At 40.1% G+C, this 144,179-nt stretch overlaps 3 protein-coding genes across 6 annotated transcripts in view; 2 read left to right on the forward strand and 1 right to left on the reverse strand.

Annotated features, from left to right (window-relative positions):
• The first annotated feature begins 2,641 nt into the window (after positions 1 to 2,641).
• LOC124216720 (tyrosine-protein kinase RYK) lies at positions 2,642 to 72,421 on the forward strand. Of its 3 annotated transcripts, none has more exons than XM_046621592.2 (9): positions 2,642 to 3,205; positions 16,229 to 16,356; positions 46,714 to 46,984; positions 56,799 to 56,973; positions 59,016 to 59,220; positions 67,308 to 67,464; positions 68,588 to 68,855; positions 69,958 to 70,144; positions 70,906 to 72,421. In XM_046621592.2, exons 1-9 carry the CDS (start codon positions 3,085 to 3,087, stop codon positions 71,152 to 71,154), a joined length of 1,761 nt encoding a protein of 586 aa, XP_046477548.1. In that variant the 5' UTR covers positions 2,642 to 3,084; the 3' UTR covers positions 71,155 to 72,421. The 3 variants fall into 3 exon arrangements, with proteins under 3 accessions (XP_046477548.1, XP_046477550.1, XP_046477549.1); XM_046621593.2 differs by having other exon boundaries at positions 3,165 to 3,218; XM_046621594.2 differs by lacking the exon at positions 16,229 to 16,356 and having other exon boundaries at positions 3,088 to 3,205.
• LOC124216721 (luciferin 4-monooxygenase-like) lies at positions 50,036 to 53,619 on the reverse strand. 2 transcript variants are annotated; one of them, XM_069135633.1, is made up of 8 exons: positions 53,470 to 53,619; positions 53,198 to 53,403; positions 52,983 to 53,111; positions 51,979 to 52,186; positions 51,421 to 51,902; positions 50,780 to 51,179; positions 50,451 to 50,692; positions 50,036 to 50,358 (listed from the first exon to the last, which is right to left on the reverse strand). In XM_069135633.1, the coding sequence occupies exons 2-8, from the start codon at positions 53,204 to 53,206 to the stop codon at positions 50,197 to 50,199; spliced, it is 1,632 nt and encodes a 543-aa protein (XP_068991734.1). In that variant the 5' UTR covers positions 53,207 to 53,403; positions 53,470 to 53,619; the 3' UTR covers positions 50,036 to 50,196. The 2 variants fall into 2 exon arrangements, with proteins under 2 accessions (XP_068991734.1, XP_046477551.1); XM_046621595.1 differs by having other exon boundaries at positions 53,198 to 53,619.
• A 51,386-nt stretch (positions 72,422 to 123,807) lies between the features above and the next one.
• Positions 123,808 to 144,179, forward strand: part of ken (ken and barbie) — a 31,931-nt gene continuing 11,559 nt past the window's right edge. Inside the window, exons 1-4 of the mRNA XM_046623914.2 lie at positions 123,808 to 127,045; positions 141,724 to 142,014; positions 143,256 to 143,428; positions 143,895 to 144,131. Of these exons, the coding sequence (XP_046479870.1) occupies positions 141,727 to 142,014; positions 143,256 to 143,428; positions 143,895 to 144,131 (698 nt within the window). The 5' untranslated portion in view covers positions 123,808 to 127,045; positions 141,724 to 141,726. The remainder of the gene's footprint in view (positions 127,046 to 141,723; positions 142,015 to 143,255; positions 143,429 to 143,894; positions 144,132 to 144,179) is intronic.

The following is a 144,179-nucleotide window of genomic DNA, read 5'->3' on the forward strand; positions in this document are numbered from 1 at the left end:
GCCGAGTTAAGAATTTCAAGATTTTTGCACTCTGCGTCAGGCTCGCCAGCTAATAATATTCGCATGTTCGAATGATGGTGATAATTTGTGCAGATTATTCGCTAACTATTTCAGAAAACATTAGCTTTGCCTCTGATTTTAAAAATTTAATACACTGTACTTTCCAGACAAGATTTGAAGCTCGCATTTTTCATCTGTTTCCATTGTTTTTCATTTCATTCTGCTTATCGAAAGTGGCTCTTACGATTTTAGAACGATATATTCAGAAATCAGAAGAGCCTATCACATTCTCGATAAATATTACTTTATGACGTGTTTTCATTTCTAAACGTAATTGAAGTTTCGATACTAATTAGCAATTCTGTAGAACGTGCTGAATGAATCATTGCTTTTGAAAAGTATGTATACTTTTCTACTCTATAAGTTCATACTTTGCCTTGTGGCAATTTTATCTCGGCCTTTTCAGACATACTCTTTAAATATTCAACCCATCATCACGGTCATATTCATTCGACAAGTTGAAGCAGGACATTTTTTGAAACCTTGCAACCAAAGAACAAGTGAAGATGGAAGTATGGAAAAAATCTCTCATGCTCCTTTCGACGCGGTAAAACTAAACAAAGAAACCATTGATAATTCGAGTTTAAAGTCTCAACCAATTTCACAAAAAATACAGTACAGTAGCTGACACGTCAACGTATTTGAAAAAGCGCACATTTCACATGCAACGTTCCGAATTTTGAGAGCTTAGGGCAGTCAATCTGCCCCGTTTCCGGCCGTTTCTCCCCCTACAAGAAAATTTGGGGTATATTCGGAGGCACTTGGCCCGCGGCGCTGGTCTCCTGGACAACGGTGGGTACGAGGATTTCATTCCTTCTTGAGAAATCGGGGGAAGCCAGGCGCGATCCGAGTTTCCGTGCCCCGCGGCTGGGATGTAAAAGTTTTAATTTGCCGAACGGGACGGAGACTTGGGCCCTACCGTGGGGCCTGCTGCGGGGGATGAAACGGCGGAGAATGGATCAGAGGCGAAAGAGAGATCCTGGCCAGGTTTGATGGGGCTAATTAATCCTCCGTTGTAATCAAAGTCCCGTTCACACCAGGCGCCTCGTGTGCGTACGTACGGACTATATGCGCAAAGTTTAACTCGCAGAGATCAAATTGGGAACAGTCAAACCGTCGGCAACAAACGGGGTGCAGATTCGAGTTAATTAAATTTTGTCCCCCGTTTTCCCCAGCCCCGAACTCAATTTCATTCTCCGATATCATACTTTTCATCGTTATGATATTCGTGTGTCGCGCAGAATAAAACTCCCACCATCACCGTGACCAGTTTGCCATTTTCTACTATAACTTTGCCTGCAGATCATTGCTCGTTTCACTTTTTTCTATCGTGTTTCCAGTATTTTTGTAGCTCCGTGATCGATCATCCTCCGTTTCGCAATTGCATGGGAATTGTTATTACCTTGAGCTATCGGAAAATTGCTTTTTTTCGCAGAAGATTGTAGAAAACGACTGAGGCGAAAATACGGTTGTAGAATTACTATTCTTGAATATTATTCAATACTATGTGTCAAAAATTATTATTTAAGACTATTTCCCGTACATAGTAGGAAATGTATTTGGATTTTCTAAAATTGTACAAAAATCACGCCATTTTCTAAAGCTTCGGAGTCTTCGGAGACTTTGTAGATTTTTACTGGAGTTTATAATTTCAAAGAACTTACGATGTTTTACGATACTACCATACTACATGTTGTTCAGAAGGTTTTTTGATGTATGCAAAGTAATTACTCCCAAGATTACTGCGAAGGGACTCTGAAGACTTCGTAGAGGATTTCATAAAATTTCGAAACATATAATTTGAAATTCTGATTTCATAAGACTTTCAGCAATTGCTTAAGAAATTCACCATCGAACATTATAATAATTTTAAAGAATCCCCTGATTTTTCTCTGTAATGCATAGGAATATTTAACATGAGAAATTAATTTGCATCAATGATGTCCGAATGGAATAATTCACGTATAAATAACAACCGTCAGCGTCAAGCACCAACGTCATGTGGTAAATAATTCCGAGTGACTCGTCAACCCGAACGTCAAAAGCTCCTTGTTATAATTAATTTCGAGGTTTTATTGTAAGCCCACTCCGGCCATCATAACAGCTTTTCACGTATATCCACACTGCTCCAAGGTGCTGGAAATTTTCGCACATAAATGCGAGAGTAAGCCGGTATATCCAGGGTTACAAATACAGCGCAAGTCGCGGACGAACGTTTTGCAGTGCAACGACAAGGTGAACCCGGATTATATACGTACATAACCGCGTGAACCGCAAAACCGCGATGAAGCGGCGGATGTACTTGGGAAGTAAAGCTTTGTGCACGGCATCGCGGGTTTGGCGAATTGTTTGTTAACGAGGAAAGGTTTGACGTGGAAAATCTCTGGGCGAGAACCGAGGAGCGACGACGGGATTCTAATTAGAATTTCGAATGGTCGATCAATTTGCCAGAATTACCTACGTACGTATTTGCAATTTCTGAAATCGGATTTCTCCCTGCTTCGGCCGCGTGGCGGGCGCTTGCGCCGCAAGCTCGACCCTCGAGGCGGGCAGGAATTCTTCAGTCGCGTCCCGACGCCAACAACGCCCGTTTCTCAACGTCACCTTCCAGCGCTCTGGGCTTCCAGAAGCCACGTGACTCGAACTGCTTCGGGCGCGGCGGGAGAAAAGCTGCCTGGCTTTCGCAAGAGTCAAATCAGAATTCTAAATCAAAGCTTCTTTTCCATTCGCTATTTTTCAATTTCACTGAATTTTCGAAAATCAGATAGAATATTCTTACCACGGAATCAGTCGCGTGACTTCAGCACGTGTGATACTTTTTTAACGAACCATCGCCGGTGTGAGATATGAAAATGAAACGACATTAATCGCCGAGAAGTAAGACGGGATCGCATCGAGTGTGTGTCGCGAAAGTGAGACATGGAAGGGTTGAAAAATGCTCAGTGAAGTTCGGTGCGGGGAGGATATACTTAGAGGGTTTTTCGCGACGTAGTGTAACCGTCAAGTACCGCAAAGCATGTGACAATGCGTCGGAGAAGGTACTGCAACCTTCTGACCTTCGCTATGGTGTTGCTCATTTTTGTCGGACGCAGCGACGGCTATCTGAACATCTTCATCAGCAAAGCTCAGGTCATGAAACTCCTCGGTGGGTAGAGTGGGTGAATAAATTTCCAAAATTTGAATTTTTAAAGGGGCTATTCAGTCAATTATTTAACGGCTGGAAATCAACTTGTAAATCGAAGTAACTTTGACGCCTAAAATATTCTTTGATATAACGAGAAAATAAACGAGTTGACCGAGATCATTACGAATCACTTCAAGTTACACGGTGTCGTTCTAGAAATGCACGGCGAGCGCTCGAAATCATCCAAATCATCATTGCAAGTCTTGCGGTAGACGTTAAATGATTTCAATTAAATAACGTTCCAACAATTACTATGTTATCTGCAAGTACTTTCGTTTATTTTCGATGTACAAATTGATTTCCATTGAGTGATTTCCCAGTATTTTTAGTGAATTAGTGTAATTTCGTCTGATTCGGAAATCTCTGAACATTGCCTAGAGCGCTAGGAAATCATTGAAAATCATGGCTGTCGTTCCAAGAAATCAACGAAAATCACGCGACAAAATGAAAATCATCAAACATCATTTGAAACGAACGTTGAAAGGATTGATTTGATTTCGAATTGAATGAATTCTCAAATCAGAGACCAAAGCCGTGAAATGATGTCAAATTGACGATAAAAATGCGCCCCCACACCGCACAACCATTGCAAGGCTGCAAAGTGAACAGTTTTGAGAAACGCATCAGCCACTTCAGATCCGTGAGACTTAATTAACAAAAGCTTTGTAGTATAAGGTACTTGAAAACACCCGTCAAGCATCACTCGCGTACCGGACTGCGTCCACTCGAGTGTTTCTCTCTCAGTATGCAAATGCGATTTTTAAGTACGTGCAATGATTGCGGCTGCTGTTGGGGCCCCGAGTCGACAAAGATATTACTTTAGAGCCCCATGAATCACCCCCGTAACAAAGCTGACGCACTCTCTCGCCTACTCTAGTGCATAAAATATTTTATCGTCATCCAGTGTTTCAAGTTTATATACGTGGCTGGTACGTATACCTTCATACCTACATGTATATGTAGGCGTGATGCCGCGCTCTCGCTGAACGGAGGGCGACTTGTCAAGGGCTGATTTCGCCCCATCCCCACCTGCCGTCCCTTGATTGATCGTCCAAACTTGACGCTGATTGCAAATTAACGTTATTATAGATGTTGCACCTGAATTTCGAGGGCAGCTGATGAGTCTATTTTTATTTTCAACGACATTTATCCCGAGGAGATCTTTGCGTCTCGGAGGGATGTCTTGGGAACGATCTTTTCCTCGCAGAAGATAAACTTTACTTTCATACTAAAGTATTATGCACTTGGATAATGAAAATTTAAAAACCTGTAACATTTTACAAGCCTTGTGTTAGTTGCGAGGGGAAGTTGAAGGGAAGGAAAATACTGCAGGACAAATTATTACCCCGAGAATACAAAATTTTATGAATTTATTTTATCAGTGGTGAAATTAAACTGTTCGAATACCAAAAGGTTTCTGTAATTTCGATTCATCACGGGTGCAAAACGTAGCGACTGCTACCTACAGTTTATTGTTTTCCCTTACTTGCGAAATTTTTTTATAAAGAATAGTTATTCATTTTTGACGAAATGTGGCAGCTGTTTTGATTGGCATGTAGAGATCTTAACAATTAAACTCAGACAGTAAGAGAGTCGGTTTAATGAAAAATTGTCACGTGTTCGTTTCGATGTTTATAACCGCGTATCAGAGTATTTAATGACTTAAATAAAGTTGATTCTTATAAGATTAATTCTCCTTGCAGTTGTAAAAATGCAATCACGATCTCCGAGTGAACAGAACTTGTTAATGTCAAACGATCGGATCAAGATTGTGTGGTCGATAAATGTAATAAAATGCAGATGTAGACATAGCCTGAACGTTGGTAATCTAGGAATGGGATTGAGAGACTAACTAACTTCGCCAACCTTCAGACTTTTCTGATTTTTCGAGAAGGCTGCACGACATAGCCGAAAGCGGAGGTTGGGTGCAAGCTGACTTGTTCGTTCAGAAGGAAACTGTCGGCAAGTTCCAGCCGCAAAGCTCTCGAAAGTCACTTAACTTAGATTGCACCGGTTAAATGACTTTACTTTGAAGCGAAGTTGCCCCTGCAGGTATTCTCGCGCTGAGCGCCACGGAAAACATAAGGAAAAAGGAAACACCGGCTTTCATCCAACCAGCTAACCTGAGAAAGGATCTTTCCTCATTTCTGAAGGTGGAGATTCGCATTCACCGTTTGCAGCATTTGCATCCGTCTGTTTAAAGTCACGCTTAAGCGCTTCATTTCCAAGTCTTTGAATAGTTGACATTGATCGGTGAAGATTTGCAAATTATCTATGATTATACGATTCAAAAATACTAGGTTCATTTTTTTCTTTTTTTTTTAGACTGCAAAATTTCTGAAAATGGTTTATAATTATCTCAGGGCCTCGATTGTACAAAAATCGGTACTTATCATCAATTTTATCATGAGATAGTACATTGAACATGTATTAAATTATTGTACTCGTTTAAGGTATAATATTTTTCAAAATTTATAGAAATTCAAAATTCTGCTTTCTGCGACTTCACCAAAGCATATTTTTTTTAATTGTTTCAATATTTTTACTTGCTGATGATGATCAACATCCGTGCAATGTTATAAAATTAAATATTCAACGACGCCAACTTGATAAAAAAAAAGTTTTTCAGTGAATCTGTATAAAATAATCTGCCGAATAAAATGAGAATCCGCAAACTCGACCAAACCGATTTTTTATACTTCTAGTATTTTCTATTTGTATTTATAAGCGAGTTTTTCGCAGTAAAAAAACTGAAAATTTGATGATCATTCAATGAACGACTATTTTGTAATAAAATTAATAAAAACTTTCGATGCTAGGTCCAGCAAGATCACTAAGTCCTATCTCCTTAATGTCACTAATACCAAGAGATAAATCAGTGCATTCAAACAATTACGGTCCATTTTTTAAACCTCAAACTTCGAAACAAAGATAAAAGTATTTTTCAGCCGTATAATCGTTCGTCATTCGTGAAACGTTCCATATCGATAGCGTATATTCAAAGTGAAGTTTAAAATCAAGCGCAGAAGGGTGAAAACATCCCTTGAAGCTATTTCGCGCCGAGGTAGGCTATTCCCAAAAGTAATTTGAAATCAATGCTGAAGTTAGCCGGAATGAATTGACAGGCCTGCTGGAACGTGTCATTTCATTTTGTTAACTTTCAAAGAGTCTGCGAACAATTTCCGGGCTGTTCGAGGGTCGCGATCCGTTTTCTGCCATGGGCACGAAAAGCAAAGCGCGTGCCGCGAAACAAACGGCTTCGAAGTTGAATTGATTTTTAATTTGCTTTCGACGTAGGTACACGCCGTGTTTGCGTTGTCTGGTGGATCGCGCTGTACAAAAACCTCCAAACGCTCCACCCTCGCACAAGTGTGCAAATTCAGATTGGATTTCGGAAAAGACCAACCGGGTCGGCAAAATCACCTCGCGTGTTTGTCGAATACAACGTATGGTCGTAGATGTAATTATTTTTTCATTTACCTTCTCTTTTTAATAAAAACATTTATGTTACCGAAAATTTACGCTAAATTCTTTAAAATATATCGGTGAAACGAATTGAAGCACCGAACGGAGAGTTGAAAAATTTGATTTTAATACACGATGGAGCATTTCAAACAAACTCAATCAGGTTTTAACTTCACCATTTATGATTCGAAACTTTTTGAGGTAACGGTAGTGCCTTCATTGTGCCAGTTCATTCATTTTTCCTTTTTTATGCAATTGTTTTTGAGAGTATTGAAACCTTTTTGAAGCTTTATTTGACTTCGAATTCTCTATAATTTTGGTTATTGTTCCGACCATTTTAATATCAGTTTCATAACAGAATCAATTTTACAATCAGATTTTTTTGTTGCGGCCTAAACATTTTATATTGATAAATATCGATTTGAAATTTAGAGAAAAATTCTGTATTATTTTCAATTCTATGAAATAACGTGTTACAATTAGGTAAATTTTCAGAAGTACCGTATAAAATAGTCGGCAAAATTAAATGTAACCTTTTATATAATTTTAGCATGTTTGTCACAGAGTTGAAAATTTGTTTCAATACTTCCAAACATAGATTTGAGCGAGTGAAAAAAAGAAATAAACCTTCGTCCTGGGACTGTTTTTAGAATATTGAAAATGGAAAAGGAAACGTTTGAAAATATTTCGAGAAGTTTAAGCAGGATATAATTATGCAAACGTTTGAATATTTATAACTTAAGAATGGTTGTACGAGAAAATGGAAACAAAAAATTAATTAGAGGTTTCAGAGGCGCTATCACCTGAAAAAGTTTCAACCACATTAAAAGCAACGAGGTCCATACATAAGTTAATATCAAAGTTAAGCTATTCTGAGAAATGTTACGAGTTCATTCGTACACGAACCGAGCTCTGAATTGTGAGTTGATGGAACTGAGCCGGTCCGTGAAAATGACAAGATTCTGCGCCTTTGTTGTATTCAAGATTCAATTCGCTTGACATGGAGCTTCTTGGACAAACAATCAAGTAGGTTACATCCATGAGGTGAGCGGTGTGCGTGGGATAACGGCTTCACTGTGAGAACGCGAAAGAGGAGTTTAACGTTTCGCGAACGTGATTTCGAAGTTTGAGTTGAACGGAGTCGGGAAAACGGGAGTCGGCATGAACAGAATAAGCAAGTCGTATAAAGCATCGTAGATTCATTCGCGGCGAAATTGCGAATCGTGCATGATCAAAGCCGAAAGCGCTGTTCTCACGGTAGCGGAATTCGTCGTTGGATTTCAAAATTTTCCCAATTCTGAAAGCAGGATTAGGATAATTTTATTAAAACCCGCGTGAAAATAAAGAAAAATTTGTAAGGAGATATTTTTTGAAATGTTTCTTCACGATCTGCTTAGAAGCAACAATTTTTTTCCTAACGTTCAGAAACAAAATTCGGATTTTTCCTAACTTACAATTCGAAAACCTCTGAAAGAAAACTTAGAAAACTTCAAATATGTAAAAAAATTTGTCCACCCGCAAATTTTTTTTGAAAGTCTGATAAACCTCGCAGCTATTCTGATTTCTGTATTTTTTTATATTTCATGAGTAAATTTACCAAGAAAAAATCAAAGTCATTTACGGACATTTCTTTTTACATTAATCTGTGGGGTTCTCTGTGAAAACATTGGAAAAATTATTTCGAGAGTAAAAATCTTCCACCTCCTATAAATTTTACCAAATACACGTGAAAACTTTTTAGCAGACTTCCCGAATCTCATAAACTCTGAATCATTTATTATTCCTGCTGACAAAACCCAGCGATCCAAGTTAGCAGAAATGATTTTATGAAGATAAAAGCTGCAAAACGCGCGATATTCGGTCGATTGCCGTCCGGACAGTCTTTGGAAGTTCAAAGGTCATGGCATGCTTATATGCTCACCCCATTGAAAAATGCTTGGAAATACGTGGTGGAGGACATTTCGCTGGCTCCATGACGCTCACACTGACGGGGATTTGATATACGGATCGACCGGGGAAATATAATACGGCCTCGTATCATATCGGTTGGAAATACGAGAGAGCTTCGATACGAGCTATCTCTCATCGCGTATAAAATAAAATACACTGCAAATTGTCCGACTGCCTGCTGATGCACTCTGCCATGTTATAATATATTCTCGCAGTCTGTTGTGAAATTCTTCCAGCGTTCGTATCGATAAATGTTGTTTATGAAATGCAACTATGAAGCTAGTTATTCGCCCGTTTTAAAAACTGTAGCTTACATTTTTTTCGTTACTTTGACTGATTCGAAATTTCAAAATCGTGAATTTCAAGGGCGCTGATTACAAATACGAACTCAAAATTTAGTTGACGTTGATGTTGAAGTTACTTAATTTACGTGAAATATGGTAACTTGAATTTTCTGAGATCCCCGACTACGAAGCTGAAATTGAAATTCGATAGTTCAAAATGAACGTGTCTTTTCGAACAACCCGATTGGATTCGTCGGTTTGAATTTTTCAAATTAAATGTCGGCTAGGGAAATTTCATTCGTCTATCCTTATTTTCCACGCACAAGACCGCTTCCGGTTCGTTAAATGCAAGTTACGGGACACCCTGTATTTTTCATAATTTGTAAGAGCTTTGGTGTTGGAGGTTCTATACCGTCGAACCCATGCGTATCGTTATCTGAAATCATACTGAATAAGCAAATCGCATTAGTAAAAATAAACGGACAGTACGGCCTCATTTCTCACTCTTAACTGGTCGGCAATCTTCGTTTCGTTACCTTTTATCTCCCCGTTCATCTCCTAATTAAAGGCAATTTCAAGCGAATAGCGTTCGTGATGAGGTAGTATATCAAAACTGTGACACCTCGGTGCATTGTCTTTGAAACGGAATTGCGGTGGAAAATACAACCGACAAATTGAACCTGTCGAATCTGTTTTATGGATGGTTGGAATTTTTATGGCAAATCAATAAAAATTATTGATTTTAGGAAAGATGTTTCGGTGAAAATTAAAAAAATTCTCGGCAAACTTCGTGTAAGAATCGACGTCGACCAGTTTAGCTTCACCAATGAGCATATCTTTTCAATTTTGCAAGATCGTTGAAATTCTTTTACAGTACGCTCTACTCGTTATTTCATTATTATGGGAACGGATTAACGAAGGTTGTGAATGTATCGCGAATTAAAGAGTCCTGTCATTTATCTGCGTACCTTGAAGCATGAAATTTAGTTCTTCAAAGGACGAGAATATACTTCGAATTGTTTGACTTTTTCATAAAAAAAAAATTCTGACCCACGGAACTTTTAAAGAATATAATTTTTTAACGCTATGTATAGAAATGCACTGAATTCAATGAATCCATGCAGAGAGATACACGTATAGTTAAAATTTCACTAAAGCGTTTGCGTAATCTGGTTGAAAGTAGTGAAACTGTAACCCGTGTGTTCGGTTGTTGAAAACCATGCTATATTTCCGAGGCTGTGAGAGTTTACATATTTAAATTACCGCTATCCGGGATCCCGGAACGGCTCGTTGAGTTACGTTGAAAGTCGTATCACAGGCCGAGGTTCAAACGAAAGAAAAAACGTAAAAAATCGAAAAATTTTGCCTGGTCGACGAATTTATGCAGCAAAGAGATTCGCGGTTAAATGAATATTCCATATGCAAATTGGGAATATGCAGTGTATAACGATATAGGAATACGCGCAGTTGGCGCGATCTGCATAACATCATCTGCTTAATGCAAATCACATTCGAGTGCGCGGGAGTCTTCTTGCCAGTTCTGCTAAGGGGTATAACAGGAACGTCCTCGACGTCGACGTCACGGGCCGGGGAACTCGGGTCCTCGGGGAATACGACATACCGAAACTTTTCCACCTCCATTGTCGTTAATGACTGAAAGCGAGTTCCCTATCGTAGACAACTTCTCGAACGACTGCGGTAGGCATTCCCGCTTAAAGTTGTATCGCACGGTCTTGACGCGAAGCTCCTTCGCCGCAGTTTATATATTATACGAACTGAGAAACTTCGACTTCTCTTTTTGACTATATACCTATACAGGTTTCGTCTTTGAGAAGACGTGCACCGTTGCAATGTACTATATTGTACACTGGCGTAATTTTGGGCTTAAAATTGTGAAAGGCCTGATTGTGAGTTATTTTCAACTGGTTCGATTCCGCCGATAAGCAAAAGGAGCGGGAATGGACATTGAGGTTACAATTGGAATTATCTGAAACAACACAAGACATGTGGCAAAGTCAACAACGCGAACAAAGTGCGGGATCCGAAATTGAGCTAATGAAAAAATGGATAAAAAAATATACCTGCATTCTTTGTAAGTACGGGTTAAATGAGGAAAAAATTGCTCCAAAAACAAACGTAGTTTCACCGATGCTTGCTGTTCTATTGCGTATTCAATAAATGTTGTCGATTCCCTAAAAATGGTGGATTTTCATGTTTTTTGGATGTTTTTTCCCAAACATTTCTGAATTATCGCATAACCGAAATAGCAAAGATTATCATCTTTCAAAGGGAACGATTTTATTACTTCATGCGGTAAAAAAAAAAGGTGTAAAATAAGATTTACACACTTGGTCGACGAATTTTTCCACGGGTCGAGACTGTAAAGAAGAAGAGAATAGAAGAAGAACGTGAAAAACCAACAATGGCCGAAGCGCGTATAAACAAAGTAATAGAAGGCGGCAGACGTAGGTATTCATCCGGTAGATTCTAACGGTAAACAATAGTTCAATACAGCGTTGAGCCGCGGTGTGATGTTACAAAAGAACAGGGGTAGGTGGTAGGGAAAAAATGATAGTGAAAAGACGGGGTTTATAAAGAGAGTTCACCGCGTACGCGCGTGCGAAATTCACCAACTAATAAATTGTACGAGAGATATGCTCCGCTAACAAGGTGAATAATTACAGCGCGATGTGAAAGGTATACGTACCGCAATGCGTATGTTTGTCATTTGAAAGTAGCGCTGGGAATAATTAGCAAGCCGAGCGATTAGAGCGCGCGGCTAGCGCCATCACCTCATTTCCGCTTCGTGCTTCAAAGTTGAGCTTTCGCGCGCGCGCGCGCCATTCAAACGAAATACGGAAAAGAATTTTTAATGGGGGGTTAGTTTCCCGGCTGTTCCAGTAAAATACACTCCACTTCAATTTACTTTTTGTCGACGTCGTGAATGCCCAAACGTCTATGCGTCGCGTGCATTATGGTGTCGCGAAAAAGGAAAGGGAGCGCAAAGTTTTCGTAACGCAGTTAAAATCGACCGCCTTCCACGTGCTCTTGTCTCGCAATTGGCACTGCGTGTGACTGTCTCTGTTCTTGTACGTACCGTGTTGTTATTAATTAAAAACATGGACGAATATAATTGAATATGTATTACAAAAAATAAAACTCCACTTGACGGCGCAACTTCGGCTCGTATGAACGGGTTGTATAATGTCACTGTAATTTTAATTAGAAGCAAACATTTCCAAACCACTTGAGAGACCCCATTCAACTTTCCCGCCTGCCTCGCCTCTCGACCTCCTCCTCGTAATTGTTACAAGTTTTCATCCATCGGTTTTACCCCACAATTTCTACTCGCCACTCCACGACGACCCCTTCGTCTAGATGGCTTATCGTACGTACGCTCGTGTAATTGTCTGCTTGGCATCGTCGCTGTCCTGAAAATCTACAACAGACTATCCAGAAGAACAATCACCTGGTTCCCTTTTTGATTGAGAGTTGAGTTTCAATTTGGAATCATCATTTTTGACATAACCGAATGTCGAATACCTCAGACACCGACTCCGAAAGTTGAACCAGTGACAATTTAGGACAAACTTCGGAAGTTAAGTATGAGTCACTAACATGAGCAAACAGTTTTTCATCAGCTAAAAACGAAACGAGAAGCCGTCAGCCGCTGAAAGCACGACTGTAAATTCGGAACTCTTCACTTTGTCCCCAGTCACTCAATTCTTAAAATGTCGACAAACTCTGCAGGCAATTCGGCCATTGTCCGAATTCCCCCTGACTCGGGATTATTGAGTCGGGAAAACAAAGAGCATCGAGCGTCGTTCTAACCGAACCCAATTTGCTGCTGAACAATTTTATTAGATTCGGCGACTAGAGGTCGGGTATTTTTCTCGAGTAAATCGAGGGCAAAATGTGGAAGATGCTTTGTAGCTTTGAACCCGACACCGTCCAACACGCGTGTGAGACAAAGGTACGATTAGCCTCTTGAAATCTAAACCCAGAACGATGAAAATGCCTGGTACTGAAGTAGTTTTTAGAAATGTGAAACGCGCTCGTAGGTTTATTGGTCCGGTAAAATGGGGTAAAATTCAGCGATTTCTGTGTGAAGGTAGTTAAGTGTTGAGCTTTTTAAGGCTTAAATCGTCTAACTTATAAGAGTTGGATTAAAGTGGATCACTCAAGGGTCAAATTTATGGTGAGAAGCAGCGTCACCTTGAGAAATAAAATCCGCAACCACATTTCATCGCTCGCATAAACCGTTTCACTGCATACATAACGACGTCATTCTACACTAAGTCTCCATTTCAATTTCTTACCTCACAGTTCGGATTGCCTAATCCCCCCAAAAGCACTTCAAGTGCAAAAATTTTGCTACAACTCCATTATCAAATGACGTGAATTGCATTGGTCAATTAAAAATTTCTCCATCAAGCAGATGTAATAATGGATATATAAACACAGTTTATATTTGAACAGGTTACACTTGTAGAAGGTCACCTTAGTGCATTTTTGTAAATGAATAAAGAATACTCGGCACTTTGATGTACTTGGCGCGAAGATTCCGCGTATGACGAGGTGCATCTTATTGAGGAATTACACCATTTTTTGTAGAAAAGTTTTACGGCTAGTGCAGTCGTCGTAAACACCACGATTCTCGCGTGCAGACTCTCAAGAACACTCGATGTGACTCGACGACGCGACGATTAGAATGTATTCCGAAAAGCTTGCTTCGGCCTGCATCCCCGACGCAATACCCAACCTTGTGTGACAATCCCAGATGTGTACATCCGTCTGATGATATCCGCCTTTTCGTAGCCAACACGCCGGGTCTCCGCAACCCTGGACAGAGTCGCAGCTGCTCCGCTCGGGCGCGTCAGGAGACGACGGGACGTGCCCCTGCAGGATGTTGTATCCTTAATGTATTTACCTTGGCTCCTGGGTCCCGACCCGACGAGCTGTGCGTCCCGGTGGATCTGGAGGGCGATGGTGCGGGTTCTGCTTGCCTTGCGAGTGATCCGTTCGACCGGGGGACATATTGAATCAAACGCCGATCTCATCTCCTCGGCATTAACGAAGCCTGATGCTAATTTTATCTCATTAGCATGTTTCAGCCAGCGTTAACTTGCCTGGATTTCACCGGTGTTTAGTCCTCGAGTCGTGTCTAGGAATACGCTTAAAGTAAAGGAGTATAATATGCGAGTATAGATGGGTAAAAACGTAAGTTGGTGATTTTTGAGATTTTACGTTGCGATCACAGATTATTCAATCCGTTTGGGGCTGTGTTATTCAAGACTATCTAAATCGAGATTCATTAACACATTTTTTTTATTCAGATCGTAATAGCAAGCATTATTATTGCGGATAACGACAGCCATTTCACTCGGTCGAGTAATCTACAGTGTTTGGTATATATCAGTGTTTTGTCGCCTGATTATATTTAAATAACTCGCAAGGCTTGAACGAAAAATCGAATTTCAACTTCGAACCATCGCCGCTTTGTAGAAAAAACAGGAATCGTGGGTAACAGGATAAAATTGTCCAACCATTTGATCGCAGTAAAAAAATATGCAAACGAAGCTCAACCTGCATTTCTTCGATTAAAACAAATCACTATTGCATTCTGTAATTGATTGTCGAGTTTTGTGTTGTTAAATTACCAAAATTTACCCACTCTTTCAGCCGTCACTCGTACATCGAGGCACGCAAGATAAACGGTGGCAAAAGAGCTTTTGGAGGGCGGCGCGACGTCGCGACAGCGAAATGGCTTTGCGGAAATTTACCCGACGTGTAATATCACGGCGACGATGACGTCGCCGTCTCAAACACTGCACGCCGCTTTGCCAAGTAGTGATACCCCTTCATACGGCCAGACACGGTTTTCTACTCACGATTAGTTACTGGACCAGGCCTCACGGCTCAGTCAAACTACACTTAGACTGCGCGTTGGTGGTTCGAGTTACTGGCAAGTGCGGTTTAAGGAGGCTTATCCCCTTTCGTCGAGACGATGCCGAAATACAAGAACTATATTCTGTTGATTAATATTGACGGCTAAAAGTTGTTGCGAAAATTTGATCAATCTCAGAAGGCTTGTTTTCTGGTGAACTACCGAATAGGATTTCCAGACTTTTAACACTCTTCAAAGCGGCATTATTTTTCACTGTCTTTACAGCGTTGACTACGAAATAATGATTGAGAAACCATTTCAATTTCAGTCGAAATATTCAAAAATGGAAAATGAATCACCATGCTTCTTCACGAATTACTCTCTCAGACATAGTTTTGCCTAAATTTGTCTCTTCAAATACGACGAAAGTTTATGGTTTTTTTTCAATGAGCAAGAGTGAGATACCCTAGTAATTTGAGACTGTTATTTACAAGATGACAAAAGCGAACGAAATATCTACAGCTGAAAAGATGACAAAACTTATTCTATAATGTGATTATAAAATGTGAAACGTTAATGACTGCTGGCAATATCGGGATATGATCACTAAACCGTGCTGGAAAAAGATGTCGCGTAGTTTAGAAAAATTGAACTGCATGTTGGAAGTGCCGTGACATGATGTTCGTACGAATAGAGTTCCCCTGGGAATAATTACAATATCCAATCCGAACATTTTACGTTATCCAGCGTAAAATCGAGGTTAGGTAGATCCACGGAAAGATAACAGTTCTGCCGAAGATAATTGCATCTCGTGTATTAAAGTTTTCAAAAAACAAAACGCTAACATACTTCGACGATCTGGCAAACAGATATAACTTTGCGAACGCAATTCTATTCTCCTATAATACAATATTATTGACGACACGTTACAATCAATTAGTAACAGTCGTGTCGTGTATTAAACTGTTTCAAATCAGGGGAATATTTTTTCCCCTAGAACAAGTTCTGAACATTAGTTTTTGCCGTATTCATCCTTTTTAACACATCCTTATTCATATTGAAATAAATCCAGTTCGACTGTCTAACCGTACTGCACGATTATTTTGAATGGAATAAGTAGGTATACTTTTCTTATACGTTATTTAAATGGGACCGAGGCTCAGATTCCAGATAAAAATTTTATCATTCGGGAAGATGTTTAATTAGAAAAAAAGTAATGTCTATGACTTGTTTCCAGTAAAACAATAAAGATTTTAAAAAAACATTACCCCAATCTGGAAGTCGAGGGCGCGTTGCGTTATCGATGGCATGTAATTCACTTCGTCATTCGTGGAAACTTTGGGAACGGCGAGCCAAAGCTGGGTGTAGATTGAATCGAGGATTACTCTTCTGTTTCAGGGCTCACTGCGGAGTTGTTCTACGTCCGAGAAGGGGTGGTCAACACTTATGCTATGAACTTTGTCGTCCCAGTCCCGGCCAATATGGCTGACCTAGAGTTTTCTTGGCAGAGCCTCGTTGGACACCCTGTGAGTGAGAATTCAAAAATTAAGGTCATTTTTATCCATCTTGCATGGCTGCGTGAAATGAGAAAAATATTGAAAATGCAGTGTGAAGCATTCCATGATAAATGAACAGCCTGTGATTTTGAAATCGCTTCTATTTTTTTTTATTTTTTTTTTTTTTCACTTATAGTGATGGTCTTCATCCCAGTTGCAAAAACAATATTGGAAATTTACATTTACTTTTTTTTTTATTGCGTATTAATATTTGATTTTGCGGAAATCTGAGTAAATAGTTGTATAAAAAAAAAAAAAACACCTTATAATTATAACGATGTAAAAATTATTGAAATAAAAACTTTAATCTTCTCCGGACAATGTAAAGACAATTGGAATCTTCTTCTCGTGTTGGTCTTGAAATGTCATTTTGTATGATAATATTTGCATACATAAGAAGAAAAGATTTCTATTCTTCTTGTAGATTTTGGATTGAGGACTATTGTAAATATATGTAAAAAAAATCTGATCACTTCGACATCGAACCCGCATATATCCAAGTTAAACATGTGAAGTCTTTGGAATGCTTGTCGACCACTCTTTAATTCTGCTATTGGCGGCTTGTACTTAATTATGTTGAATTTTCTCAGCAAATAAAGAAAGTTTGTAAAGGGATAGGAGTATGAATATTGCGGTCAACTTCGATGTGCTGCCTCTTTTGTGCACCGTCATAAGCATAGAATCGCTGTGAAGTAGCATAAGGCTGGTGATTCATTCCCTAAATCAATTCGCCTCCAGCAAGTTTGCAATTTTCTTTTTCGTTTTTTATCTTCTCTGTGTAAGAATATACTTCACTATCTTCTTAGCATCTCCGGCGAGGGGAGCCAACAAAGATCAAAGCTCTGAGACGATCCCTCTTCGCGGTGTTTGCGTTTGTGGCGAGGCGTCTACAAGGCATGCTGTGCAGTGAATTCTCAATGCTGCCGTCGTGTCAAAACAAGAAAAATGAATTCCTATGCATAATGTAAAAAAGCGCGTATATTGATTCCATCGTAAAACGAAACTTGGTGTTATTTTTCAGTGGAATTCCTACTCAGGTTGATAGCAGAGCGCAATTCTACGCCCTCAGCTGCCTGCAGCCCAACTGCATGGCACCGTTTGCGCCTAATCGACTTTCCGAGCTTTAATATCATCGCCAGACGCATAATCGTAACCCTTTCCGAGCGCGCGTTACAACTTGCGAAAATGTAGATTCGCGGCCATCGCAGTTACGATAACAGTTTCGCCTAATGGCTACGGCGACACGCTGTTGAAAACAATTTGGGTAAATGTGAAATTTTTTTGCGCCGGTTGTAAAATTTTCAGTATATATGCCATTTCGTTGTATTTTTCTAATTGTAAGTAAGAGGATACGTGCGACAAATTTTTGCAATTCATATCTCGATAAAGGATTGTTCAATTATATGCAGGTTTAATTAGTAAAGATTGTGTACATCTAGCTTAACAATCAATCAATTTTTATTGAGAATAACGTCGATCTTTTTCGAAGGTGATATATTTTTGCGGTACCCTCGATATTTCAAAAACGACTTGACGGATTTCTTTCAAATTTAGAGACAGTATTCTTGGATAGTTAACGCTAGTTATCAGGATCTTACGTTTATTAAACTGTCATATTTTTTTGCTGGTTAAATTGAAAGTTGTCATTTTGTAAATATTAAATTACAACTTAACAGTCACCATTCTTTAGAAAAAAATTTCGATCGCGAAAACGAGGTTAAACTGTCTCAGAATGTTGCTTCCAAATTTTGAGTAACTCGGTTGAGCCGTTTTTGAGATACCCGTGATCATCAGGAAATATGTCGCCGAGCGAAATTGTGAACGTTATTGTCAACATCAATGCTTCCCATTAATTTATTCTAATTAAAGTAATATGCAAATGCAGCTCAATCATCATACTTTTGAATAAAAGAAACCGTAATCGAAACGAATTATTGGTTCTCGAGATACGAATACCCTTCCATCAATTTTTTAACCATCTACTCTTATATAATATGCACCCCCTTAACTCTCTGAGATATTTCAGACGGTGTATGCAAAAGCACCGTACGTACCGAAGAAACACAAATTTGAGTCTCAGGGTAAGAAACAGTTATCCTGATTAATAAGAAAAAAAAAAAAAAAAATCGCTTGAGAAAATAATACGTATGTTTAGATTCGTGTTTTTATACAAATGTTGGCAACGGTTCCCCATCAAAGAATTTATCATTTGCAAATGTACTTTCGATATACTGGGAATAATCATACGATTTTCCCGACTCACCACGGCTGCTAGATATTAATGCCTCTCTATCCACGTATTCCCAAGACGATAGCATGCAAGCCTTTGGGGTAAGTGAATGCACTTTCGGATCGTTACGCTGCACTTAGTCGGAAGTGGAACGATCCCAACGGAATAATGTTTTCTCACTCCTCACGGGGATCGATTCGCGCCATAATTGGACAATCCGAAAACAAAATAAGTTTGACGCGGTGAAATTGGAATTGTTTGCAAGGAATCGGGAACTTACTTGTCGAAGAGAGCACGAGTTCCGGAGATATGCAGGGATAAGTGACTGCGGAAACTTTTCCTCCTCGAATTTAATTCCGCGCAACGCTGACGGAAACGGTGACGACGAGGAAGGCGAAAGTAAAGGCGACGCGACATCGTGGATAAAATGAGAAAATTTTACCGTTTGAAGTACTTCGCGCCTGAGTAATTTCCAGGCAACCCTACCGTGTGATCTTATATCTGTTTCTCGGAAATAAGGGTCGGCTGTACGAACGTCAAAAGGCAAAACGCGTTGGAAGACTTCCAGGCTTTAAGCACTCGCCGTGATGGTTCATTTGATAATTAACATGCAGAGGGAAACGGACGAGTCGAACAAAAAGGAGGAACGAAATTGCGAAATATTTTTCAAAGATTACCCAGGTGAAAATGATTTCTACGATTTGCCGCGAATTTTCAGGGAAATTGGCGCATTTCGTACAATTGCGAAAATCAAATGTACAAAATTGTAAATATGCGTACATTCTCATAAAAACTTGTTGATTTACATGAAATTTAATATTCTTTCAGTAAAAAATCTACAAGCCACTGCAATTTTCAAAGAAAATTAACAATTCTTCAACAAACAACTATGCATGTTTATAATTTCGTAGAAAATAATACGAAATGTCCTAATTTCCCTAAAAATTCGTAGTAGCAACAATTTTCACCAGGGCACATGTTGAAAAATAGTTTAAACGAAAAGCTTTCTAAACACTTTTCAAACATCCAACTCACGTGTTTATAGAAATCAACAAGCTTGAAGTAACGTTTGGGTAGAGTTTGAAAACATTTTACAGTGTGACTTTCCAAAGTTCCTAATGCTTTTCAAATTGCTTAACCATATTTTTGCTTTCTACCGCAATGAAAAAAAAGCTTTTCCCCTTGTATATTTAGAAAAATTTAGTACCCGTTACTATTCTTTTTGAATTTCGTCACTTGAAGGTACTAGGCAGATACGATAATTTGATGTTGGTGCACTAACATAAATTGTAAATTGGTCCTCAGATATTTTGTTCACTGATAAAAACGTACTGAAAGAAACAAACTGTGCAATGTTGCGTTTTGCAGAAAATTTGGTATTTACAACTAAAATCACAGTTAATAGTGACTTCTGCCCTATGTTCCTGTAATCGCAGCTATAATTATTCAACCGTTATTGTAAGGATGACAAAATCCCCAAAGTTTCACACTAATTATGCAAAACTGAATTCTTGCTCAATGCAATGTATCAAGAATTTATTGATACTTTCCACTTCCTTTCAACGTTATAAAGAAATGTTGAAAGACGATGTCCCTCAATTTTCACAAACATCGAGTAAGTGAGAGCTTTTACCGATTCGAATGACTAATGATCAAGCTTTCACAGGGGCTTAGTTTCTTTTTTGCCGTAAACACTTAGAGATACGTGAAAAAGTAATGTATATACATGGTGACAAATTGCATGGAAAAAATAGCCCTCGACTAGCTAGCTCCATTAGTAATTCGTCGGTCCCCGCAGAAGTAACAATGCGAAGCAGAGCAAACACGGCTGATGTAACGGCACTGTTCGGACAAAATACTTCACCGGCATGGGGGGGCGATCGGAGGATATCAATACTCTATCAATATGAAATACAAACAGTCGTGTTGGGCACGGTCTGCCGGCGGTTTGGTTTGTGCCCTCGATGGTCGCCAAGGAAACGTCGTGCACCCCAACGCAAATGCAGCGAGTCCTTCCTCCTCGCCCTCAATCAGAAGTTAAACGACAAGGAAATTGACATGCTCTGCGTTACCGTTACTTGTACCGCAGATTGTTTTTTTTTTTTTCTCCTTCTTCCTTTCTCGCCACTAACAATAAGCTTGCTTGTATTGCTCGAGGTTGAATAACGGAAAATATTTACCAGGCGAAAAAACAGCCGAACAATCGGGTTGACATTTGCTGTTGGCGAAGAGGATTCGACTTCTCGAAGAAAAAAATTACCGTGTTGAAAAACTTTGTTTGAATGGTCTCGTTCTTGTACAGTGCAAAGTCGATTTTCTAAAGAAGGATAGCGACCTGAATTACTTCCAGCCGTAATTATCTCAATTTGTCAAAGTCGTAATCGTACTAATTATGCAGTTCATACTGGCTCCTTTGAAAATTACTAGACAAACTTGTTGGATATGGAAAAAAGCTTAGCTTTTTCGCAACAGGAATAACCAAACGATTGCGCTTTAACATTTTCTGCGTACACGCGCATACTCACACATACACACACTTGAATGTTAGAAAATGTTTGAGCGAGGGATGAAACGTACGGCTTTACGGTCATCCCTAAAAGTAAGATCTCGTAATTTGCGTAGCGTGTGGAAAAAACGGGTGATCTTTTTTTACGACTGATCGTGTCGCCACGTGTAATCTTTAAAATATTTGAACCATAGAAAAAATCGCGTGGGGAAGTATCAATTGAGGTAACAGTTCTTCCGCAGCATTTATCGGGCTAAAATTGAAAATTTTTTCAACAGAAAAGAGTGAAAAGACTGTATAAAGTTATTTGGAATGCTGTATTCAAAGACGTGTTTCTGTCAAAACTTAAGTAGGCAATGATACTTGGAGTGTTGAACCGAAGACGCATTCACTTGACAGGTATAGCTTGAATAAAGTTCGAATAAAGAAGTTTTCGAAACACTTGGACAAACTCGTGATAAGTGTTTTCGTTTGTTATTTTGATAATGATATTTTGATAAGAATACTTCACGACGTGCTTTGGATTAGTGATTGTAAGTTTTATACGGACTTTACTTTTCAAACTCTGATCATGTAAAGTTGTGGTTTATTTTATAAAAATTATAAAATTCGATTGTTTTGGGGTGATTTAAAAACTGTAAGGCAATTTCTTTCTCAGACTGCCAAAAGATCGAAGAATTATTACTGGAAAAGATGAGGTGTCATTTTTTAATCAAGCTTTTACATTTATCAATCGTATTTACGAAATATTGCCGTGTCTTGGATCGAAATTAGTATTCACCGTAAAGTAAATTTTTACTATGAATTTGTTATGTCACGTTAGTCGGAATTTAATCCAATATATCGTCATAACCAGCTGAAAAATGTTAATTGTTCATTTCATTCACCCACAATTGGCAATTAAAAAACCTCATTTTCGGTGTTTCACACCTCGCCGCGTAACAGCTCATAACCTTTTGATTAAACTTTCTGGCAAAGATATTCATGAAAATTCATTTTAAGGTGAAAATCTTGGACAGCTTTTTCTCGTAATATCTCCCTACTGAGTTGTTCACCATTTTCTGTCTTTAAGATATATAATACGAAAAAAGTGGGCGTCGCCCAATTTTCATTAAACGAGAGAGTGATTATCCGCTCGGAGTTCCACTGGCTACAAACTGTTTCCAAAGTTATGGTCGTGGCAAAAATGAAAGCCAAAACAAAAAAAAAAAAAAAATGGTCAACGACACGCGATCGCGTTAAAATTACGCATAGTTCCAAATAGCGAAGTGCCTATCAGATTTCTTTATCTTGGCTACATGCTTCACGACTCTGATGACTACATGTGTGTTGTAACGTGATATTTTCCCGGCCCGAAACCAAATCACCGTAATGCCGCTACTTTCGTTCGGATGCTTCGTCAACGGCGTACAGGGTTCTGCTAAAAAGACATCAAAGCCTCCCGCTGTCGAACCTTATCGACCTCAAGCCATCCCACCTACTATTCCGACGATTGTAAAGCAATTAGTGTTTGTCTTACCTTACCGTGGAAGACTTGTCGAAGGACTGGAGCGTGATGATAAGCCCTTCGCAGCGGAGCACGTTAACTTGACGGACCACCACCATCTTGAGTGATGAGAGGACTACTTCGATCAACCCACGTGACCGGCTGGCCAATTGCGATAGCGCAAAGTGGTGAAGAAGAGATCACGTGACCTCATCGCGTCAAAAATTGACCGAGATCGTCAGGATCGTCGCTCGAATCGGCATACTTTACGTTCAGCTGTGTCAGCAACGCAGCCCGTGTCTTCGATCGCTTTACAAAAATAAAGTTTTTCTTCGAAAACACCTTTTTTTGATCGTCTTTTCTTTTATAGCCATTGAATTTCTTTTTTTTATTTTTAACTTGCTAAATGTTGATGCTATTATGAGTCTGGCGTCCAACAGCATTATCTGTTCATTGTTTCATGCGTTGTGCGGTAGGACAACGAATTAATCACCCTCGCCTATTTTATAGTTAATAGTTCACTATACAGGATAAATTCATTACATATGTCACCTTTATAATTCTACGTAGTTAAAACCCAAGAGGATCACCACTTCTAAAGTTAGACATATATACCTGACTTCACGACTTGAAGACTTGAAAAATTTTCATTACCTACCCCAAGTGACTGTACGTGATTTTATGTGACTTCAAGCGGCTTTACGCAACCTCGAGTAACTTCAGGTGACTTCAGGATTTTTTGACGGTGTAGCCCTGACTTCGGCACTGTCTTTTGTTGCAAAAAGGACGACATAGTTTTCCTACGAGCGAAATTTTGTTCCAAGCACGCAACCGACTGAACTTTCGGGAATCGATTTCCGAGGAGTTTCAGCGAGCTTGAATTAGAGAACTGAAGGGTTTCGAATCAAGCAGCAAAAGGTCGGCAGTGCCGAAGACAAGATCTCGATAGGATTTCGAAAGCGGTAATCAGGGCTGCCAATCCGATGTCTATCGGTGCAGAGGATTGCAATTGCAGCAGCGGCTGTTTCGCCCCCTCGAGAGAGTTTTCCATCCCGTTATCTCGGCTCCGTTCCTCCGGCTCGTCGCGTTTTGGTACATAATCTAAAATCGGTGCTGCGACGATTCGTCGGCGGTGGAATTATCAGCCGCACCGCTGACTCATATTACGCGTCCCCGACATGTACCGAGAGTTTTATCCCCGCGTATCTCGGGCACATCTCTTCGATTCGATTGGCCGCCCCGGGGAATTTCCACTGCGAGACCCGCTTTTCCCTACCCCACCAGGATTTGCCGGGTGAAACTTTTACACTCGTAAACGGAGCTAGCGGAATTGGGAATGATTTGTGAATCATCCACTTGTTATACGGAAGTTAGAGACTTCCCCGAAAGACTCGCAGGCCCCCCAGCTCCCCCGAAACGAGTGGCTACAGGGTATTTCGGATCGACGAGGGCGGCCGCCCTTCGCGACAATTACTCCAGTAATACCGTCGCCTCTGGCGATGACGCTGTCGCGAACTTGTTAGGGGTTCGTCTACTCAAAAATGCGATGTAACGAGCGATCAGACTCTGCAGCAGCGATCAATCGTCCCGCAATAAAAATCCGACTGTGTTCGACGCGGAGGCTGTTTTGTCGAGGTCGATTGCAGGGGTTTGAATTGTGTGCAATTTGTTCTGTGAGTGTAATTTTCTAAATGTCTGTCATTTGTTTGTGATGCTTAATCTCGCGGGGAAATGATTTGTTTGTTTAAAAATAAACGTCCCAATCATCTTCCTCATCATTCACTCAAAGAAGACGAAAAATGCTGTCAATAAAATTGATCTTCAAAAATAAAAATTAACGTGAAAACTCTATCGCCGATCTAATGTTGCAAGATTTCTCTGAAGGGCAGATTTTTCCTGCTGCTCGAATTTTCTTTTGTTCGTAAAAAATTCTATTCTAGTTCTGTAAGCGTTGTGGAATAGCGATCGAGTGTTTGATAATGTTTCATTGACGATCGTTCAAACACCTACACTTCAAGAACATCTTGTGAGGATTTCTTAATTCAATCATTTGGAATTATTCCTCGTCGAGATTTTTTTTTTTTGGTACACAGACAGGTATCTCCAAAAAAATTGCTGCCAAAACACCATAGTTTGATCATTTTTAACGTTTTCATCAGCTTATATCATTAGAATTTTCGCAGACTCATTTCGATCACGGAGTAGGAATTTCGTTTCACTCACGTCAATCATTATCGGCGCAAATGAGATCGTTAGATATTTTTCATACGGGTTTCTCCTCGTTTCCCAACATTCGATTCGGACGGTCGGTCCTGTTTCAAGTTCTTCCTAAGCGTTTATTTCGCGTCCATCGCGCGGATAACGCGTCTACAGTAATTTACAATTAATTAGAAATTCAACCGGGGATCAGGGTTGATGACGTTCCGTGATTAATGCCTTCCTCCCCCTCTCGTAGACCGGCGCCAGCCTTCCCGTAGCGTGGGTACACGTAACACACGCAGCCATGGCATAGGTGTAGGCTTCAGGCGCGGGTAAGTCCTGTGGGATAACAGCCCCGTGTTTCGGATAACAGAGAATGTAACAACGGGATATCCTACACCGTGTAGGCCATCCCCTGCTCGAAATGGGGAGGGTGAGTGTAGACCATACCGCGGAACACCGCGTTCTTGTGACAAACACCCGGGGGTTATGCGACATAATTACTTGTAACCGGATATATCTGCGACGTGTAATTTCCGAGAAATACTTAGCTACTCTTGCGGGATACTCACGCATCTTGTGTTACGCGCCTACCGCGACTCCGCAAGCTTTAGAGCAAGAAACACATCAAGCTCCGCGCCCCGGGAGCCCTACTTCCGATATTGCGTTTTCAACGTCAAACATATTATTATCTTCCATGGTATACGGGTTGAATTATAACTCGTTTTGCTCTACACTTGGCTTCGATTGCCTGGATTGTGATTGGGCATTTCTGTAAGAATCCTGACAAATTTTCTAGACACAGCAATAAGAATTACACAAACTGCATATAATTGACTAGATTCGACCGGTGATTTATTGTGAATTCGAAGAGCTGTCAAGACAGAAATTTGATGTAACGAACGTGCGAAAGTACAACTGAAGTTAATCAAGTTGGATTTACTTCAACCTGAACACGGATTAAAAATTATAACAACATAATTTTCAGGAAAAATAACACAATTATTTACAACACTGAAGGGATTGCACTATCGAATCATTTCTGCAATGAAAAATCGCATCGTTTAACCAATTTCAATAAGTTGGGTCATTATCTCTTATCTCACTTTGTTTTTAAATAAATTTTCATGTTCCCTGATCAAAGTCACGTAAATTTATATAATTGCATATTTTACACCCTTTCGTACATCATAGCTTAATATACGTCTAATTATCGTCATGAAGTTAGCATTTTATTCCCAGTGTATTATATTTACCCGAGTTTCAATGTACAGAAGCAGAAAGAAATAATGGTACAACGGGGGAAAAATTTACGTGAAAGCACACTTTCCACACGTGTTCGCGCCGCTATTTACTATTGCCACACGCTCATGAACAGAATATTCTATAAAATGTGCTGGGTAAGATAGGTTATTGAAAGGATCTGAATCCATAACGCGGAGTATGCATACACAGAGTGCAAAGGCGGGCTCTGAGGGAGAACGAGTGTTTCAGTAATGGAGTTCCGAGCTGCAAATGCGGTACGTGTAAAGGCATTTTCGCGTCAGTCACCACAACACGAAGCATTCGCAAACTCTGGAAAAGTTTAAATCAACCTAATCGAGTTCCGGTGGAACTTGTTCATACATGCCATTACGCAAAGCCGTTATGACATTATCGTTTATGTTTAGAAAACGAGTTTCCTGCGTCCTCGAGTTTTCTGTTGTCGAGGTTTCATTTTTGAAACGTATTTATTACTTTCACATCACGAGACAGTGGGAGGGCTTAAGATGCATCGATAGATGCTATGAGATGCATCTTGATGAAGATGCAATAACATGCTCAAGAACAGAAGATACCGGAATTATAAAAAAAGCTCAGACTTCGATGCTTCTTTTTCAAAATTAGTACAACGTACCAATTCATGGGTACTAACCTTCTTAAAAAAATAAAATGAATGAATAATTTAAAACTGATGGTGAAATTTCTGGCAATTTACATTGGCAAAAGATTTCTGAATTATCTGTCAAGATTCGACGATGCCATCGTACTGCCCGCATCGCGTTACCCACAGTCTTCAGGAAAGGTTCTCATTCTCGACGAGGAAAGTTTTCGACACGAGGATGAGTTATGAACGTGTCTTTCGATCGTACCGTAACGCTTCTGACGTAGTTTCCTTTGGAAATATCGCTGGTTTCGTCATTAATTTCCCACAGCACCAACGCCCGCCCATCGAACGCAGAGCTTTGGTGCAACGCCTTCTTCGAGGAAAAATGAAGAGTGCAGAGTCTAGGCGAGCAGGTACAGCGACGGTATAAGGACGAAGTGAGCCGGAGGGGCGGCCGGCATTGAGCGATCATCTCATCTTCGCGCTCAAAGTTAGATGAGGAAATTTGTCCCTACGATGGCTTCCTTGATAGTTTCCCAACTCCCGGTCGGCGTCCCGAAAGCGCGAGGCATTCCTAGGTCGTTACCTAACAACGTTCCTCAGACCCTCGGACTCACCCTCTTTCCGAAAATTAGAGGGACAATGGCCGGAATGAATACGAAAGCCAAGCTCGGGGTTAGCGTCAAAGTTGGTGATTTTTATCGAAGCTGACGAGGGTTGTGGCTAATTTTTTAATTCGTAGTTACAAATGTGTTTAAATTGGGTTGACCGGACTGATTATTACAAAAATAAAATTTGGTACACGATCTTTCGTTTTTCATTTTTTAATTCGCTTCTGTTTATTCGATTAAAATTCATTCGAAACGTTTCGCTTCATTGTTCAAATTATTTTCTTTTCATGTATGTATTTTTACTCATTTTTATGCTCGGATATATCGTTCACTACTTAGAAGATTTTCTCGGTCTTCCATATTCAAACTATCATCGAACTAAAATGACCTATTAAAGGCTAGAAATGCGATCATCGGTCCGTGCTTTTTGAAACAAGCTGATCTTTTCTGTCCTTTCAGCTACTTTATTGAAGATAGATGAATTTATAATCGGAAGTTATAACGGTAGATGAAACGTTTTCGAAAAAAATTATTTATCCCGTAAAAGCATGAATTACAAGTTCAATATTACAGGCTGTCAATCTTGCGAACGTGTCTAAAAATCAGATAATCAGTAACGACGAAGCCGAGAAGGTATAACAGAGAAAATACTGCTATTACATAAAGAACGAGTAAAAAGCAGGGAAGTAAATAGACAATTAACGAGGCGAGCTCCCTCGGCACCTTTCATATAAATTTTGCGCTGGCTCAGCCAAGATGAAGCAGAATATTGTGAAAAATCTCAGCTCATAATCTTTGCTTTTATTGCCAATTTCCGTCCTCCTTTAGGAGGATGAAGAAACAAAAAAAAAAAAAAAAAAAACAAATAAATAAAAAAGTCTCCACGGAGCAAGAAAATGAAAAATAAATAAATGCGTAAAAATGAAACAAAGTTTACTCCAAAACCTAATTTATTATCCCGTGTTTGCGCTCGAACTCTTCGCCGTTCCGCAACTTCTCTCTCTCTCTCTCTCTCTCTCGCTCTTTGCAATACACTATTTTCCTGACGTGACTCCACGGCTATGGAGTATCGCACGGCTTCTTCAACGATTTTCCTCGGCTTCTTTATTTTTCTACATCCGGACCGGCGATATCTCAAACTTATCCGCGAGTAGAATTGGTCCAATATGCTCCTAGAATACGAGATGGCAAAGTGAGTTATAACCCTCTGCAGTTATATACGCCTCTCTCCGTTATATACCCTCTGTCCTCGAGGCCTCCGACCTTCTTTTGCCAACAAAAGCGGAATGAAATATACCCGTTGAAGTATGAAGCAAGCGACAGCGGCGTTGGCGGACAGGAAGTCTTATTTTTGCACCGGTCAGATACACTTGAGTGACGGAAGAAATCTTCAATCCCAAGAGGTGGGAATTGAGAATTCGAAAATATGAAAATTATCGTGACCCCTGATCGGAACTCAAAAATCGTACGAATCCGGAGTACGAGCAGAACAATATAATCAAAGTTTGGGAAACAAGCGAAAAACGCCAAAGTACAATGATTTTAAACATTCCACTTTACGTAAAGCCGTTCCTCCAATTCTTGGCATTTCGACTTGTGTAACTCGAATTTGCTCGGTAGTTTCATTCCTATATCACAGTTGGATTGTTCTTTGATTCCCGTCCACCATCACTGACGCAAATAAGATTGCTGGAGTTTTTTCATACGTGTTTTCCTCTCTCTTCCCAACTCTCGATTAAGACTACGGCTTCCATTCGTCCCTAAATCGCAACTTCACACGCGAAGTTGAGCGGGGTTGAAATGATATTGACGAATGGTTTCATCTCCTCCGAAAGGACGTCATCATTTTCCGGCTCATCAACCATACTGCAGAAACTCGGCATCAGGAGGACAAGTGGCTTTAATAACAATGTACCTACCTAGTTACGTCGGGCGGTTTATGTTACGGTAGCACAAAGGGTTCGCCATAAGTAAGCAGCTAGCAGCGGAGGCAAATGAGGATCCAAGTGGATGGGCGGGGGCTGCAAGCTGCAGGGGTTGGACTCTGCGGCTCGTTTATCAACCGGTGGATTTCAAACGTCTGTCTGCCGTCCCGCGGGATAAATTTATCGGTTTTATAATTAAGCAAGCCGCGATGTAACTCGGGTTTAATTTACACCCCTTAGTTTCGCCAACAAAAAACGAAAAAAAAAAAAACATAAATGAATAATAATAAAAATATAATCACGCTTGCTGTTTTACCTTTCCATTATTTCCTTCGATGTTCAAACCGCCGATCATTCCTCGGGTCTGAGTTCGAACCAACGAAGCCAATTCGTGATTTAACTACTTCTTCAACATCGCCTGCCGGCAAGAAATGTGCTTGATTCGTTGTTCACGCGGAAAAACGAGGTTCGTAAAGGCAGACGTGATTTTCGATTATTCGACTACCGTAGAAAATATGCAAAATCGTTTTAGTAATGATTTCTTGCACGAAATCGGTTATTGCTTTATTGTTACATTTTAATTCGATACGATCTCCCGCTCAACTTTGCTCTGAATTTTGCAGTGAACGGCGTTCGAGCTTGCAATGAAAAACCGAAAATTGCACTTCAACTGATTTTTTTTTTTATAAAAAAGCGCAATCACAATTAGAAACATTACGATCAGTCGATTTTTTTCATACAATAACACTTCACGAGATTGACGTACAGTGAATGAAACTGTCAAGCACAGAATCGTACTCGTACAGCGTGGATTTTAAGATAGATTTTTCTCCTTGTCCATGGTGAGAAAAAAAAAAAAAACCATGAAAAATAAAAACACGATAGAAACGAAAAACGATTCTCGTCATATGTTGTCGTACGTACAACTGGAGAACAGGAACAAGGTATGAAAATCAGAGAAACACGTAGGTGACAAAATCTGCACCTTTATGAAGAAAAGGAAAAAAAAAAAGAATAAAGAAAAGAAAAAATAGAAGAAAAAAAGTAACGGGATTGCGGGAGGGTGAAATCCAGGTAGTTATTACAAGTCCCTGTGGGGTGTGTGCTTCCACGCCTGCAACTCCAACGCACCCGTGTAAACGCGTGGATGGGCACTCGAGGCAGGCCATGAGGGGGTGGAGAGCGGGCGTCGTGCAGCGCTGCTGGCGGCGGGGGTGGAAGCCGGGGGTTGTTTGAACAGCCTGCAGCTTTCAAGGAGAGCGGAGGCGGACGGGGGTTGCTATGACGATCACGCCCCATCGAATTACGCGAAAATTGCCCCGCGCCCCCCGCGCCCCCCGCGCCGACGCTCGAAGAGTAAGAGGCGATAAACGCCGCGCTAAACTGTATTTGATAAACCTGCAGCGGAATGCGCGATGCCGTGGGAAACCCGGCATGCATTGCTGCACTCCATCCTCCAGGCTCAAGGCCCGTTGTCACTTCTGCAGGCGAGCCCCGGGGGATTATGGAAACGAAATTGAAAAACGTCCCGCCTGAATCGACGACGTTCAAAATCTTGTCAAGTATTTTTTCGAGGGCGTTACTGAGCGCCGAGTGCCCCGTGGGATGTTGCAGAGATGTAACGTTGTGCGGAGGCTTTGTACTCCTCGGGAAATATCATAACGTTGGGAAAACAGTAAGGACGAATTCGTCCGGTTGTCTGAATCGAAAGTTAGGAGAGTACGAAATCGTTTAATAACGTCTCTGTCTTTTTTGAGCCAATGATGGCGAAGCGGATTCGAGTCATGCAAGCCCAATATCAATAATTTGAGAAACGGCTTTATGATCAGAACGTTTGAAAGAATTAAACTTTGCTGTTTTCGATCTGTATCTAATGTTTTTGGACACATCTTTTCCCCGTTGACAAAAATACAAATCTATTTTTACACACTCTTGAGATAACAATTTGTAAAATTTTCTTCGCCCGATCTGTGGAGCGTTTTATATTGTTAACAAAATAAGCTCAACCACGTCAGAATTAGAACGTAATTTTAATAAAAAAAAAAAAGAACAGTTTCTGAAATTTTCGACATCGTAGATTTTAAGACATTCGAATCTGATGAGATTCGCATCTATTGCACTGTTCGAATGTCGTTTCATCTCATGTAACTTGAACAAATGCGGGTAACACTCTAAAATAGTGTCCGTATTTCTGTTTCTCGATATCCTTCATCATTCTGAAGTTAGAAGCCGGAACACAACTAAATTTTGGTACACTTTTAAGAATATGGAAAAATAAGGGATAATAGTGGGTAAAATTATAAAAATTTCAATTTATTGCTCTAAATTTTTCGGGCTGCTCTGGACAATATGAGAAAGAAATTATTCCAAATTCTAAGAAAAATTCCAACTATTTTGAGAAATAAAGAAACCGATTTTCTACGTATTTTAACGATACTTAGAAAAAGTTTAATTACAAAGATGTGAAAGAGTTAGCCGCATTTGCCGTTACGAATTCGTACTTTTTGTTTCGACAACTTCAAAAAAGTATTAACCTCATACATAGTAACAATCAATAATGCTCTTGATTGATAAAATTTTTTTCAAAAGAAAAGAAGCTGGTGGAAAGAAAAATGGCTGAGAAATATCGCGTGTCCCAGGAGGAAATGACCGTGTAGCTTATTAAGGTGATCGACTCACGGTTTATCCCATAATCTGTATTTTTTACCCTAATATAAGACGCGGACAAGATTACAGGATTACGTTGTCCAATATCGAGTAAGCTCGCCCAGTATGCGGCAAGACGAGCCCCAAAGGTCCTGGCAATCCTTTACGTGACTGTACTCGCGTTTCCTGGCACCGGGAAGCAATATCTCTGCAATATATACACTGGCAGTTAATTTTACGTAATATCACTTCATCCACGTCTTCGTTAAGATGCTACAGCCAAATGTTTCGTGACAGGTTGATATTTTTACCTCACAAGTGCGCGAGAAATTTTGTTTTAGAAACCACAAGAGTTGCAAGGTGAAAAATAATTGGCTTCGAATAAAAGATAGATTAATTATTAACTATCGAAAGTCTCTAAATCGATGTAGAAAAGCTCGGTTGTTAACGATCGAAAAGTAATGACAGTTTATCAGGAATCCTCGAGATGGTTGAGTACCTCGTCAGTATAATTTTAGTGTCCTAAAATTCATATTGTATGTAAATAGATTTCTCACTGCTCAACTGATTCAAATTTACTCTCGCATCTACTTTCACAATTTCCAATAGATTAAAGTTTATTATCTTCAAACCTAAGACGATTGTAAGGAAGTTATTTGGTCAAAAACGATACTTTTTATTCATTTCACCTCAATCTTTCATTTGATCGTTTACAGCTTATTAAAGATCTTATACTAATACCATTAAAAAATATTATTTAGCAAATTTAACCGAAATTGTGAACAGTTTTCCAAAACTGCGAAATCACGGTTTCTCACGAGTTACAAGGTTGATGGTTTTCGTGTTGCATTTTTTTCGTCACTTGATAATAAAAAAGACTTTATCTAATAGCTTACGCATCCTCGACATCGTTAAGACTCTGCAGCTGCGGCCGAACAGCAGCCGCGAGATTCAGAGAAGGGTGCAAGATCCTTGGAAATTGTTTATCCGTCAGCGCGTCTATTATCCCGACGAATAGAGCGATGGTATGTTACTCCTCCATTCCCCCAGACGCAAAACGCGAGAGAAAAACGGACTTTGTAGTAATACAATGCGCGGCACAAAAGTGCTACACAGCCGCGACAAAAGGTGACGGCGACGTTCCTAAAGGCCATTTCCAACTTATATATTATATAGTTTCTGCTGACAAAAGACCTGGGACTGAATAAGCGAATGAAAAAGACACACACTCGATTGATTGACGATTCCGATATAATAACGTTTCTCTGTCGGGTTTACTAGCAACAAAGTCGCAATTCATTGTCAACATGGACAATCACATTGATAAAGAAAGATTAATTATTTCATTTTTACGATAAATTGGTCATGTCCTTTCCAAAATTTATATGATTAAACTTGTATAAATACGAAATAGTATTTAATAAATGTCGATCATTGAAACAAAATTTTTAAAGTTATCGATTTTTTCATTCATTTATGATAAAAGACGGCTCAAACGATCTACTTTATTCAGAAACGCTATCGTTCAAATTCGTTATAATTACCAAAAGGATGTGATAATTAAGAAAAAGTGGGATCATCGAAAAGAAATTTTTAGTAAATCGGTCGAACTGTTTTTGAGATTTCGTAGGCATCGCAAAACATGTCACAGAGAAAATTTGTTGGCGTTAATTTCAATAAGGATGTTTCTTATTAATTGATTCTAACAAATAGAAATGTTTTGAACGAGCTCGGATTACATGCGTTTGAATAAACCCATCCCAAATCGAATTAAACCGAAGGTTGTCGAGGTATAAATTCTCAAAATTTGCCAAAAATGAATAAAAAAGAGCATGCCAGTTATCTTCCACGAAAATGCTCTATCATTTCAAGTTCAATGGCGATATCAATTATTCGTAATCACTAGCGATATCAGTAATAGATACCCAGTCAATTTACAATGTAACAAGATACTCAAATAATATAAACGATGATAAAAAAAATTTCCATTAATACATCGAGCTCCCTAATTACTGGCTCAAAATTCTGTAAATTTGCTCTCAACGAAGCTTTGCTCTCCAATAATAATCAACGCGCTAGCACCTCTAAAGGAAGCAGCTGACGTTTACTTTAATTGAATAAAAACGTGAAATTGAAACACACAAATTCTCAGTGACAAGTGAGGTAACACAAGGTGATTCCCCGCACGCGAGTTTGTGCCGCGCAGCACGTAGCATCGGCTAAGTGAAAGCACTTTCATGCAATAATTACTGCCGTGTAAGCGAGGGCTGTTTGCGCCCCCCGGTGTGAAACTGTGAATGCAATATGCTCCCTTCGCGTACAGATGCAGCCTAAGGCCTCTGTAACTTCTCTGTGTCTAACCGTTCCTGTCCGACGAACCGCGCTGTCGCTCACACTCAGTCCTGGGATACGTCCTTTGTGAACACCGCAACCTCGACGTGCAGGGTGCAAGGCGAGGATTCTCCTACGAAGTCGTGAATCTAAACGTAAGCCAACGCCTATTCTAAACTCCATTTTTAATGACTGGAACGTACGAGAAAATCGTTTGTAAATCACTTTCTGGAATTCAAATTCGAATCGAGGAACTAAAGAAGTGACAGGAGATCAAGTTTCGCTAAAAACTACCGACGAGCCAAGAAGTTGAATGGCGAGCTAAGAATTCCAAATAGCAATTTCGATGCTTCGCTTGTGTTCCGACGACGGTTTTGTCCATTGCTTAACTTTCCAAAGAATTGGACACAACACTATAAATTGCTACAACAATTAATCTGGATATTCACTATTCACTGAAACTGCTTTCATTACTGATCCATCCAACGTTGAATAATGATACTCGCATGAATTCCATGGTCGTCTATTTGGGAGGACCCGAACAATCAATTGCTGTAATTAAACTATCGGTTTTTCAAAGGTAATCCGATCTATCACCAGGCGATTTCTTGTTTAAATCAATCTTTTTCCGACCCGGAAATGCAATACAGTCTATTTCTACGTGCCATCAATTCCGTTCGACACTTCTAAATTGTACATCAAGTATCGAAATTGAATATCGCATAACCGAATCACCGTATTCGTGGTGAAAAATCATATTCTTGATAGATTCTGAGATCTAGGTATAATATAATCATTGTGACGGTGAGAAGATCAGAATTCAATTAACTAATACCGAAATGAGACGAACACCTTGAAACCGGCGTAACGCGTCGATGTTGCCCGGAGCTTTCAGAAGCTGTTGTTGATCCGATTCGGTATTCGAAGGTATTTACAGACCGGTATCGATGTTACGTGCAACACTCCGTCACACACCCTGTTCTTACTTCTTTCGCAAATCCCTCTCTCTTCGAATCTCGCGCTTCGGAGAGTCTGAGTTTGCCAACCATCCGGAGGCAAGCTTAGGTGGTAGACTTTACACAAGACGTCTACACGCAGGGTGCTCGTCTGATGTCTGGCAGCCAGTCCTCGTGCCCGCGTGACGACGCAAAGGGACGATTGATAGCTTCCGAGCGCGTTTGCAGCCAGCCGACGGAATGACAGACCGGCGAACCGACAAATCGGAGCAAATCCCTGGCGAGATTCGCGTCTCGGCCGCGAATAAGAGAGAGAAAAAAAAAGGGAGACGAAGAGACGAGGAAAAAAGAAACGAACGCAAGACATGTGAAATATTCAATCCCGTTGCCTCGGTTTCGAAGATGGAAAATGAACTTTAAATTGGACTGGGTGCACTTTTATCATGCCTGGTAAATTCTTCCGATCAACCGCCAAATGGGATGTGAAACGTTACTTCGCGTTGTTGAAAAGAACAGTTTATTCACTGCGAAGTTGATCTTTAGTTCCGTCGGTGTTACGAAAGTGAAAAAGTTGAATGAAGCGATTGCTTCAAATTGTTTGAAACTTGTTTCGGTTTATTGATTGTTGTACAAACTGACGATTACGGTTTCAAAGAACAATTAATGAACTTGGGGAAATTTGTATTTCTCACTAAAAATATTTTTATGTAACTATTGCAATTTTACATTTCAATAGACAAAAAACGTACTATTGGAAACTGTAATCGTACCGAACAGTTACTTGAACAATATTTTTTTTTGTGATTCGTACGAAATCTAAAGCATTATTTCAGCGATTTAATCTGATAATAGCTGTAAAATTTATGTTTTCTGGTAATTGCTACGTTAAGTCTGTTTGTTCAGTCTACATTTTTCAGTTTAATGAGGCTTTGAGATCAATTTCTTGTTACGACGATATCAAATGACCTAAAAATTGCAAGAACATACGAGTGACCACGATCAATAGTACTCGATGCAAAATTCATTTTCTTTCTTTACCCATAGCTATAAATGAAGGTAGTATCTAACGAAAACTAGAAATTTCTCTCAGTGTGGGAAAAATATACGAATGCCTGTTCACGCGTTTAAGTAAAGCTAAATTTATTATCACTATCAAGTCGTGAAAAATACACTTTTGCCACAACCTCCCCAAATCTAAGCATTCATCGCGTAATCATGGATAAAAAATGTCGGTCAGACGTGACTAATCGACACGTGTACGGTAAAACATACATGTAGGTATAACATATTTGTACATTTGTCGAGGCAAATACATATTTTCGACACGAGCAGCTGCCGCGCGGTGGAAAACAGCTCGTCAATTTGAGCGCAAGAACCCTTTCAAGTCCGAATTCTGGCGTGGAACTAACGTCGAACCATTAGTGGCTGAATATTTGATTGAAATATTAGGGGGTGGCCTCGCGTGTCGCTAAAGAGCTTTGAGGGAGGGAAGTTTGGCGTCGCGGTGGGGGACGAGGATCAACGCCGCAGTTTGCAGGGCCAGGCACGCAACGCAGGAAGTGTATTACAACATTAGGATACATCATCATTAGCCGGAAACTCTTCCCGGAAGTTATATGACGGATATAATGTACACGTCCCGCTGCCCTTCCAATTCGGATTCCCAAGTCTCGGGGGGATCGCGATTTGTCAAAAATGCATAACAAACAAAAGCAGAATAACAAAAAACTTCACGTCCGTATCATTGCCGAGCAGTGCTTATGCACGAATTCGATTAAATCGATGGAAAATAATTAACCACGGTTTCAACGATATCATGAAAAGAAAAAAAAAAAAAACGTATTCGACTTTCAATTTTCACTTAATTTATGCATTTCCGATGTTCGCTCAAATATGAACATGAAATAAACTCTTCATACACGCTTCGTAAAGCTTTTTATCTTTCAAAGTACATTATGCAATTGAATGTTTTGCTTTTTAACACGTTTGGTGATACAAGAAAAGTATTGGTTTCGAAAATCAATTTTTCTAATTTCAACGAATCTTTACGTTTTCTGGCCTCCAGATTCCAAACAACAGGTTTTGAGAAAAATGTCGACATCTGTCTGTCGGTCTGTCAGACAAACTTCCATGATGATCTCGGAAATGACTCGAAGAAAAAATCTTAAGCTTACAAAATTTTACAACGAAATGATGAGCATGAAAAATTGCCATGTCTCGTTCAATTTGAACTTCTGGTTCTACCGGGAATAAATTGATTTTCAACGTTTTACCCACAAATATGTACTTTTTCCCCCTTATTACTGTTTCGAAATAAAGTATTATGTTTTTTTCCAGTTTCTGTATTTATTTTTGTTTTCATTCATAAATTTTTTGTCTCTCAGAATTTTCTTTTCCAATTTTTCTTTGCGTATAAGTTTCTTGCTTTATTAATATCCATTAAAACTTTTTCATTTGGCAATCAAATCCCATCAGTTTTGGATTTTTCACTTGGCTGTTTTTGAGATCATCGCGGATATTCATCGGACAGACCGATGATGAAAAGTATCGTGCCGTAATTTTTTTCCGGCAAGTTTTATTTTATAATTGTTGAATGTGATTTGGTTTTTGATGCATGAGCCGAAAGTTTTCATTTTTTTTCATTTCAATTTTAGCTGAAATCGGCACTTTTTAGTAAGAACATATTTAATCATTTTTCATGACTTTGAGGTTGAGAAAATTAACCAGCCAAAAATTTAAGTGCACGTCTACTTTAACGGTGCTGAGCAAAACGCATGAGAGGTCCGAACTAAAAATGTTCAATGTCACCAAGGCATCGTTTAAAGTAGCAATCTACGATAGCGGCAGCGAAAAAATGGGAATGAAAAATGGGTGTGAGGAATTCCTGGAATAGTTTGGCCAGCGAATTCTTGCCATCTACGGAATCCCTATCAAAGGGGTCGATTCAATTCGACTTTATAGCAGAAGGAAAATCGTTGGGGTGCCACGCCAGAAGTTTCCAGGGACGAATCAAAGCGCAATTTCGTCACATTTAATTCGAAAAAGACCAGCGGAATTTCTTCATTAGAGAATCGATTTCTAGAAACTGAGAACTGCAGCTTACGATTAGACGACGTAGAATCGTTTTGCTACACTGGCTGACAATGAGAAAAAAAAATGAAAAATATTGAATCTCCCTTTGATTTCCGAACGCGAACAGTGAATTCACCATACATTTACCGTTTACTCAATTTACAGACACAATAAATTCACTACAAAATTTAATAAATTCAAATTACTTTTTTTTTTGGTTATTCCTATAAATTGTAGTATGATAAAAAATTTTCACTGTAGTAATTTGTAAATTTGAAAATTGATTACGTGAATTGACAACTCTTTTGTACAGTCAATGTGTAGTAAATTCACAATAATTTTCAACAGTATAGCGACCTATCACTCCGGACGCTCGAGCCGAACTACTAAATTTTGCTCCGATTTTTGTCTCGATCGGCCGCCGTCGCGACGCCGGTTGCCACGCTCGTAAATTTTGGTGCGCTAGCGGCGCCCTCTGCGCGCGAAAATGGATTCGTTGTTCGTACATCGTACTTTTTTTTTTTACGCTGATTCGTATTTCCGACATATTCATCAAGGTAACCCAGAACTTTGGATAAGAGTACCTTGAGCAGCTCGGGCTTCATGCCTTCGGTCTTTCAGGATTGCACGATGGATCTGACATTCGCTCTCTGCGCCACGCCTTTGAGGTTCTTTTACTTGAACTAAGTATGTAATCCGTTACCCCACAAAGGGTGTGACCCCCGCCATCTCGGATGCACGTTCTTTTCATATTCTGGGATACCTTGATCAATAATTACCTTATTTTTAACCGTATTCGAACGATTTATGGCGACCCTGAATTGAACCACAATACGTCAATTGCATGCGGAGGTCTTAGAATTCAGAAAACAAATAAACTTGTCCCATGGATTTGGTCAGGGTTTTAATATGTTTTATAAAAAAAAAATAGTAATCTAAGAATTGAATTCAATTTTTTAATGAAAAATCTTTCAGATTAAAAAATAAATTTAATGCTTGATGGAAATTTTTCCCATTAAAAAATTAAAACTAACGATTAATGAAAATGCAAATGTATTAAATAATTGAATGCATTATTTACAACTCTGTCCATGATACCATTGACACAACAGCTTTAACGTGCAAATTCGATTAATTTTATTTTTTCACGTTACCCCCTTCTCACATTTTATCATGCGATAGAACGTCGATTAATCTTCAGCGTCAACAACCGGGAATTACTGCTGACGTTATTCAAACATGATAGGTATAGGTACAATGCTAATACGTCTGTGCATTCAGGAGTTTGTGTTAATAACCGTGAGGAAATCCGCTCCGGCGTAGATAATAAAAATTAGTACGCATTTTAAGCACGGACACAAACGGATACAGAATGCAAAGTAATGCGAAGTTGAAAAATCAGTTGATTTGACGCTTCGTGATCAATTTGTTATCGCTCGTTGGTGCAACATGAAAAAACGCTTTGAAAAAAAAGACAGTGTGCAAATTCTCGAAAATCGAATTTACTTGTCAGTTATTCAACAATCCTGATCACGTATGATCAATTAACCCGTATTGACAGCTAGAATTTTATCGTAATCTGAATAGTTCTCTGGTGATTTGCGAACAAGTATTAAATACGAATCGAAAATTGTATATGACTGAGGCAGGTCGTTTAAAATTCCACTGTGATACGTATCGATGTTGGGCACCGTTTCATTAAATCTTGCTTCAGCGAATTGCTTTTTAATTGGAAAATGCACGTGTTACACTACTTTGTAATTGATCCAAACTCAAATATGAAATATACTGGTCATTTGTCACTGTATTATAATTAAATCCGGTTTTAATTATGTTTTGATATTTCAATTGAATCAAACGAATAGTACACCGTTGTAAAAAATTTTTAGAAATTTTAATTGTGTCATGCATATACGAATTCTGTCTAAACATTGTCATTGAACAAAAAGGATACAAACATATTTTGTAATTGATTTCAATTTGATTACAAATTTAAGTTCCACGGGTTGTTAATAAACATGCAACATAAGTCATGGTAAATTACATACGATTCTTGTCTCGCTGAGCAATTGATGGACGGTCAAAAGAGGTTATAAAAAAACAAGAAGAAGATGGTGGAAGCATGGAAAGAAAACAACCCCCACTAGCTTTATCAATTCCGTTCCCTGCGTGCACAGTACACGCTACACACCGCACGTACTATAAGTAAAATATAGTGGAGCATCGAGGAAGGAGTCTCTCGGTGGTTTCCGGCACTACAGATTGTCCCAAGTATAAATCCCGACCTCCATAGATCGCAGCTTCTGGAGGAGAGGCGAGACGGTGAATCGCAGTAATTAACAACGCTGTAGTTCCCCATCGCCAATTAGGCGGATCTCGTAGCTTCTCGAGGTGAAATAACGGACCTACGAGGGAAACAAAAACCGGTGAAAAGGATCAGAGGCAAAAATATATCAGGAGTAATTATTTATACCTGGATATAATTATCCGGTTACAAAACGAGCGAAAACGGCGAAGCTCGGCAAGTTCATCCGACCAAATACGCGTACGCAAAGTAAGTTAATTTTATTGGTCGGAGAAATTGTACCGTGACAATGTTTTCGTCTACAAGGCAGGGGAGCCAACTTATTCGAAACGCGACATCAAACGTCAAAATTTTCACAATCAGCGTCAACTCGCGTATCGAAATTATGTTGTTACGGTCACTCGGAGCAGTTATAGATCATCGATCATCGTTGACGTTAAAAGTTTGCCAAGCCTTTTCCGAATCACCGCATCAACGCTGTTTGAGAGCTGCTTAGCCAAAAAAAAAAAAAATTCGAAGATTAAGACAAGAAAGCAGCTTATTTTAACGTATTGTGTATCGAAGGCGTATTTTTAAATTCTGTGAATGTTTGAATGAATGAATAGCTTTTGATCTTTTATACATGTACACTTTTATTTCTACCCTTTACTGCAATCTGTTTATTTCAACTATTTTATTTATACTATTTTGTCTTTACAATTTTGTCGACTGTTTTATCTATAATTTATTTATTTATTTTCTTGAATTGTTCTGGTAGAATAAAGTGTAACAACCTAAACAAAAAACAAAACAGCTACTAACTTTACCCGGTCATCCGGGACCTTACTCTTTCTTATTCTAAGATTTTGTCACTTGTGTTACAGTGAAGTGATGTACATCTCGTTGCTTTTCAGTTAGATAGTTTCTTTACACCCTTGCGATATCTTTTCGGCCAAGGTAACATAATTTTGACATTGATTCTTAGCTGACTTTGACTGAACAACATTAAAGTTGTACTTTGTTGCAGTACTTCCATCGTCGTTTCACTGTGAAAAATGATAAATCTTGAGAATAAGGCTCCCGGAGAATAGCCAAAGAATTCTTACGCCAAAGGTTCGAATTTTCAACACCAATTATACTCGGCAAGCTGTTTGCTCGATATCTCATTCCCAATTCTCAAATGTAGCTGCGTGAAAATGTTTACCCAAGGAACGTCTGCTGCCCTCGTGTTGTATAAGGAGGGTGACAGTAGCTCAGCTCATGCACCCGCCGAGAAACCCTTCGGCGCAACGTCGGAAGTATAATCGAGCAAACCTTCCATCCTCTGATGCAGAAACGAGTTCGCGTAGCCCCTCAAAGAGTTGTGATTATCATTATCGAGGTAGTTATCGTCCTTGTTGTTATTTTCGAATCCTCCCCACGTTTTCACCTCCAATCCTCACCCCTCGGTGAAAAAAATAATAAAGGCGGAGAATAAAAAAAAATAAACGTCCTCGCTTTGAAGCTCTGCGTATATTACAGGGTTCGTCGTCAGATTTGATTCGGATGATCAGGAAGGGCTCGGGACGACAGAGTCGTTGAACAAAATGTACGCTGGAATGTTTTCAAATTCTGAGACGACTGAATTCGTTTATTTTCCCAAATTTTCTTCGAATTCAGCTTCTCCGGTAACTTAATTTTCCCCTGGTCTACGGATCTCAAAAAAACGAAAATATTCTAAAAGTGAGAATTCTTTGGTGGAAAATTTCGTCGTTGAAGAATTTCGAAGAGATTAAAATTCGTCCAATTCACGATACGAGAGGCAGCATGTAAAGCTCAATCGAAAAAAATAAGATACTTGCGATAGTTCGAACAACTTTTGTGATAGATATTAGCGGGGTGCGAATAAAACACGAAATGACATTTGGAAATTTCGTGGTATTTGCAGTTCCTGAAAAAACGGTCTGATCGCCAAGTCGATCGAAAAATCGTTGAAATCGACGGTACATACTCACATTTATGAGGAATTTCGGAGCACCGAAGCTATTCGATGTTGTCGTAGTGTTTCCAGAATGAAATTCAATCCAAAGTTCGCAACCCTCGAGTGATTTCCTCGCGTTCGCTCAACGCACACTTCAGGATGGATCGAGGATCCACGTAATCGGTGTAAGAAAACGATTCGCCCTCTCGGTCGACCGCCCGCTCCACTCAGTCTTCTGCCCCTGTAATCTCTGACACTTCGGATCCCTCGCATATCTCAACCAGTCTGAAGCATACGTCGTATCTCTAAGAATACTGGTGAGTGAAAATCGGATCATTTTTATTTTAGTACCGCATAAACGCCCATTGAGTACTTCTACAATTAATATATTCGCAAGCCACAAGGTTATCTCTGAAAATGCAGAAACAAAAAATACTCGAATTATTAACAAAAGCGCAAATATCAATGCTTCGTCTCAAGTTACTGATTGTGAGAATCTACCAGATTCGTTCTAATCCACGTCACGTCTACAAGAGAATTCAAGGTCCAGGAATTTTTTAAATGAACGGTGATAGAAATTATTTTCAATTTCGGAACAGTTTCAAAATTATTGTCAGCTGACGCAGAGCCTAAGATATTTTTCGCACAAGAATTTCGAAGAGGCGCGGTACATTTTGAAGCTATAACTGAGGACAAATATTCCTCAATGGCGAATAACCTCCTTAGGGAAGAGGCGAAAAAACGTGGGTCAGTTAGACTTGGGTATAAAAAAAATATCCAAATGAACATCGTCATGGTGAGATTTGAGAATACATTATCAGTACCAGTGAAAACTTGTAGGGTTGGGAATAAAAGGGTGGAACCATTGGAAAACAGGAAGGTAAAAACGATGAATTTTCAAAAACTCGATAATCCATGTGATTGAATTCTAAAATGCAGTAAGTTTAAATACGGAAGAGTCTTTAAATGTAGAATGTTAAAGTATAAAAAACCAAAAAATAGAATCTTCAGAATTCTAACGAGTTCAATGTTTCGGTTTGCTGTATTTTTAGTCACAAGTCTGACGGTTCTATATTTCGCTTGCCTACGCTTTGACTTTTCTCCCGTCAAAGGTCAGATTTATGCGTGCGACACTCGGGAACAATAAACTTTCCGAAATTCATCCACTCCTTCGGCACTCAATGAGGTGGTACAAAATCCCCGAGGGTCTACCGAACAAACGACGTCTCAATTACCCCGTTTAAGCGACAAGTCGTATAGTTTCGCACGATAAACGATGTATTTTAATCCTATAAGCTGAAGTGCCGGCACGCAACGCGTGGCTGCGCCTCAACCCCCGGGTCAGGGGCGAGAAGGTTGACGAGGCGTCACGAGAGTTTTTATTTATTACACACCGTAAAACTTATAGCGTGTCTAACCGGTATATTCAACCTCAGAGTCCGCTCGCTGAACGGATATACGTACCTGCGTTTCTGAACGGATAAGCAGGCCTATCTCGCGCCATTCGCCGGTGTGATATTCTGCGATTTCGTGCGAGACTTGCCGAGCGTTTTACGGAAAATGTGAAAAACCGCTTTAAGCCGGTCAGATAATGGAATTTCCACCGGAATTGAGTATTCGAATGAAATTTTTTTTTTACATTTTTAGCGGTGCATAATGCGGTGCAAGCCAAAATAATGAGGACGTATTTTTTGTTTTGCGTTAAAAATGATAATATTTCATTTTATAGGTGATCGAATTTCACTGGTTTTAATATATATAGATATATCTTAACACGGGTGACGTCACAATGTTATAGTTTTCAATCTGTTATATTAATGGCAATTTTGATTCAATCGAAAAAATAAAAAATACGTCCGAAATATTTTTTTCCAATGTACAAGAATGTGAAATAAAAAAATTTCATTCAAATACTCAATTCTATGACCTAAAGATCCATAGAACGTACAGTCGGCTAAGAAATTTGTCAAAATGGTTTGAAAAGTCTGACTAAACCTCGTCAAGTTGAATATTAGTTAAATAATCCACGTGATATGGGACTAAATTCTTACACGCCCAAATTTCCAAAGTGTAGACGCCCTGTTATTAAAAACCTCGGTGCACAGATTTTTAACGAAAAACAATTACGAATTTCAACTGAAAAGTCTCCATCAAAGCGTTCGTAACAAAGTTATGCTTTACTGAAAATATTTTAACGTTAATGTAGAAACTCAGTCGAGTTGATTCATAAAGAATTCACTAGACAATTTGCCCAACTTTCATCTGTATTTTATCGACCAATCTAATTTTCGCATGAACAAACGAAATCAGACCAATAACCTAATCCTTTTTATAATATGTATAAGACTATATACTTCTTTTTTCAATTTCAGGGTTTTAATTTCTTTATTGTTTATTCGCAAGAGATTCTCGAAACAAAATTCAACTTAACTAACTTTAGCATCATTTTTTAAACCCTGATTCGATCGTTTTTTGTACTAATTATTTATTCATCAGATCGCTAGAATGAATCTCCAACTTTGCCATATTAGTTAACTAATTCTCGGTTGATTCTAAGGCGATATATGAATTTTTTTAAACCTTCATGATGATAAATGATTTATTATGAAAATACTGCTTCTACGCAAATGATTGCAAAAAATAGTAATCATGAAAGCTGAACATGGATCTGCCAGATTTGCCGTATCTATTTGTGTTTCAAAAAGCACGTTTTTCCTTCTTGTCTCACGAATTTACTTTTTCGCTGTAAGAAACGATCGTTTATCCGATACTTGCTTTCCGAACTCAACTAATTGAGAAAATTCATCACTGACATGAACATTGACTCTGCTATAAACAGTAAGTAGTGAGTAATGGGGTACAACTTTGGTAAGGATCAAGAAGAAAAAACTCGCTGCGCGAAGTAAGTTTTCGCACGCCCCAAAACCGCTGCCATGTCTCGTTCACGCCTATTTACACTGACACCCGCAACTTTTGGGTTGCGAAACTTCTGTTCCTTCCATAGACTAGGAGTGCTTATACTTACTCCAGAGAGCAAACTTGCGAGTTGAACGCCAAACACTTTTGCGGTACAAAGTAGGCACCTTTGTACGCCGAACTCGGTTACTTAAGCGCTCTTACTATACTTACAGCAGTGAGATGAACTCAATTGAATAAATACAAAAGATATAGCATCAAGGTTCAAAAAGTGAATCTGAAATTGCTTGCGTGGAATTTCGTTAAGAGAAGAATTTCTCCTTAACGTGGGAAAAAATGTTTAACTGTTAATAGAAGTGGAGAAAGTCGTGTTTCCGATAACTTTAGGGCAAAGTCAACATTGAACTCATTCAGATTGTATTATTTGCCAATTTGTTACAGGAATCAAAACTTTTCTTCTGTTTTTAAATTTTAATGTATTCTGTACAAATCGTCTGACAATTAAATTAATCCTGAATTGCGTTAACTCGTTATTTTCTTGACAAAACGAAACCCTATAAATTAACTTTCGATGATATCACGTTTGAGCATACAGAAAATCCCTCCTAAACGATCTCGAAATGGGCACATATATCATTTTAAAGGAATAAACACACAATACGACTAAAATTACTGGGATTGGTGCAGAATTATCAAGGTTCAAAAGTCGACTTCTGACACATTTTTACCGAATTATGGGCATTTTCTAAGGGACTGATCACATCTGCAGAATTCAAAACATGATATTGCTTTCTGTAAAGCAAATATGCGACTAGAAAAACGTGCTTTCCAGTTCAAAGAGACAAGTTTAATCATTATAATCTATAATTTAACCAACGCTGTTCAACGATCACGAGTAAGAAGCTCTAGTAATTGAACTGAATAATTAACGGTCCGAGCTGGCATCAATTAGATTCATCACATGAAATTAAAGAATATTAATTCACGTTAAATGGCCAAACTTATCCGTCTACGTATATTCATGGAGTATTTAACCCGAATTCTTTGCAACTAATTTTTTCAGGTGTACAGAATTGAAATTAATAACAGCTAGAAAAATATGCTCGATGTTATGAAAAATCTCCATCGAGCTTCAAATTCAAATAATGATCTATAGCCCCACAAGTCTGCCGTGAGCTTTTTCAATATGCGATCAAACCGTTTTGGTATGCATAAAAGAGAAACAATGATTTCCTATCCAGTACCTGGAATAACGGAACGAAAGTGGATACACAGAAAAGCTCACAGAATGAAAGGGTGGAAGCTTTTAACACGCGTTCTTTTCTCACCTGCCAACAGCTTCCCTACTCCATGCAGCTCGACTACGAAGTCGTCGGGACGCCGGGTCGAGGCAACACCGGGATGACGGCTCTACTACCACCGAGGGTGAACGTCTCGGCCCAGGGAGAAGTTCCGGTCAAGCTTCAGGTGTTCAGGATACGTTTGCCCTGTTCCGGAGACGCCAGTGCCGAGATTCCGTTGGTCTTAAGGCTGAACGTCACAGCGCCACCTGGAACCCGATACAACGACACTGTTTTACTCTTCAGACGCAATAAAATTTGTCTCAAAGGTATGAGTATATTTTTTTAACTATATTTTTAAACACGTGGCAGTAAAATGGACAACGGGCAATTTTCAACTTTTTTTTAAACACTCGAAACTAAATTTTGTAAAAAAGGAATTCGATTATTTCATGAGTTTGGAGGATCTCGCGAGCAGTTTGCCATTTTTGAATTTAGATCAATCATTCAAGACTGAATTTCTCGGGTAAGAAATTCAATCAGGTTATTTAATCTTGTTATATCAGTCTTACCGTTTCAAGTTCAAATTCCAGTGTAGTCGTTGTGTTTGGTCTATTTAATCGTTTATTAATTACGTTTTATTTTTCTTCATTCGGTGCAAAAATTCATTCCAAATTTCTTCAGTGAAATTATTCTGAGGATTTAACGAAATTCGAGTTCGTACAAATTTTGTGCTGATAGTGAAATCGTCCGGCTTTGCAATGAAGTTTGTGTTTCACTCACAATCAGCGATATTTTGCGTGCCCACTCGATTCTGCAGCATGTTTACCGCCAACGCACGCGCACTTGATAACGCGTAGTAGTGTGAAAAAAAAAAGAAATTTGAAACACGGTATCCCCGGGTGGTTTGTTGAAATTGACGGGAAACAGGGTGAAGCTGGTGGAGTCGAGCGTCAGGTCGGAAAGTCGCAGGGCGACATCCCCTCGCGGAGTTGACAGATCCGGTCTCGGATCCGGTTACAGTACTCGAAGTAGAACAACGAAAAGCAATCCCGTCGCAAAATTGAATTTCGCGCGGAGATTTAATGGAAAAAAGAAAGTGCAGAAACAGAGTGAATGAATATATCGCGAAATATGACCATAATGCAAACCCACCCTACGTATTAATAACGAATTCTCTGCACACCGACCGTTCGAAATTCACGAGTGTATTTCTTTGTAAAAACAAACTCGCGTGCTGGATGCAGAGAAAAGCGCGAAGTGAGGATTGAAAAGTTACGATGAATTGTAAAAGCTCCGCTTGACTCGGGGCTTTTCCGACGGTTGACGGAGGGCTGAGAAACAGGGCTCGATGAAAATTATATTCCGAGTCGTAATCCGCGTCGCCTCGCTCACAGAGGAGGGGAACTCAAATATCGGGCGTACGATCGGTTGTTCGGTACACTCGATCCGTTACACCCCCTCGGCAAGAACAGGCTTTTTCCCCGCAGCCTTTCGGATTAAATGTAAGGGCACCCTTTCACCTGAGCACCGTGTTATTATCTTCTTTGTCGGTCCGCTCCCCCCGGCCGTTTCTAAAACGAAGTTAATACCTCAGCGGGCGGTTCGGCTGATTGCGAGTGGAAAACGGGGCGCAAAATACACCCGAAGAGAACTACTGCAGATGTGTTCTGACCGAGTGTTTTGGTTACGACTCATGTTTTGCAATTCGGGAACTTAGAAGCTGATCAGCCTCTGTGGGTTGAAAAACGGTTGGAACCGTTTGAGCTGCGTCTGCCATTCGGGAAAATTGCAAAAGAAAGTCTCGAAAATTTATTTCGTTTGAAAAAACTCACACGGTTGCTACCACACCGAATCGTTGAAAGGACTTTCATGCTCGTCGATATTCCGAATGGTCAATATTCCGACTGCGTACACCTTTCTAGAGGTGACGAAAAATTCCGAGCGTACAAGGCTTCGAGGGGTGGAATGGCCAAATGGTGGAAATGGACGAAGAGTGAACATTCCGAACTGTTATAATTTTCTAAGATCTTTGGTTTGAGAAATGAAAATTCGATTCAAGAAAATTTTTCATGACTAACAGAAGCTGCGGAAATTTGAACCATTCAGGTTTCTGATCTTTCGAGAATTAAAACCAGTCAATATTTCGATCTATAAAGCAGACTGATGAACGTTTCAACTACTCAGGTAGGTACTTTTGAAAATAACTGCGAAGAAGAAGAGATCGTACAATTTAAACGAATTCTTATTCATCGATACTCTTTTGCAATTCTTGCAGAATTAGAATATCAGTTTTTATAAGTAATAGAAAATCCGAATGACAAAAATAATCGATTTTTTCAGAGAAATATTGATTATTACTTCTCAAGATTAAGGATAAAATTGGTGGGTAATTGTCCGACAGTGGAAATCATTTCTTACAATTAGAGAGATTGACCGTGTCAATAATATTGGAAAAAAGCAATCGAAAGTAAGAAAATTACATTCACGCAACAAATGTCGGATAAATCAACACTTCTACATACTGAAACGTAGAAACAGGAGAAGGCGTGAAATCGGATATCTCATAAGCCTCCCGCGTCCGAAGGAGAAAAACAAGAAAATTCGCGGCTATCCGAAACGCGAATCGGGTTTCTTTTTTTCAATCAAACAAACGCGGCTCGTTCATTTACTTAAGCTCGGTAAGCTCGAGCCACTCTACTTTTATAACTAACAACGGAAAAAGGGGTTCCCCACGGAACGCGATAGCGAAATACCTCGGGGTTCGTGTTAATCCAGCTGGACTTAATTTCGGACGAGCGTAAATCTCAGTTTGCCACCGTTTGATTGCGGTCGTCCCGAGGTCGGCAGACGGGGGCGGTTTATGTCCATGCTGGCCAAAACCTGCGAGAAGAGGAAGGGAAGCTTCCCTTTCTAGATCCCACGGTCAATGGACCGATTCCTTGAGGCTTGAATCCCGTCGAGACGCGGGCAACATTTACACCGGTATAAGGTACGGGTATACGGGTAATTCCACGTCAAACGAAACAACAGCTTATCTCATATTTTTTAAATCGATCGAAGCTTTCTTCACTTAAAATATTATATGCACGAATAGAAGGTACGTGTTTCTTACTCTACGGCGAACAACTTTTTTTTTTTTATTCAACTGAAGAATGTATATGAATGAATGAATTGAAGATTTTGCTGGAAAAGTGAGCGTGCCGTCTAATTATGAAGTGATCTGTGTGGAATTGTGCTGGTAAAACTCTCAGCCATTGACCTGTGGATCTGCTTATCAATGGTAATGTGACTGGTCGTTGACTATTGATAGCAAACGACCTCTTGAACTCAGATAGTGATTGTTCCAAAATCTAGCGTATCTCAGTAAGAACTCTCAATTTTATATCCTCATTCCACATATTCATATTATTGAATATGAAATGTAGCGATCGTTATCAGATAGGAGATTTGTCTGTTATACAAGCTTAATAATATTTTCTTAAGAATTACTGGGCTGGATACAAAATAACTAACGTAGTTTATTGCTAAACAGGTAAATTCAAGGTGTCACCATGGCCCTCGCCAAATCTCTTAGTTTTCGGCGTTGGAACTTTCCGGTCGAAGTTTTGGGAATATCCTCGAGAAACGTAACGCCACCACGAAGTCGATAGTGGTCTGGCATCCTTGCGGCTACCAAATCAACTATTTCGGTTTCAGTGATCTGAAATATTTTGAGTGAATTGCCACGGCACAACCTTCAGTCTGGGGTTATGAACTCATAGCAAGGTGTCGGAATGATAGATGAAAAATTACCTCCTCACGTATGTCAGAGCCAGTTACCCTGACCACAAACGCTATCGGATGTTCCACATCATCAAGATGCGGTTGGCCTACAACAGCCACTTCCATGACTCCAGGATGAGTCAGTATCAGATTCTCGATTTCGGATGGATATACATTGCGACCATGATACCATATAATCTCCTTAATTCTGTTAATCACGAAAACGTTCCCATTCTCATCGTAGTAACCGAAATCTCCAGAGTGGACCCATCCTTGAATGATAGGATAAGCGGACAACATTTCAAGAACCACAAATACCATTGTAAATTTGCCCCTAAAGGTCTGTCAATCCCGCTAACCTTCCTCGTCAACGATCTCGGCTGTGGCTTCAGGATTCTCATAATAAGAGTTCATCATGAAGGTGCTCTTCAGCAGTAGTTCACCTTTTTCACTGGGACCCAACAAGCGGTTGGTATCCGGATCGATTACCTTCAACTTTGCATTTTCCACAATTTTACCGCAGAAGGTGGTAAGCCCTGAGTCCAGCGACTGGAGTGAAACACATCCAACTTCCGTCGTGCCGTAATTTACGACGATCTGGATCTTCGGGAAGCGCTTGGACAAAGCTTCGTAAGACGTTGTGGAGAGCGGTGTTCCACTAAAAATCACTCGAGTTAAAGAAGAAAGATCGTAGAGGCCCAATACGTCAGATTTTAAGAATCTGTTGAGCATGCCGGGACTCACGTGAAGCCAGTTCACCTGAAATTACATGTACCTGAATTTCTGAGTGGTTATTTCAACGGAAATTCGGGTCACCTCTGCCATGCAAGTTTTCCTATACATTTTTTCACCAACTAAATTTAAACTTTGGCAATCTCGACCGATTTTTGACGAATCTTTTTCAGACAGTAGAAGGATTTGCGAATTCTTACAGAAGTTGTTACGTGGCGGATTAGGCTACTCGATACATGGAGAATACTTCAAAAACGTCTAAACTTACTTTGTATTTTTCGATTATGGCGAAAATTGAGGGTTCGTCAAAGACTTTTGTTATCAACCTGGGTATACCCCAACCTAGACTCATAAAAGAGCAGTGTAGTCCAGTGATCCAACTAAAGTGTGGAAGGTACAAGCAAATCTTTCCATCCATTCCAAAAATTTCGGATTTTATGCAAAACTGCATCAGGAGAGCGGCGTGGCTCATTGCAGGATCTTTTGGCAGGTCCGTTGTTCCAGAAGAAAATAGAATTAAAGCAATCTCCCTCGAAGACTCGATCGGGGTACACTTAAAATTCATCACCTCTTCGGCATCTTGTTTTGCGATTGCGCTTTCGAAATCAATGAAACCCGTACAACGGCCAAAGACGACTATTTTTGCATCAAGTTTTGTTGCTTTAAGCGATTCCTCTACAGCCGCAACTCCTTTCTCACTGACGAATATTATTTTTGGTTTAGTGACACTCAACCGGTGATAAAAGTCAGCTGCAAAAAAGGTTTCATATCTCCAATATATTGCATAAAAATCGTCTGCATCTAACGTCATACGCGATGTACTCACATGTTTCCAACGCTACATCCGAAGCAGTAAAAATAGCCCCAAGATACAATGCTGCGTAGCAAGGTATCATTGCATCGAGTTGATGTTCGGAATAGATCGCAATGACGTCTCGTGGAATCAGACCCTGGGACTTCATCCATAGGGCGCATCTAACGCTTCGCTCTCTCATTTTTCCGAAAGTGTATATTTCGCCAGTAGCGGTATCAATCTAAAACGGAAAATCGTGAACGAGTATGCTTACTCGGTTTCACCGAATTTAATGTACTGGTTGTCGGAAATTATTTTACTTTCCTCTAATTTTGCCAAGGGACTCAATGGAGAATAAAAAATGTTGTCTGGCGCAAATCGATCTTTTTTTTTTGTCATAATGCACGAAAACCGACATTCCGTACAATGTTTTGGTATATTGGATCATGAAAAATGGTTTCGTTGATGATTTTTTTGCTGGGATTATCCAATTTTGTGATGTATTTTGTTGAAAACATAATAATTTAAACGTGTGAATTTCAAAAAAAAAGTCCCATGTATGTGAAAATCCGGTTTGCATATCGTGCTTCATATTACTGCACTAAGAGAAATTTTTAGTTCCGATTACCACCCAGTCCTAAACTATTTTTATTTTTTACCACAATCGAAAATTACAGTTCTAGGTACAAAATGAAAATTAGTTTTGTAGCTGCTACCAGAAAGTCTAGTATCCGTGATTGTTCTTTCTCATTACAATTACTGTTACTATATTTTCTTGTGACTGTTGCGAAAATTTAATGCTTGTGCAACAATAAATTGATGTTAAAGCCTTACTCAACTAAAAAAAGTACAGTAAACCGAACAAACTGATTTTACGTTGCAATTACCAAAAAAGGATCAACAATAGCGCAAAATGGTTAGTTGTATCTCGTTTTTCGTAACTCCAACAATATTCAAAGAGTTGTTTTAACGATACCTGTTTTACTGAATTTTTCTAGTTACTATAACAAATGAAATTTTTCTCAGTGTAATATTACCTGACCCGTCAAGGCTGGATTGCTTTCTAGTCTATCCAGTACAAATTTTCCAACACTGTTATAATTGGCGTTGTAAGAGACTTGTTCGCCCTCTAGTACGTGGTTTCTTATTCTAAATCCTGAATTATTCTGAAAAAAGACTTGGATTGATCGAGTGTTTCATACGCAAGTAATCAGCGAAAATCTGTGTCAAAGTATAAATATATTTTACTCACCACATTCATATTTTTAGACGGACTTTTTCAGTCAGGTTTTTTGCTGTAGAAGTTCAAATGAATGTCACGCCGTGTGTTAAGGGTATTCGTTTACATTTTTTGAGTCTCGGCAATATGCACTAAATACGGATGGCACAGCTACTTTGAATACCATTAATTGTAATGCGCATACGTTTCAATTAGTGACAGGTTTCACCTTTCGAAAACTGAGAAAGATTCGATACGAGACTTTTTGAAATTCCACTACAAGATTTTCCAGTACTGATACTTACCGCAGTCTGAGAAATTAAAAAATAATCCAACAATTGTACCCAAAGTTGCGCTTAGATCGCGAAACCGAGGATAATCAAATATTCGAAATTTCAGATTCTATCACCGCTATTCGTGATCGAAATTTCAGAGCCTATTACCGCTATTCGTGAACGACGATCGAATACTAGTAAAGACGTTTATGCGACTGATAAAATTTGGTTTGAGTTATGAAATATGAGCGTAAGCATCCTGACGTTAACGACGCGATAAATTATTCAACAGCTCGTGCGGAAGGCACTGTTAAAGAGTTGCACAATAACTTCGTTAAACTTGTAAACAATTTAAGGGACAGTTAATTTAATATGATCTACTTATCCAAGACACTGATGTTGCAAGTAATTCATCTATCTATAAAGTGGGGTCGTTGTCACGTGTTGTGACACTGATTTACAGAGCTTTGCTTCCTCACCCTCGCCCCCCCCCCCCCTTCCTCCTTCCTTTTTCTTTCTCAGCACCGATTTTATTTCAACATTTGAAAATATACCCTACACCGAACTAATTCATTTTTATAGTACGTAAAGGTCAATCTTGGTATTTTAAACAAACACATTTGCATTATAATTACATCTGACTTCATTTGGAGAGTAAGAAATATTAACCGCGAGGCTTTTTCAAAATTCTACCATAGGCTTTGAAAGAAAACAATCCAACCATTGCGCCTAGTCAAAATAATAACGAATTTCATATTGTAAAAATACTTTCGAGCGTTACTGTAAACCTAACATATACCTAACATAGAGTTGAACGTAAAATTTAACCTATTAAATTCTTATACTGAGTCTATGACGTCAGTAGTCATGGTGGAGTGATAAGCACCCAGTAGTATTTATCAATGGTAATCTTGTTGGTCATATGTTATATAAGTATAAGACTCCAAACTATGTATTTGTTCACACATCTAGCGTGACATTCATGATATATGTAACAATGTAACATGCTTATTGTTAGTGTCATACTTTTGTATATCCTGACAGTCTAAGGCTTGTAAATACTACGATTCATTAGCTCATCGCAATTCTTACGCAAGGCTCAATGAATTATAATGAGCTTGAAAAATCAAACCCATGTGAATAGGTAATTTTTTTCAACAAGCGTACCAACAAACAATTGAACCAGCAGAGTAAAGCAGAACCAGAGAAAATCGACATATGTTTTCCGTCTCTTATTCCTGAGCAACTCGGGTCAGGAAACTCTCGAGGAAAATTTGTCGTGAACAATTAATTGAAGAAATTCCCAAGCGAAAGAGAATGACCGGGAAATTTTGAAATGGAGATTTAAGGTGTAAAGGGAAAATGAAAAGCTACGGCAAAACTCAAGTATGGTATAACTCAAGTACTTCGACGGTACTTACCAACCTACCTCGAGTCCGATTCTCACAGCGATTTATTTAGCAACATTTTTACCGTACCTTTCATACCCTGTATTCTAGTTCTCTTTTGCCCTATTCTCTCTTTCGCCGTAGTACTTTCATTTTCCTATTTCGCTTTATTTTCACCCGTCTCATCGCACCCGAGCGATTCTCTTGATGTTTTCCCTCGCTCGATCTCCCCCTTGACTATCTTCTTCTTTTGCCTCGCCGCCTCTTACGGTCCCGATCCACAACCTCGGCCACCCTTATCGCCACTTGGGCAGACAACGAGTTGCGTTTCGTTGAGACCCTGAATATACAACCGTCCGACTAGATCTCTCGCTCTAAGGCAGCATTCTGCACTTTTCTCCCCGTAACATTTTCACTTTTTTGCCACTTTCTGCGCCGTCTGAGTAAAGGCTCTGGCAAAGAAGCGTCGGAACTTGACGGGGGTTGTGAGACAGGAAGATACGACATTCTCTCAGGGTTTTATTGGCAAAGTTTTCGCTCAGGAATCTCGCAAGTTCGCCAAGTGGTCAGACTCTCTTCAATTTCTGCCTTCGTTAACCGTCACGTCCTTGACTGACGTCTTTCTCAAAGGAATTTTATTTTCCACCATTGCTGCAGCAATGCATTTTAAATTCGCACTATGCTCCATCTGTCTATCCGTTACTATAACTCCTTATACGGGAGTGGGCAAGTATCAAAGGTGCCGCAACGCGTCGCTTTTCTCTACTTCGTTCCGCTGTGAGATGATGGTATGAAATCGAGTAAAACGAAAGGATCTAATGAGGTGAACAAAAAGCTTTTCTTCTTTGCAGGAGGCAGGATTGCATCGAGACTTATCAAAGTTATTAATTTTTCCAAAGTTGCCGACAGCTGATGCGGTTCGTAAGTTGGAATTGACAAAGGACTTGAAACTATGCATGTACGTATGGTTTTGCAACTCGGTATAAGGATGCACATTTTCCATCAGTAGGAAATAAGAAGAACCCTGCGAACTATTCGACTTTATTCTATTATCTCCGTTCTCTCGGGAGTAAAAGTTTCTTTGTCGAGTATTAGCGTGGCTTCGGCTCGGTTTCGGTGAACCCAATGCAATTTCGCCTCCGTCAGCTTAATGAAATCTGAAATAAACGCTGTGCTGTTCACGTCTGAAACAAGATTTTTCCAATTCTATTTTGCGGAGTAAAACCGTGGCTTGACGTCGACTCTGTTTCAGTCAATCATTCTTATCAGCAGCCGTCTACATTCTAACGCAATTCGTTCGTTTCTGACTCAGGATTCTAAGGCGACACGTCTTTGCGCAGTTTATCGTTTCTACTGACGCGTGTATAAACATAAATGTTTAAATCGCAATTGCACGTTTCCTAATTTCCAACAGACTAATTAACTGTTGCTTATATTTGCGACGTTCCGACTATCACGCAACTGAACAACGCAACTGAGCAACTGAAATTGGTAAGTCAGACATTTCGCAAGTTCTTACAGAAAAATGATTTTCAATAGAAGAAAATCGCGAAAACTGCATACTCAATAAAAAGAACCAGTGGGTAGGTATAGGTAATAGGATATTGAAAAACGCATTGAAGCAAAGTGAAGTGAACTCTACCGTCTCTGATACACTCATTCATACAGCTTTCTATGCAGAACATTCCCCGTCAATGGAAAGGACTCAAGTTCTTGTCCAAAGTACTGAATTGATTCCAGGCTACCGTCGCATTTTTGTAAATCGACCGTACTTGACTCTCAGCGTAATGTATACTCTCAGAGTTCAGTTCATGGACAGATTCTGAAACTTGCAATATTTTTTACCGTGAAAGCACAATCTTGTGAACCATGACGTTTCGTTCCGTTTCAAACTTTGACAAAGCAATACCGACAAGTCCAGAGAAATTTCTACTTCAAGGGATGAAATTTTTCGGTCAATTTCGTTTTCAGGTGTGGAAGCTCCACTGAAGAACAATTCAGTGAAGCTGGAAGCTGGCTCCCTGGTAACTGGCAGCGGAACACTCTACGTGGCAGCGGCTTGTGCCTGCGCCCTGGTTCTCGTCGTTGCAAGCGTGGTCAGTGCCCTATACATCAGGAACAGCAAGGCCAGGGTTCAAGAGTCACAGTAAGTACCTACAGCGATAAAGTTTCTCCAGGACACTAAGCCGCACAAGCCTCACTTAATTACCTCAAGCATTTTCCTTATTTACACCGCGGAAACACCAGAAACGTGGTTAAGCTTCGAGCGCTGCAGAATATTAATTGTTGAATGAGTCTTTCAGCGCATTTACTGTAAGATTTCATGATATTTATTCATTGTGATCGTTGCAGCTTATTTTGGCTGTGCATCTTGAAGAATGGAGAATCTTTGAATAAAAACAGTGCAGAGGCGCGAAATTATTCAACGTCGTCGTTACAAAGACCTGTTTCAAAACGGCAATGAATGTCTTAATTCAGAGTTCAAACCTTTTGCATTAATTATGAAGATATGAAGTCAATATGTCGATACCCGAAAAAGACTGTGCGAGTGATAAGACTTATCATAGGTATATACCCAATTACCCATTTATTGTCTAAATTACGAGAATTTGTTTATTGTAAGGTAAATCTAGTAGTTATTGACACGCTTAGACCCAATTATTGAGCCTTTTATTTTCAAAAGTTATAAATTGGCTGCGCAAATTTTGAATTTCTAGATGACTAAAACCAATTGCTACAGGTTTAGACACTACAAATTTAATTTTTTAGTAATTTCGGACCTAAGCTTCAAACGGATACAACCAAAAACGGTCAATAATTGGGACATTTACCTTAGTCATCTTTACAATTAGATCAATTCTTCCGATGTCTTCTTCGATAATTGAGCAGCTTGCACCCTAACGACAGATCTTTATCAGTCCACAATCCACAGTCACCCATAAAATTGTCTCGCTCGCCAATCACAAGCAGTAAATTAAGTCGTCATCATAACAGCCGATCTAATAACCGCACTGTTATCGTACAGACAGCAAAACACCCTGGCGGGGACTATTAGAAATCGACTCAATAATTTTTCGTAGAGCGAGTGGATTGATTGGATATTTCTCGGCAGAATAAGCACCAACTTGGCCGTTTCGAAACGCTGCTGGGGTTCCCTCGTGCAAGCAAGTAACTCTTGGTTGACCACAGTTTACGGTCAGACAGCCACGTGTAGACAGAGTCAACGGTGTACGGATGCACAGGCGTACCGAAGGTTGGGTTTCCTCACCGTCGCGTCGAGTCCCATAACCCTAAGTTAACCCCAGCGTCCAACGCGACCGCAGGCACAACCGCAGGACGTCGACCGCCCGCCATTAATAATTACTTTTCTCGATGAGCCCGGTGAATTGCCTTTGAAATCGATTGACTTTGAGGCGAGTTTCCGTCCCAGAGACACGTCGAAAGTACTTTGACAAGCTCCCAGCGCACCGAGACTGCATTAGTAATGAAATAGCTCGAATCCATAAAAATAAGCGTGAATCCCGGAAATAGGGGGAAGAAAACTACGCCCGTCCTACTGGGAATTCATAGGACCTCATCTGAATGAAATATCCTTTCAATAAGCCGGGTGATCTGTCGGTTGCTTGGCACGATTCCCCGACATTTTATTACCCGCTTCTCCTCCGGTTCAAGGATTTCCTCGAGGAGCATACGGAAGTCGAGATCCCCACTGCATTGCAGCTCGATGTAAGGATGAGGATAAGAGGAGACCCTTCGCTGCGAATCCGCTGCTCCGGGGTCGGGCAATTGTCTCTCTCGGGATATATTAGCTCTTTGAGGCTCTGCACCCTAATAACCAGGCGCGGATCCGGTCTTCCTCAAAATCCCCAACCCCTCCGGATAGTGTAACGGAAATCTTACATTCTTCGTCTGTTTCTCGAGATATTGGCGGGGATTTTCGCCCCCGATCGACGAGCCGCGTCTCTTACAGATCATTCCATACGCGGTCGAGAGGAGACACACGACGCACGTATGTACGCGAGGTGTATTAGCTTCGCGAAGCGACCCTCCTTCGGCGGAACACACACGTGCCTATATTTGAACTCTGACTGTGAGGAAAAAAGATCCGGAGGGGTGAATTCGTAGAAATGAAAAAAATAAAAGTGACTTCGAGAGGGGAGGAACTGAATTGACGATATACTGTTTCAGGAAAACGCTGCCGTGCTGCAGCTACACAGCAGCTACTACCGGAGGTCTGACCGGGAGTTCGGTCCTCGTAAGGGTGGACACTCGCCCCGGAAGTGCGAACTCCGGAAGCTACGCGACCATCGCCGACTTGGAGCCACTTTACGCTAGACCCTGTGGGTCAAGGGCGAGTTATTACGCTGCCAGTCACGTGACACATCTCAGTCAGGTAAGCACTCGGGCGGAAATGATCGTTTGACTGATGTTCTTGATTTCTGTTGTTTGTTTGTAATTTTATTCGTAATTAGTCTCTCGGAAAAATACTTTGCTTCCCGAATGATCACCTTCAATTCTTCAACGTTCAGCAACTAAAGTCGAAAAGCCCTCTGTTTGTAAAATTGATCCTAAATTGTCTATCGCAAATCTAGCGTTGCGGCAGGTATTATTGAGAAAAAATAAAACTGGTCTTATTGTTTGAACAAATCTTTTCACTTGTCAAAAATTGTTTTCTAGTTTTCTAAGAGTTGCGAAAGATTGATGGCCATAATTTGCATAGTTTTAAAACCATTCGGTTGGGACTCCTGGAAATCTCCTAAACAATGATTCAAATATGTAAACTTACAGAAAAAGACTATGAGAAGTTCCTGATTTGATCACTTGGAATCTTTCCTAACCGTCTCTGCTTTAGTAGGAAAAAGAATCAAATTGAGAGACTGATCTCTGAAAAACTAGTTGTACATTTCTTTATTACGAATGGTGATAAACTATTGGTGGAGCTTTCGAATAGAACCAACTTGAAAACTTGGCAAACGGTCAAACCGTTCACTAAGCATTACAAGCGTTCATGGCGTTTCATCGTTTGCTGAGGGATAGCAGGTCGTTGTTGAAAAATTCAGCGATGTATGAAACGATATCCATTATATTTTGACGAGTGAATGCACAAAGGGATGTCAGTAAGACAAAAGGTTGCATATACTGGAAAAATACTCCAGCAGGATTGACTGTAATGAGCTGATATATGCGCGTGATACGGTAACAACCAGCTCTTGCGTATTTACTTCTATCGCACCCCATGATTTTGAGTCGTTATTTGATCTGGCTCTTCTCGAATGAATTCATAAAAAAATATTCCCGTGAATTTGAGCGTTGAAGTATGCAATGCCAGACTTTTTAACGAACCTAATTACAAATCTGAATGCGACTGACATTCTAACCGTAAACGACACAATTATCGAACGAATAATGATCCAAGAAATTGAAATGGCAAGATTGGCCGGAAAGCAAAGGTCTAAACATTGAGGAAACTTATTGCTGGAAACGTGACGTTGCCAAACTAAACAAGGGAAATATCAAAGAATTATATTACCTCTCATGGCAAACCTTTTATTCGGCCTGAAGGAAAGGACCTCTAAAATCATAATTCGGCTACAGGGAATTGTTCCAAATGGAAAATCGCTGCCCATGAAAACGAAATATCTCGAACGACACATAATTGTAGTTTTTGAGCCCTATTTTCCCAGGGTTTTTGGGTTTGATTAAGAGAATATTCAAACTTTGTCGCAAAACCTCGGATCATGGTTTTAATATCTAATCGTAGCCAACCGTTCAATCACGAAAAGAGCAAAAGTTCACCGAACGAACTCGAGGAACAAGTTCACCTGTGATCCACGTGGCGGTCAAGTGAGATATTAATGAAGAAAAAATCCATGTTTGAAATATGCTGCATCAGCTGTTTGAATCGCCTTTGTAATTGAACGTTTATTCAGGGCAAATAAAACTTTTTCTGCTTTTTCATTCCAATGGGTAAAAAAAATCTAACCGTATAAAACTTTTTCTCGCATTATTCGCATGGTACATATTCAGAGAATACCGAGAAAGAATAATGTTCGACTGCGAATATTCCCAGCTTTATAAGTGAGTTTAGTTATAGGATATTCAGTAGACGAACAACGTTGGTTTCAATTCTTCTATGCATTAAATTTCGAGTGGTATAACTTTTCAACTCGAGTTCGAAATATCAAGAAACTTCGCGCATGTTAGCTCGATTTGCAAATATGTATGCGCAAATATGATAAAAAAGAAATTGCTCAGAATTTCTAGTCTTCGAGTTTCTGGTTTTTGAAGTACGTACAAATTTATGAACAGTTCGGTCCACTCTCGGCATTCACAAAGGGGTTCAACGATCTGGGAGTGTAAAATATGTATGCGGATCGACAATTTGTCGCCACGTCTACCGATGGAAGTAAAGTGAAGCAAATAGGATATGATGCGCCAACATTTGTGCTGTGGATATACACGCGGAGTAGAGACGGGTGCACGGCCGTGTACTTATGATATCGATTGAGGGTAAAATTATTGATACCGTGTTTTCAAAGGCCTACGTAACTGCGTTGTGAAATGTCAGCTTGTACACGTATATCATTAAAAGTAATCCACACCACGTGTACACGTCGCTACTGATCCTGTGTATGTATTATGTGGAAAATTACATGTGAATCAAACCGACGTCTGACCCTCATCGTTTCTGGTTTTGTTTGAATTTTTTTCTGCAATTATGCCTTCTCTGAAACAGTTCCCTGAATTTTTTCTGATTTTTTATTCGACTGCTCAATTATTTATGAATATTTGAAGTGATTTGGAAAAGAACTTTTTTCTCAGAAACTATGTTTTCTATTCTATACGTTCAAAGACCGGGCCTATGATGGGCGGATTTTTTCCCATATTTTTTTGGTCGACTAAAACAGTGTTTGAACGGTCTGAATATTCTCGAAAAATTCACAAAGCTGGTGTTTTTCAATTTGAACATTTCTAGACCGGTTCCATTACGTAACAATTTTTGTCTGTTTGTTTCAGTATGAAATCTGTGTGAGAGTTTTCAAATTGAAAACCAACCACTTCCAAATTCAATATTTGAAAATCAAATTGACTGGGTTTTCAGAAAGGTTTAAAAATTCCTATACTAAAAACGGGTAATTGAAGAATATCAAAAATTTTTTCGGCGGTTCCTCGGGGTTATACTATTACCAGGGAAATCCTAGGTAAAAATGGAAAATGTCACGGTCAGTCCTTTACTGAGTTGGCGCATGGAATACCCTATATTAAGGTGTACGGATATCTACGCAAACACGACAAAAGGTTATCGAATTCGCTCGGCCGCGACCCCTCGACTCCTCCATTTCCGGGAAAACTCGAGCACGAACACAGCCCTGCAAATCCACGTGTGTGAACCACACGCGGTACGGTGAAAACCAACACGTGTAGAAAAACATACTGACCACGAGCCGCGTTCGCTTTGCAGCCTTTTCGAGAGGGAATTGGCTAGATTTTCAGTCCCCTATCCACCTTGTCTGTGAAACTAAACCTCTCTGTGTCCGAGCAGAGAGAGCTTGCGAGAAAACGGGCGATTAAAATCAAACTACCCGTTGCGTGGAGCTTGCGGAATCTTTTGAAGCCCGACGGGAATTGCTTCGCGTGCCATTTCAAGCTGGTATGTTGCTATCCGCAAAGGATACGACATTTCATTTATTTAAACCCGTACCAGGGCTCACGTGGCTCTTTTACACCGAGAAATTTCATCAGTATCCCCAAATTATCGACGTCTGGACTTTGGGGAAATACTGATTCTTTTACGAAATGTCAAAAAATTAACTTAGAGTGAAACTAGGCACGGAGAAATTAATACTGTCAATACATACGAACCTTGTACACCAAAAGCCCTGTTCGCATGTGATTATATTTTTGTATATATTATTCACACTCGACACATCTAACCCTACAAAAACTAACATGATACACGAATCGAATTATGCGAATTAACGAACGATTTTATCTCAACTAATCAACTTTGTTTCATCATTCCAAAATGGTATTATTTATTACCGACCATTAAAAATTTATCGATTCTTCAAACATTTTTCCGTGTTCTCTGAATAAAATTTTTTAAACAAAAGTACAACTCATAGATGAATCTATGAAGCCTGAACCAAGGAGCCTGCAGATGCTAATAAGCGCCATTAATGCCTATATTGCTCAGTGAAGCAATTGAAATAACTAATTGTAAGAGACGATCCACCGTAGTAGCCATTCCTTTATCCGTGTAACGTCTAGAAGAATTCAGTGAAATTCTATCAATACCGTGACCGAAAATCGTGTCTGACGTGAAAACGGCGAATTGGTTCAAATCAGATAGTGCGATTATTTCATCGAGTTTCAAGTTCAAAACGAGTATTTCCGAACCAATTTTTTCGTCCGCCATTGATGATCAAATATTAGACCAGAAGCCGTTTATCGTTCCCATTCGTCAATTCGAAAAATCAATTTTCACACAAGATGTAATTAAAATCAGGCGATTCACTCGATAATTTCGCTATTGAATCTACGTCATCTCGTGCCGTTCCCTCAAGCTGCGTACACATAACCACCATAAACATATGATATAACGTACACTCAAATGCATACGTATGATCCATTTAGAATTTCGATGTCAAGGACAAAGGACTTAGGCTCGTTCTCAATACCTTTCTCGAACACACACACACGAATACACCTAATTCGCATGCGGGGCGTATCGTTGAAATACCTACCCAGTTTCCCTTCGGCTCGCCCCTCGAGGCCTCGCATAATACTACACGTCGGCAAGTGTGCGGGGCTAAATCGAAGGGCGGATGGAAAGGGCGCCTGGGATGTTACACACGCGGTTACCTCTCTTACGGAGCAGCGACCTCCTCGGCGACCCTTCGGGATCCAGACGCACTGCGGGATGAGAAGAGGTGGAAGTCCCTGTGATTGTTTCGGCTTTGATCTTGGATCAATTTACCGGGATACAGGCGCTGCGACACGCCGAGTCTGCCCTTATTCCTCCTTCAGGGCTCGCGTCGCGTCTTATACCTACAACGGTGTAAGACGATACGCTTGAGAATCCAGTTTCCGGAATCTTCGCCTACTTCAATCTACCGCGTACAATTGGCTGTATTATTACGTCGCGTCGCAGGGACGGGGAAATTAATTGCGAAACGTATTTCTATATCGCTTTGATATCAACTTCGCAGGAGCTCGTATAGTCAGGGGTATAATGTACCGTTGGCCTTTTCGAATGTCGACTGTTAGGAGACGGCGAAAAATTTCATTTAGCGAGTTGCAACGAGCCAATTTTCATCTTATTTAATGAGAAAAATTTCATTTCTTATAGTTACGAGGGAATTAAAGTGAAATGGGTATTGTTACAACGATAGTTCAAATAATACTCGTATTACGAGAAAATTTCAGCTTACAGTCAACTGCGATATTAAATCTGTTTGTTCAGTCAATCACATTCTTTCAGTTGAATAAGACCGTAACATCAATTTGCTGTTGCAACAATATCAAGTTATCGATGTAGTTACAAGAAAATATAGTATGAGCGACCATGATCAAAGAATAGTAACGTTTACTAGATTTTACGACGACAGCTGCAAAACTTATTTTTGTTTCATACGGTAAATATCGATAATATTTAAGGACTGAAAAGCTAGAAGATTTTCTCATTGTCAGTGTGCGTAAAGAATGTTCAACCCGAACTCTCCCACGAGCAGGAAATCACGTAGAGTCTGTATAACTGCACTTTGAGTTTCATCTCTATTAATTCTCCTCGTTGCGCATATTTCACCCCAACGATTCTTATCGAATAATATATAATAATGTATCGCTTTTATACCACGCTACTTGTTGTTCAAAATACAGCGATACAAGATTTCCCAAACTTGAATAGTCGATAAAATTTGGATACCTCATATCGATAAACCGACAATCGTTGAATTCTCAGCACAACTCGACCTATCATAAAAAAGATTAGGGCAAAAAAATGAAGTGATTTATTCAGAAAACTGAAAAAAGGAGACCAAATTACGATTGCATTAGTAAAATTTATCCAAATATTTGACGTTGTCTTTATTAAAATCTGCGAAGATGCTGACGGGTAAAATTGTTTCTCAAGTGAGCACGCTCAAGTTACTAGAAAAATCTTCTTTGTCAAAAGTCGGAAACGTCATCGCCAGGTTTTGGTTACCCGAGATCAATTCACACGTATATTAATGTCCCCGAGAACAGTCTCGCTCGTTTTTCAGCGTCGCGAGTCTCCCTTCTAACCATAATTAACGAGTCTCCATCGTACCGCACGTGCGGTAATGACATGGAAAATCTGACCAACCCGTATCAAAATGTCTCAGGAGGATAATTATCGGGATAAAAGGCTTTGGCCGTAGCACACAACGTTTCGAACGCAGAACCGTACATAAACCCGGTCTCAGACCCAACGGATATTGGGTGTTAAAGGCTTGGGTAAAAATCCGACGGGAGTTGTTATTTAAAAAAATAAACTCATGAAAATGTTTCGCCTAATTATGCTGCGAATGGTTCCATCTCTTTGAAGTCATTGATGATACAGGCTTGAAAAGTAGGTGAATGTTAGAAATTTATACCTCAACAGAGGAATATTCAATTCAATTTGGGTTCGACTTATCCAAAAGTATGTTAATCGAACTTGATTTACGTATTATTTTTACTGAAATCAATGAATATGTAGGAAGCATTATTTTTGACGACATTGTCAGCCATTGCACTTGGTAGCATGTTTTGCGGTTCCTACGATATATAAAAAACCGCTGAATCAATTTCATCCCTTCAATATGATTCGAACATCCTTTTGAAGTTGAATTACGATTTTTCATCCAAAATTGACAACTTTCTTTTTATTTACTTAACACAAGAATACGATGATTAGAGAAAAATCTACATTGGAAAAAAGGGTAAACTGTCTAAGAATACTGTTTCCAAATTTTTATCAATTGGGTTCACAGTTTTTGAGATATCGTGTGCTCGTATTTGATGGCCTCGCTAATTTTTTCGGTTTTTCGTCACACTTTTGTTTTGCGCAGACAGCTGTGATATGGCTACTTTACAGCTAAACATCCAACATTCAGGCGTTCAAACGCTTTACGATTCAAGCTACCAGTAGAATTACAGTCAGTGCATAGGTATAATCAGAACGCTTCAGGCAATTCATTCCCATACTCGACGCATCATGATATCGTTGCCGTTGAAACTTCACGATCAGTCCACGCAGGCTATCAACGCGTATCGTAGATTAATCATCGGCAACGAATACATCTAGTCGCGTGTCCTGGTCCAGGCGTACGTACACCTAACGTGTTAGGTTGTGACTGTTTCAGGAGCACGCGTAGTCGGTTAAAACACGAAATCTGATGAGAACCCCTTAATACGTTGGTAACGCGTGTACTTGAACTGTGTAATATTTGATCCCCTCGTGTTACTGGCGCACGATTTTACCGACCGGATTACCGACATATCAGACGGTTCTCATCGGATTTCGTGTTTGAGCCAAATACGCGTGTCCTTGAATGGATCAAAATTCAACACGTTAAGTGTACATGTAGAGGGGAATATACGGACATACAATCGCACACTGCCGAAGCGGAGAGTGGAAGGGCGGATGGATGGAAGGGACGGGTTGGATCCCGCTTGGAGGCAAAACTCCGGAAAATTGAAATTAATGAATAGTCGAGTCCCGACGGCTCTTTCTCTCTTTATCTAGTCAGGCGATGGCGCCGCGGGCCGAGTTTCGCTCTCTCGACAAAGGGAAATTTGCTTCATTCTCGTGGTCCGTATCAGTCGAGGGGCAGCGCTGGAGTTGCAGAATTGTTACACCCGTTCGTATCGCGGAAAACCACACTTCGTGAAATTCTTCATCACCCCACAGGCTGCAGACGCGAGCGTGTGGCGGGACGGATATTGCGATCCGAAAAATTTTCGACAAACCATTTGAATCCCATCGTTCCTAATAAGGAAGTGATGCATTTGGATATCGATACTTTTCTAGTCAAATTATACCACGAGATGGGAACACACGTTGAGTGCAGTTTAGGGAATTATTAGTTTCGTAAGCTACGGCGATTCCCCTAGAAATTTAAAAAGAGACTCAGATTATGAACGATGTTCTTGATAATGATTTTTCATTTTTAACCGCTTTGAAACGGTGAAAAATACAGTAGAAGACTTGATCAATTATTATACTTCACCATGGCTTATCTTATTTGCATAACTTTCGAAAAAACTTTGGTAATAATTCGCCAATTTATCCTATTTATTTAACTATGAGAATTTTTGAATTCTCTTGGAAAATCAAATCAAACATTAATTTCAAACCGCCACACATGTTGAAGCAATTTTAATTTTCCTCGTAAGATAGAGTTCACAAAAACTAGAGACTGATTCATAGCTGGTACACGGTACAATGTATAAAACTTGCCTATCCTTTTCCAGGCAACGGATCCGTGTGACAAGGCGAAAGCTCTCGCCGTTCCCAGGTCAGCTTTGTACTGTCGAAACCTTGCCCAGGTCGGGACCTTCGGCCAGGTTTTCAAGGGAACACTGGAATTGGCTGGACGAGATCAAGAAGTGATCATTAAGACTGTCACAGGTAGGAATCAATTGCCAAAAATAATGTATATTGGGTTGACAATGCGCAGACACACGGTTTGTCAAATGATCTTCAAATAATTTCACATGTGTCATTCAAGAGACCCGAAAAAATTTCAAAACCTAGTTGAAATAATACATTATAATTAATATGTCACGTGTAACAGATTGGAATTTTCAAAAAGCCACATTTTTCTGGAGAAATCTTTTTTCTAAACCAACAACAATGGTCACATCAACTGTTAGTCATTCGGAATGTTGAGGAATCGGGATTCCACACTTTCTCATCTTTTCGGAATCTAGCACGTTCTACGTCTTACACTTTCAGGATTTTGAGGTTTCAAATTTTGGCTTTTCGGAAGATCATCCTTCGGGTGTTTGTTCATGCGGAATTATTGTCGTTCCAAATCTTGGACTACACCCGCTAATTATACGACACGCAATTATATTGGTATAACATTGACTTGTGTAATCTGTTCTTCAATAATTGTTTTGTTTCTCTTTCATGAATGTGTTCAAAATACAAAATAACCTTATTTCTCAAGAAACAAGACCCTGAGTATACAAAAAGTTTTAAATTACGATTGTTCAACGAAAATGAATTCAAAATGAGTTCTAGATACAAACGGCGACGAATTATAAGGGAATTATTTTTCGCTGAAATTTCAAAAGACTAAAATCAACCCGTTTGAACCGAAGCTCGATGAAATGATATTACATCGAAAATTACCTGTCGAGAACAAAGACACTTACAATATTTCGCGCATAATTGTAATTCTAACCGTTTCTGACGCAGTAGTCACCAATCTATATTCACGCGCATGATTTTCGAACGGTAAGCTGTTGCTTCGGTGAACCAAGTCGCCTTAAGGAACTTGACTTGGAAACGAAGCCCGTTATCACCGGCCCAAAGCGTTATCGGCTGGGAAAAAGGGTCGAAACTGTAGGAAAACAGACTAAAATCTAGACGCGGCCGCTACCTTCGTTTACCGAAGACTGAACTCAATACCTTAAAGTCTAAATGTTTCTCTCCCCATACCTATGATAATTTAAAAATTCACAAAAGTCACGATGATCCAATGAACGCAACTCGTTGACCGCACGACTGTTCTTCACATTTACAGAGGTGGCATCCGCCTATCAGGCTTCCCTCCTCGTCGTCGAAGGATCACAGCTCGCCGGTCTCGTTCACGCCAACATTGCTTCGCTGGCCGCGGCCTGCCTCGACAGTCCGTGCCCACTTCTGGCCTATAACTCGACGCCAAACGAGCTTAACCTGAAGCTCTACTTGACGGATGGCCGATATCATCCCGTCGCTAGGGACCTCGTCCACGTCGGTGCTCAAGTCGCAAGGGCAGGAGCTTTCTTGCATGGGCGGGGACTCTTGCATAGGTGCTTTCCAGCTTCAAGAATCTGGAGTTTAGTTCTGGCTCAACAATTTTTTTATCCGTATTTTTCGACGATCTGGAACTTTTTTTTTTTTATCTTGCAAAGTTTTTGGATATTAATCGAAGCAGGGGAAACGGCAGATGCTCAACCTACGTTATTTTCAAATTGTCAATTTTCTCATTATAATGTGCGGTCAATGTATTAGTCATTTCTTGTACATAACCACTTTCGAAAATCTTACTCTCCATCATGCATTTGATCACGAAAGGTTCACCCGGATTTTCTATATTCCATTAGTGATAAAATTATATCTGAATTCAAAAGTGAATCTACGTTCCTATTACCTGCGGATTCTATCACTGGAAGATTATACTTTTCTTTAACATTTTATTGGATGAAAATGTGAGGAAAACAAACAAGATATTTCGGTTAAATTTTAATTTGTCGCAGCCTACATTTTATTTGCGAAAACTGAATAAAAATTTTTATCGAAAAAACTGAACTTACCATCGATTACAAAAGGGATTAAAATATGATTCGTCGATTCACAACTAATTGTAAGTTATATGAAATTTGTTTAAATTCACTCACTTGGATTCAAAGTATTAACGAGTTCCGGAAAAATAAGATATGATGAAGTATAGAAACTCTGGATGTCAACACCTGTAACTATCGAATAAAAAAGTCAAGGCCCCAAAGCGCTTCGTACTTTAATTTCTATCGCAGAAAGTTTGAAGTGACAACAATTTTGAAATATTTTGCACCGCCGGCAGCGAATGAAACCAAAAAATTAACCAAAGAAAAAACCGCTGTAGAGATTTGGGGTTGAACAAAATTCGTTTTATAACTCAATTACGTGATTATTTTTCAATTATTTTGGCATCTTACAAACATCAAATTTGGAAAATCACAAATTGACGAATTAATTTTTCAGTCAGTTCTTATGCAAATGTATAATTTTGAAATTAAGTTTATATAATCACGGTTTGTTTAATGAACGAGGTACCATCTTTTTTTTCATCTGTTTCAGCATATAAAGTTTAGAAATTTCTTCACGTTTCATCAACAATGACTGTAATTGAAGTCTATCGTTTGAAAATTTCAGGGATATCGCGGCGAGAAACTGCCTCATAGAACCGGTCAGCCTTCGCGTCAGGCTTGCCGACGCTGCTTTGGCACGGGATCTTTTCCCTCAGGACTACCACTGTTTGGGCGACAATGAAAATCGACCCATTCGGTGGATGGCCCTTGAAACTCTCATCTATAATCAGTTCAGCACTGCCACCGATGTGGTGAGACAGCACAGTATTACTCGGATGAAAAAAATTTCATCTGTTTAAGTTACTAGATAATTCTAGCAGAATGGGTATGGTTGATGCAATGATTTGAACACTCTCAATACCACCAAGTTATGATAGAAATCACAAAATAATTAATTTCGAGTTACCATACGCAATGAGAATAGTAACCAAGTTACAATATACAAAAACTTTACACTCATCGAAAATCGCACACTTTTCGCACTATTGACACAATATACTATCACGATACTTGGCCGAATAGATATTCGCTAGACTGATTGATGAAAGTCATCTGTCATCTTTATAGTATACCGGACATTCCATACCAACTTGACATGCGATTGTAGACTACTTTTGATTGTACTGATTTTTCTTTCCATCTCATTACTCAGTCAGACGAACAGCCATGGTATTTTCAGATTATTATCTGATTCTAATCTCGAGCCATGAATGTTTCAATAATTTCAGACTTGAGTTTAAAATCTTCAAAAAAATAAATAAATAAATAATGGGTCCTGCTTGTCTGAACGGATACTGAAAAATGAAGAAAAATGAGTGAAATCGAAAGTCCTCGGGGTTGATCACACGTCAAGTTGGCAAGATTGCGCCTAATATACTTCATCTTCAGCGTGTGTTATGAGTAAGAGGGCAGACCTTGAAATTCTTAGGGATAAAAATAAAATAACGAATCTTTGTAAAAAATTCGGCTGTGTCGCGAAAGCTTCGGTTAAAAGAGAGGGAAACATTTTCAGTGGGCTTTCGGCGTTCTCTTGTGGGAGCTGGCGACGATGGGTCAGCAGCCGTACCTCGAGGTGGATCCCTTCGAGATGACGGCGTGCCTGAGGGACGGCTACAGGCTGGCCCAGCCGAGGCCTTGCGCCGACGAGCTTTTCGCGGTGATGACGGTCTGCTGGCTCGGACTTCCGAGGGACAGGCCGACGATGCCGCAGCTCCTCGCCTACCTCCAGGAGTTCCACGACGCGCTCGGTGGTTTCATTTAGGATTCGCGGACACCGAGAGTCCGACCGACGGACACCGCTCTCGTCAATCGACGGTCGACGAATCTGTTTTCCCGACGAGCGAGCAGCCGAGCGGATTTCGGCCTTGCCCCGCTTCAGGACGCGGTGTGTCAACGCCTTACGAAATCTTATCGCCGAGATTACGGAAAAGGTCAAGAGATGCGGGAGAGAGACAAAAGCCTCGAAAGCAGAGAGACGGACAGACACTCGGGGCGATTGCCATCGCCAAAGAAGAATGGTAAAATGCTGTCCCGGATCAAATCCATCGAGGTGATGTAACGGTGGCTTTTCTAATACTCGTACGTCGCCGCTGAATCAAAGTCATTCGACCCGCGATGGTGTTGCACGAGTATTTTTTTAGCAACAAGTTTAACAATCAGGGTCCAAGAAAGAAAATTATCCTGAACGGATTGATGAAACGAGAGATTTCGAGTTCGTCACTGTGACTCTCCACTTAGTCTGAGATCGTCATTGTTACGTACGAATATGTAGGTATGTTATGTATTGTATACAGGTGTAAAATATATTAGTGTATATAACATGGGATTTTGAAACGCCGAAGTAAACGTTGAAAGTATATACAGTAAAGGAGAATAAATCAGGAACGCGTAATCAAACTCCAGAAGAGAAAAAACAAAAGTCTGAAATGAAACACATTGTTGCACGGAATTGAAATCGATCGCTCAATTAATAATCATCCCTTACTTTTACACTGAAAAACTTTCGGTGAGATTTGGCAGGTTTAAGGGATGATTGCTAATTGGGTTTTTAAATAAAATTAAAACCCACTGTACTTCAAACCTTCCGAACTATTCAATCATATACGAATCAGGGCTGTAATATACAAATGGCACGAGCAAAAAAAAATTCATCACTGCCACGTTACAGATGTGCCTGAAAATTTTTACCAGTCTTATAAAAAATAGAAGAAAAAACAACACTTCATCTTGTAAACTTTAGCGAAAATTTTTCCAAGTCGCAAATTTATGTATCGAAAACTGGAAAATTTCTTAATGCTAAAGTCTAATGCTCAATTGCAGATCACCAGTTTTTGAACCCGCCCTATTAAGTCTGTTCGGTCACTATATCCAATCTCACGGTACTTTACAGCCCTTCTGACAATTATCTACTATCTATTTCACTTGAATCTACGTAGGTAAAAAAGAGAAAGAGAACAATATAAAAAAAAAAAATTAAAAAAAAAGATAGCATGTATAATGTAATTTCTTAAGTGTACTCGATGTATAAATGTCGCATGTTTCCATCTATGAAGTTGTCTCTCTATAAGCTATTACCTATACATACTGCAGTCTATATACATATACGTCATAATACTATTGCATTTGCAGCGATACATTGCCATTGCCCAACTTTTTTCGAATTTCTTTCATTTGACTTTGAGAAAAAGAGATTTTTCACAAACGAGAATATATATATATATATACATATATGTATAATGCAGTACTTATTATGTATGATAATAATTTACTATATTCCTCAATGTTTTAATGGAGGTACAGGGTAGGATATAGACTTCATTTTCTTGCTGTCGCTATAGAATGGTTGAAGAAGAGGTAAATCAAAGATACGAACCTGCTCTCCGTAGTTGATATTCGGATAGGAAAAAAAGAAAGAGATTTACCTTAACGTGCTTGCGCGATCTTCTAATAGATGTGCATATTACGTTTAACCTGTCACACATCACGCTGTGCACATGAGCCGCACTTAAACTTTGCGAAACTAATTGTTTAACGAGGGCGTACTTCAACACGAGATTAGTTCCGGTGATGTAAATATACAATAATGCAACTAGCTATCGAGCGATGCCTATAGCGGTTAGCTAATCGTAAGTGGGTTGAATTGTGCAGATTTTATTATTTCCTATACGTAATAATAATAAAAATACTATAAATAACAATAATAATGATATATACATAAATATATTGAATATATATACATACATATATATATATACACATATTATATACCGATGTATGGCATTATTTTTCAATGGAGAATAAAATGTAAGTGTTAAAAAAAGAAGAAAAAATGATTACTTTGCTAATGTTTCGGAGCAATTCGACCAATGCTCATCTTTCTTTGCGGAGGCCACATGATTCAACGTATTGTAATCTGATCGTGATCGCATCCCTGCTAAAAATGCCAGATAAAATTGATAAATTCATATTAGAATCGTCCCGGGTTCAGACTGGATGGCAAATCTGGAGCAAATCCGGTTTTTGAAACCGTATCTTTTCAGCAACTTCATCGATTTCAAATTCTTCTGAAAATGCAACAAATTAAGCACCGTCGTCGAATTTTGAAATCGTGGCCTGAATTACTTTGCTTGTAAATTTCGATGGCAGCGTTTTTCACGGCAAAGTTTTCGTCCACGCAATTCCTAGATATACTCGTATCTTTACTGAGAGCAAGGGTAAAAAAATTTGTAGTATGAATCTTTGCATGATTACCATTAATTATATTATCCCTCGGCAGTTGTTCATGCTCAAGAAAGTGTCGTTAGATATTTTGCGACGTATTCAGTACGAATGAAATATCCCGTTACAAATGAAACACTGATCAGTTACGTTTGCAAGATAGTAATAACGATAATTGACACAAAAAATTGTGACGGTATGTGTTCGAGCTACTTCAGTACCTACTATGCTTTTTCCATGACCTTTATGAATTCCACCGTGACGTTGGAAAACGCGACGTTTCCCTCGTCATCGAGAAGCTCTGTATACTTCGTCTTTAACAGAAGTTCGAAGCCACATCGAGCTGCTACAGTCTGAGATGCCACACCAGTGGAGATCGTTTTACTCACGGGCGAATCGAAATTCGGCGAGAAATACTACTAGTTAAGAAACCAATGTTAACAAGTTGCAATCGGCACGAATAGCTTTGTTTTGTAGTCTTGTGAGTAAAATTCATTTTCCTCCGAAAAAACGGGAAATAATTAATTATTAACCACTATGCGAGCAAAAAACGTGACTTTTATCCGTGTTTCATAAGAAAGATCGCGTTACAGACTGTATTATACGTACCTACGTACAATTTTTGCATTATTATTTTTACTTATCGTCAAGTTAATTATTTATTGTAATGTTATGTAAGGGTCAGCTGGCCTACGCAACCTACGTTTCATGACCGAGGATGTCCGACCGTTGACTGACGCTCCCGAGAACGATACCGACAGAGTCGCCGACATGGAGACCAGAGTACAGGAGTACGTGCAATATGAAACTCAACTTGATACCTGTACGCATTACAAAGCGGCACGATTTTACCCAGATCTCTTTGTAAGAGCAACGCTACGATAATTGATAATAGGTCGTGTAACACCAGATTCGTTTGCGACTACGCATGCGGGGAGTACAGAAAAGACAAATTTTAACATCTAGAACGTAAAAATGCTCTTTATTGTACTCCGCGCATGCGCAGTCATGACTCGATCTCACCATCCCTAAAACAGTTACTTTACGCACTGAACAAAAGCATGAAAAAACGGGTAAAACATGCCGGCTCACGCGATATGTTTACGATACTAAATTACTCAAAGAAATTTCATACAAAGCAAGCTACTGTTACGTCCTCCATACCTTGGATTCTTTTCCCACACTCTTAGAGGCTACCTTATACCCTGCATTCTCTTTTTATCATCACCCCGCTGCCTCGGTTCCCGTAACGCATCAGCAGAATGCACCTCTACTAGTAAAATGCAACCAGTTAGTCCCCTGCATCCTTCCTCCCATATATCGACTCTCAAGTTATAATTTTATCAATGTTTTACTGATTTCATATTTGATACTACTTTAACATTAATGTGATCATTGAATAAGATTGGCACATCCGCACATTGTCGATGGTTTAAAATACCTTTCAAAATCTGATCCCACTTCGGATTGCACGTCGTCGCAACGAAGGAATCAGGTTTTCCATATTCACGTTTCAAAATTGGGATCTATTGAATCGACATTTGTCGTAGCTTCATTACGAATAGTAATATAAGCTTCTCGAATTTCTTCAGTTGCCGTAGTTGAAAAAACATACTCAGTAACAATTGCTTCTCTGAAAGTTGTAACATCGATTGCAATTGTCTAATCCTTCTTCAGATTTGGAATCTGAAAGGTTTGAAATAGCTGTTCACCTAACGTGGTTAATTTAGTACGTACTCCAGTTCTCCTGCAGTATTAATGAAGTCTGAATCAAATCACCTGTCAGATATTTTTCGAATAAACATAAAAAAATATTTGTATTTGGTTCAAGTGAAAATAATATCCCTAAATTTACTATGAAAATATTTCATTTAAAAATGTTTGAAGTCTTTTAAAAAACTCAGATTCCAGCGTTCCAGATTATAAGTTTGAGTGAATGAGGACTTTTTTCATTTTGTATTGTAAATAGAAAAATTGCTATTCAAAACACAATTTCTCTTCCCTGATAATATTAGTGCCTTAAGTAAGAATTTCAGGTCTGTGTAAATTTTATTTAACCATCTATAACATCCTACGTGGTTTCTTGCTTCAATATTCAATTTTCGCACAACACCTTCATGCATTTTCATTTTTAATTGTAAATTTGAGAATTATTATTTAAATAAACCATTCCTTTTACAGCCTTCCATGGACAATTTGTCGCATTACTATTCCATATGACACATTGTCAACGGTACTGCAGGTTACTTTCTTCAACTCTTCAAAGTTGTTCACAAACTGTTCTACATTCTGTGTTTAATATCCGCGATTAAAATGATAAAACTAATAATAATAACGAACATAATAAAATGCAATGAAAATAACGAGAGTTATTAAAATAATGAAAATAATAAAAATATCTCGCGTATTGTGTCTCTGACAATATTCTACAGCAGTCTACCGTTGATAAATAATACACAAGATTTGCCGGTAAAACAGGGAGCGTTCAATGACTTGCCGTTGCAATGCCTCCTGCTAATACCGTCAACCAAGAGAGTATTGTCGGCCGAAGATACGTTCAAGACTGAAAGAATACGAATTTAAACGTAGATGTAGACAGCGTGCATGCGCGAATCGGGTCCGCGAGGTCCAAGGAATGAGCGGCACAAATTAATTTCAAATTTACCACTCGCCAGGATGTACGTATTATAAATAATGTATAAGGTGTAAGCTACTGGACAGCTATTACTCCGTTTTTTACGACTAACGTGGCGTCTACTCTATCGATGGCAATTAGTTTGAACTTCAAACCCTGATGTCTGTACTGCCGACACCTTGTACGGGGTGAAAGTACGATCGATGTTCGTAAAAAAGTCATTTGGAAATCAAGGTACGTTTGTTTAAAACACTCCGCACTGCGCTGGAAAAACATCTTTCGGAAGATTCATTCGGGAATTTCAAAACTTTCAACACACTCACGCGATTTAAACGCAACGAATCAGATCTTGTGGTTTTGTAACTACGGTATATTGCCTTTTCGTGAATAGTTTTGGCAGTCTATTCTGACGATTTGAATTGAAAGGAATGAGCATTGAATTTGAAATACCGTGGGATAAAAGAAATCTCAATTCTGAGGAAAAAAACAAATACTGACTATCGGGCAACATTCGTACGTCACTGATTTAGCACCAAAAATACGTAAGCAATAAAACATAACTACTCCATTACAGGTGCAGGTGAGTGATATTGGAAGTGATTTGGACTCGCTCCTTTCGTCGCGAGAGCAGTGAAGTTCTTTATTTCGATAAAAATTGATTATATTAGGAGTTATGAGTGGGGAGTTCCCTAATAAAGACAACCTGTTGTATATTTTTGCCTGACGTATCGATTTTCATTGACCTCTCTTGAAGTTCGATGATAGAATCTTGTAACTATCGGATTTATTAGTTAGTACTACAGTAAGTTTCTTTCGAAGAAAGCGAAATGGAGCAAGTGTCTTTTGATGCCATGGTAACTGGGCTAGGTAGATTTTTCTAATCCGAATAATAAAAATCGTTCGACATCATCATAAGATATAATATAATTTTACCTTGAACTTTGTGCTCTAGGTCGTAGGTGCGAGTAAGTCGACAAGTAATTCGAGTTTCTGAATAACGCAAAATTACAAAGAATTCCTAGTGCTCGAATCATAAAAATTTTTTGAATAATTCGAATTTTTCGAAATGTTCGATTAGACTGTGCAAATCTTCGAGTTTTATTTCAGACATAAGTTGTGAAAGCATGTTTGAAAAATTCTCTTCAAATTCTTGAAATTGTTATCCGTTAGAACGTACTGATCTTTTAACTTGAAATTTTCTTATCGTCAATAAGAAATTGCATACAGTGTTTTGTGAAAAAGAATTTTGACAGTCGCTCTTTACATTTGACTGAGCTTTTTTAAAACAGAAAGAATAAAATGGGGGATCTAAGCGTCACACTGAATAATTTGAACTATTTTCATGACTCAAATAATTTGAAAGTGATAAAAATCAACTGACACATTTATTTATTTTATCTATTTATCTTCAACGTGCATTTTGGGTAAAGGGCAGACCTTTAAATTCTTAGAGATAAGAATACAATAATGAATCTTTGTAAAAAATTTGGCTGTGTCGCGAAAGGTTCGGTTAAAAGAGAGGGAAACATTTTCAGTGGGCTTTCGGCGTTCTCTTGTGGGAGCTGGCGACGATGGGTCAGCAGCCGTACCTCGAGGTGGATCCCTTCGAGATGACGGCGTGCCTGAGGGACGGCTACAGGCTGGCCCAGCCGAGGCCTTGCGCCGACGAGCTTTTCGCGGTGATGACGGTCTGCTGGCTCGGACTTCCGAGGGACAGGCCGACGATGCCGCAGCTCCTCGCCTACCTCCAGGAGTTCCACGACGCGCTCGGTGGTTTCATTTAGGATTCGCGGACACCGAGAGTCCGACCGACGGACACCGCTCTCGTCAATCGACGGTCGACGAATCTGTTTTCCCGACGAGCGAGCAGCCGAGCGGATTTCGGCCTTGCCCCGCTTCAGGACGCGGTGTGTCAACGCCTTACGAAATCTTATCGCCGAGATTACGGAAAAGGTCAAGAGATGCGGGAGAGAGACAAAAGCCTCGAAAGCAGAGAGACGGACGGACACTCGGGGCGATTGCCATCGCCAAAGAAGAATGGTAAAATGCTGTCCCGGATCAAATCCATCGAGGTGATGTAACGGTGGCTTTTCTAATACTCGTACGTCGCCGCTGAATCAAAGTCATTCGACCCGCGATGGTGTTGCACGAGTATTTTTTTAGCAACAAGTTTAGCAATCAGGGTCCAAGAAAGAAAATTATCCTGAACGGATTGATGAAACGAGAGATTTCGAGTTCGTCACTGTGACTCTCCACTTAGTTTGAGATCGCCATTGATACGTACGAATATGTAGGTAGATCACGTATTGCGTACACGTGTAACATATACATAAGTGTGGATAATCTGAAATTTTGAAACGATGAAGTAACCTTTGAAAGTTTAGGGACGATTCCCTGCTAATTCGACCTGGATCTGACCGTTGACCTCGTGAATTTGGCCGCCAATTTTCACATGATTGTTCTAAAATCATAACCGTCGAAGGCGCTTGATGTTTTTTCGCACTTTTTCGAATAATTTTCAATTATCATCTATTTTTCAAACAAATTTTACTAAGGGTCAGACCCAGGTCGAATTGGCATTGAATGTCCCATATATAATAAATAAGAATAAGCCAGATAGTATAACGTGTGATGATAATTTACTGTATTCTTCAATGTTTCAATGGAGGTACAGGGTAGGGCTTAGACTTCATCGCTTTGTTGAGAAATACAAACTTGGTCTTCGTAGTTTAAATCGGAATAATGAAAAGCGGGAGATCGACGTTAATGCGCTTGCTTGATTTTGTAATAGGTATGCATATTAAGTTTAACTTGTCACACGTCACGCTGTGCACACGAAATGCACTTAAACTTTGTGAGACTAATTATTCAACGGGGGTGTGGTTCACCTCGAGATTAGTTCCGGTGATGTAAATAAACAATAATAACTACGACTAGATAGCGAGCGATGGCTATAACGGTCAGCGTACGACTACGTGGGTTTATTTGTGCCGATTTAATTTATTCCGACACGTGATAATAATAATGATTATTATTGTATTATTATTATTATTATTATTATTATTATTATTATTATTATTATACATAAATAAATACATCGAATATGTACATGTATGTATATCAAGGCGTGCAGAGCTGTTCTTTTTGTTCGTCTCATCTTTATGCTTAACAGGGCTTACAAGAGTTAGAATAATTATCAATTTTAAGAAACGTTCTCAGTTTCGCAAGCCTTTGATAATTTTCAAACGATCATTCGGATCTTCTCAACATCGTGATTCCCAGCAACGATAGTCTTAAAATAATGAAAATGATTCTTTTTATAGACCTCGCGAGCAATTAAACCTACTTTTTTCTTATCTCGAAGAAGCCAGATTCAGCGCATGACTGCGTGCTTTCTAAATAATAAGAGTTATTCTTTTCGTTTCAAGAAAAGTTGATGCTTTTTCGTTAAATTTGCGCCTAGAATTGGGAATAATTCAACGATGCATAATGGAGGTAGTTGTGAGCTGAAAACTTGTACGATAGTTCGCCGTAAGGTGAAGTAGAAGCTTCGATAATCGGATGCAGCGAGATGTGCACGCAAAGTTGACACAACGAATAAAGTTACCGAGCAGTGACATAATGCGAGTCTTGCTACGCTGATTGCGTGAAAGTTTCCACGATCTAAGAGTCCGAAGATTTTGTTTTGACACTCGCTTTCTTGACGAAATCTCATCAGGTGAGAGTCATTCGATTTATTGAGATATAACACCTTGTTCACTCAACCCTCGAATTGCACTGCTGGTCAAGTTTCAGACTTCCTGAGACTAAGAAAAAAACATTTTTTGGGGACACGACTCGATTGTCTCGAAATGCAAAGTCTGTCACGGGTCCGATTTCAATAGCTGAAATCTGTAATTCCCTCTGATAGAAACGCGCTTCTCACAAATAGAGAAAATTTGCACTTGTTACATTCCAGTGTTGAAAATTGTAAAATGAACAAGTGAATAAATTTATAAACTTAGAGTGATTGCATATAAGAAGAAATTGATAATGTAAGTAATTTTCAAACCATAATTTCAGTCTAGCAGATTGTTACACTATATTATACTATTATAAATATACCGTTGTGAATAGTTGTAAGTCATTAGAATCGTATTAGCCATTCATTTAGCAATAACAATATACTAGATCCGTTGTTCAGGCTGTCATATCAACGCAAAACAAAATTGAACAGAACGAACTTCAAAGATGAACGCATCGCACCGTGTAAATTAAAAATAGGCTTCAAAGACAAAACGAAAACTTTAAAACAATTCCAGTCGTATTATTTGTACAAATGATGGTAAACACGAATGGAATAGCATCCCTGATATGGAATAGAAATTATTGTCATTCATGTTCACTGTAATTGACACAAATAACATTGCTAGAGTTTACTTTAACGGTTTTGTCCTTTTCCTAGCTTTCGATCCAAACAATTCGGAGGCCATTGATACAAATCTTGAAGAATCGTGTCTTTAATTCAATTCTTTCTAAGGAAGCCAAAACCTAGAGTAAAATAAGTTTGACCTTCTTCTTTTCCGTCGGGTTTCTATCTTACGTAAATATAGGAATAATGGAAATAGTGTGATGAAAAACTCTTGCAGCATACATCGAGAAAAAGAAAATGGTTGAAACAGTAGAACGCGATCACTTTATTTAACCACACGTTGTTTTATTGTATCATGGTTGAATTAACATCAGTAAATAATTTACTTTGACTGCGTAGCTATTGGTTCAATTAAGCAAATATTATTTTCAAAAAGGGAAATTGACAACTGTTAGAGTAGCATCTAATTTAATTTTTTTAGTCAAATACGTTTCTTCTTTTTGGTCTATGCATTTACGATAAATTCACTTTGATATTTATTAAGCAAATACAATATAACGGTTGAACTGCGCGTAAAAAAAAAAAAAAAAAATCCATTTGTTTTCCATTTGAAAATAAAATAGTCGAACGCATCGATGAATAATTACTTCATCTGAGTAAATTTATTGTAGCATCAATTAAACCAGTTCGCTGTAACCGAAACGAAAACGTGTCATTGAATGAAAAAATCCGATTTCACTTTTTCATTAACAGTTTTTTCGCATTGCAGATGTACAAACACAAAGTATAAATATCAACTTTTTCCCCTAATTATCCAGTAAATAGGAACAATTTTTTACTACTGCTCCACCTTTCGGCCCGCTTGGGGTTTTCCTCGAGTGGAGAAAAAAACCCTGCACGAAGGGCGAGTCGCCGCAGAACTTTGACCCCTTGGCTAAAGTCTAAGACGCGTGAGCGTCAAGTAAGCCTAATTTAGAGGCGGCAGGAGCGAAGGAGTTCAGGACTGCAGGTGACGGAGTAAACGCGAGTTAGAAACCCTTTCTAAAATCCATTGGGAGGCGGAGTGGGGGACACGCACTATTTCCTAATCCAGCAGACTTCAAGAACGAAGAACGAATTTGCCGCCGCAGCCGTGCCGGAGACCCAGCCCAGCGAACCAACGAAAACGAAAGTGACAGAGAAAGTTGGGAGTATTGTTACAGAGCGTAACTCTCGGATTACTTTCCTGCCGGCCGTTTCATGATCGTCGTGCGTCTCGCTGCGTGTATTTAATTAAAAAACAAAAATTTTCTTTTTGTTTAACTCTTTTTTCCCACCAATTTCTCATTTTTTACTTTTTACCACCTCCGGTGATATAAGAATGGTACTGGTTTCTGTCAAAAACCTCTTTTTCTAATTTCAACGAATCTTTGCGTGTTCGGCCCTCTAGAATCCGAAAAAGAGGTTTTTACAGAAATTACTGTCCAGAAAACTTGAGAAAAAATGTTAAACTTACAGTATTTTACAATCAAATGACGGGCATGAAAAAAATACGGTTCGTGCAGCATCAAAAAAGTTGCCCAATTGTTTTTCAAATTTCTCGTTTCAATGAAAAACGCCGCAATTTTTCTGCTAGTACGCCAAATTCTCATCGTCTTACGCATACTTGTATCATCTATTCTTCGTGTACACGTTATGTGCAATAAGAATCGCTTACGCTTCTCACCCTCGATAGATTGCCATCACAAATTTGTAATAGGATTTTTTTTCTTCTTTTTTTGCCGAGTTCAGTTTTTAATACTTACCTGTAACTCGTCACAGAAAGGCAACGGTATATAATCGTTGGCTTTAATATACCATATTGTCATCCCGTACAGTTGTAACTTACGAAATTAACTTAAAATAAAGCTAACGATTTTATAAACGTACGTTTCTGGTATGATACAGTTTGTCAGGGGCAGAAGCGTTTTTTTTTTTTTTTTCTTTCCTCAATTTGTTTAATTTAGTGACGATTAAAAGCTGGATAACACAATAAGTGGACCTTCAATTTTAATCGTAAACGACGTAAACGGATTCGACAATTTATATTTAAATCGATCGACTTATCTCAGCGGACTTTAACCCGGCTGTCTGTCTGTCTCTGTCTTTGTCTTCTACATCAAGTCACTATTTTATTAATTATAAGTTATGCCGTTGCTGATTTTAACCGTAACTTTCATCCTAATTTCAAACTCAACTACGTTTGTTACAATATTTCATATTTTTCAAACGATCGTATTGTAAATGAACCGTTGTCAGCATTATTATCCTGGCTCATAAAGTATAATAATTATGGAGGAAGCAGATATTTGTTAACCCTAGGATTTGTTCCCCCAAGAGTTAGGATCACTGAAACTAAAAAATTAATGTGCGTATGTAATATTTCACGACCAAGATTACACAATGTCCGCTAAACAATAACACTGAAAAAGTCGTAGTAGTGCCAAAAATTTTTATGCAAAACAATCTGCAAAAATTGATTGCTTCAATTCAGATGACAACTTGAATGAAACCAGCTATTACATAATTCAAAGTGTAAAGGACTTCTTAACTGAATGAAATTCGACAGATAAATATGCTATGCTGGGTGAATTAAAATATCGGAACTGATGAAAAAAACAAGGATAACAGAAAAAAAATGCTATTCAAACAAAGTAAAAAATTGGACAGATGATCATTTTATGCTGGGTAATTTAAAGTACTGGAACTGGAGGGAAAAAAAAATCATAAAAAATGCTATCCAAATGAGGTATAAAAATTCGTCGCCTGAGGGTGTAGCGTAATTTGTTTCTTCGAATCGAAATATGTTTCATATAAATACTTTGTGTTTATTATTCAATTATCATGTCGAGATTCATCGCTGTTCCGACCTTCAACTCTTCGTCGTAAAGTGTTAGTTTCTGTTCTAGTATCCCGCCACATTCTATTTGTGGCAACAAGCAACTTTTCAGCACTTGATGCGAAGTTCATAAACTTATTCTAAAAAATGTAGTGCTCAGACTTTCATCTTTCTAATTCTTTTACCTCGAATTCCAAAACGTTGGGAAAATTTCTTTCTTCGCAAATACTCGCACGAAATTTTTCTTTAATACCGTCAATTTCGAGACGATACATTATAAATGTATTTTTGAGGGGTTGACAAGCGATTGCAATGATTTGACGCGATTTCCTGTGATTTTAAGGGGTCTCATATGATTTCATGCGATTTCAAGCGATTTTAAGTGATTTTAAGCGGTTTTGAGTAATATGAAATGATTTTTAAGTAACTGCCTTCCAAAGTAGTTTCCGATTTCGAGTGAATACCCCCTCATATATTTTAAAATTCGATTAGCAATTCGCAAGAGATATTCTCTTCGTGTTCGAACTTTGAAATCAATACACAATGACGCAAAGTGTTGTGTGTAATATTTTCACTGTTATCATCTCCTCTCGATATTCAATTTGAAAATAATTATACAATTAGTATGCAGCTAGTTTCATCCTCATTCAAGTGTTTAAAATTGAAAGAAGGAAAAATTTTCTTACGCTGTACGCCGATGACAATTTTTAGCGAATCGATATTTTGGGAAACTATGGGTGTCAAATTATCGCTTCGAAAGTGAAATTTCAAAGGCTCGTTTCTCTATCCCTAATTCTCTTCATTAATATCAGCTATCAGGATAAAGAATCAATTCCCAAGACGCAGTAACTAGTTTTTTTTTTTTTGTTAATTATTATTGTTATTATTATTTCAATAAATCACTGCCAGCAAGCTTTAATTTCTAGCTTCATACGTGTCTAAACTTTTTATCTAAACTCAAATCTATTTGCAGAGGAAGTCGAAGAGGATAAAAATGTATTCTGCCATTTTTCACTCCAAATGATAGTTCCGAAACTGCCACTGGCCAAAGTTCGTACATTCGCAGATGCAGGTATCTTTAAAGGTCATTTTTCTTTCAATTCCTCAAAGTCAACTTATCACCGTACATTCCTTTCTTACCACGAACGAAATTTATTAAACAGTGTATGGGGCGTTCCCTGTCAAATTGATCAATTCTTACTCTCAAGGTTTTTGACATCTTGAATCTTTTTTCGGTGATATCGGCATTTCCAAGACCCCCCAAAAGTTATTCGGAAGATAAAATACGGTTTTATCTTCAATTTCCCCAGAATTTCTAGGTAAGATAAACTGGATTCTACTCGTTGAAAATTGTCAAAGTGCTTGGAAGAAGAAATAATCAAATAAGAGAATAGATGATTGTAAATTTATTTTTAAAATCTTGAGGAGGTCTCAATATTGTTTGTGAACAATAAAATCCACCTTCTGCACCATGTTCTCGTGTCATTTATACAGAGTCAAGAATGTTGTGGAATTTTTTCTTTCAAATAATCAACACGATAAAGATTGACGTCTGTTCAATCATTCCATCGTAGGACGAATATTGAAACGTTCGTAATAAAACAAACGAATTTGTACAAATTTCTGGAGAATGTTACAAAAGGCAGAACATCAAAGTACGAATAATTGCAATTTAAAAAGTAATCGTACACAAAAAATGTTTAGAAACAAATTACTGGTCGAGGGTCAAAATTTCGTTTATTGGACAGGGAATGCCACGTAGATATTACAACCGTGATTCCTGAACGACTAACGAACCTCGGGCAAAAAGGCCAAGTCGACTTTTTATTTACATTGCCAAAGCAATCTCTCCGGGATGGGATGATTATGCATAAGTATACATACGAGTACAGGATTGATATCAGAACACCTGGGCAGGTGAATTAACCGTCGCTGTGACGTATGAAGAAAAAAAAAAAAAATACAGAGAAAATGAAAAGATCGTAAAATGTTCACGCCGGCCCCAAAAATCAGTCAGATTACATCGCCACTCTCGTTATTATCACAATCACGACACTTGCGATGTGTGTTCCCACCCCCCCCCCCCCCCCCCCCCCCTTTTCGTCATTACATCGTCAGCGTGAGGTAATAGACATTTATACGTGCGTGTAGATAGCGGCACGCAGAGCCTCGGCGGTCGGCTTAAGTCCGTAAGAATTGAGCGAGCGCGAGTTAGTGAAACACTTGGAAAGGCGACTCAAGGCTCGGCTGCAGCCTTGGACGCGTTAGATTGCCCAATATTGAGCTATGCTCTCCTTCCCCCGTGGCTACCAGACGTGGGGAAGCCGCGATTATCAGCGTTGGCAACGCGACGATGGAACGCCGATGACCCCAAGATCATGCCTCGGTAATCGCCGCCCTCGAATCCTCGAATCGCGCAACCCTCGCGCCCCCGCAGACCTTAAGGATACATGGAACCTGCAGGCGGATCGAAAATGTGAGAGGATTTCGAGGTTCCGAGGTGTAATCGTCTTTCATCTTCGTTTGGATGAATCTGCTTGTCATTGTCATCTTCTTCTTTTTATAGAGAGTGAAGATAAGATAAACTGCTTGGATTCCTAATGAAACATAGCGACGCCATTCGCAGTCAGGACTTTCATCGAGCTTTGCGAAAATTAACGATTCAACGAAAAGTCAGTTTCCGAACGAAACTCTTCGCAATATACCGAACTGGGAAAAAGTATTCTTCGAGCTACACGGATACTTATTTAGCGGTTGGCGAAATAAATATGTAATTCCTCGAACTAGATTTCACTTCGTCTCTCACAAATCTTTCCTCGTTTCGAGAAACTTACACCAGTGTATATTTGATACCGCTAATCGTTTTGATGCCTCGACAAGAAATCATTCGCAACAATGAAATATTTTGTTGATTCAAAAATTCTTTTTCCGCAGGGTATTGAAAAATTTCTGTCTTTATAGTTGTTTTTTTTTTTTCTTTTTTATCATCCACGTGAAAATAAGGATAATTATATCTTTTAAAGAAATAATTTCACGATAAACTATCTTTCATCTTACCTACATGAATTTGGATACGAAAGATCTTATTTTAATCTAGATACTAATACTTACTATATTATCAACATTGAAAGTGAACAAAACTTTGAATAGTGTCACAGAAACTAATTCGGTTATTCATACATATAACTAAAAAAGTGCTCTTCGTACAATTATAAAATTTTTAAGAACACAGAATATTAAATATGTAAACACCTCATTGTTTTAAATACATCCAAAATATTATATTATTCCACTATTTTCATACCGAAAATTAATATTCTCCAGAGATTATCCAAGTAAAATTATGGTTAGATATAACTAAGATGCATTTCTTGATGAATGATAAGTTCAAAGCGTGTATCACCATTTAAATCTTTGTTCCGTCATATTTCTATTTCAGGTGTACGAGTGTGGTTGCCTTTGATTTTTTCTTCAGGATGTGCAATCAACGAAATTTCAGTAACTTGACCGGTTTTTTAAATCTACCCGTGTAATTATGATGATCCACGATTTATGCACGTGACCAATTATATTTCACCGGAATACTGTCGACAATTTCGTATCGAGGTCAGCAGTATGAGATGGTTTTAGACGTGAACTTTACTCCGTGTAAGGTCTCCTCCATTCGTTGAACATCAGGGTGAATTGAAGACTTTGTCCTATCAATGATTCAACTTTTTTTCGGCTGAGCCTGAGGGAGGATCGACAAATTTATGATTTCCGGTAAAAAAATTTCCATTTCGTGAAACATGAAACGATACGTGAAGCGAGGGTGAATTGGGAAATTGACGGAATCCATTTCCTTGTCTCGAAGCATCGACTTTTTCGTACGTAACTGACATCACGGAGAGTCGTGTTGGAATTAGACGAGTTCATGCATTTCAGGTCAATTTAAAAATCATCAAAGTTAGACGTAGCAATAGCGATGTAACGAAATTCGTATAGAAATTTGTCAACTCCGTTGCTACATAGTGACAAATAACATTTCTCTGTGTTTACGAAATTTGGTCTGTTATTGATTTTGGGAACTCCGACAGAGATACTTTCTTGTTATTCCTATGACGTATAATCTATTCGTACATGAACTCCGCTTGGGGTCAATTCAGATATCGCTATTACGCGACCGCCTAAAGCGATAAATTAGCCGTTTTTCCTGTATAATGATGTCGTTTGATGGAACGCGATTTACATCTAATTTTCTTAGCTGAAGCGCGAAGGTACGCTGTCCATTCACTCACATTTTGAAAGTCTTTTTTTCCTTCAAAATCCAAATTGTCAATTGGATTTGATAAGGGTAAATCACTTTATATCTATATAATTACCCTGTAACTTATCGAGTGGTTTGATTCGTCTCTCGGTCAACTGCGATAGTTTCTATTAGTCGAGTCACTGGATCTCTCTTGTTTTCTTTTTTTATCTCGAACCTAAGTTTGATTTAGTGGGTGATTTGATTCAGTGGAACACTTAATTGTGACCTCGTCAATTAGACTGCGACTATGTCAGCTTCCATCAGAACTCTGATATTGTCGTTCTCGTTAATTTTCTTGTGCGTCTTATTGTTTTATCAAGAAAATTACCAAGGCGGCAACTTCTGTTACCAAAATTAGAATTATAAACTCGTGTATCGATAGTACTCGTAAATAATTATCTTATCAACGAAGGACATTTTCAAAGTATACATCAATTCGTCAAAGATGAATTGTCGTTGTTATGCACATTACCAAGTGTAATATATGTCTAATGACTAGATTTCTCTGCACACGAATAAGAGATTCGTTTATTTCAGAAGAAATCTGTCTTTGAATCGAAGAAGTTTCATTTGATTAAAAATAATATGATCATACGAATCATTTGGGCTACTATGTGAAACCATATTTATCTAAATCAACAAGCGTATTTTCTTTTATCATTTTTGGTAAATTACACATTTTTTTTTCCTCTCAGTGTGTGTAGTATAAGTAAAATTTTCCGTTGTATAAATTCTGCTGTTTGAACTCCATAAATTTCGAACAAAGCAAATATTATGATTAGCTTAAACAGGTTGAAAAACTGATGTTATACTCAGAATAAATTAATTTCAGCACAATATCAGCTAGAAGATAATTTCGTTTGATAAATGGTAGAAGCGAGGAAAAATGAGTTTAATAAAAATTTACAGAAAGCATGTTACGACAAAAAAAAAAAACAGAACAAGCCTTGAATTGTTGACACCTATTAGATTTCTTGAATGCAATTAACATAAACTGAAGTAAAGCTGCGAATATTTGAATATTCAACAGGCCGTACGAGACAATTTGACACCGATCAAGTCGAGTGAAAGAAGCGTGTACTACGTATATGACTTTCCAAATTTTCTGTATCGAATTTAATAATCCTGTGTAACAAATTACGGATGTGAATACATGAATCAAACTTCACTGCTATGAAAAATGTACGTCATCCCCCCCTTCCCGCCTTCATCCGTCAGCCAATCCGAGTTCACGTCGTTCCCTTGAAAGGGACGTCGCGTCGTCGCGCGAGAAAAAAATCGTATCTTTTCCCTGGCGCGTGCTGCACCGATCTTGTCTCGTGGGGCCGCGGCGTTAAACGGGTATACATATACCTATGTATGTGTACATCATATATACATGGTATATTATACCTATGCGATATGACGCAAGGCGATAATGCACGCGGTTGCGTCTGCGCGTGTATAACGACGGGGTCCCCGGCGAAAGCACTCACTTTCACCGCGATCGATGTTCGTTGAGTGTGCCTGAGTGTGTCTGATTGTGAGTGCGCACGCACCCCTCTCCCGCCCCCCTCCTTAGCGCCACAATGCCCCTCTCTTCTTTAGCCCTGCGCAGCTCGATGCGCGCGCGCTACACGCGCACATTATACACGATGCGCGGCGACGAGACGGGCCCAACGGACCCAACGGCCCTGCAGCCTCTGTAGCATGGTCTTAGGGGCTCCGAAAGGGCGCGCTGCACGTGTATTTGCCTTTGCCCGGCACGTTTTGTTTGATGTATCGGTTAACGCGGTATGTCGACTTATCGTATGCGTGTTATGTACGTTACCGTTGCGTAACAGTGTTGGAGGTTCTTCTTTCATGGTATCGGCGATTTTTCGACGGGGCATTATTTGTGCAAGTTTGGGGCTGCGGAGGAAAGTATCAACTTCTTGTTGTGAGGGGGTTGTCTTTCTTCCGTCTACCTTTTATATAATCGCGTTTTCGATGTATCAAGGTGCCGGCCTAGAATAGGGGGTGTTACTGACCACTTTGATCTTGCCGCGAACCTCACTATTTTTTATCCTTAAATGGGCTTGTTTTTTACTATTTTTTATAACATGCTTTGAAAGATCGTAACTAAGTTTAATTGTAAACATTTTTTCTGATTTTGAAAAATTCGGAAATTACGAAAGGTATTTCCACTTTCAGTCACTGAATAATGATGGCACAATGCCGAATAGCGATGGAACAATGAAACTTATGCGCCTCTAAATTTTATATTTTAGAGCGTTTGATGAAAAAATAAATAATTAGAATGAAAGTCACGTATTATATATCAATTTTGATGATAAAGTAGATGAAAAGGTTTTTAGTGGATGACCTCATTTCACATTGGTGCAGATTAGCACCATCCAAAAATGCCAGTTTCATGAATTAGGGCAGATAAGAGATTTCATAGACACATTCTTCCGTAATCAAGCGTTGTTGTTTTTGAATTTTAACGCGTCCGATCGATTTTCGTTAGAAATTTATTCCCTCAGGAAAAATCGTGTAGCTGAAAAAGAATCTAGCCGTTGAGAAATTCGAAATCCCAATTCTTATACAAGAATTTAAGATACACGAAATGAGTTCTCTAGCGATCGCTTGACCCGCAAAATCACTGTTAGCCATGACCCATTTTGTTAACATTTAGACAATGAAGTGTTTGTGAACAAAAAAACCCTGAGCCCTTCAAAGCGAGGTTTGTTATCCACGTAGTTTGGGAAGTATGAATAAATTAATTTGAAGAAATTGAAAGTAATAAATTCTACCCGAAAAGTTGTAACTGTGAAGTAAGGTCAGCAGAAGCAGAAACATTTCCAGCGTATGAATTTTCCGGTTTCGTGTTTAAATTCTAGCCAATTATTTTTCTCTGTTGATCTATTTTGTTTATCTTTTTGTACTATCCGAATGTCTTATTTTCAATTGACTTGCTCTTACCTCCGAACCGAAATGCACACCGATCTTCGTTCTAAATTAGAAATTTCGCTTTTTACACAAAAAATTAACATGCAAATTTCATCAAGAATAATTACGGCTAGCGGTGATTTCGCCAACAATTCAGTCGCTCGGGGGGAAAAATCATATTTATAACAGTTAAATCAGACGCATGAGCATCAATTAGCGCAAAAGTGACGAAAAATAATAGCAAGTACTTGTAACTCTGATTATTTTTAAGCACGTGTAGAAAAGCAAATCTGCACCGAAATGCGTGTATGGCTGGATTGTAAATTTGTTGCAAGAAATCGAAATTCCTACCTTCGTCCGGAATCGTAAAAACTGTGTAGGTTACGTACTTTGTGCGGTATGTAATACATATTACGTGCATGTGCAACTTCACAATTTTACTCATGCATCTTCTCCTTTTCACGTATGCATTTTTCGAAAGTGCACAGATGAATATTTGAGCAGGAAAAAAAAAACATAAACTCGTCCCCTCCGACTGCGAGATTCTCTCACTCGCAGTTCCTGTTGGTTATTGGCATGGCGAAACATGCAGCAACAATTGAGCTTCGACAAGATTTAGTCTCTGTAAAATACACAGACGTTTGAATAATTTCGTCAGTTTAGCGGAAAACTTTAATATTTCTAACCTTTGATCAAAACAAAATTGATTCAACGAAAGCCTTATTTATGAATAAATAATTTTGCCAATACGTTGGTCTATTCCAGAAAACGTGCGATACAGTTTTAATTGCATAGTAATTAGAGGTCATGTTTCGTAAGATGGCCGTGTTTGTGAGAACATTCATTCCGAAATGTTTCTAGTTTTCATTACTACACATATATATGCCCTGAACTATTTTAATTTCTGACCGTAACCGAAAAATATAGTTCTGGGTAAAAAATGAAAATTCGTTTCTCCAGTTGTAACCAGAAAATCCAGTATCCCGTACTATAACTTTGGATTATGGTTACTAAGTTTTCTTGTGTATAGTTATCCAAACAAGCATATTTAATAACGACAAAATGCGCTTATTAACACCTTTGGTCATGATAAATATTTACTTGTGGTAGGATTTTTTTGAATCCTAACAATATTTAAGCCATGATATTGTAACGATAGTGATTTCACAAAAATTTTCTTGTAACTGTAAAAATAACGAATTTGTTTTCACCGCATATCACAGGCGAATTTTTATTACACGCAGACCGAACTCACCGCGCTGATTCTCCCGCGATAAGAAATTTCTCATTTGAGGTAGGCTATGGCTGCGTTTCGAAGGAGGGGGAGTTCCGATTCACGAAATATCACACACCGGGCCCGAGGCCCCGCGGATAACATTGATCATACACACACGGGTTCTTAATTCGCTTATAACGTAACGATCGAGCCGCAAATATCCGTTACGAGTATCGGAGGAATCGAAATGATTACGGAGTTGAGGTAATCAATTCTGGTGTTATAGGCATATATCTGCGCGTAGCTTTCTCAGGCATATGCAAAAGCTGATCGTCTCGTCGCGCGGTGTTTGTGAAATTTGCGTACGCCTGTAAATTTCGATACATTTTGTAAACGGATGTATTAGAAACTAATTATAATAACAGAATATCTCTAATATTACGACTGAAAACATCCAACCTTAAATAGGGTAAAATTTTCCTGCGATTCATCCTTGAATTTTCGGGATACTTAATCGATTACTACTCAACTTTCGCTGTTTTTTATCGGAACCAACAGATTTTAGAAGGAGTTAGCAAAATTCGTCTATCCGAATGTCAGATCTTGTGCTGGTTTTATTGATTTTCTTAAATTCATGTCTCGTAATGATCATCCCACATTTGTAACGAGATAAATAGAATCGCTTTTTCTATTCCAACCGCGATTGTATTCTGAAAATCAGAATGGGATGTTATTTATAGAAAGCTCCTTGGCAAACAGTCCCACTATTTCTATGAAAATATAGACAATCTGAGTACTTCGGTCGTAATTAACGAGCGTGAACAGCACCCGTTGCACACAACCATCTGTCATAATATACCAGCACTGGCGTTCGGGTCGCTTTACCGAAACAGCGCCAACTTTTGGCCAACGCAAACGCGAGCTAATGTGAAATTGGGTCGAGGGATTAGAGCCTAGAGTCTAATCTTGTCAACTCCAGGCAGAATGTACAGAAATTCGAAACGACAAGCGCAAAATTCCGTTATACTAAAATACAAATTTCGGCACGTGTATGAACTATTTAAAAAAAAAAAAAACATTATTCACCCAAATGATAAATAACACATATTACGATCTCGAAGCAGATCTAGTGAGTATATTATTGAAAACTTCTTTTGCGAATCCCGATAATATTTTTTAGTTCCTCCCGTATCATTCGTCGTGCCAATATTTTCGCGTCAATAGCGTAGCGAAAAGTTGACGGCTTGGACTTTGTAAACACAGAGGTATGACTTAATAGCGGGGAGAAAATATTTGTTTGCATTAAAAATTCGAGAAAACGTTAAGAAATTCATAATATCAAGACAGGCGGTAAATGGCCGGTTTCACAATCGAGATACTCTCACGCATTATACGCGTCGTATCTACCTTGCATGAAATTTCGGTACTCTTACAGTAAATTCGCGGTTTATTCAGACTACAGCGGGTCCGAAGCAGCAGCAACAGCAGCAGCAGCGTGCGATTGACCCAACAGAAAATTGAGCAAAGGCAATTGCTCATGGACTATACGATTGCGCAATTTATGAGCCCGTAACTTTCGCGGTGTTGAATAAATTCGGGGGGGAGTCATTAATTTTCGATGAGGCTAAATTCAGTCGGGACCGGGAAATTGTTGGAGACTGTGGCCGGCAATCAGGGTCGATCGGAGCTGCGATCCACGCTTGCCAAGTGCCGTTCGAACGATCGAAAGATCAATCTCTCTACCTTAGAATCGACGCGACGACGGATATTTCAGACGAACTTTTAGTCTTGACCAACGAAGAGGTGTCTTCACCGAGTTTAACTGTCGGATGAAATTATGCGCAGATGTGGAAATAGCTCGTATCACTTGAAAATGGCGAAATCGGGTCGGTGAATTCTCCAGTTACGGATCTGGTTCGAAAACACTCGATATTTGAGTTATCAACCTTCGCTCACCGATTAAATTTTTTCGATAGAAAATCTCGAGCGTTCTCTGACCAGCGGCAAACATTTTCTAATTCAAAAACAAAATATAGCAATAATTTTTTTGGATTCTCATCTTCTTTTTCAACGTTACCCACGCGTCGAGGATTAATTACTCATTTAATTTCTCGGACAGCGATTATACACCGACGGTCAAGTTACGAAGTATCAGAACGAATGAATTGATAAAAATGAAAATATTGTCGTTTCGATCGATCAGTCGCTTAAAAAACTAATCACCGTCTCTGTGAGTCTTCGCGTAATTGTATAGTAGAATCATTTTTTATGTAAAAATAATATCGATCGCCTACCCAAGTTGACGATTACTCGACTATAAATATCGTTGGTCATCGAATCGGCTCTACTGCTCGATTCCACCGATCGGAACGATGGTTTACAGAGGAAAGGCGATCGGTCGATCCCCCTGAATCGATTTTTCATACAATTTCGGCGATCCCGGCGAACTGAGGCCGCGGATCCAGAGTCGAAGGCAAGAGCCAGAGGTCCGCGCGGGTACGCGCGATACGTTAGCGCGGGGCAAGTAAGGCGGGCACTTTCGAATTGCATAACCGCTGCCCGCGCCTTCGTTCGATTATGTCAGAAGAAAGCTGCAGTGCCTGGGAAATAACCTCGCTTCTCGCCTTTAAGGATTATAAATATAAATCCAAGCCTCGTCGTTTGGCTCGTGTGTACAGTTATACACTCGGGTCCACCGCGCGCTTTACTTTCGACGACTGTCGCGACAGGTTGCCCCGATTTCCGCTTTAATTTTCCCGCCAATTTCTACGCCGTCGCTTCGATCGGCTTGGTGCCAAAATATTCTATAATCACACCTCGCATCTTCCCGTTTTCAACGATAATATTCTGAAAATTACCTGCGGCATAAACTTTCACTCGAATTTACTTTATCATGTATACAATGCCTAGTTATGGGTACGACGGGTAAACCAAAAATTTTGGAATTTTTCATGGTTTTTAAATCCGATATAATATATTTGCGACGGCTCAAGTTTTGTATATTTTTTTAGTTCCAACTGATATGGATTTCCGAACAGAGAGATAAAAGTCGTTGAATCAACTAAATGTGCGTTCATCGGCTGAGAAATGAATATTCATTTGACTCAATTCAAGATCTGTCAGCCTAATAAAATATTTAGTTGACTTAAATATTCCAACCAAAAATTTTGTTAGTTTGTTACAAATAAATATTCATTTCACCGTTCATGAACACAGTTGATTTAACGACTATTTTCTCTCAGTGTGTATATATTTTCATTTGTCGATTTCTTCTTATATGGAGGAAAGAATATACATATATATATATATATATATATATACAACATAATTTGCCGATTACGTGATATGCCATGAAACCGAAAAACGATTCGATATTCGTGAATGTCGCTAGTCTCGATGAAAAATTGTTCATCACAGAAACCATTTTATACTTGAATATAACGTGTTATTATACGCCTAGAATGAAAAATCTAATATGCAATGCTTACGCACATTATAGATTCTTCTACTAGAACCCTCATGTTTTAGCAGTGCTAAATATTTCAAGAATTGACGAAATGATAGCCAAAAATATAAACCGTTTCTAATATACGATGAGAAGAACGAGGTGCCGAAATTCCAATGTTGAATTTCTCGAACGCAAGCTGCAACGATGAATAAGACAATTTTAAGAGCTGGCCTGAATATTCAGCTGATTAATGGAACTAAAAATCAAAGCTTGCGAAACGTAAGATTTCTTTCTAAAATTATTTCAAACGTTCGATATTACGGAATTGTGAAAATAGTCTGGTTATTATATTTTTCAACGCTCTCGTAGTGTTTCACTTGTTAAAACAGTTCCCACTGTGAATTGTAAATTATACTCATCGTAAGGTAAGAAAAAATAACAAATTTCATCAGTAGATCCTGGATGATCGCTCTGGTTTCACAAAGTGCGATCTGCTCAATTATTCAACTACGTTTCTTTATCTTCTCCTTTTATTCTTTCACCATTCAAGACAGCAATTCACCTGACAGAAAGACGCATGCCTACCTGGACGTCGAGTCTGTCAATCAGCAAGGATTTAGTCCATAAATCACCGATCCGACCTCAATCACGTCCACCGACAGCCTGCACCTCAGGAAAAACCGTGTTTAATTCAAGCCGTAATAAGAAATACCTCTTGGCGATTCTTGTTAGTTTTCGAATGATCATGAACAATGATCGGGTGAAAAATTTGCGAATCTATTGCGCAAAGTCCCAAACATACAGCGGCCGTGACGGCCGGCACTCTATTTGGAAATCTAGACAACTCGTAATAATCAGATGTCTTAATTTCGCAAACGGAAAAAATTCTGCAGAAGTTTAGAAATTTGGACACTTTTCTGAAATAATTGAAATCCGAACCTCAAACCTTTTAACCCCTCCAAATGTTATTAAAGCTTCAGCGAAAATCTTAGAAAATGCTGTATAATCCGGGTTTCATTCGATGAGAAACTTGGATAGTCAAAGCTTTAAAATGAATGCACCGCAACGATCCGTTAACTTTTTTTCTTCATCGCTTAAATTTCAACACACCGAGGAAATAAGATCCATCAAAATATGTGCCTGTTAGAAGATTCGTTTGTTGAGAAATAAAAATTTGTCAGGTTAAATGAATTATTCACCAGGTTTATATTAAAAAATATACGTACGTGCCTCCTACTTTTTTTAAATTCTTTTTTAGCAGAATTACCGAGCAACCATAGCAAATAGAGTTTTCCTTACGGCTGTTTAGTGCCAGCACCTGACCCAAACCAAGGGCGCCTAAGTCGCAGGTAAATCTGTGACGACCCCCGCTAAGCGTTGAAGATTACCCTGAAAATAGTCAATTGTAGTTAAACTGAAGCCACGCGCATATAATTTAGGGTCACTTTGCATGCCGAGAGCGAGTGCCGCTTCATCCCTCATCGTCGGGATAACGACCTCGGAAATTTCCCCGCATTCCGTTAGGGCCATTGTACCCCGCCTGGTAAATTTTCGCAAACGATGTCAGTAGGCGGCGGCGCATCCCTTGGCCGAATCAACCTGTCCCACCCGCTGATTTGTTTGGCGACACCGTCACACGCCGACGTTATTTACGACACCTGGAGTTGGGTCAACATTGCACATTGTCCAACTCTCGTGCCAACTGTCAACGGATAGGCAACCGGATACCTGCTGCATGCAACAAAGACTGCAGGCGATTCGACTTTTGGCGGCTGCAGTCAATCCAGCGCAGATTTATGCCGTGCGCAAAAATTCTGCCAACATCCGTCGTGCGTAATGTATTGTTGATCAGAGGGATTCCTTTCGCCGATTCAACTAGTGCGTTTCAGGGTCCAATTCCAATTACCTGTAACATTGATTTCCAGCTTGGCTGCAGCACCTTTTTTGGTGGAAAAAATTGAGTTTAACCATAAGAATGCATTATCTGGGTTCTATCGTTGCGTAAAAAACGAACACTTTTTCGGATGCTTGTATTTAGCATTGCATGTAGAATTGCCCTAACTGTGGTATTTTCACATCAGTAACGCGTAAGCTTTGAATATATTCGAAATAAGACGCATCGGTAAGACTATGATTTTTGATTAACCTGAAATTCAAACTCTTGGTAAAGCTTTATAAAACAAACATTTTCACCCGGTTTTGAACAATTGTGTTCTATATGTATCTAGATAACATTGAAAATAATGTGTGAAAGTAACGTTTTTCAAAAAGCTCCGTGCCGCACGATTATTGTCGTTAAAATTTCACAAAAATCCATAATTATCAGAGGAGCGTAGGAGACAAAATTTGCTATGAATATTACGATCTGACAAGTCACCTAATAATATAAATGATTGACACTTTGCACACAAATATTTTTAAATTAAAGCTAATAGTCAATTGCTCCTTATTTTCATGGTTAATTTCCGTATTAATATTTATCCCGTACGCTCTTCCGATAAGACTGGATTTAAAAAAAAGGTCTAACTATAGCATCCCCTTAATCGATTGAAAAAGGGTCCGGCGAAGCATCTGCCCACATTTCCTCATCGTTCGTGTCGACGCCGCGGTTCGGTTAGTTGATCGTCGTCGTTGTCGCGGGACGCGAGCTTTGCGCAACTTCGGCCGAGGGATGAAAATTAGGTCACCGACCGAGATGGTGTCGGAAATCGGGTCACGCGCTTTCTTCCGCGGCCTCCTTCTATAAATACGCACATAGTGCGTGAGCAGGCCGCACCCCGCGCTCTTCTCCGCGCTCCGCGAACCGCGTGTATGAAAAGCGCACACAACGTGCGTTCCGTCGGTCGCTCAGTCAAGTTACGACACCGCCGTCATCACCGCCGACAGTGCTGCTGCCACTCCGGAACACCGCTGTTGCGCCACCTCTCTCACCTTCCTACGTGCGGGGGGTAGAGCCGAGGTGAAATATCTCGTACGGGTATTCGATTGAAAAATTGTCCGCCAAAAATCTGGAGATAGTGATTGAACAACTCACCGGAATGGCGCTTGTAAGCAATAAGGGAACCGATCTGATTCGCGCTCGGCAATCAGGGTTCGATCGGATTCGATTCGATCGGCGCTTTGTGAAACTTTTGCTGCAGCACCGTTATATTAATTTCCTTCTACTTTACGGACACTTTCTGTGTATACGGAGGTAGTCCTCCTCACGTCTACCCTCTATATTTCTACACCTCGAGACGTCCTCTCCTCTTGAGTCCCGGCAAACTGACCTGGAAGGGTGCGGAATGGGGTGCTCGGTGTTTCGGTAACCCGGAAAATTTGCGGTAATTTCTCATCGTCAATACCGATACCGAAATATCGCAAACGGTTATACCTGTTCCTGATCATAAACTTGATTGGTTTTCTTTTTTTTTTGGCACGGATTTGCTTGACGAAATAGATGTCGAGATATTCGATCAGCAGTTTAGACACATATCTTAATGCGTAGGGTATGAAAATTTAATTTTTTTGCGATTACCTAGGCATTTTTTGTTTGTTGAACAACGGTATTTCGGTTTATCGAACTTGACGATTAAAAACCAATTGCAGAAAATCGTTGTCTCGATACCAAATGGGTTGATTTTTATTCTTCAGCCGGTTCACGCAAAGGGACAAGTGTAGGAAGAATGTAAAATAGACGGGATCACAATTAAAAATTTTCAAAAACTTGCAAATCCATTACACAGAATTTTTAGATGTAACAAGTCACAATATAGAAAAGTCGAAAGGTAGAAATACCTTATGGAAAACTCATGTATGGAATCATTCGGTTCGGAAAATTGATGATTCATGTAAGAAAAGGTGTCAATTTAGGATAATCGATGAATATTTGATAAGGAATACTAATTTTGAAAAAAAAAATATCTGATACTATTGTTGTATATGTTTATACACTAATATTTCTACCAATGTAAGAATGCACCAATAAAGCGTACTTATTCCATTTCACCATGAAATGTTTCGAACATATCTCTTTTAGGTTTTTGGGTTTTTTAATAAAAAGAGCGAACTCGTTTTTACTGCGAAATTGAAAAATGAACTGCTTTACCGGAATTAACGGGAAGAAGGAACCTGAGCAACGGATTGGCGAATTGACAGTTTTCTGTATCATTCATCCAATTTGCGGTTCACCTGTTTTTTACTCAAATTGTCGTAAATTGATATTTACTCGAGTGACGTAAAGAAGATCGATTTCGTGCAGACAATTGAAATTTTTAAGCATGGAATAAAATCGTCCCCCGCAAAAGAACACATTAGGCGCCAACATCGTGTCAAGGAAAGTAAAGTTGGAATCAGCTCTATAGATTTCTTCGTTACTTAACATGAAAATCAAGCGAAAACTGTCCATAAAGATTCTTTACTTGCGTCAATAATTAGCTGAACAGAGACTGGTCAAAATTCTTTCTCGATCTACCAAAAATATGGAAATCAATCGTCATTGCTAAGAACATCATTCAATCGTGAGTCAATATGTAACACTCTTTTCCTTAAAATTGAAACGGACGTGGAAAAAACATAGAACTAGTGATGAAAAGAAAAAGTCGTAGTGACTGATGTTTGGCGGGCCTTTTAGAATAAATAGAAAAAAGGTATAACTGAAGACTCAACCACATATACAGAACATCTTGGTACAACCGAAGTACAGACTTTTGTGAAATGTAAATAATGCAAACGTACAAAGACGCCAAGGCTAACTTATCTACGTGACACATAATACCACTTATCCAAGTGATTGTTACTCGGTGAAAAACCTCACCTTAGCTCGGAAAAACTGACAATTTGAAGAAATTTTATTCGGACTACTTTAGCTGCATTAAAATTGGGATGATTTTCCAATCTTCGGTACACGAAAGATGAAGAGAAAATTAACGATGTGTCTTTTTTATTTTTTACAATAAATTATCTCGGTTTTATAACTTCACATAAATACAGCTGTTGGATGTTGTGTTATTTTGGAAGAAATATAGTATTACTTATGACAAGTACTTCTTCGCGGATAAGTAATTAGAACTACAGCCTGTCGTTAGTTAATAAGTATCAGTTATTACTTAATTTATTGAGCGGTATCAAAGATATCATCATTTTGAAATACTGCGGTTATTAAACGATATATTAATCTTGAACTCCTATTTTTCGGTTGGAATATCTAGTTAGGTCAGAGAAATTCAGATTCCGAAAAGTGTACAAATCCTGAAATTGACCAAATGACTTCTTATCTAACATTTAAGGATAGAATAACGATGCCATGGCTGCAAATTTGATGAGAATTAAAAACAACGATTTTGTTATATTAGATAAGGAAATTCGGGTTAAGAACGAGATGAAAGTTGAAATTCGCGTTACGGCTTAAAGTAGGTTGAAAATCGTTAAGATGAATAGAAATAATATAAAAAAATTGTCTGTAGAAGGGAATTCATTAACCGATTCAACGATTATTTAAATTGTAATATAAATTGTACGCATTTTTTACTACTAAACTTGTGTGAATGTCGACTATCAAAATAGGTATGTGTAGGTATATATTTCATTGTAGAAATTACAACATTGAATTTAGCAAATAGCAAATATATGATTCGAGTCCAAATAACATTATACAATTTTGGGGAGTGGTAAATAAAGTTTTAACAAATTATTAAAAATCCGTTGATTCTACTGACAGTGACAAGGAAAATATCATTATGGTGAAATAGCTCTTCAACCACTGCTGAATGTGCGAAGAATTTCAACGACTTGTACGTACATAAGAGTCTGCGGATCCGGAAAACTGGAATGACTTCATTTCGATCCCTTTGCATGAACGTGTGAATTATAGGTTTTTCGCTTAAAGCCAAGTCGGCATATGCCGCCATGCTTGAACGATGCCGATTGAAGCAGTTTTTCGCAAATATCACGGCAAAGACTTATTTGCCCACCGTGAATTAGCCCACAGAAACTTTAGCCCCCGGCGTAATTGTACAGAGAAACTTCAATGCGGACGTCATTTTTTGTCCATTTCAATATTGTAGGTATACAAGATACTTTAGCATACCGGATTTATTGCCTAAAGATATCCAATTCCCGCGATCCTTACAAAAAAGTACAGTTGTGAAAAAAGATCACGCGACCAATTTCAACGAAGACAAAATTCCGCGCTGAACGAGAAGCTAAACGTTTATCTAATTTTTTTCGTAAAGCCAATCATAATTTTCTCGTTCCTCGCAGGACGTAATATGTTGTATTTTTGTCTTCTAGGTTCGAATCAACGCATTCAAAATTAATTGATTGGTTATAGAAAGACGGGAAGTTAATGTAATACTAACTCTGAATTTTAGCACGCGTTCCTACGGTGCCTATGAATTGTAATAGCACTTCCGTGCGTTTGGGTTTAATTACTCGCTGTTAATGTGAAACCGCAACTTCGCACTGAAATTTTCGTATATTGCAATCTGGAGACCCAAGAAATCCTTCGATACCTCGGATTCAATTATAATTCGCAAGAAATATTCGTGTCTAACATCTTACGTATTTACAGCCGTCCAATATACAGCGTCCACAAATGACGAAAAATTAATTTTTACTTTATGTTACTTTCTAATTCTTCAAATTTCTTAGGTTAGTATTATTTCGAAATTATTACCTGCAATAGTTTCACATGAATCGTTGCATACAAGTGATATTTCTCATTCGGGTCATCTTTTCTGGTTTTCAATAAAAATAAAAAAAAAATCATTACATCATTGTCCCGCGTGTATTTTGTGACGAAATAATACAAATGAATTTCGACATTCATTTTTCTGCAGTTCGTTATCGAGTAATCGCTTTAATGACTTAAAATTGTGCATATACTTTGTTTTTAAATTCTTATTCATCATTTAAAGAAGAGGTGTAGTTTTTTTTTTCGCAGTTGGAAATTTTCATACTTTTAAATCGTAGAATTATTCGGATGGAGAGATTGAAATTTCAGCCGCTCCGCCGGAAAGAACTACAAAACTAATTATTACTACTTTCTACCTGCAATATTTAGCCTCGGTGTTTCTCATTCGAAAGTAGTAAAAATTGTTCTCTTTTTTCCGTTCATTTCAGATGTTCAATATTTATCTAGATGGTAATAAATTCGAAAATCATAATCCTACGATTTACTGATGACCAAATAGATTTTGTCAATTCAAGTTGATATATTTCATATTTTATCGTTATTCTTGTCATTTTTTTATCCACGTCAAAAAAAGTGTTATTCAAAATCCTGACCTGACTGCACGTCATAAAACACCTGTATTACAGATATAATAATAAAATTCATATAACTTCGACGCCGTTTCTATTCAGCGAAGAAGGAATGATTCGATAAGATTTTACCTTGAGATAAAAAATTTTTTATCAATCAAATCGGATGGTAAAAAGGAAGAAACGATAAATCGAAAAAACGTATAACTCTAAAATATCTGTTGATTGCGGGAGAATTGGAGACAACTTGGAAGAAAAAAATTAGGTTGAAATGGTTGTGCACGTAACACGTAACACCTTACATGTACGATTTGCAACGTATACAGACGGAGAAGGGATTGAAGACGTGTGGCCTAACGTTATTTCGATTCATTACTTTACATACAAATTTATACGCTCAGACTCCATATAACCAAGCGGATACGCGTTATTATGCAGACAAATGGTCGTATTCGGAAATGCCTTGGCGGGGGCCAAAGTGACAAGATGTATCTGATGTCATTATGCGAAAGGTAAAGCGGGAGCGTATAATACGCGTACGGCGAGGTTAGGTTTGTTCTATCTATCCGTTTGGCAATCTGCGGAGAGATTGATAAACTTCGAGTGTAAGAATCGGCAAGCAAATCAGTCCGCAAAACCCGACGTGACCGATACGTGGCGAAGCAAGATGGCGTCAAAAATTGAGCAACGATCCGACCGTTTTCATTCTATTATGCCGATACAAAGACGCGGTGAAGCTTGTGCAAGCTCGCTAGCTCGTATTTTGTCGTATCGAATTGCGCCGGAGTGAGTAATGGGACGAAAAATTAGTTTTATAATTAAATACGAGGGTAATGGAGTCGTTATCATATTTACCCGGCAGACGGCGCGTGCGCGAAATTCGAATCGGCCGGACGAGTTTAGTTGGTAATTCGTCGAGTGAAAATAGACGCGAAATGGGATTTCGACTGTTTGAACTAGCAATTATAAGCATCCGGCGGTGAGAAAAGCGGCCGGAGGTGCGGACGTTGGAAAGGTATAACGTGCGTGCGCAAATAAAGAAAGAGAAATAGGTAGCCAGCCAGCTCTGTGTACGATATACCAGTTTTCACATACGCGAGTAGGCACACACGCACGCGTGTATGCCTGTATGTATGTATATATATATGGATATATATGTACATGGAACGTGTGTACGGTGCACACATAATGCGAGGAACGATAGTAGGTATAATAAAAGGCTGGCCACTATTATTTCGACACTGGCGTCGACTCGCGAAGTTACGTAACGTCGAGCCAGGCGCCCGTGCCACCAACGAAACGAAATCGAAAGTACAGTGGGTATAGTAGACAAGCAGAGGGAAGCGAGTCGGCTCCTGCAACGGTGGAGGCACCGTCGACTAACGAAACGGGAGAAGTCAACCGTCAACCGAAAGCCGCGCCGCCACATCGCGAAAAGAAAGCTTCTCTCGCGTCTAACGTGTTCGAACGGATTCAGAACCGACGGGATTCCCGCGCAAACGCGCCAACGTTGCACATTTTTAACGGGGCAAGTGCGCCGATTAACGATTACGATGCTTGAGCCACGTGCGTTTCAATGCTGCAGCAATGCGGCGTGAAGATGATTCGATAATTCAAATTTTCTAAGGGAATTTGAAATAATTTTATTCATCTTGCAGCGAACCTTGTTGTTTTTAATTTCTCTGGATTCGGGATTATTATTTTATTAGGTATAGCCATTTGCCGAGGGAAATTTTTGATCATGCAGGGTGGTGAGAGACCGGGAAAAACGGGAAAAGTTAGGGAAAAGTCCAGGGAATCATGATGGACTATAGAGAAGAACATATTTTTTTTTTTATCAATCGTTTTCAAATTTTGGCTACGCTTCGTAAATTCGGTTAGACTAACTTTCAAAAATCGTATTGTTCAATTTCTAATTATTTGTGTTTTATGGTCCGAGTTTACATATTCAAGGCGCACAACTTTTCGAGCTTTTGGTTATCAATGGTGACCCAACAGTACCTAAGTTTTGAGGGAAAACGGAATTCTGAATCTTTTGATGGTAAAGTCAGGGAAAAGTCAGTGAATTTTATTTCAACCGACTTGTCGCCACCCTGTTATGGTTACTCTGAAGTCCTTAACTAGGTATTTTCATTTCTTACAATAACCGTAGTATATGATTATGTTCAAAAGTGGAAAACGAGCTTTCAACTGTTATTAAAACGATATATATTTTACTAAAATTTTCTGGTAAGTTTAACGAGTAAAATTTAGCTTAGGAGTTTAGGGTACAATGCAGCCAATTATCGGAAAAAAACTGCTTGTTATTAGGAAACGTTTGCCTAAAACAAGAAGCAATTCTTTCCCATTTTTCTTGGCTCAGAATAAACACAATTTCAAATCGATCGTCCCATTGGTCCGTTATATAATTAAATACCCAATAATTACGTATTACTGGATTCAGTTCAAATTCTCAAAGTGTTCGTATTTGAAGTAAATAAATAGCATAAATTTTGGAAAAGATCAATTTTGTATCAATCCCATCAGATTCGCAATGTGGCAAACTGCGAATGAACTGACTGAATTACGACTCCTAAAAAATCTATCAAAGCAAAAGCTAATATTGCACTTTAAATTTGTTCTATTTCGTCTTGATGCGGAATAAATTTTTCCGCATTCACTCGAAATGAGAATATTCATTTTGATTCGACACCTTCGAAATGTTAACGTGATCAGCAATTTAGCTCACAATTAGTCCCATAATAGAATATCTTCAGATCGACACTAATTACAAATTATGGTGATTTCCAACGCTTTATGTAAGGCTTCATTTGGCTAATATGATTGAAATGCTTTCAAATGATTTTAGGTTACCACGTTGAAGATCAATCATATTATACTTAGCGAAATAGGTTTAATTCATCGTTCACATCCTTATAGGTACCTACATCAACAAATCCAGGACAAAATAATTTAAAAGGAATTAGTAGGAAATGATTAATCTGCTGAAATAATTATTTCTTGTTCAATTCCAAATTTTCCCAACCTTGAGTCGATACAATAGACCAATTCCATCTTCGACAAATCTCTCTACGTATTTAAACAAATTGAAAATAATTGTGATGAATCAGTTTCGATGCAAAAAGAAAATTTTAATTATTTAATATATCTGCTCAGTTCGGTGCACTGACATCTGATTATCCGAGTTAACTTGCTACTGAATGTAGAATGCCAACATCCATCTGTAACAGTTTAATGACTGTGGAACTAGCCTTCGAGTAGCCACAACAAGATTGATTCCAGCGTCACTGAATTTCTCAATTCTCAAGTCCATTTTACATCACGAAAATAATTCCTTTCGGAACAAAATTTATTGGATCAATCAGTTCTATTCGATTGGTTTCGAAACCAGTTTGTAAAAGAAAGTTCGGAATTAACGAACGTTGATTACAGTCGGTTGATTCCAAGTTTCAAAGACGTTCAATTCGGAGAAAAATCGAGTCTCTTAATTCGTTCGTAATCGTCGTTGTAAAATATTTCGTCAACGCTCAAACGAATTTCCGTTAAGAATTCCTCCAGTTTTTTGAACCGGGAAAAACAGAAGCTAAATTCTAAAAAAAAAGTCCACATAAAACACTTAAGCACTTGTAGCCTGTGAAATGGTGGTGAAAAAAAGAAAAAAAAGAACTAAGAAGAAAAATTCCGGCGTTCGTGCCGTTGCGAAACTATTCATTTCTGTTGGCAGCTACTGAATGGATGAAAAAAAAGAAGCAAGGAAAGAGAGGAGAGCAAGAAAATAGACTTGCAGATGGCTCGTATCCGCGTGTGCTTATTGGAGAGGGAACGAGAGCGACGAAGGGCGCCAAGATAAGGAGGAAGTGAACGAGATTGTATTTTCGCCTCAGCTTTCAAGAGCCGACTGAGCTATTTTCTTGCTCAAGTCCGTTACTCGGTTAACTATTGGCTAAGAGCCATCTATTGCATCTTAGCGGCTTCTTCCTAACTCCGGAACCTTGCTCCAATTTCTCTACTTGTTTGAGTCACAAATAGACTTGTACTCACGCTCATTTTTCGCTCAACACTGGGCATTTACGCAAAGGGAACAGAGTCTCCCAAAACTGAACGATGTTGTACATTATCGAAATTTTCGTCGAAACCGACCCTTTCCATTTTCCCTATTTTGCATTGGGATTCTGGGAAAATGGGTAAACGAGAAAATTCTTCTACTTTATTGCGAAATTTTGAGTCTATTGTTTGGTGGAAGTTTCTAAGGAATTGGCAAGGAGGAAACAAAAAATTCACCCTCGTTTGACGTATTACAGTCTACTGTGTTACATTTTTGAAAAAAGGTTCAACCTCGTGGTTCACAGGCCAGTAAACTATAAGCTCTAACCGGAAACGGCAATATAATCATGAAGGCTGAAGGCCACTTTGAAGGCCATTTTCAGCGGCGATTTCCTAAAACGCACTTTTCACATTCAGTTTTCTTGTAGGGAAGCCCACTGAGGAAAATTTTATGTGCTACAGTTAACGAAAAATTCTAGTGAAATAGATATCGTTACAAGAACAGTTCAAACAATTTTGAAATCACGAGAAAATGCTGTACAAGTTACTACTCGGTGTGATTGTAGTCGTTAATAGTATATTTTCTGATTGTTGCGAGACTAAATCTGTGTGGATCGGTAAATATTTTCAGCCGAATAAAACCTCGTTATCAATTTATTATTCATGCGCCAACATCAAATTATTGCAATAGTTAGGAAAAAATATGGTAAAACTGATCATTACCAAGAAGAATAGTACCACATGTCAGATTTTCTTGTCACAGCTATAAAATTTAATGTTCAAACAAAAAGTGCTTGTAATTTATAGCTAGAAAAAGAGCCGAAATTACAAGTCAAGGTAGCAACTTTAACTATTTCGACTTACGCGCCGCAATAATGGGACAAGGAAAATTGGAAATTAGAAATCCATTTCATTAAAAATATTACGAGATTATACCGAATTCGCTGTAAAAGCATCAGATAGCGTGTAAGACTTTAAGCGTGGGGCTTTCGATTTCCGACTGACTGGCATCTTCCGGAGGAAAATGTGATAAAAAATTTTGAGTGTGTTCCGTGAAAGTGTCGATCAAGAGGAACCTCGGCATAGTCCTAACACAACGTGTGAGGTATAACGAAGTATAATAATATCTGCGAAAGCGCCGTCGACAAGTGGCTTACACTGTACGTTTACTTTCATTTCTAATACAAGTGTATTGAAGAATCATGAATTTATTCAAGCAGCACTGCAATGATTACCGGTTTAAACACAGTTTTGAACTCTAGCTGTCTCATATACGCGATGGATTACCAATAACCTTCCAAGCCATAGACATCCTTTTTCCCCAAACAGATTATTATCAATCATTCCCAACATATCGTTGGAACTCGTGAGATATTGCGAAAAGTTGTCACGATTCACTAAATTTATAATTTTCGTGGAAATTTTTGTCAAATTTTGTTATTGCTTTTCTTCTTCTTTCACTTTTGTATTCTTAATCGAGCACAAGATGAACATGCGAAGATTTATAAATGAACTCGATTACTTTTACACCGATACTCTCCACTTTATAATTTATTACCTACTTCTTGCATTTCGAGGAAAAATTTTCTACTCCTATAGCTACGTTTTCGTCAATATTTATAAGCAACTTCTTGTAGTGAAATTTTTCGTAAGTGATCATTTCGATCTGGGATATACGATCTGTGAATACACTGTTACTATTCCACCACGAGAATGTATAAAATTATCATAATTGCGTATTATCACAGCGTATTGTTTTAAGTTCATTCAAATTTCCGCAACAATTTCTCGCGTATAGTTTTGTCAAACTTAAATGTGGATCGATGAGTCTCTGACCAAATTGAAAACATAAATTGCACGAATTCGGAGAAATCAGATGTCGGAAAATGATCTGGTCTCAAGAATCGCTGTCCTTGGCTGTCGAGAAAAGATGGAAAGAAAAGGTCTTACGTCATCTTCAAAGCCGGAGCAGGTATTTCACGGCGAGAAAAATAACAGAGATATCAAGTATATTGCGTGGAATTTTTCCGTGTTCGAAAATTGTCGAAATCACGTTTGTCCGTAATTCACGGTCCGAGCATGTCGGGTATAATAATCTCTAGACCGAAATGGTTATACTAAAACGGATTGCAAGATCGAAGGCCAATTTCCTATTCCAACCGGCATGGGCATAGAAGCAGAGCGCTCTCAAGGATAAGCGTTACAGTGAAAACGGAGTGGTCCTTGTGCACGAACGGTGTGAAAGAAAAAGAATACGACAAGTGAGAAAAAAAAAAAAAAGGTCAAAGAAAAACAGCGGCCAAAGGAGAAGCGGGACAAAGACTTTCCGGGGTAATTCACCAAAGGGGAAAATATTTCGAAATGCAATGCCGCACAAAAAAAAAAAAGAAAAGAAGAAGATGAAGAAAGAAAAAAGTTGCTCGAACAAGGAGTTTCGGAGAGGCGAGAAACGAAGCAGGAGGCTGAACGAAATCGCGTTATAAAAACTGATAATCTGCGGCATTGTTCGTTGTAAGAGGCCGCGTAATCTTTTCAGGGTCGTCTTTCGGACGACCCCTTATTACACAAGGTATACAAGCTGCAGTAATAAAGTAATAATTCCGAAAGGGGTTCCGGAGAATTACCTCCGCAGCGCTGGTTTATGTTTACTCGCGAAATTTGCCGAGGAAAATAGAGAAGAAGAGGAATCGTTCGGTTTTTGCCTCCGTCCGTGGCAGTAAAGCGATAAAATTTCGACCTCCGCCTTGGAGTTTAGAAATTTTATTGCCGGGGAGCGAGCGCTCGCCTCTTAATTTCTACGTCTAATTTCATTCAGACCAAGGGATTATGCAACTGCGGAGGCGGCCGCAACGCGAAGATGTCACCGCGTGCCGTTTATGGCGGACGGCTCGGGGTCCGAAGTTGGCCGAGGCTAGCGGCCGGCCGATTTAACGACAGAAATGTCGAGTTACTTCAGAGAGTCGGCCTCAACCGAGTTGGACGACTCTCCGAGCCTCCATGCCGTGTCGGTATCTCTCTCCGCACGCTCGCCGTTTATCCCTATCTATTCACTCAAGGTTCGAGCTTTGTTGTGCGTGTGAGAGATACGCGGCTTCTCGAATCTGTGTCAAACCGTTTTTTCGTCCGCGTTGGCTTTCGGCCGATCGGTGCCTCTACGCTCGATTTTTTTCCAAAACACCAGCCGTCGCTCTCCTCGAATATCTCTGTACGTATATCGAAGTCGACTCGACGCGTTGAACATCCCAATATTTGGCAATTTTTTTTTTTTTTTTTTTTATTTATGTCTTCTTCTCTCTTTTCGACTCAATGAAACTTTTCAATGGGATAATTCGATCGACGCCGATTCTTACCGATCAAGTTGTCGATGAAAATGTTTCCTTAAGGAGGCGAATACGGGAATAAGATGGCTGAAGAAATTGATAATTTTTAGAAATCTCATACACGTCGACAACAAATTATTAAATTCGATTCCGGTTTGTTTTATTCAAAAGTCTGTCTATCGAGGTTCATCGAGCAATTTTTTTTTTTTCACTAAAAATCCTGGTGCTTCGTGAACCTGTAAACTCTTTTTTTAGTGACCTACTGTGATTTTCCAACGATCGTTATGACAACAGTTTTCTATCGTATTTTATTGACGCCTCAATATCCCAATGACAGAAAATTGCCGAAAGAAGGAGGAAAAAATGTTTTAACATAATCTGCGATTAATGAGCTGCGGTTTGTTTTCTGCAGTTTCGTGACATCTGGAGTAGAAAGTGTTAAACCAATTTTCAGACAACTGTTCAAACATATTGTAAAAAATGAGGTGTACAATATTCTTCTCACATTGCTTTCATTCTGCACAAATTCATGTAATGTTTTACCGAAAATCGCTGATACAATCGATTTGCGGTTGAAGCAGTTATAACGTTTTCTACTTTTACAATTACCAAAGTACAAGACTTGAGGTACGATATAATTTACGTACTACTAACAACTACTAAAAAATAACGAAATTTCAATTTGCCCAATGTAAATAAGGCTGATTTTATCATAAAATTAATATACATCTTGCGTAATTACAAATATTATGGATTAGTTTATGGATCAGCAATCATTCTCTTCACAATATTTCATGGATTTGATGAATTTCCGACCAGGAATACATCTCGAAGATCAGGGATGTTGGCTAGCCAATAATCTATAGCTTTTATTAATTTTACAACGACATAGTCACACTTCGAGTACTTATCAAATTATTGTATTCGTAAGCTACGAAGATCTCTTGAAAAATACAGCAAAAGACAAGATTGGAATCATAAATACAAGCATAGATATATCAGTGCTTCGTTTCAAGCGGCTTCAAAATTATTGCAAATCTAGTGAATTCATTCCATTTCACTTTACGATAACTCATGTTACGAGGACATATATTTTCTTTTATTTTGGTACGGCCAAATGTTTACTTCTACATTATTGGACCGATATTGCCTATGCTCAACAATATTGTAATATTGAATTAGATAGTAAAAAAAGGCGATTCTGTATTTCGGTGAATTTTCAGAAGATAATCTTCCGAATGAAACAAGCCGTCATCGAGTAAAATCTAACGAATCCACTAGTTTAAAACTATTATGTTCGTAGCGGCTGAAACGAAGCATCGTATCCGAGCTTTTGTTTACAGTTCCAGCATTTTCTATTTTTGCACGTTAATTTATATATTTTTCATAAATACTCGATGCGGTAGCGTTTCGTAATAGAATTATTAAATAGTATCGATTTTGGCCGACAGATCGAGGCTTGCGTAAGTTAAGAGCGCGGTTTAACCAAACATTGATAAAGAAGTTCATTCAAAACTCGGATGCCGTACGCGTACGGATCGAGCGGGGCTTGCATAAGTTAACCGCTTCGCAGGTAACCGCCGGCGTGCCATGTATACCTCCATGTATCTACAAAATATACCCATATACCACTAGTAATTAATTATTGAGGTGAAGTTGTGTGCGTTATGTTACGGCACTATGACAAATAACGAATTACAAAACAGCCGGTACCTTGATAGCAAATTCAAACGTCGACGACAGCCGCACAAACACTCACCCACGCGGTCTGGTTTAAAGACCCATACACGAGAAGGCGGCCGCATGTATTGTCCGGTCTTATCAATAACACGTTGCCTACTTCGAGCCATCTCTTCTATGAAAGCAGCGTTTAACTTACTGTGACCTACTTATCGCAATTCTACACACGCTGATGCGTGCATGCCGATGCTTTTCCCAACCGTTATACGCGTCCTCTGGTCCATACGTATGCGTAGCGAATACGCGCGTATATCGTATACATGTACAATTCTTTTTTTCATACACATACATTATCTGTTTGGAATTTTTAACGATTAATTCCAACGCACGCTGACGGATTTAACGCCGCTCTCCTGCAGAAAGAATGTTCCAGTACGATTTTTATCTCGTGCATGCTCTACATTCTTTGGCAAATACTCGTCAATGCGGAGACTTAAAAAGGACTTTTGATCTCGTTAAGTTTTCTACAGAGAGAAAGAAAGAAAATAAAAAAACAAAACCTTTCCCAGCATTGACGTAATTTTTTAACAGTCATTTTCTAACTATTATACGCTGATAAATATGATCAACTTTTGAACCTTCTCGTCGCGATTCGCGTGCCTATATTGTATCCGAAGGGGTATATAGTTCGAAAAAAGGAAGCCTGAGAAAGAATTATTATTTTTATTTCTCTGTATAGTCTTGTTTCGCGTGAGTCCGAAGGAGCTTGAGGAACCTAGCGGATTTAATATAGTTTGTCACATACCGGGGCAAGTCGAGTATATCTGAGCTTTCATAAAAAATAACTCAAGTCCCTATTTCCCCCCTTTTCACGGTGCAATTAGCCTCAATTAAGAGCCCACGCCTGGCAGCAGCTAACGCACAATTTCCTTGTGGATTGAAAGCATATAGCACGCTGCGAAGCTTCGAGTCTGCAAGTCTATCCCCCCCCCCCCCCCCCCCCCGCCCCTCCCCTCTCTCTCTCTCTCTCTCTCTCCATGAACGCAGCACGGCGAGGCTAGATGATCTAGATAATACGTGCGTCGTCAGTGATCGCAACGCAACGCAACGCAACGAATTGCAATTGACCCCGGTATTACGAGAATGGACGCAGCCTGTCGCCGCATGCGGATGGCGATAACGCGACGCGGCCTTCCGTACAGGAAGGATAAAAAAAAGCGGAAAGTTAGTCCTTCGCTATCGCCACACATCCAGAAACCGCAATATGGCGTAGAGGTTGGTGACCTACCTCACAGGAAGGAATATTCGCCAACAATATCGCAGTGTGTGTATATAGCATATATATATATATATGTATATATATATACACATATGTTTGCATACTAAAGAAATTGCAGGACAATTTCTGGGAAAAGCATGTCGAGAAAAATGTGATTCATCCGCGTGTGACGTACGCTGTACGCAGCTACAATTGCTGCGCAGCTGGTGCGCTGTGGATCCTAAGTAGGCCATCGCACGGCGCTTTGGTGCTTTCACACGATAAGCGACCCCGCGCTTATCGCCGGCGCATGCCTGACGGGGAACCGATTTGGCGCTCTACTCTGGATTTCCGCGGGTCGCGGCCGCGCCTGTATACTTATGTTTATACTCGACACATACGTGTAGTTCCTTACATAGAGCTGCGCACAAAACGAACTTAAGTTCAATGCGGGTGAGGGTAAGAGTACGGAATGATCAAAAAATCGACGGGCCGAAATGTAGAATTTTTAAAGAAGTGAAAACGCAATTTGTAGAATTTAAAAATGTCGAAAGTCGAAGTATCGAGAAGCGAATGATTATAGAGGTCAGAACGCAGAATACTAAACTGTAGAATCGTCAGAATTTCTCTGGATAATATAGAATCGTGTACAGATTCTCGATATTACCGTTCCATGTATTGACCTTTCTATATTTTGTCTTTCTGTACTTCGACTTTCTATATTTTCAATTTTCTGTGCTTGAGATTTCCACATTTTTAAATTCTACGAACAAAATTTTCGCGTCTATGAAAATTCGATATTCTGGCCCTTTTATCAACCGGAAAAATCGAATTTTTAACCCCTACCGGTTCAATGCACTCATTTGTTAGGTTGCAAAGTTTGAACTCTATCACTGATCGTCTAACGGTAACACGCTAGTTGCATTCGAAGATTGTTATTTTCTTCTGGATAAAGGCAGCATTTGATGCTTGTAAAAATTTGTAATTAAACTGAGTTACTTAACCTGCATTCGGTAATTTCACTTCATTCTAATTAGGCGAATTCCTGCATTTAATTACATTATTTTTCACTATTTATTTGAATAGTTTACGAAAAAACAATTAAATCGTTATACTTATACTTTTTTATACAGTAAAAACATTGCAAATCAATAACCTTAAAGATTTGCTATTATTAACCTTGACGAAAAAAATACGCCACAGTCATTTCAAGTTACTGTACCAAAGATATAATGTACATACTAATGAACATTCGTAATGAAAATTTACGATTAAGGCTAAGTATATAAGTTAGGTGCAAGATTCGGATGTGTAATAATTTGCATTTTACGTTGTTTTAATTATGTTATTCAACCGGAAAAAATTGATCTTATATTTAATTTCGTAACGTTCAGAAAATACAAATGTAATCCGTATTCCGATTCGTTCCCATTCGAAAATACAGCTCCAACTTGTATTTTATCCCCGTTCAAATTACAAAATACAAATCACATAAATTATCATATACAATTACAAATTGCAAATACAAATTGTACCTCACCGTTGTCTCAATAAAAAATTATATTTGTAAATTGTAGTTTGTAATCGAATGTTTACAATTTCGTCCAAAGGTGGTCGTTAGTCGCTGTCTTTTTTTTTTTCGCGTTGTTTCCGTTGGTCCATAAGCCTGGGAAACGGACACGAATTGCGACCGCTTGTCGTAGTGCAACCCGTGCAACGTGCATGTTACGCATCCTCGGGCAAGGCGTCTTGCCTTCTCTCCGTCCACAATCGTTGGCATACAAACAACAATGTAGTGACAAAACCTTGAGACCGTTGCGTTGGGTGTCGTGTTGAATAATGCCTAGAGAGAAGAAACTCATACGTTACACGTTCGTTACGCAACGCTAATGGCGCCGGTTTTCATCCAGTCGCTGCATCCGTTCTGTCATTGACAGGAAAAAACGCGATCACCACACCGAAATACCGTTCGTGGAAGTATTTCGAATTTTTTTCCTACATCGCCAAGAATCTCCGCGATTCGTACGAGACGCAATTTCTTCCTTTGTTTTTGTCGGTTTCGTATTCGCTCCTCGTTATCTTCATCTTCGTCAGTGGTAATCCCAACAACGTTTCCTACATTTCGCGGTTTACGCGTCTGCGGTCTCGTTTCTATTCTAAAATCGACCCCAAATGAGCGAAAGAATCTGAGAGTCCCGGAAAAGTGTAGGAAAAAGTTTCATCTAATCGCAAGGAAAGTGAAACGTCACTGAATTTGCAATGGCCAGCATCCGGATGGTCATTTCCCCTCTACGCATAAAAATGACCCAATCGTTTTTTTCCGGGTATTGTTGAGCCGAAAAAAATGTATCAACCACCGCGTACTTTTTCTCGGCGATATAAATTCTGTGCAACTTGCATGATCGTATAGTTACGTAATTCCAGTTTGTATCCGAATAATCGCATATAAACTGATTTACAGATGTGTGTGTATGTCTACGTAACGTACGCCTAATAACTAGGTTGAAGTTTCGAACTTTTACAAGAGAGGCATCGTACGTCTTTTATCGCCGGAATGAGAACGAATATTTAATCTCGCTGTACAGCGACATCTGCAATAAATTATGCAATTAGAATCCTAGCGTTTTAATCGTAGATAATCGCAGTAGCATGCCGCGGCTTCACGCTCTTATACTTCAAGAGATTGTAATATTATTGTACGATGTATATTAGGTACACTGCGATGTAGGGACTTGGAAGATTGTCGTAAATTCCGGAAAATTGTCGGAATTCTAATGAAAATTGGAAGACCGAATAATAATTAAAAAGTCTGTTTACCCAGCTGTGATAATTAGTAAATTGAATTTTTCATATGAAAAGCAGAGGAAAAGACGATGGAGTTTGAATCAACGTATCCATACGATGCGTGCGAACTGCAGCTATTTTTGACTATTATCCATTCTTGCCAAATAAAAAATTAAACAAGGCTGATCGTGCGAAACTTGCGCCTCGTATACGTGGTAACCACTTATCTAAATAACAAAATTACACGTCTGAAATACGTGGAATTAAGGCCTTACTTTCGGTTATATGATATACCATGCTAAGTGTTGCATGCATACAGGTTAATAATGCATAATGCATGTAAACTTAGGTCCATACGTAACATTCCTGTTCTTGCAAAACTTTTAATACTTCACGGTGCAATTGTGAAGGTGAAACGTTTTCAATCAGTTTCGCGTCTAGTCGGCAAAAGAAGAAAAGTAGAATTTCGGTTTTGCCAGGGAAGAAGTGGAGCAGAAAAAGTTTAGGAATGAATTTTGAACTTCGGCAATCTTCTCGAAATAACTTACGTAGCTGCAGCGTGTCATCAGGTACGCTTGCAACAATTTTATTTATTTTTTTTTTTCCATAACAGCTGTACGATTCATTTTTTGGAATAGAGTATCGGTGACAGTATAATGTTGCGATTAGCACGATCGATTGAAAGTTCAGGTACATAGCGAGGCCAACGATGCAGAAATAGCCGATGCCTGTGCAGTGCGAAACTTGACAGCAATTGGTGACCAACATCACAGACTAAGGAGGGCCGATACTGTTCCTATAGCAACATGTGTCTCAAAATCGAACCCATGTTGTAACCGAGTAAATCTGCTGAGGTGCATCTTTAAAGATAATCCCTCATACCGATTTACGTGACAGAGTTTTATTTGCCAGTCCGGGCTGTAAGGCATATACTGTCTAAATGGCGGTAAAATTGGGCAATTACTGACAAGGATAAGCCTGACCTAATCCAGACTCCCGACACCGACATCCTGCAGTATCCCTACTCCGAAACTATTTTCCCAACCTGCTATTTGTCCTTAAAATTTACTAAAGCAGTGTGCACGTGTATTTCCGTCTATTTATTGTGAGAATTCAAACTGCAGTTTTCACCGGACTCGACTCAAATAGACACAACAAACAATCTCACAACCCACTTAACTCGTCTCTCTACCTCATCCTTGACAAACCTTCCATGGTGTTTACAACCGAAAAGCAGTTATTCAAAAATTTGACGGAGTCGACATAGAAAAGAGAACGCAAAAAAAATTACTTTGTTCTCTGGAGGTAAAGACCCATTTTTAGAAAATTGCAGGTCTGAACAATTCGACATTTATATCTATAAATTTTCTTGCACATGTCGATAAATTACCGATAAACTCGATTCTGAACCTTTCTCGTTATCTCGATACCTCGAAAAGGTGTCAAACGATCAACTTCGAGTAATAGATCGGTGGAAGTTGGCTACAAATGTACAGAGTGAAAAAGTAGGTATAACGTCCAGTGTCAGGAAACTGAACAACCGCGTGCGCAGTTTTTCATCTATGTAGTCAGGCTGGCCAACTTTGTTTGTTTGAATCTGGACGTGAAACGCGAATGCGCGAAAGAGTTCCATGGTTACCTTGTCTCAAATGCAGACCCGTCACATTTTGACGATGATTTTGATGATTTTCTCGACGATACGTAACCTCGAAACGCCTGCGAATTTCGGTAACCAACGTCTGGCCGTAACCGAGTTGGTCAACCTGATCAAGCAGACGAAAAACTCCTAACGAATCAGTTGAATCTGCCAATGAAACGAGGTGATTCAGCGCATGCGCGTCAGGATGTTCAGTTTCCCGAAACTCTCGCGGTATTGTAACTGGGGTTCAAGACTGAAACGTACATCGGGAGATAATTCAGGCCGGTTCGCAGGACCGAGAAGACCAGTTAGCGTAATAAAGAGACATCTCAGAAACTGGCTGGTCGAGTAAGTCGCGGTAGGCCGGCTGGACGAGGACGTAATCGAGACACGGACACCGAGTCGCCGGTCGCACGGACAGGACACAGAGAGGAGGGCCTCGTAGACGGTGGTGCAGCAGCTCGCAAGTTGCAACTGTGAGGTACATAACCTTGAAACTTACGACCGGACCGGAGAGAAAGACGGAGGAGCAGAGGTTCGACCGTCCGGTCGCCGCGCAACAGAAGAAAGTCCGACTGCGCCTGACTCTTACGCTCTTTTTCTCTTTCTCTTAGGGGGCCTTAAGGCCCGCCCGAGTCCTTTTCATCCTCTCGACCAGGCTTGCCGCGAGGACGGAGAACGGACCCGCGATAATTGGAGCGGCCTCACAGCTCTGCGGAATGAATATCAACCGCCTCGAGCTGCGAGTAATTGTGCCAATAAGATACCCGATGCGCTTTTCGCGAGCCACGTTTATTGTAACGTCAGGCATTTTTGGATGGAGGTGCGGTTGTGCGTTTTTGCATTCAGATGTTGGGATAAGTTCGAGTGAAGGCTGGATAAACGCATTTAAAACGGACAATGATTTGTGGCTCGAGCTGACAAATGCGAATTCTTTTCACAATTCTGTCGATGAAAAATATAAAACCGGTATTTAATATTAGTTCGAAAATGTTGCGTGGCATCTAAATTGGGATATGCTTTACACTGCTTTTCAGTTTAAATATCTGCAATTCTTCATGTTACCTATCTTTCGTATTTGTTGTGTTTTATTTTGTTAGGCCACATTGTCATTCCAACGAATAAAAAGAATCGTAAAATTGGTCCAGACGGTGGTTGACAAGTATTGTATTACTGGCTAGTCGTTGTTATCAGAAAGATATTACAAGCACTGCAATCGCGCACTGTTTACTAGCGGAAAATCATTCGAAACGCTTCTGTCTCTCTGAAAAGAGATGAGCATTTCAGACGGAATCCTGGGAAAACTGACATTAGACGGATAGCTAAATGCATAACGTTTCCATTTCAAAAAAATTTGCAATTCTTGTTCGAATCTATTTGAAATAGAAAGGCAAAATACAATGTTTAAAATTAAACGATTTTCAACAATTCCCAGCTCTGATCAGAGTTCATTTAGCAACCCTAGATACACGTACCTGAGCCACGTAGAACAAAGGATAAATATTTTAGCTCGGCTTTTTTATTTGGCAATGTTCTGACTTGCTAATCAAAATCTCCTTCATGTAAGCCAATTTTATTCTACGATTTTACTTCAATCTTTGCTTAGGTTTTTGTCATATGAACGCAATGGTCATTCATAGTTTGAATTTACTTGAATTCTTCCATCAGTTTTTCTTGACACCGAAATTCAATATCGTTGCAGACTTCTGATACTTGATTATCACGTATGGTGGGTCGAATTGAGCCAACGTGACAACGAAGGGCTGAGCAGGGTTGAATACACGTCGGTTAAGAAATGAGGCATCGGTTCAACATTGGCTAGAAACAGCTCGAATCTTGTCTAACTTAAGTTCGAAGACAACAGCCTCGTCAACATTTGAGATTTCAATAATTTCTCTACAATTTCCTCACTCATCCTACAAGTCATGCAAATTAATACATAACGAGATACGATCAAACCGAACCTCCGAAGACACCATGTATTCGTTATATTTATTGCATGAGATGTGAAAAATGAATGTATCAGGTTACGATGCAACAGAGAAAGAAAATACCAATACATTTTACGGCGCCGTTGCGTGAAATCCTGAAGCACCTTCATGTCAATTAAGTTAAAATTTCAAAATTTAATTTCGCCATCAGAAACTTGTTCGTATTACGTCTCAGCGACCTTTCAACGACTTCCTTTCATACTTTTCTTTACCCATTATTCGTCAGACAGTTAATAATATATATATATTATTATATATATATATATTGGTGGTAGTTAAAAAATGATAGATATGTAACCATGCAATAGATATTTTGATACACGGATTACACCAGCATTGATTAGATAAATGAAACCGCAGTCATGAGAGTTATGTAGAAAGTTGATGCAATGACATTTATTACATCGTATAAGGAATTGCACTAATTTCTATAAATTGATGGAACAAGGTATCCGGTTGACAAAATTACGGACTTAAACCACGTTTGTGAGTTATACAAAAATAGATAATTGTTTAGATACGTTTATATGAATGTATGTATAAGCGTGTGAACATGAGACGGAGTATCACGCGCTCAGCGCGCTTAGGTGTCGTTGACTATTCAAATTTAAATTATCACTAGCGAAATACAACGTAGAACGGCTTACGAGGAGGAAGAAGAGAAAAAGAAAAGACGAAGAAAAAAAAATCAGAGTTATATCGGCAAAGAACGACAAACCGTATTTAGAATTCTGCAGCAACGATTCAAAAAAAACTTTCTAATTATAAATCACGATGACTCAAGCGATAAAAATCGTCTGGCCAGATAAGAGATACCTCGGGAAGTCTATGTATACGACACATGTATGCACACTTGTACGCGTATGTAAAAATACAAGCTACGCAGAGTTTTACAAATTTGCTGTATACCACCTGCTGCGTACTTCGCACACTATACTATAAAGTGATTTGAAATGTGAAAATAAGACAAGAGATAGGAGAAGATTGAGTAAAGAAATATAAGACGAAGATAAAGAAGGAAAAAAATTTTAAAAAAAATAAAAATGGGGAAATAAATACGAACCGTCGAGTCGTAATCTCGTAATCGCAGACACACGTATAATAACCATCGATTGCGCAACAGCCAGCGTTTGGCCTTCGAGAGCTGCACTTTTATATTAGCCGTGCGTAAATGAATGAATAAATGAATAGATAAATAAACAAATAAATCCGTAAGCACCTATACACATAACACTAAAAATTCCAAAGACGCATTTCTCTATTGTACCAGCTATACGTGGTCCCAGATACGGCAACATGCACGTACCGCATGCGTATAGTTTAACGGGTAAAACGGTGAGGAATATAGGGAACAAGGATGGAAATTATGGAAAATAAGGTTCGGCGTGCGTCTCGCGGTGAAGAAAATACTCGGGCCTTGGCAATCGATCTTAAACTCGGACAAAACCGCGAGGGCAAAGATGGTCAGTACCTGCAACTGGAGCGATATGATCTGCAGTTGTTGAGCCGAGGAAGGATATCGTCTCGAGAGTGAAGAACCGCACGACGTGGTTAGTGGATGTATCGCGTATAAGGAGCGAATATCGCGGGCTGAATTATCAGGTCTTGCGTTGCAGGCTTTCATCGGAGGTGAAATCATAACTGAATTATTATCGCTGTCATTTTGCCGGGCGTAAAATACCCGTCGCACATTTGCCGAAAACGATTCTGGAGCAAGTGTGACGTAAGCAGTTGCCGTACTAAATTTGTCTCATGGGTGAAAAACTTCACTGAGAAAAGGGTTTATTCATCTACTGTTTACAAACTCATATTTGGATATGGCGAAGTGAATGTTTCGTTATTATTATCAATTTTTAGTTGATCGATAGAATCTGGTTAATTGTTGACAAATCATATTTGATTCGACTAAAATTTCATAACAATAACGAAACATTTATTTCGCCGTATCCAAATATGTATACGTTTGTTAACGGTAGATAAATAAACCCTTTTCTCAGTGTAAGGATAGCTTCTTTTTTTTTTTTTTTTTCTTCGGCGTAAAATCATTCGGCTGTGCGAGTTTATGGATATTCCGCTAAACGGAGATAACATTCTATTTCGTAATATTTCCTGGTGGCCACAACGCGGAAGATAGTTGCGAGTACTTTCTTTCCCCTCAAGTTCAAGCTTCGGATTGAAGTCAGGTCAGGATAAATTCAAATGTCGAAAGCGCGGTTGTGGTTTCTCGAACCTCGGAAACGGCACTCTATACACACACACACACACACACGCACACAAGTCAGCAACAGCAACGAAACGATGCAACGTGTTTTCCGCCAAGTCAAGGCGAAGATACCTCATCGCCGTCTATTACGTACGAATAGTCACGCACGCGTGTGTACGCCGAATGCGTGTATCGCACACGCGGTCGACCAACGCCGCGTGTCGGCTTGTGTATCCGCACACAAACGCACGCACAGAGGCAATCGCGCATATGTAATACTTTGCATAAAGATCTTTAAGGGTGTGAGTGAGGTAGGTACGGAGCAGAAAAGCATGAAACGCGAATAATAGTTACGTGAGTGTGATGTGTGCTTCGTCAGAGCTCGTAGAACAGCTTCACTCACTCACACATTCGACGCACGATACAGTGACGCGTAGGCCCCAGGGTACTCATACATGCAAGGTAGGTACTAGCGTGCAGCACCGTTTACTATACACTTTCTGGCCACGGAGCAAGTAGTAGGAGAGCTATTTGTAATGTAATAGTAAGAGCAGTGCTAGTGGGGAAAGGGAGAGTGAGTCGCGCGGCTTTGGAGCGCGCGAGGAGCGCGATTCGGAGGGAGAGTGGGGGGGGGGGGGGGGAGGGTGGAAGGGGCCGCGAGGGGCGGGGGTCGGTGCGAGGTAGGTAACGAGAGGGGGTGGAGGGCATCGGGACTAGAGCGAGGTGGTGGAAGAGGGAGAGCTGGATGGCGGAGGAGGAGGAGGAGGAGGAGGAGGAGGAGGAGGAGGAGGTGGGGGGGTGGAGGGAACTTGGCCGTAGACCCGCTAGACAGAACCTACAACGAACCGAGCGCGCTGCAAAGTTTGCCTCTCCTCTCTCATCGCGAACGCGTCGGCGTGTGTCGGAAAAACAAGAAAATAAAACAACAACAACAACAACGAGGAAAACAAAGAAGAAGGAAAAAGAATAACGAGAAAACAGGGAAGGGAAAAATAATAAAAATCAAGGATTACTAAATGTACAAGCAAGAACGTAAGAACGTAAGGAGACGGTAAAGAAAAAAGGCGATGGTAATTTCTCGCGCGCGGATACATCACCCCCCCCCCCCCCCGCCCCAGCTTCGACCCCTGTTGATCGTTTCTCGCCTTGACTTGCGTGAGTATCGCCATCGCTACGGGAAGCGGAACTGACCTAACCACCCCCGAGATTCTATTTAACCGATTCGCCGAAGTGCGGAAGGCGTTGGAAAGGGCGGCCGGTGATCCGAAACCCTTGCGCCCCACCCCGAGAAGCATCCGCCCCGCAAGAGAGTCGGGCCGCCACTCGTTTTCCGGTTAAGCGAAGTCCTTGCCGCCACCCCACCGCACACCGTCCGAGGGCCCAACCCTGACCCCTGCGGGCAGAAACGAATCCTTGCCTCCCTCCCTCGAGGTGCGCCGAAGTATTCTTCAACCCTTGAGCCGTGAGTATCGGGACGCACGCAGCACCGACCCTTTTGCATCGTAATTTTCGGGCCAGTTACTTGACCGGGAGTCTGTGGACGTGGAAGAACTGCTCGACGACACCACCTGGCGGTTTTGGTGAAGCGGTGCTGCTGGTCGAGGATACTCGTTTCGTTTCAACGCTCACCGAGGAACGAAGGAGAGGAATAGACGGAGAACGACACTTGCTTTCGATCGCACTTTGGTCTCTGTCAGGCTGCGACCAACTTCCGGACGGAACTCTTTAACGCCCTCGCCGGTTCCCGGGTCAGCGGCAGTGCGTGACCCCCTACTCAAGCCCCTTAGCGAGGCGCGGGGGATTAATGCTGAGAAAGTGCGGTGGTGTGGCCAGGTTTCGGTTTCAGACTACGAGGCGATCGTGCAGTCGGGATACCGATCTGTCCGGTCTTCGTCACGTACTCGAGACTCCGTTTGGCCGGGGCGAATTTCGGTGGAACTGAATCGGCGGTTCGGTCGCGGTTGCGGGGTGAATGTCGCGTCAGCTCCTCACGTTTTCGAATCTCGCGGTGCACCGGAAGTCCGTAGGTATCCGGAAGGAGGTAACGCAATAAGAGAGAAGAAAGAGGAAAAGAGAGGGAGGAACGCGCCGAGACCGAGAAGAGAAGGAGGAGGAGGAGAAAGAGGAGGAGGCTCGGCTTGAAGCCACCGAAACGAAACGCTCACGAGAGACACGCGGCAGTCGGGGCAACCGTGCGAATGCACGGGCTCACTCACCGACGCACACAGAGGCACACCGACACCGGAGGTACGACAACGGCAGCGGCGGCGGTGGCGGCGGCGGCGGCGGCGGCGGCGGCGGCGGCGGCGGCGGTCCGGTGTTGTGTAAGAGCTGAAAGTAAAAGTTGAAACTCGGCGGAGCAGCGGCAGCGGCACCATCAGCGGCAGCGGCAACAGCAGCAGCAGCAGCAGCAGCGGCGGTGGCGGCGTCGACTGGGCGCGTTGAAATCGTAAGACAACGACGGCGAAACGCCCCCCTTCTCGCCGCGGACCATCATCGCAAGTAGGAGCGGAATCGAGGATTTTATTAGTTTCGGAAAGCGAGAGCGAACCCGACCGAGAAGAATCGCCCCCCTGCAGAGGAGGAGGAGAAGGAGGAGGAGGAGGAGGAGGAGGAAGAAAACACTGACGATGATCGCATCGGACATGTTGCGAAATCACTGATCCAACACACCCACCCCGAAGCAATCGTTCGGTTTTATCCGAAACGGAGAGCGGATGCGAACCGTGTCGACGAGGCTGGTACCCGCAGGATTTCTACCCGCTGCAAGGATTCGTTTCACAAACCGCGCGCGGTTACGCGGAATTGCGGATTTGCGAAAGTCAACTTTTCGCCGTCGTCAAAACACACGGCGGCAAGCGCGGTGTGTGTCTGTGTATCTCTTGTGTTCACTTTCAGTGCGTCTCTCTGTGACGGAGCGAGCAGTTTTCACCCCGCGTTTAAGTGTGCGTCTCCCCGTGTCTCTCGCGATCAGTGTGTGCCCGTTGCTCGGAGTGTTTTCCTTGGTGCGTGCAAAGTAAAACACATCGGGGGAAAGTGATTACGGTATTAAATATTGATACGTTGGTGCCTTTTGTGTGAAGAAAAAAATATTTCCCTCCAAAAGAAATTATGAAAAGTGACGACGGTTAAAAGTGTCATCGTAATTTAAAGAAGCGACACAACTCGATTCGCTTCGAAACTACGAATTTATCATCGGGCGCAATCTGAATTCATCTGCAAGGTGGTTGCGTGGTGGTTTAAATATCGTTAATAAACGAACACCGCGTTGTTCTGTTTCACCGTATAGTCAGTCGTCCGCCTAGCTGCTGCACGATCCAACCTCGCTCGCGGGACTTTTACTTTGGCGCGGAGTTTCGTAAAGCGTTACAAAACCAGAGGAGAGAGAAGGAGACGGGCTGATAGACGGAGAAAGATACAGAAACAGAGAGAGAGAGAGAGAGAGAGAGAGAGAAAGAGAGAGAAACAGAGAGACGGAGAGAGAGAGAGAGAGATACGCTGTTACTTTCGGCGCGCGAAACAACCGCGGATCTTTCGGACCTGCGTCGAATCGAATTCAAGAACTCGCGTCTGTCGCACTTTGACGAAGCATCGAGGAGAGAAGGTTTCGCGGAGAACGGAAAAAAGGACCTGCGAACATTGTCGAGGGGGGCAGTGGGGGCGGGGGCGGGGGCCGGGGGGGGGGGAGGGTCAGTGAAAAAAAACACCCACACACCCGCGATCACGCGAACGTACGAAGGAACGCACACGCACACCACCGCGATAAGGAGTTTGAATCGTGAAACGTAATACACGCATCTCGCCATCTGAATGCACCGCAAGTGCAGCGGACGATCCTTGAACGATATTTTTAATATTAATAACAAGAAGAGTAAGAGTAAAAAGAAAAGTAACAAGGATCGAAAAGTGAAGATAAAGGAGAAGAAGAAAGGAAGAAAGAAAAGAGTGGCAACATTTATCTGACATTTGAAACGAGGTGTATGTGTATGACATATTTCATACGTGCATGCAGGTGGAGATATTGGATACGTGCTATGTGTGTATGCACATGCGTTCATCGATACGTTGATATGCCTGTGTGATGTAAACGCCTTTCTATAATATTACCTTTTCTTTACCTTGAAGCGGGCAGCGGTGATCATAAGTAACGCTATGGTAACGGTTGGAATTAAAAGTCCGCTAAAAAGGTTAGAGGGATAAAAAACAAGCGCGAGCGAGCGCGCGCGCGCGCGAAAGGATAAGAGAAAGGGATAGAAGCGCGGCAAGTCCTTGGGACACAGGCGAGTAAAAGTGCTAAGCCAGCCGGCTGACCCTGGAGCCGCTGGGAGGCCCGAAGAGGAAGAAGAAAAAGAGGAGGGAAAAAAAAAGAAAAAAGAAAAAAGTAACGCGGATAAAAAAATAAGAAGTAAAGAAAGAAGGAAGGAAGAAACAAGACAGGAGAACAACAAAACAACAACGCAACAAACACGCGCGCAATCGCGCCACGGCCGGCGAAGGAGGAAAAGAAGAGAGAGGAAAAAAGTAGAAGCGTAGGAAGGAAGGCGGGCAAGCCGGGAACGACGTCGTTTCGTACCAAAGTAGAGACGAGACGGCGCGATCTTCTTTTCTATTCGCGCGGGGAATTCGAACGCGGAGTTGAGGGAGATCCCCCATTTCACGCTAAAGCTCCTCGACAACGATACCGCGACGTCGTTGTTCCACGCGAGGATTATCTAAACGGAAAAAGAAACTCGCGTACGCTTGATCCTCGTGAGTGATAAGAAGACGCCGAGACCATCGGTTGGCGGATTGACCTTGAGGCGACAGCCATGCGGCATTAGCGAGCCGCATCAGCGAATTAGAGGATGTAAAGTTGCGTCTTCCGCAACCGACGCGAGGAATAAACCGCGTATTCGTGATGAATCCATGGTGAAGTTTTTACAGTTTCGAATAGTGACGAGAGGAATGGTTTACACGTTTCGCTTGTAACGGAAAAGAGAAACGAGTGAAGTAATCGACGAAACTTGAGTACAAAAGCGTGTCTCTTTAAATTCGACCGATAATTTTTACAGTGTAACAAATCGAGTCAATCGATATTCGACGGTTGTGTTGACATAAGTTGTGTTACTGTTTTGTTATTTGTGTTTTTTCTTTTTGTTCTTTCTTTTTGTTTCTTCTCGCCACTTGCTATTGGCCGTGGTCTTCGTTGCCGGTCTGTAAATAAATTATACACAGTGACTATGTGGAGAAGAACGTGAACCTGGTGAAGTGACAGTGGCCAATTTAAACCGATCGTGGATCGAAAGAAAGAGAAATAAAGAGAAATCGAAAAGTTGACGAATACGTAAAATTGAGATAAAAGCAAAGAATAAATAGTAAAGAAATATCTAGTGAAATTCAAATGTTTGTCAGTTAACCGTGCCTAATATTATCTAATCGTATACGTGTTGTTCTTGTATTTGCCAATTTGGATTACACGGAAGAAGATTTGACGATCGGCATTCAGAGATGTATCCGTACTCGTCGAGAGAAACGTAAAACCCGCTCGCGGGTCGCACACTTTGGATTGGATATTGGATACTACTGAAAGGTAGAAGGAAAATTTAAATAAGACACGACGCGCGGTGATTGATCCTCGCACGTTTTTCACTATCACAGAATTTATATGTTTGCCCAAGGCTCGTATACAAGTTTTGCGACGTACTCAACGCGTCACGGTGTCTATTTCTAGCTAAAACGAGCAAGGTATAAAGTCGGAAAAAGAACGACAAACATCTTCCGGGAATTCCAGTGTAATGTAACAACGTCGAGCTTTTGCGTTTGCACATCCGAAGCGCCTGAGTGCAAATCGTTTGCGCTACTGTCACCGAAAACATGCAGTCGGAGTTCGCGTTGATAAGAGAATCATTCCAAGAGGGGGGAGGAAGAGCAGCGGGTTCATTCATATGTAAAGAGCGGCAGTTGACGCCTAAATTTGCCGCCGCGCGGTCGACGCACAAAATTGCGCGCACACATTTCCTCGCGTTCGCGCCAAAACGCGACCGATGATCAGCTGATCAGGCCGCCCCGAGGAGCGGGAAATCCGAATCGAAGGTAATATTGGTCAAAGCACTTGGAGTAGAAATATTGACGCGGTGGCGCTCGCGCCACGATCCAGCCTCGCGGAGCGTTCGCGATGAGAAAAGAGGAAGTCGATCGGAACCGGAAGTACGGTCCGGCGGAGCCGGGGCCTTGAGGAGGCTCGGCTCCGGAGTCTTCTAATTACTCGGATATAATTTATCAGCGATACACAAGGAGCCGTGCGAAACCACGAATCGCTTCTAGATAGGCAGGCAAGAAAGCGCGAGCGATGCGGAGGTTGTAAAAGCCAGCGGGACCCAGCGCTAGTCGGACCCTTTCCACCCTCCCTTTCACTTTCGTCTATCGGGGCCTATCGTCGTTTGTTCGAACGTGCGCGCGGCGCTCAATTCGTGCTCGGCATGGCTGATCGGCGCGAAGCCGGAGCCTGAAAGACTTTCGAACCGACGGAACGGCACGGGACGCGGTGTTCGGTACCTGAAGCAATTTTCGTCAACGTTTATGCACCGGGTTTCCACACCTCGATTTTCGGCGGGCCAGCCTCGCGAGCCGCGTGTCCATGCCCCACATGTCACAATCGAGAAATGGGCCTGCAGAGCGCTGCTGCGGGTTAATAATTCTCTGCGTTTCGTTGCGTGTACAAATATATCGTAAGCGCCGCTTCAAGGCGAACGAAACGCGAGAGAGAATCGGTGCTGTTCCAGCTGCCATTAGAAAAGCAAGCGCACGAAATCCGACCTTGCACCGCGAGGCCGGCCGATCGGAAAGCGTCTCGATCCTCGATCGCTCCGTGAAATTGAAATTCTTCCGTGGTTTCGCCGTAGAGTGTGCGTTCGCCGATCGTCGATCGACGTCGATGTTGCCGCGCAGTCAAGGTCAGTCCGAGAGGATCGATTGCGCTGCGCTGATCACGTGGAACGGCGAGAAGAAGCCGATGACGAGCGGATGAAAGCGGAGGTGAGACCAGCGGAGAGTGCGCCTCCTCCACGTCGTCGTCGTCGTCGTTGACGGTGTTGGAGAAGTGGAAGTGGAGATTGAAACGGAGAGACTGAGGCGGAGGCGGGACTCGTGACATTGAAGAACTCGTGTAATTTAGCCGGCCTTCGGCCGATTCTAACGATCTAGCGCGCTCCTGTTACGTTGCGCTGCGAGAGAGCGAGAGAGCGAGCAAGAGAGCGAGTGAGTGCCCACACAGTGTAAGTCTCGGCCGAAACGACTCGAGCTCTCTCTACTGATGGACTGCTGCACGCATGCGGCTCCCGCCGACGTAATTTCACAGTCGCCAATGGGAGGATGCCGTTACGTAAACCGGCCGTCCGACTCGAACCGATTCCCGAGTTCTGTTGTGAAACCCGGGGCCTGAACGGAATAAAATAAAAACCGGACCATGCCCCAAGAGGAATGAATTTCTTGCGATAATCCGATTCGTCAAACCTCGAACGCCGCCGCATCCTTGGAAAGGGAACGTCGGTCTCTGAACAAACCTCAGATTCTTTCTTTCACATGCTGCATAGCTACGAGGAGCAAAGCTCTTCGGTAGGGGAGGAGAGAGAAAAAAAAAAAAAAAAAACAAGAAACAGTGAATTTCGTATAGATTCATCCGACTTGATTCGGTCCGAAGTTGGCGCATAATGGCTTTCACGCGCATTTAGTAATAGCCTTCTCTCGCAAAGAGCACTGGAGCGGCAGCTTGCCGGTTGCCGGTTACGCTGCTCCGCGCCACCCACATTATGGCATTTGTTACACAACGCTGCTTGTAAATACCTGTGTAGTCTTGTGCATACACAATGGTACGGCGGGTTTTCTTTTTGCTAGTTTTCTGACGATTTTTCTTCTATTTTTTTACTATTTTTTCTTTTAGTTATTTCTTTCTTTCCTTCTTTGTTCCTCATAATTGTTTTTGTACCTCAGTCTCGTTATTCACGCGCACATTCTATCTTCGCACACATCGTCTCGACGGTATTTATATCGGTATAATCTCACCGAGGGAAAAAGTTTTCGCAGTATATCTAACGCGAGTCTTGGCGTTAGATTCTGCGTAGAATTTCGCTCGCTCGTAAATATCCGACAAACTTACGCACACGAGCGCGCGTTCACCTATTTTCTCGAAATCGGCTAATATTAAATCAGTGATTTAGTCGAAGGTCGTTTCGCCGGCGCGTAAAGCTGCGTGTGACTCGAAAATGTTTATCACTCCGATACAGACTGGTCTAATTTACGCTTGGAGTAAAAAAGAGTTGTAACGCGTTTACACAAGCCAGCACGCCTCTCTGTTGTACACATGTCCCAAAACATATATACATACGTGCGATGTGTACGCACTGATACACCCGTCGCGTTATAGAGCTCACGGTCAATGAGATAGGCGAACTAAATTGTGAAAGATAGATACGAGAAAGACCTGTCTCGAAATCTAATTCCTCTAAGCCCTGAACGAAGGCTCAAGGGTCGCAACTGCCTCAAGACTGCCGTCGTAACTCATCCAACTACGTGTCTTGGACGGTTTAAAATTATGCCTATTTTTTGGATTTTTTTTTTCAAGAAAATGAAAACACTTGGAGTAATTTGAGTTTGAGGGCTTTACTATTTATAGTTTCAAGAGCATTTTTGAATTCTTTCATTAAAGGTAACAACAAACATACTGCCGTATGGCGCATATGAATAGCGAACGACTCCGAACTCGAGGGCTTTGGTGGTGACGCATTTCCTGATATCACTGTCCAACTTCTAACAGATAGAAAAATTTTGTTCAATCAGAAACACCTCTTCGGTTCCGAGCTCGTAGCCCGAATGTTAAAAAAAATATATGTTCAAATATATACGGTCATTACCGAATAATTTGATTTTTCGATTAAAAAAATTATTAAAAAATTTTGTATAAAAAGATGTTGGGACCGAAATTAAAAAATCTAGCCACGAGCTCGAATCGATAAACAAGCTTTAAAGAATGTGTCAAAATTTCAAGTCGATCGGATAAAAATTGACCGAGGAATCTGCGCCACCTGATTGAAAACGTGGTCGTTCGCTACTTATAAGCACCATGCCGCCATTTGTTATTAATCTCAATGAAAAAATTCCAAAATCTTTTCGAAGCTATGAATAATTAATCCTTCAAACTCAAATTGCTCTAAATCTTTTCATTTCTTTTTCTTTAAAAAAAATTCCTAAAAATAGATATGATTTTAGACCGTCCATGCTATGAACCCCCTTTGACTGCTCGAATTATACAAATTTATACCACTGCGTTTATACACCTTCGGTTATATCTCACAATCAGTAACGGCTGAACCGTACTTATCTTGATCTAAGAATTCGAAAAGAAATGAGTTGGAAAGACGCTAGACGGTTCGGGCCTGATTTTTCTCAATCAAAGAAAACGTTTTCCTAGTCTCGCATCACGAAAATCATAAATCGTTTAGGACTCTGACTTTCGGGATAAAAATTTCACAGTTACTCCGTATGCTCATAATTTTGACAGACTGACGAGTGAGAATTCTGAGTGACCATAGAATAGTATGCCGGGGCACGCAGGAGCTAGAACCGATATGTTTTTTTTATCGAATCGTTAGCTTTTTGTCATCCGTAAGAAACGTGACAAGCATTTGAAACGGTGCTCTTTCCGAAAAGTACGTTAATTTCTCGTTGAATGATTCGATCCAGCATGAAGTTCGAAGAGGACTTTTGCTGCCGCATCATAAATTTAAAATGGTACGGTACATCAATCTGTTTCGCATTTGTTAGTAAATCCAGCGGTTCCGTGTTGTCGATAAAACAATTTTATGCAGCAGTTTTATAGCGCGGGGAATCGAAACGCTTGTTGTGTCTGAACGCGACCCGGAAGATCAACACGAGAGTGTTGCACCTTCTCTTTTCATTCTCGCAAAGCCGAAAATAACTCGACACTTAAGTGCCGGTAAAGTGAGGGGTGCTTAAAGGCCGTGACATTCGTCCGTTGGGTCGTACGGAACCGTGGATGTAATGGAAGACGTGCTATTAACGGTGGCCACAGCTGGCCCCTAGGACACGCAGTGGCCCCACTCCCATTGACAGCGATGATAAGAGCAGCCCAAACAACCGACCTTGACAATCATCACAGGCGACGTATGACTTATTTGTCACAATGACGGTCGTACGTCACTAAATCAGCCGGTTACGCTCACCCCGTGCGTTACACACCATGATAAACACGTGATCGACGAACGAGCGCATCCATGCCGGATACAAGCTGCAGGTATTCCCGCGAGGCTTTTAGGTAATCGCAAAATATTCCATCGCCTCGTTTCGCACTGCGGATATTGACCATCGACGATATTTCTGCTTCGAAACATAGAAGAATGTTCGGTCGTGGATTTATTTATTCTACCTGCACAAACGCGGTGAATCTCGCATTCCGAATTCCAGAGAAATGAGTGGATCGATCGACAGGTGATTGGATCAAAAACCTACCACGTTTCTTCACCTCCCAAAACCTTTCCTCGGCATCGTTGTAAATCGCGAAACGTCAAAATTCGAGATGATCGGGATGAACTTGAAATATTGAAATATCGACCATCTCCCGCTCGAGGATGCGAGCGACCTTTGAAAAGCATGGACATTGCCCGGTCCATGAGAAGAGCTTCGCAGTTTCGCGGTGTTCCCGGGTGACTGATCGCAGAGGGACCACGGGAAGAGAATAAGGGTACGGGATACAGAAAGAAGCGTCTGAATGTCGCCGTTTCGCATTGACGGCGGAACAAGGGACCATTGGGACACCCTGTACTCGTTCGTATCACAGAGCATGTCCCACCCACAACGTGAGATCACTGGCGTTACGCAACCGGGCAGCACAGAGTGTCTGTAATACTTGAACAGAGGGAGCGAATAGCGGGTTGCGGTGGGTAACGGGGGCTGAAGGGGGGTCAAGGGGGGGAGCGTCGAGCGCATAGGACACATCGTAGAGGAGAGACCGGCACGTTTATGTTCATGGTAATAATTGAGCGAGGCCGGGCGGCGGGCGTCTCTCTGTGCGTAGAACACACGGCTGTGTGCGGATTGCGCTTCTTCTCTCTTGCGCTCTCCGGGGACTTGTGTTCGCCGACGTACGTGCGCGCTTACGTGTGTCACGAAGCCGCGTCGCACTCGGTTATTCGCGGGTATGGATGTGCCCTTCAGATTCACAACGATGGAGTGTCTATTTATTAGTCGGCCGATTGTTCTTACATAATGACTGGATCATGTAACGACTACTCGGTGTTGCGTGCACATTTATTTGTCTGCTCGACTGTCAATATACTCTTGTACCGCGTCTCACGGATGTTGGGGACCGCCGTGTGCGCCACCTTATGCCCACATCTGTATAAGTGCCCGTTCCTCGGCTTACACCTATAACCCGATACAGTTCCCGCTTGTGGGGTGGGGTGGGTGGTCTATGCCACTGCGAATACTACACTCGCCTCTGCCCGCCTGCCTGCTCATTGCACGTATCGCACGCCGCGCACTTCGTCTACTGTCCTATCCCACCCTGCCTACCTCTACATAACTCGCTCTGTAAGTGCAGTTTGAAAAGGCTGTTACTTTTGGCCTTGAACGAAATGTATACGCCGTCACTATTACACTGCCGTACCGGGGACTCGCCTCGACGATGTACGGATACCCATCCATCTCCCGTGTTTGTGTCGTTTGCGCGCGTGTGTTGCCGCGCAATGTGCCATTTAGCGTTCACGTTTAAACGACTTCACCCAAGCTTCCTTCTGTCCACGAGTGTATCCATCCATCCATCCATCCATCCATCCATCCATCCATCCATCCATCCATCCATCCATCCATCCATCCATCCATCCATCCATCCATCCATCCATCCATCCATCCATCCATCCATCCATCCATCCATCCATCCATCCATCCATCCATCCATCCATCCATCCATCCATCCATCCATCCATCCATCCATCCATCCATCCATCCATCCATCCATCCATCCATCCATCCATCCATCTGCCAATCTCCCGATCCGATGTCGGTGTATAGTCCTGACTCTGGTGAGTCGGTACGTGCATGTCACATGTTCCCACCTACGCCGTTTACTCGGTGCGACGTATTTCCATCTGCGAAAAATATGTGCAGCCACGACGGAATTCCTGATCCGCGATACAATGAGTCTTGATGGGCAAGAATAGAATCATCGCTAGTTTTCGACGAGGAGGTGCGGTTTGTCATTCTGTCCCATTAGGCTGAAGGTAGCAGCCAGATCCGGCAGTCAGAATTGTTGTTTTCGTTAAGGTAAAGCGGTCGAGTCGAGTGGACAAAATTTTGTCAAACCTTAATGAATTATCACACTCCTAACACGCTTAGTGCATTCGGGTTCAACTTTGGAACAGCTTGCGATGTCAGTATGTTGATAAATTTCCATTAACCGTACGTATTGCTGATGATACTTTGAAAGTTGACACGATCGAAAATTCATTTCAAGGCCTTGCAATATCCCAATGAAATTACTTTTTTCCGAGCATCAACATTCACTCGCAATTTTTAGTTGAATCATTGCAAATGATAGTGTCGCGATCTTTCAACCAGTCGTTAAACTTCATTTCACTTTTCTGAGTCTTGTTTAAACTTCTAAACGATAATCAGTAGATTTAACTGGATGGCAAATGCTTATGCTGACGAAGTTTGACAGAGATCTGCTTACAACCGTCAGAATTGTCAAAGCTTTGGAGTAGAAGAGAGTTTCTACTTTCTGACCGAAGATAGATGATCTGAACGTCGAGTACGTTACTTCGTAGACGAATTTCTTTCGGATTGATCTATTCGTTTCTCTGGTATTTCTGACGCAAATTAGTTTCCGTGTACGCTGTAGCACACCTGTAACGTTCATGCCTGAGAATGTTAACAAACGGTCAAAAGAGACTAACGAAACGTGCTTTAAAGTTGAAACACAGAATTTTCCTAGTTGATACGGAGGGGTTTTTCGCAACAAAAAATCTGAAGAATGGACGCACAAGATTTCATCTACAAAATGAAGCTTAAGATCGGTAGAATGAAATCGCGATATTCTTAGTCAGAGATGGACTTGGAAGAACATTAAAATTGAACCAGCCGCCTTTAAGTAGTCAGAACGATGGAAACCGCTAAATACTGGAAAGTGATGGAGCAGCACGCGTGGGTAACGCGTAAACTCTATTTCCATAAACTCGACTCCATGTTCTGACAATGATAAAGAAATGTAGAAATGGCAACAACGCCAACGTGCCAAAGGAGTAGAAAAAAGATACGAGGTCTTACTCACGAGTATTTCTTATCAGCGCCTAGATCTCATATCTATTATTCGTGACTCTCATAGAAATTTCCTCCCTGAATTCTTTCTCATTGCGTCTATGCACAGGGACACGTGCGAGTTGTAATTGTTGGTTGGAAAAATGATTGAAACGCAGCCACGAACAGAAGGGAGCAGATTTAATCGGCAGCTGCTGGCCCGTACGATCGGCGTTCACCGTACCGGAAGCCGTGAGATGCGGATGCTGAGATCAATTGTTTGCTCCTTCTTCCGGCCAGCGAACACCGCGATCACAAAGCCGACGGTGAGAACAGCTCACGCGACTTGTGCATGTCACGACCGAAAATCGAACCCATTTCGGGTTTCGGTAATGAAGGAATGCTTTCGAACGCGGAGTGTCCGACACCTCGACGAAGTTGGGGCTAAAAATTTTGAAGAAACTGTTCCGGAAGCGCAAATTACTCGGGGAAAATATCGCGGTAGAAGAGAAGAAAAAAAGAAAAAAAAAAGTGAAAACGTGTAAATTGGGATTTCGGTGTGAAGAAGCCCTGCGAGCGAGATCAGAGCGGCGTTCAAGGCGGCCATATAAAACAGGGTCTATTCACGTTGGCGAAACCCTAATTGGGACCGGGAGAGAGGAAAACAAAATAAATAAAAATAAAAAAAAAAATATGTAGGAAACGAAGAAGAGGAAGAAAAAAAACAGAACGGAACGAAAAAAAAAATAATATGTATATGGAGCGGAAATCACGGACCCTATTACACCCGGTTCTCTATTGCTCGATTCTTTTCTCTTTTCTACATGATATTTCTGTAAGCGTATACTTGGAACGGTCCTTAGAACAACGCCCCACGACCTGGTCTCTATATGAATGTTCCCGTATCAAAGAAATATTTTATCCACCTCGTATAAGTATGTGTATAATTTCTACCTCGTAAAATGAATTGATAATCGTGTTTGTGATTCTATCCAAGTACAAAGTTCACTTTCGATTTTAAATTTCAATTTGATTACTTATATATAAATATATATATACTCGGAAATTTAAAATCGAAAGTGAACTTTGTACTTGAATAGAATTACAAACACGATTATCAATTCATTTTACGAGGTAGAAATTATATGTATACATTATATGTATATGTATATATATGTATCCATAATAGACGTCTACTTTTACCGATCGTTATCGGTTCTTATTAACTCGATACTGGAATACGATATTAACTTAACGATCATCAGATCAATTTCACCAGACTAGATGGCAATCTGGACTTCAAGGTTTCGAGGTGTGTTTTTTTTCGAACAATATCTACAGATAAGTTCGGATCGGAAGTGTGTAATGCTTGGTCAGAATTTCGCCCGTATAAATTTATTTCTATCTTCAACGGACGTAATCTTGAAACTGCTCTACACGCACACCTGTTTCAAAGGTGATAAAAAAGAAAAAAAAAAGATGTTCTAAATCGAGTTAGAATAAGCGATAGCCAATCTATACATTACTCCTTTTTAAATACGTTTCCGATGAGACCAAATTCTCAACCAATGCTTAACGAATATAAAACTTGAACTCGAATTTATTTATTTTTTCCATATCTACTCCATCTTTACTCGCGATATAATTTTTTCTAATTCTCTTCGCTCTGGTTTTCTATTACGGAACGCAAGCAACAGCACAGCTGGTACAACTATAAAAACAAGTCGGAATTATACTTTCATGAAATTTACTGTCTCGATGACGGTTTAACGAGGTGTCATATGCGTAGGTGAATAAACTCGACTCCTGCACGGCGGGAAAAAGAACAACTAAATTAGGACGTATAACCTGAGCTGTCGGAATTTCAGCTGATTCGAGTGTGTACAATGTAAAAAGCTATGGTTGAAAGTTCCGAACGGTATATGATAGCTAATTCTTGCAGTAATCGCGTTGGCCAGTTTCATTGATTGCGCTAGAATGTAATCTGATTATGTTTCATTGAAATTTCTATCGCATATAGTTGGCTGACTAAAATGTACATGGATGCACACGTACACCTACATATATGCACATGTGTATCTATACACGTATATGCGCCGTTGATTGAATCGTAGCGTGACGTTGCCGAGAAGGCTTGATGACCGGAATAATAAACAGTCAAATTATTTCGCAAGACTTTCGTTGAGTCGGTGCGGCATACGTAGGCGCACGTGTTGATAATACATTCGTATATATCATAGATAGTTTCGGAAATTTACACGAAAGACATTTAATCATTGGGATTTATTTCCAAGAAATACCGTAAAATATCATGAAAATCTGAAAAAACCATATTCATGTCACTCGCCTCGATGTAACATAAGAAAAGTCACATTTCATATGCCAGAACGGTGTGAAAAATTTCTGCTTGGTTCATTGAAACAATTGAAATGGGCAAAATACGGTTCCATTCATTTTGTAATCGTGAATTGTCCAAGAAAGCATATTTTTTTGAAGAAATAGATCACCGATGACGAAGGAAAGTTCAAGCTTCCCAAAAATCAATGTTGGCTTTATAAACACATTAAACACATAACTTTGGTCTGATTTACACCGTCCTAGCTTCTCAAGTACTTAAAAAAAAAAAAAAAAAAAAAAACACTTCGACCTCTCGCACGACGGAATTTTCACTGGAAATCTTATCACTAAAGAGATGTCAATTTTGGTGCATAGCTTGCGTTTAGTCAATAGAATAGTTAATACGATGAAGAAAATTTCTTTCGTTCAAACGATGAAAGCTCCTTATCTAACAAGTTAAGAGACTGCGAATTCAGGCCCCACCGACAACTATCAATCCAACATACTACTTTAACTGATTAGTTCAAGTTAAAAGTTATTATCTGTTCATTTACGTCCGACTATCTGCAATCGGTACCGATCGGTAAGCTGGAAAGAAGTTTTCGAGCACCGATAGCCTTGATATTTTCATCGGTGTAAGAAATCTTATTTTCCTCATTTCTCAAAGTCATCGGATACCGATCGCCTCCGTAAAAGAGAGTCTGTACCAAGTTGTACACCAGCGAAGATATTGAGATAGTGATTCATTGATTACGTTAGAGTAAGGCTTATAATAAAGTCGCGATAGTTGATCAGTTCGACCGCGTATCGTTTGAAATAATTCACTTATCAATGGAATCGCGATATCGCGCGACTCACCAGCATATCATCGTACACGGTGACAAATGCCTTGGTTTCTGGCTAATAACGCACCTGCACCTTGGTTTAAAATAATATTATTTCACCGTGTATAATAACGCTGCTCGGTGCTCGGGCGTTAAATGGTGTGCGATATTGAAGAGATTAACCCGATCACGAGTCAACGTGTGGTTACGTACACCGGGGTTGAGTAACAGACAAATGTAAACAAAGTTATTGCAAGAGCCGCGTAGTTTAATATACGATAAAAGACGTTCCTCGACTTTACCTGAAAGAAACACTGAAATTTCACAAGCTCGTATACATGCGGTATAAACGCATTAATTCATTATCATCCGTGGCAGAAGTATATCATCGTCTCGACGAGCTTCGAACGCGTTTAGGTACGTAGCTAGATCAAATAATACACTTACTATGTCACGTATGTTCGACCATGTGCGGTCTTTGAGGCACAGTTTGACGTGCTTCGGTAAATATTCCATTTTTCTTTTTTTTATACTCCAATAAGCAATTACTCATCCCCGATACTCCGAATTCAACTCAGTTTTTGAAGCAACCTTGAACAAAAGTATTTAAAACACGTGTAATTTATAATCGGTATTTTCACGGACAATGGCTGTCTGCAAAAGTATGACAAATATCTACATCGATCGCTGATACAACTTCGAACCTACAAGTTCTGAATATTTTTTCAATCACCTTTTGAGAAAGTTTGTTCAGTTTCTAAATTTTCCACAACTTTTCTTTCAGAGATTTGAAAACTACGCTTCGTACTTGGAAATTTTACTCAGTCATCCTAATCGAAGGACAACGTTACTTTTTTCGAACACCCGTAATGCTTGGAATATATTTTTCTTCAGGAAAAGAAAATTATTTGATATTCAGAAACGAGTGAATCAAGGACTCGGTTGGATTGTGATTAGTTTTTAAAATCCTACATTATCTGGAATGGTGAAAGAAATCAGACTCTTGAATCTAGCTCACGCGTTATAAGCTCGTTTTCTTTTAATTACGACCAGCGATTGATTATAGATATATAGTTATCCGTAAACGAATTTAAATTAAGTTTTTATAGTAATCAATAGGTCGACGAAAGATTCCAAGTTCATCATTCGTCAATAATTTTAGGTTGTTAGGCTCTGTAAGTCATTAGAAGAGAAGCATGTTTCTTGAAACCTTTTCTAACAAGAGTTCAATCCAATTCCATTAAAACCGTATAACCTCTGTAAGAATAAGTTTGTCCAAAGGAAATGTCGAAAATAAATGTGTATAACTGGAGCAATGTTGAACTTGACAGCTTAGGCTGACCGATTTCGTTGAAAAATGGTGCTTTGATTGGTTATTTTTATCAAGCTGCCGTCAATTGTCTGTCTTCAATAAATAGCAATAAATAATCGTTGTCTCCGTTGGTCCGATATGTCTAACTTTTTAAAAAGTAATCTTCGACTTGTGAGCGAATCTTTACCCATAATTTCCCTCGCTCGTCAAGGTTGAACCGCGGTGTTCCCTCGAAGCTACATGCATCGCTCATCGAGGAACAATGAAAGCTATCATCGAAAGAATCGTAGGAAGATCGTATCGCATACTTTGCCGTAAGAGGAGAGGAATTGTACGTTAATCTCTCCGCAAGGCTGTTCTCTTGCATACACGGCACATCAAAGTCCGTGATGATTGTCTGCAAATACTGTACACAACAACGTGATGCGGAAGCGGCATCACGGCCATCGTCACATCGGCGTTAGAGTCTAAGACGCGAGTGCAGGAGCGATGGGTTTCGGAACAATGGCATAACTTGGGTGAAAATTTGATATTTATGACACGAAACGAAACTTTTCGTTACGGAGTAGTAATGTACGTATACCTACGCGTGAGTTGCGTGACTCGAATGACTTCCGACAACCGGTTAGGACTTCGAAAGGTATATATTATTTATTCGTATATCGATGATGGATGCCGAATTATGTTGAATAACTGAAAACGAAACCGCGCTGGGCCCTGTAATGTAAAGTCTCACACCAGCTAGCCACAACGTATGACATACGTAGAGGCGTAATAAGAGGGAAAGAATTCAATACCGGTATAAATCACAGATGATAAAAAACGCGGATTACACAAGCAGCCGAACCGGTTACAGCGCAAATAGAACCCACCTGTAAAGTAAAAGGCATTCTCTACCGATACGAGGGACTCGCACAGCGCCGCGGCGACTCGGCTTGAGGCCCCGAGTCGCGGCGTCGTCATCGTCGCCAAGGCCCAAATAGAATAAGGAAAACGCAAATGGAATAATCGCATAACGTCCGATCGGCAGCTGACCCTGAACTTCGTAATGGCGATTCATTCCCGCTCCTCGGCCGTGCAATTACAATTTTTTTTTCCTTCGCAATATTATTCAGTCTCGTGCAGTGTATAAATTTTACCCGACAATGCAACACACGCCTCACATACGATGCATTGCAGCTGTAGACCGAGTTGGACAATTATGTCCCGGTTACGTGACACGGCACTAATTGTTCCCTATAAACACCGAGCGAAGAAAATTTATGGTTACGCCTATGTTGGATTCTTGCAAGCGTTTAATTTTCACCTTCTAAACTGAAAATAGCTTTCGGTATAGAAGTTGAAAATAAATTCTCTAACTGTAACCAGAAAACATAGCCACTGCGAATCGTTTTCTAGTAGTGGAAAATTCAGTACCAACAATTGTGCTAATATTTAACCGAGGCGACAAACTGTATACATATGGTACACCTAATTTTCTTAAATAGGTAAAAACGTTGGAAATGGAATGTGTTTTTCATTTGACGAAATTTTATCTGATCTGATAAAAACGTTAACATATTAACAATTTTTCTCCTTAAGAGGAATGGCATTTATTTTAATTAACGAAACATTCCTGTCGTCAACTATTATTAAATACGGATATACTAAGAGGAAACGGTGAAATTTATTCTACCACGCATGCTCGAGCTTTGTCGTAATTTTACGCAGGCTTAACAATTTATGGAAGCTAAGCAGGTGCTAATAATTTTTTTCAAGTTCGGCAGATCTCAAACAGTTGATATGGTGATTTCGGAAGGATCGGCAAGCTTTTATTATTGATTGATTCATGACTGTCGCGAATCGTCGTAATGACATAATTTCAATTCGCCACTTGACGCTGTAGAGTTTGACATCTCATAACCTGTTTTGAATAAGTTGGCTCCCCTGCCTAGCAGACGGGAATATTACCGCGGTACAATTTCGCCGACCAATAAAGTTCAATTATTTTGCGCAATACAGTCGGCCATTCATTCCGCCAAGTTTCACCGTTTCCTCTCAGTATTTGCTAGAACCGACAATTATTTTTGTACCTTCGCGAAGTCGAGATATCGTGGACAGCGCAAAACGTTCGACGTTATTTTTACAATAATGAATAAAAAAAAATGTACAATCAAAGTTTGATCTGCATACTTACAAATCAAAAAAAAAAAAAAAACAACCCAATCGGGTTGAATAATTGGCTCCAAAGGTATAAATTCTCAAAATGCACCCCATTAATAAAAATCGTCTGAGAAACGAAGACGAATACGAACAACACAACATACACCAGACATTGATTATACCAACATTTACCATTAGTGTAATAAATACTCGCCGGATGTGGATTTTAGAAAATAATTCGGTTCCATCGTTAAACCGAGTCCGCTGGGTTAACGACCGTCTTCGCGTTATCGAAGGAGTTATTTGCCTTCTAACAATCGGCTTCGTTTCCTTTTACCTCTACAGACGATGTATACGGACGGTCTGCTGACCCTCCACTACGGGAAACACCCCGCAACCTTGGCCGCGGAGGTCGGCGCCTGGTACAGCGGGGACCAGCACGTGGACGTCGCCCTGGCCTGCGACGACGGCTCGGTGATTCGAGCCCACCGCGTCGTCCTCGCCGCGGCCAGTCCGCTCCTGGCGGACCTCCTCCGGGACCCAGCCCTGGACCACGTCGTCCACCTCTCCGGGGTCAGGAAACCCCAGCTTCATTACCTCCTGGAGTTTCTGTACAACGGAGAAGCCTTGATACCGGTGAGCTGCGAGTCGAATTCCTTGCAACTGTTGTGCAATCCATGTGGAGTTCGAATGAACTTTCGAAAAAACGTTCAATATTAACTCGAGGGGCCATCCGCTTGGTGACCAAATCATTGGTATTCGTTTAAAGTCATGTCTAGGTTGTTATCTCAGTTTCATTGATTTCGGTATACCAAGTGATCAATTCCTCGATCGTTCTCAAGGCTTATAACCCCGGTTTTAAATCTCATTTCTGAACGTTCTAGGATTGGATAGAATCAGAGGAAATTACCTAGAAAGATAGATATCAATGGAGGGCTAACGAATCCAAACCATTTAACGTTTATCGTAAGAATTACAATGATTTCCATAATTTTCAACCCTCGTCACGCGTTTCCTTTGACGCTATCGCTTGATTTCAAGCGATATGCTACGACTTTTAATTATTTCACTAACCTCGATTGATTCCTTCTTAATTCAAAGAATACGTCGGTCATACGAGTTACTTTGACTTACAATTTGATTGCCTCTCCTAATAAACCGGCAGATCAGTGAAATATTTAATCATAGAATATAAGAGGCACCGTTTGTGTTTCATTTCCATTGCTTCTGGTACTCCACAGATATATTCGATTATTGAATTAATCACAACAAAATTTCCTATATCCTGAATAATGATCGGAACTCTTCAGCATTCAGCTGCTCAAAAGTCAAATTTTAACAGTGATCAAAGCCGTCCGAAAACTTTTTGTATTATCTGTGACAAAGCCTACATTTAAGTGTTACGGATATGGCCACAAACGAACCAATTCTGGTCAATCACGCATCTACCCTAATCAAACCACGTCCTTGTGATCTCAAAATATAGGTAACAGGATTTAATTTATTCCTCAGGGATTTATTGTTACAGAACAGTATTAACGGTACCTTGAGTGCTCGATCAAGCTTGCGTTTGCAATATTTCATATTCCATATCAGCAACGGCAAAAAAACATTGTTGAATTTACCGTATAAGGAAAAGTTTTTTCTCTTTAACTACTAAAATAAACGTAGTTTCATTAGGAGTAAGACAACTTATTGTTCTGGTCAATTTTCAAACGCCGTTCCGTCAAACCTTAAGAAACAATTCTTTCGCCATATTCGGTGTCAATAAATCCCTTTTGCTGCATAGAGGGCAGCAGTTTAACGCAACTCGAACTTTTTTGTTTATTCGTTTATTCGTACGTTAAAAATTATCTTCTTTCCGTACCGCCACTCAGTCTTCCGAGCTGATACCACTGCGGGAACTGTTCGAGCTGCTCCAGATAAAATCGGAGCTCTCCGAGTCGAACCATCCGCAGACTTCGAGCAAGTCTGACCAGGACAGAATACCTACGCCCCAGCCCTCGGAAAGTCAGGAGAGCTCGAGTTACGAGTCACAGTACGACGGCAGGTTAGTTACCGGCTGTTGTCGAGTTGCTTTGTTTTTTAGTCGGTAAGGTAGCTCTCTGCCTATTCCGCTCTTCTACTTCTCGACGAAGGGGAAGAACCAACGATAAATTCAACCAACATCTTCGCAATTTTTAAAAATAATTTTAATCAAACGGCTTTCAATTTCCCCATTTTCTGTTCTGGACTGTTGGTTCGTTTCTTTTTAATAGTTGTCTAATTGCGCTCCCAAAATTTCTGTCAATTTGACGAATTTCGATAAACGGGAAATTTTTAAAAAAATCCGAACATTCACTATGCCCGACAAATCTTCCGTTCAAATAAATGCTATACGTTTTATTTCGTACCTAATTGTACGCCCATCAAAAGTGTCATAATTCCAGAAGCACAATATTATGTAGAGGTCATTTTTATTCAACATATCATGTCTCTCCCTTTTGATCAACTTGGCGTTTGCGAATGTTCGACAGTAGGCAGTCTAATAACCCGGCCGACTGCTGTTCGGTTCTCATAAAAACCGAGGGATGCGAAGATGAAACGGAAGTCGACGTCGAGGGCGTCGAAGGGGAGACCCACCACCATCTAAGCGACACCAGAGAAGGGAGTGTCGAACCTCCCCGGAGGAGGGACAGCTCCGATCCTGTTAACCTGTGTTTAAATTCCGGCGCTTCTACGACCAGCGAAGGTTCACACGATGTCGTTCACAGGTAAGTCGGCTTACAATTAGAGGTACGCTTGTATGATCTGTTCTTGTT

This window comes from Neodiprion pinetum, chromosome 4 (assembly GCF_021155775.2).
Source record: "Neodiprion pinetum isolate iyNeoPine1 chromosome 4, iyNeoPine1.2, whole genome shotgun sequence".
Classification (NCBI taxonomy): Eukaryota; Metazoa; Arthropoda; class Insecta; order Hymenoptera; family Diprionidae; genus Neodiprion; species Neodiprion pinetum.

Bases quoted from the DNA above. Each gene is read 5' to 3' on its own strand.
- LOC124216720 (XM_046621592.2), top strand. From the start codon at position 3,085: ATGCGTCGGAGAAGGTACTGCAACCTTCTGACCTTCGCTATGGTGTTG. The intron at 3,206-16,228 runs GTGGGTAGAGTG...CTTCTGTTTCAG, and splicing joins TCAGGTCATGAAACTCCTCG to GGCTCACTGCGGAGTTGTTC. The intron at 56,974-59,015 runs GTAAGTACCTAC...ATACTGTTTCAG, and splicing joins GCCAGGGTTCAAGAGTCACA to GAAAACGCTGCCGTGCTGCA.
- LOC124216721 (XM_069135633.1), bottom strand. The intron at 51,180-51,420 runs GTAAGTTTAGAC...ATGTAATTTCAG, and splicing joins CCATAATCGAAAAATACAAA to GTGAACTGGCTTCACGTGAG. The intron at 50,693-50,779 runs GTTAGCGGGATT...CTATCATTCAAG, and splicing joins CGAGATCGTTGACGAGGAAG to GATGGGTCCACTCTGGAGAT.